Genomic DNA, 144,179 nt, shown 5'->3' with positions numbered 1-144,179 from the left:
GTCAAATACTCCACTTTCGACCGCGAGCTTCTCGCACTCCACCTGTCGGTCCGCCATTTCAGGTTCCTCCTGGAAGGCCGCCCCTTCACCGCGTATGTGGACCACAAGCCACTCACATACGCGATGGCCAAGCACACCGAACCCTGGTCCGCTAGGCAGCAACGCCAGCTCGCGGCCGTCTCCGAGTTTACTACGGACATTCAGCACGTCTCCGGTAGAGACAACGTGGTCGCCGACTGCCTTTCCCGTCCCGCCGTCTGTGCGAATCACCTCGCGGTCGACTACGCACAACTAGCAGCGGCCCAGCTCACGGACCCAGACCTCCTCTCGGCGGCTACCAGCCTGCCAGGGCTACGCCTAGCCAAGGTCGTGCACGGGCCCGAAGCCACGGCAGTCACGTGCGACGTCTCACTCGGCCAACCCAGGCCGGTCGTCCCTGAGACCTGGCGCCGCCGCGTCTTCGACGCGCTCCACGGGCTCTCTCACCCGGGTTCCCGCGCATCCGTCAAACTCCTCTCCAAGCGCTTCGTCTGGCGCGGCCTCAGCAGAGATGTTCGGACTTGGGCCATCCCCTGCCTCGCCTGCCAACGGGCTAAGGTACAGCTGCACACCAAAGCACCCCTGGGAGACTTCGAGGTACCCAGCCGCTGCTTCGACCACGTACACGTCGACATCGTCGGTCCCCTGCCGCCATCGCAAGGCCAAACTTATTTCCTCACGATGGTCGACCGCTACACACGCTGGCCTGAGGCAGTGCCGCTGACCTCCACCACCACAGCCGACATCGCCAGGGCGTTCGTTAACACCTGGGTTGCGAGGTTTGGCGTACCGGCCGACATAACCTCCGACAGAGGCGCCCAGTTCACCTCCGAACTCTGGACGGCCACAGCACGCAACCTCGGGGTGACGCTCCACCGCACCACGGCGTACCACCCGCAGGCCAACGGGCTTTGTGAACGCTTCCACAGGTCACTCAAGGCCTCACTCCACGCCGGCCTGCAGGACAGTACCTGGACTGACCGCCTACCGTGGGTGCTACTCGGCCTATGCACCGCGGTCAAGGAAGACCTCCAGTCCTCGGCAGCGGAGTTAGTCTACGGACAACCGCTGCGCGTCCCAGGCGAATTCCTTCCAGAGCCTACCAAGCCTTGGTCGGCCGAACAGCAGCGGCTCGACTCTTTCTCTTCCGCTCAGCAGTTCGCCCCACTTCCGGTCAACCGACACGGCGAACCCGAACCTCACGTCTCGCCAACTTTACAGCAGGCGCGCTTCGTCTTCGTGCGACACGACGTGCACTGCGGGCCCCTGCGACCCCCGTACGGCGGTCCGTACGAGGTACTACAAACCGGGGACAAGGTCTTCAAGCTGCGACTCGGCGACAGGGTCGAGACAGTCTCCATCGACCGGCTCAAACCAGCACACACAGAACCAGGGGAACAGGTCCCCGTGGCCCAGCCTCCAACTAGAAGCCGTCCCCCCGGCAAGCCAGCACAGCCGGCGGCGAACCGCCCGACCCAACCAACCAGACCGGCGACCACTCAGAGCCGCTGCGGCAGAACCATTAGACCACCATCACGACTCGTCCACTCCTCCTAAGCGGATTCTGGGGGGAGCTCTGTGGCGACACGCCACCACTGGACATAATCCGCTCACGGCGGCACAGACAGTCTAAGCAGAAGCCCCCAGCCGGGAGCCCTTTCCTCCAGCAACTTGTTTCCCGCAGGGACAGGCTGCCGGGAGCACTTCCTGTCTGGGAAGTATTTAAGTGGATGCGCGGGCTTTTCTAGTTCCTGTTTGACATGTGGATGGAATAAAGCAGTTGAGTTTTCAATAGCTCTGGTCTCGACTCCCACGTTTGCCGCGGTATCTCAACAAGGGCCCATTAGGGACCAAAGTGGCAATCTGTGTGTAGAGCCAGATGATGTAGGCGGGGTTTTGAATGAATTTTTTGCATCTGTGTTCACTATGGAGAAAGACGATGTAGACATAGAAATCGGGCAAGGGGACTGTGACATACTTGAACATATTAGCATCGAGAGGGAGGAGGTACTAGCGGTTTTAGCAGGCCAAAAAGTGGATATATCCCCAGGCCCGGACGAGATGTATCCCAGGCTGTTGTGTGAGGCAAAGGAGGAGATTGCAGGGGCTCTGACACAAATTTTCAGAACCTCTCTGGCCACAGGGGATGTACCAGAGGACTGGAGAACAGCTAACGTAGTATCATTATTCAAGAAGGGTAGCAGGGATAAACCAGGGAATTACAGGCCAGTGAGCCTAACATCTGTGGTAGGGAAATTATTGGAAAAAATTCTGAGGGACAAAATTAGTCTCCACTTGGAGAGGCAAGGATTAATCGGGGATAGTCAGCATGGCTTTGTCAAGGGTAAATCATGTCTGACCAATCTGATTGAATTTTTCGAGGGGGTGACTAGGTGTGTGGATGAGGGAAATGCTGTGGATGTGGTTTACATGGATTTCAGTAAAGCTTTTGAGAAAGTCCCGCATAGGAGACTGGTCAAGAAGGTAAGAGCCCATGGGATCCAGGGTGCCTTGGCGCGTTGGATCCTAAACTGGCTGAGTGGCAGGAGGCAGATGGTGATGGTCGAAGGTTGCTTTTGTGACTGGAAGCCTGTGTCCAGTGGGGTACCTCAGGGATCGGTGCTGGGACCCTTGCTGTTTGTGATCTACATAAATGATTTGGATGAGAATGTAAAAGGTATGATCAGTAAGTTCGCAGATGACACAAAAATTGGTGGGGGGGTAAATTGCGAGGAGGAAAGCCTCAGGCTACAGGACGATATAAACGGGTTGGTCAGATGGGTGGAAAAGTGGCAAATGGAATTTAACCCTGAAAAGTGCAAGGTGATGCATTTTGGACGGACAAATAAGGCAAGGGAATACACAGTGAGTGGTAGGACCCTAGGAAGTACAGAGGGTCAGAGGGACCTTGGTGTACATGTACATAGATCCCTGAAGGCAGCAGAACAGGTAGATAAGGTGGTTAAAAAGGCATATGGATACTTGCCTTCATTAGCCGAGGCATAGAATATAAGAGCAGGGAGGTTATGATGGAGCTGTACAAAACGCTGGTGAGGCCACAGCTGGAGTACTGTGTGCAGTTCTGGTCGCCTCACTATAGGAAGGATGTGATTGCTTTGGAGAGGGTGCAGAGAAGATTCACCAGGATGTTACCTGGGATGGAGCGCCTCAGCTATGAAGAAAGACTAAACAGGCTGGGGTTGTTTTCCTTCGAGCAAAGAAGGCTGAGGGGGGACCTGATTGAGGTGTACAAAATGATGAGGGGCATAGATAGGGTAGATCACAGAAATCACAGAAATCACAGAAACCCCACAGTGCAGATAGAGGCCATTTCGGCCCATCGAGCCTGCACCGACGCATATCCCACCCGATCCCCGTAACCCCTACGCCAACACATATCCCACCCTATCCCCGTAACCCCACGTATTTAATCCCCCTAACACTAAGGGTCAATTTATCATAGCCAATCAACCTAACCCGCACATCTTTGGACTGTGGGAGGAAACCGGTGCACCCGGAGGAAACCCACGCAAACACGGGGAGAATGTGCAAACTCCACACAGACAGTCGCCCGAGGCTGGATTCGAACCCGGGTCCCTGGCGCTGTGAGGCAACAGTGCTAACCACTGTGCCACCGTGCTAAAGAGGAACTTTTCCCCTTAGTAGGGGGGTCAATAACAAGGGGGCATAGATTCAAGGTAAGGGGCAGCAGGTTTAGAGGGGATATGAGGAGGAACTTTTTCACTCAGAGGGTGGTTGGAATCTGGAACTCACTGCCTGAAAGGGTGGTAGAGGCAGGTACCCTCATAACATTCAAGAAGCATTTGGATGAGCACTTCAAATGCCATTGCATACAAGGCTATGGACCAAATGCTGGAAAATGGGATTAGACTGGACAGGGATTGATGGTCGGCGCAGACACGATGGGCCGAAGGGCCTCTTTCTGTGCTGTATAACTCTATGACTCTATGACTCTATAGCGACAAAGCACACAGAAACTGACCAACTGACCACATACTGACCGAGCAGACAGAACCTGAAGAACTGACCACACCCTGACCGAGCACAGAGAACCTGACCAAATAACCACATACTGACCGGTCACACAGAAACTGACCAACTGACTACATATCGACAAAGCGCACAGAAACTGACCAACTGACCACATACTGACCGAGCAGACAGAACCTGAAGAACTGACCACACCCTGACCGAGCACACAGAACCTGACCAAATAACCACATACTGACCGGTCACACAGAAACTGACCAACTGACTACATATCGACAAAGCGCACAGAAACTGACCAACTGACCACATACTGACCGAGCACACAGAACCTGACCAACTGACCACACCCTGGCCGCGCACAGAGTACCTGACCAACTGAACACACCCTGAATGAGCACACAAAATCTGACCAACTGACCACACACTGACCGAGCAGACAAAAGCTGAAGAAATGACCACACCCTGACCGAGCACACAGAACCTGACCAACTGACCACAACCTGAGCAAACACACAGAAACTGACCAACTGACCACACACTGACCGAGCACACAGAAACTGACCAACTGACCACACTCTGACCGAGCACACTGATATTGACCAACTAAACACATACACCGAGCACACAGAAACTGACCAAATGACTAGACCCTGACGAAGCACACAGAAGCTGACTAACTGACCACACCCTGACCGAGCACACAGAACCTGACCAACTGACCACACACAGACCGAGCAAACAGAATCTGACCAACTGATCAGACCCTGACTGAGCACACAGAACCTGACCAACTGACCACACCCTGACCGAGCAGACAGCAACTGACCAACTGACCACACCCTGTTCGAGCACACAGAAACTGACCAACTGACCACAACCTGAGCGAACATACAGAAACTGACCAACTGAACACACACTGACCGAGCACACAGAAACTGAAAACTGACCACACCCTGACCAAGCACAAAGAAACTGACCAACTGACCACACACTGACTGAGCCAACAGAATCTGACCAACTGACCACACCCTGTTCGAGCACACAGAAACTGACCAACTGACCACAACCTGAGCGAACATACAGAAACTGACCAACTGAACACACACTGACCGAGCACACAGAAACTGAAAACTGACCACACCCTGACCAAGCACAAAGAAACTGACCAACTGACCACACACTGACTGAGCCAACAGAATCTGACCAACTGACCACACCCTGTTCGAGCACACAGAAACTGACCAACTGACCACAACCTGAGCGAACATACAGAAACTGACCAACTGAACACACACTGACCGAGCACACAGAAACTGAAAACTGACCACACCCTGACCAAGCACAAAGAAACTGACCAACTGACCACACACTGACTGAGCACACAGAAAGTGCCCATCTGACCACAAACTGACCGAGCACAGAGAATCTTACCTACTGACCACACTCTGACCAAGCACACATTAACTGACCAACTGACCACACTCTGACCGAGCACACAGAACCTGAACAACTGACCACGCTCTGACCGAGCACACAGAAACTGACCAAATGACCACACCCTGACCGAGCACACAGAACCTGACCAACTAAACGCATTGACCGAGCACACAGAAACTGACCGAATGACCAGACACTGACCAATCACACAGAACCTGACCAACTGACAACATACTGACCGAGCACACAGAACCTGACCAAATGACTATATACAGACCGAGCACACAGAAACTGACCAAATGACAACATCCTGACCGAGCACACAGAACCTGACTAACTGACCACACCCTGACTGAGCAGACAGCAACTGACCAACTGATCACAACTAGACAGAGCACACAGAACATGACCAACTGACCACATATTGACTGAGCACACAGAATCTGACCAACTGATCAGACCCTGACTGAGCACACGGAACCTGACCAACTGACCACACCCTGACCGAGCACACAGCAACTGACCAACTGATCACAACTAGACCGAGCGTGCAGAAACTGACCTACCGACCACACCCTGACTGAGCACACAGAACTTGACCAACTGACCACATACTGACTGAGCACACAGAAACTGACCAACTGACCACACCCTGACCGAGCACACAGAACCTGACCAGCTAACCACACACAGACTGAGCAAACAGAATCTGACCAACTGATGAGACCATGACTGAGCACACAGAAACTGACCAACAGACCACACCTGACCGAGCACACAGAATCTGACCAGCTGACCACACCCTGACCGAGCACACAGAACCTGACCAAATGAACACACCCGGACCGAGCACACAGAAACTGACCAACTGACCACACCGTGACCGAGCACACAGAACCTGACCAGCTGACCACACAATGACCGAGCACACATAACCAGACCAACTGACCACAACCTGACTGAGCACACGGAAACCGACCAACTGCCCACACACTGACCGAGCACACAGTACCTGACCAACTGACCGCACACTGACCGAGCATACAGAACCTGACCAACTGACCACACCCTGACGGAGCACACAGAACCAGACCAACTGACCACATCCTGGCCGAGCACACAGAACCTGACCAACTGACCACACCCTGGCCGAGCACAGAGAACCTGACCAACTGACCACACACTGACCGAGCACACAGAACCTGACCAAATGACCACATACTGACCGAGCACACAGAAACTGACCAACTGACTACATATTAACAAAGCACAAAGAAACTGACGAACTGACCACATACTGACAGAGCACACAGAACCTGACGAACTGACCACACCCTGACCGGGCACACAGAAACTGACCAACAGATCACACACTGACCGAGCACACAAAATCTAACCAACTGAACACAACCTGATTGAGCACACAGAAACTAACCAACTGACCAAGCACACAGAAACTGACAAACTGAAAACAATCTGACTGAGCACACAGAAACGAACCAGCTGACCAGACTCTGACCGAGCACACAGAAACCGAACAACTGACCATACCCAGGCCGAGCGCACATAACCTGACCAACTGGCCAGACACTGAGCAAGCACTCAGACCTGAACAATTGACCACATACGGAACAAGCACAGAGATCCTGACAAACAGACCACACACTAACCGAGCGCACAGAATCTGGCCAACTGACCACAAACTGACCGAAAACACAGAAACTGACCTACTGACCTCACACTGAACGAGCACACAGAAACGGAGCAACTATCCACATACTGCCCGCGCAAACAGAACCTGACCTACTGACCACAAACTGATCGAGCACACAGAACATGACCAACTGACCACAACCTGACCGAGCACACAGAAACCGACCTATTGACTACATATTGACCGAGCACACATAAACTGACCAACTGACCACATACTGACGAGCAAACAGAACCTGACCAACTGTCCACACCCTGGCCGAGCAGAAAGAACATGAAGAACTGACCACACCCTGACCGAGCACACAGAACCTCACCAAATGACCACATACTGACGAAGCACACAGAAACTGACCAATTGACTACATATCGACAAAGCACACAGAAAATCTGACCAACTGACCACACACTGACCGAGTACACAGAACCTGACCAACTGACCACACCCTGACCGAGCACACAGAACCAGACCAACTGACCACACCGTGACCGAGCAGACAGAAGCTGACCAGCTGACCACACCCTGACCGTGCACACAGAACCTGACCAAATGACCACACCCTGACCGAGCACACAGAAACTGACCAACTGAGCACACACTGACCGAGCAGACAGAAACTGACTTGCTGACCACACCCTGACCGAGCACACAGAACCTGACCAACTGACCACACACAGACCGAGCACACAGAACCAGACCAACTGACCACATCCTGGCCGAGCACATAGAAACTGACCACGCACTGACCAAGCACACAGAACCAGACCAACTGATCACACCCTGGCCGAGCAAACAGAACCTGACCAAATGGCTACATAATGACCGAGCACACAGAAACTGACCAACTGGTGGCATAGTGGTTAGCACTGTTGCCTCACAGCGCCAGGGACCCGGGTTCAAATCCGGCCTTGGGCGACTGTCTGTGTGGAGTTTGCACATTCTCCCCATGTTTGCGTGGGTTTCCTCCGGGTGCTCCGGTTTCCTCCCACAGTCCAAAGATGTGCGGGTTAGGTTGATTGGCTATGATAAATTGACCCTTAGTGTTAGGGGGATTAAATACGTGGGGTTACGGGGATAGGGTGGGATATGTGTTGGTGTAGGAGTTACGGGGATCAGGTGGGATATGTGTCAGTGCAGGCTCGATGGGCCGAAATGGCCTCTATCTGCACTGTGGGGTTTCTGTGATTCTGTGATATCGACAAAGCACGTAGAAACTGACTAACTGACCACATACTGACCGAGCGCACAGAACCTGACCAACTGACCACATCCTGGCTGAGCACAGAGAACCTGACCAACTGAACACAACCTGAATGAGGACACAGAATCTGACCAACTGACCACACACTGACCGTGCAGACAGAACCTGAAGAATTGACCACACCCTGACCGAGCACACAGAACCTGACCAATTGACGACACACTGACTGAGCACACAGAAACTGACCATCTGACCACACACTGACAGAGCAGACAGAAACTGAACAACTGACCACACCCTGACCGAGTACACAGAACCTGACCTACTGACCACACTCTGACCGAGCACTCATTACCTGACCCCTGACCAGCTGACCACACAATGACCGAGATACACAGAACCAGACCAACTGACCACAACCTGACTGAGCACACAGAAACTGACCACACACTGACCGAGCACACAGTACCTGACCAACTGACCACACCCTGACCGAGCACACAGAACCAGAACAACTGACCACATCCTGGCCGAGCACACAGAAAGTGACCAACTGACGATACACTGACCAAGCACACAGAAACTGACCAACTGATCACAACAAGACCGAGCGCACAGAAACTGACCAACTGAACACACACTGACGGAGCCCAGAAAACCTGACCAACTCACCACATACTGACTGAGCACAGAGAACCTGACCAACTGAACACACCCTGACTGAGCACACAGAACATGAGCAAGTGACCACACCCTGACCGAGCAAACAGAACCTGACCAACTGACCACACCCTGGCTGAGCACAGAGAACCTGACCAACTGAACACACCCTGACCGAGCACACAGAATCTTACCTACTGACCACACTCTGACCGAGCACACATTACCTGACCAACTGACCACACTCTGACCGAGCGCACAGAACCTGACCAACTGACTATACACAGACCGAGCACACAGAAACTGACCAAATGACTACATATTGACAAAGCACACACAAACTGACCAACTGACCACATATTTACCGAGCACACAGAACCTGACCAACTAACCACACACAGACTGAGCAAACAGAATCTGACCAACTGACCACACTCTGATCCAACACAGAGAAACTGACCAAGTGACCACACACTGAATGAGCAGACAGAACCTGACCAACTGACCACATACTGACCGAGCACATAGAACATGCCCAACTGACCACATACTGAACGCACACACAGAACCTCACCAACTGACCACATAGTGACCGAGCACACAGAAACTGACCAACTGACCACACACTGACCAATCACACAGAACCTGACCAACTGACCACACACTGACTGAGCACACAGAAACTGTCCAACTGACTACATCCTGACCGAGCACACACAACCTGACCAACTGACCACACACTGACCGAGCACACAGAAACAGACCAGCTGACCACATCCTGTCCGAGCGCAGAGAAACTGACCAACTGACCACACCCTGACCGAACACACAGTATCTGACCAACTGACCACACACTGACCGAGCACACAGGAGCTGACCAACTGAGCACACCCTGACCGAGCACACACAACCTGACCAACTGACCACACACTGACCGAGCACACAGAACATGACCAACTGACCACAACCTGACCGAGCACACAGAAACCGACCTATTGACAACATATTGACCGAGCACACGTAAACTGACCAACTGACCACACACTGACCAATCACACACTGACTGAGCACACAGAAACTGACCACCTGACCACACACTGACAGAGCAGACAGAAACTGACCAACTGACCACACCCTGGCCGAGCACACAGAACCTGACCTACTGATCACACTCTGACCGAGCACTCATTACCTGACCAACTGACCACAATCTGACCGAGCACACAGAACCTGACCAACTGACCACACACTGACCGAGCAGAAAGAATCTGGCCAACTGACCGCACCCTGACCGAGCATACAGAATCTGACCAACGGACCACACCCTGACCGAGCACACAGAACCAGAACAACTGACCACATCCTGGCCGAGCACACAGAAACTGACCAACTGACGATACACTGACCAAGCACACAGCAACTGACCAATTGATCACAACAAGACCGAGCGCACAGAAACTGACCAACTGACCACACACTGACGGAGCCCAGAGAACCTGACCAACTGACCACATACTGACTGAGCACAGATAACCTGACCAACTGAACACACCCTGACTGAGCACACAGAACATGAGCAACTGACCACACCCTGACCGAGCCAACAGAATCTGACCAACTGACCACATACTGGCCGAGCACAGAGAACCTGAAAAACTGAACACACCCTGACTGTGCACAGTGAAACTGACCATCTGACCACACACTGACAGAGCAGACAGAAACTGATCTACTGACCACACTCTGACCGAGCACACATGACCTGACCAAATGACCACACTCTGACCGAGCACACAGAACCTGACCAACTGACTATATACAAACCGTGCACACAGAAACTGACCAAATGACCACATACTGACCGAGCACACAGAAACTGACCAACTGACTACATATTGACAAAGCGCACAGAAACTGACCAACTGACCACATATTTACCGAGCACACAGAACCTGACCAACTAACCACACACAGACTGAGCAAACAGAATCTGACCAACTGATCAGACCCTGACTGAGCACACAGAATCTGACCAACTGCCCACACACTGACCGAGCACACAGTACCTGACCAACTGACCGCACACTGACCGAGCATACAGAACCTGACCAACTGACCACACCCTGACGGAGCACACAGAACCAGACCAACTGACCACATCCTGGCCGAGCACACAGAAACTGATCAACTGACGATACACTGACCAAGCACACAGCAACTGACCAACTGATCACAAGACCGAGCGCACAGATACTGACCAACTGACCACACACTGACGGAGCCCAAAGAACCTGACCAACTGACCACATACTGACCGAGCACACAGAACATGAGCAACTGACCACACCCTGACCGAGCAAACAGAACCTGACCAACTGACCACACCCTGTCCGAGCACAGAGAACCTGACCAACTGAACACACCCTGACCGAGCACACAGAACCTGATCAACTGACCACACACTGACCAATCACACAGAACCTGACCAACTGACCACCCACTGACCCAGCACACAGAACCTAACCAAATGACCACATAGTGATCGAGCACACAGAAACTGACCAACTGACTACATATTAACAAAGCACAAAGAAACTGACCAACTGACCACATACTGACCGGGCACACAGAAACTGAACAACTGATCACAGCCTGACTGAGCACACAGAAACTGACCAAATGACAACACCCTGACAGAGCATACAGAAACTGACCAACAGACCACACACTGACCGAGCACACAAAATCTGACCAACTGAACACAACCTGACTGAGCACACAGAAACTAACCAACTGACCACACACTGACCAAGCACACAGAAACTGACAAACTGAAAACAATCTGACTGAGCACACAGAAACTAACCAGCTGACCAGACTCTGACCAAGCACACAGAAACTGACCAACTGATCAAACCCAGGCCGAGCACACATAACCTGACCAATTGATCAGGCACTGAGCAAGCACTCAGACCTGGACAATTGACCACATACGGACCAAGCACACAGATCCTGATAAACTGACCACACACTAACCGAGCGCACAGAATCTGGCCAACGAACCACAAACTGACCGAAAACACAGAAACTGACCTACTGACCTCACACTGAACGAGCACACAGAAACGGAGCAACTAGCCACATACTGACCGCGCACACAGAACCTGACCTACTGACCACACACTGACCGAGCACACAGAACCTGACCAAATGACCACACACTGACCGAGCACACAGAACATGACCAACTGACCACAACCTGACCGAGCACACAGAAACCGACCTATTGACTACATATTGACCGAGCACCCATAAACTGACCAACTGACAACATACTGACCGAGCACACAGAACCAGACCAACTGACCACAACCTGACTGAGCACACAGAAACTCACCAACTGCCCACACACTGACCGAGCACACAGCAACTGACCAACTGATCACAAGAAGACCGAGCGCACAGAAACTGACCAACTGACCACACACTGACGAGCAAACAGAACCTGACCAACTGTCCACACCCTGGCCGAGCACAGAGAACCTGAACAACTGAACACATCCTGAATGAGCACACAGAATCTGACCAACTGACCACACACTGACTGAGCAGAAAGAACCTGAAGAACTGACCACACCCTGACCGAGCACACAGAACCTGACCAAATGACCACATACTGACCGAGCACACAGAAACTGATCAATTGACTACATAGCGACAAAGCACACAGAAAACCTGACCAACTGAGCACACCTTAACTGAGGACACTGCAACTGACCAACTGATCACAACTAGACCGAGCGCAGAGGAACTGACCAGCTGACCACACCCTGACCGAGCACAAAGAAAGTGACCAACTGACCACATACTGACCAAGCACGGAGAAACTGACCAACTGACCACAACCTGACCGAGCACACAGAACCTGACCAACTGACCACATACTGACCGAGCACAGAGAAACTGACCAACTGACCACATACTGACAGAGCACACAGAATCTGACCAACTGACCACACACAGACCAAGCAAACAGAATCTGACCAACTGATCAGACCCCGACTCAGCACACAGACCCTGATGAACTGACCACACCCTGACCGAGTACACAGAACCTGACCAACTGACCACACACTGACCGAGTACACAGAACCAGACCAACTGACCACATCCTGGCCGAGCACACAGAAACTGACCAACTGACGATTAACTGACCAAGTGCACAGAAACTGACCAACTGACCACACAATGACGGAGCCCAAAGAACCTGACCAACTGACCACAATCTGACCGAGCACACAGAACCTGACCAACTGACCACACCGTGACTGAGCACACAGAAGCTGACCAGCTGACCACACCCTGACCGTGCACACAGAACCTGACCAAATGACCACACCCTAACCGAGCACACAGAAACTGACCAACTGAGCACACACTGACCGAGCAGACAGAACCTGACAAATGACCACACCCTGACCGAGCACACAGCAACTGACCAACTGATCACAACAAGACCGAACGCAAAGAAACTGACCAACTGACCACACACTGACGGAGCCCAGAGAACCTGACCAACTGACCACATACTAACTGAGCACAGAGAACCTGACCAACTGAACACACCCTGACTGAGCACACAGAACATGAGCAAGTGACCACATACTGACCGAGCAAACAGAAACTGACCAACTGACCACACCCTGGCCAAGCACAGAGAACCTGACCAACTGAACACACCCTGACTGAGCACACAGAAACTGACCATTTAACCACACACTGACAGAGCAGACAGAAACTGATCAACTGACCACACCCTGACCGAGCACACATTACCTGACCAACTGACCACACTCTGACCGAGCACACAGAGCCTGACCATCTGACCACACTCTGACCAAGCACACAGAACCTGACCAACTGACTATACACAGACCGAGCACACAGAAACTAACCAAATGACCACATACTGACCGAGCACACAGAAACTGACCAACTGACTACATATTGACAAAGCGCACAGAAACTGACCAACTGACCACATATTTACCGAGCACACAGAACCTGACCAACTAACCACACACAGACTGAGCAAACAGAATCTGACCAACTGATCAGACCCTGACTGAGCACACAGAATCTGACCAACTGACCACACTCTGACCGAACACAGAGAAACTGACCAAGTGACCACACACTGAATGAGCAGACAGAACCTGACCTACTGACCACACACTGACCGAGCACACAGAACCTGACCAACTGACCGCACACTGACCGAGCACACAGAAACAGACCAGCTGACCACACCCTGTCCGAGCACCCAGAAACTTATCAACTGACCACACACTGACCAAGCACACAGCAACTGACCAACAGATCACAACAAGACCGAGCGCAGAGAAACTGACCAACTGACCACACCCTGACCGAACACACAGTATCTGACCAACAGACCACACACTGACCGAGCACACAGGAGCAGACCAACTGAGCACACCCTGACCGAGCACACAGAACCTGACCAACTGACCACACACTGACCGAGCACACAGAACATGACCAACTGACCACAACCTGACCGAGCACACAGAAACCGACCTATTGACAACATATTGACCGAGCACACGTAAACTGACCAACTGACCACACACTGACCAATCACACAGAACCTGACCAACTGATCACACACTGACTGAGCACACAGAAACTGACCAGCTGACCACACACTGACAGAGCAGACAGAAACTGACCAACTGACCACAACCTGGCCGAGCACACAGAACCTGACCTACTGACCACACACTGACCGAGCAGAAAGAACCTGACCAACTGACCGCACCCTGACCGAGCATACAGAATCTGACCAACTGACCACACCCTGACCGAGCACACAGAACCAGAACAACTGACTACATCTTGGCCGAGCACACAGAAACTGACCAACTGACGATACACTGACCAAGCACACAGCAACTGACCAACTGATCACAACAAGACCGAGCGCACAGAAACTGACCAACTGACCACACACTGACGGAGCCCAGAGAACCTGACCAACTGACCACATATTGACTGAGCACACAGAACATGAGCAACTGACCACACCCTGACCGAGCAAACAGAACCTGACGAACTGACCACACACTGGCCGAGCACAGAGAACCTGAAAAACTGAACACACCCTGACTGTGCACACTGAAACTGACCATCTGACCACACACTGACAGAGCAGACAGAAACTGATCAACTGACCACACTCTGACCGAGCACACATTACCTGACCAAATGACCACACTCTGACCGAGCACACAGAACCTGACCAACTGACTATATACAGACCGAGCACACAGAAACTGACCAAATGACCACACCCTGACCGAGCACACAGAACCTGACCAACTGACCACATACTGACCGAACACAGAGAAAATGCCCAACTGACGACATACTGACTGAGCACACAGAAACTGACCAACTGACCACAATCGGACCGAGCACACAGAAGCTGAGCAGCTGATCACATCCTGACCGAGCACACAGAAACTGACCAAATGACAACACCCTGACCGAGCACACAGAAACTGACCAACTGAGCACTCCCTGACCGAGCAAACAGAAGCTGACCAACTGACCGCACACTGACCAATCACACAGAACCTGACCAACTGACCACACACTGACTGAGCACACAGAAGCTGTTCAACTGACCGCACACTGACCGAGCACACAGAAACAGACCAGCTGACCACATCCTGTCCGAGCACCCAGAAACTTATCAACTGACCACACACTGACCAAGCACACAGCAACTGACCAACAGATCACAACAAGACCGAGCGCAGAGAAACTGACCAACTGACCACACCCTGACCGAACACACAGAATCTGACCAACTGACCACACACAGACCGAGCACACAGGAGCTGACAACTGAGCACACCCTGACCGAGCACACAGAACCTGACCAACTGACCACACCCTGGCCGAGCACACAGAACCTGACCTACTGATCACACTCTGACCGAGCACTCATTACCTGACCAACTGACCACAATCTGACCGAGCACACAGAACCTGACCAACTGACCACACACTGACCGAGCAGAAAGAATCTGGCCAACTGACCGCACCCTGACCGAGCATACAGAATCTGACCAACGGACCACACCCTGACCGAGCACACAGAACCAGAACAACTGACCACATCCTGGCCGAGCACACAGAAACTGACCAACTGACGATACACTGACCAAGCACACAGCAACTGACCAATTGATCACAACAAGACCGAGCGCACAGAAACTGACCAACTGACCACACACTGACGGAGCCCAGAGAACCTGACCAACTGACCACATACTGACTGAGCACAGATAACCTGACCAACTGAACACACCCTGACTGAGCACACAGAACATGAGCAACTGACCACACCCTGACCGAGCCAACAGAATCTGACCAACTGACCACATACTGGCCGAGCACAGAGAACCTGAAAAACTGAACACACCCTGACTGTGCACAGTGAAACTGACCATCTGACCACACACTGACAGAGCAGACAGAAACTGATCTACTGACCACACTCTGACCGAGCACACATGACCTGACCAAATGACCACACTCTGACCGAGCACACAGAACCTGACCAACTGACTATATACAAACCGTGCACACAGAAACTGACCAAATGACCACATACTGACCGAGCACACAGAAACTGACCAACTGACTACATATTGACAAAGCGCACAGAAACTGACCAACTGACCACATATTTACCGAGCACACAGAACCTGACCAACTAACCACACACAGACTGAGCAAACAGAATCTGACCAACTGATCAGACCCTGACTGAGCACACAGAATCTGACCAACTGCCCACACACTGACCGAGCACACAGTACCTGACCAACTGACCGCACACTGACCGAGCATACAGAACCTGACCAACTGACCACACCCTGACGGAGCACACAGAACCAGACCAACTGACCACATCCTGGCCGAGCACACAGAAACTGATCAACTGACGATACACTGACCAAGCACACAGCAACTGACCAACTGATCACAAGACCGAGCGCACAGATACTGACCAACTGACCACACACTGACGGAGCCCAAAGAACCTGACCAACTGACCACATACTGACCGAGCACACAGAACATGAGCAACTGACCACACCCTGACCGAGCAAACAGAACCTGACCAACTGACCACACCCTGTCCGAGCACAGAGAACCTGACCAACTGAACACACCCTGACCGAGCACACAGAACCAGATCAACTGACCACACACTGACCAATCACACAGAACCTGACCAACTGACCACCCACTGACCCAGCACACAGAACCTAACCAAATGACCACATAGTGATCGAGCACACAGAAACTGACCAACTGACTACATATTAACAAAGCACAAAGAAACTGACCAACTGACCACATACTGACCGGGCACACAGAAACTGAACAACTGATCACAGCCTGACTGAGCACACAGAAACTGACCAAATGACAACACCCTGACAGAGCATACAGAAACTAACCAGCTGACCAGACTCTGACCAAGCACACAGAAACTGACCAACTGATCAAACCCAGGCCGAGCACACATAACCTGACCAATTGATCAGGCACTGAGCAAGCACTCAGACCTGGACAATTGACCACATACGGACCAAGCACACAGATCCTGATAAACTGACCACACACTAACCGAGCGCACAGAATCTGGCCAACGAACCACAAACTGACCGAAAACACAGAAACTGACCTACTGACCTCACACTGAACGAGCACACAGAAACGGAGCAACTAGCCACATACTGACCGCGCACACAGAACCTGACCTACTGACCACACACTGACCGAGCACACAGAACCTGACCAAATGACCACACACTGACCGAGCACACAGAACATGACCAACTGACCACAACCTGACCGAGCACACAGAAACCGACCTATTGACTACATATTGACCGAGCACCCATAAACTGACCAACTGACAACATACTGACCGAGCACACAGAACCAGACCAACTGACCACAACCTGACTGAGCACACAGAAACTCACCAACTGCCCACACACTGACCGAGCACACAGCAACTGACCAACTGATCACAAGAAGACCGAGCGCACAGAAACTGACCAACTGACCACACACTGACGAGCAAACAGAACCTGACCAACTGTCCACACCCTGGCCGAGCACAGAGAACCTGAACAACTGAACACATCCTGAATGAGCACACAGAATCTGACCAACTGACCACACACTGACTGAGCAGAAAGAACCTGAAGAACTGACCACACCCTGACCGAGCACACAGAACCTGACCAAATGACCACATACTGACCGAGCACACAGAAACTGATCAATTGACTACATAGCGACAAAGCACACAGAAAACCTGACCAACTGAGCACACCTTAACTGAGGACACTGCAACTGACCAACTGATCACAACTAGACCGAGCGCAGAGGAACTGACCAGCTGACCACACCCTGACCGAGCACAAAGAAAGTGACCAACTGACCACATACTGACCAAGCACGGAGAAACTGACCAACTGACCACAACCTGACCGAGCACACAGAACCTGACCAACTGACCACATACTGACCGAGCACAGAGAAACTGACCAACTGACCACATACTGACAGAGCACACAGAATCTGACCAACTGACCACACACAGACCAAGCAAACAGAATCTGACCAACTGATCAGACCCCGACTCAGCACACAGACCCTGATGAACTGACCACACCCTGACCGAGTACACAGAACCTGACCAACTGACCACACACTGACCGAGTACACAGAACCAGACCAACTGACCACATCCTGGCCGAGCACACAGAAACTGACCAACTGACGATTAACTGACCAAGTGCACAGAAACTGACCAACTGACCACACAATGACGGAGCCCAAAGAACCTGACCAACTGACCACAATCTGACCGAGCACACAGAACCTGACCAACTGACCACACCGTGACTGAGCACACAGAAGCTGACCAGCTGACCACACCCTGACCGTGCACACAGAACCTGACCAAATGACCACACCCTAACCGAGCACACAGAAACTGACCAACTGAGCACACACTGACCGAGCAGACAGAACCTGACAAATGACCACACCCTGACCGAGCACACAGCAACTGACCAACTGATCACAACAAGACCGAACGCAAAGAAACTGACCAACTGACCACACACTGACGGAGCCCAGAGAACCTGACCAACTGACCACATACTAACTGAGCACAGAGAACCTGACCAACTGAACACACCCTGACTGAGCACACAGAACATGAGCAAGTGACCACATACTGACCGAGCAAACAGAAACTGACCAACTGACCACACCCTGGCCAAGCACAGAGAACCTGACCAACTGAACACACCCTGACTGAGCACACAGAAACTGACCATTTAACCACACTCTGACCGAGCACACAGAGCCTGACCATCTGACCACACTCTGACCAAGCACACAGAACCTGACCAACTGACTATACACAGACCGAGCACACAGAAACTAACCAAATGACCACATACTGACCGAGCACACAGAAACTGACCAACTGACTACATATTGACAAAGCGCACAGAAACTGACCAACTGACCACATATTTACCGAGCACACAGAACCTGACCAACTAACCACACACAGACTGAGCAAACAGAATCTGACCAACTGATCAGACCCTGACTGAGCACACAGAATCTGACCAACTGACCACACTCTGACCGAACACAGAGAAACTGACCAAGTGACCACACACTGAATGAGCAGACAGAACCTGACCTACTGACCACACACTGACCGAGCACACAGAACCTGACCAACTGACCGCACACTGACCGAGCACACAGAAACAGACCAGCTGACCACACCCTGTCCGAGCACCCAGAAACTTATCAACTGACCACACACTGACCAAGCACACAGCAACTGACCAACAGATCACAACAAGACCGAGCGCAGAGAAACTGACCAACTGACCACACCCTGACCGAACACACAGTATCTGACCAACAGACCACACACTGACCGAGCACACAGGAGCAGACCAACTGAGCACACCCTGACCGAGCACACAGAACCTGACCAACTGACCACACACTGACCGAGCACACAGAACATGACCAACTGACCACAACCTGACCGAGCACACAGAAACCGACCTATTGACAACATATTGACCGAGCACACGTAAACTGACCAACTGACCACACACTGACCAATCACACAGAACCTGACCAACTGATCACACACTGACTGAGCACACAGAAACTGACCAGCTGACCACACACTGACAGAGCAGACAGAAACTGACCAACTGACCACAACCTGGCCGAGCACACAGAACCTGACCTACTGACCACACACTGACCGAGCAGAAAGAACCTGACCAACTGACCGCACCCTGACCGAGCATACAGAATCTGACCAACTGACCACACCCTGACCGAGCACACAGAACCAGAACAACTGACTACATCTTGGCCGAGCACACAGAAACTGACCAACTGACGATACACTGACCAAGCACACAGCAACTGACCAACTGATCACAACAAGACCGAGCACACAGAAACTGACCAACTGACCACACACTGACGGAGCCCAGAGAACCTGACCAACTGACCACATATTGACTGAGCACAGATAACCTGACCAACTGAACACACCCTGACTGAGCACACAGAACATGAGCAACTGACCACACCCTGACCGAGCAAACAGAACCTGACCAACTGACCACACACTGGCCGAGCACAGAGAACCTGACCATCTGACCACACACTGACAGAGCAGACAGAAACTGATCAACTGACCACACTCTGACCGAGCACACAGAACCTGACCAACTGACTATATACAGACCGAGCACACAGAAACTGACCAAATGACCACACCCTGACCGAGCACACAGAACCTGACCAACTGACCACATACTGACCGAACAGAGAAAATGCCCAACTGACGACATACTGACTGAGCACACAGAAACTGACCAACTGACCACAATCGGACCGAGCACACAGAAGCTGAGCAGCTGATCACATCCTGACCGAGCACACAGAAACTGACCAAATGACAACACCCTGACCGAGCACACAGAAACTGACCAACTGAGCACTCCCTGACCGAGCACACAGAAGCTGTTCAACTGACCGCACACTGACCGAGCACACAGAAACAGACCAGCTGACCACATCCTGTCCGAGCACCCAGAAACTTATCAACTGACCACACACTGACCAAGCACACAGCAACTGACCAACAGATCACAACAAGACCGAGCGCAGAGAAACTGACCAACTGACCACACCCTGACCGAACACACAGAATCTGACCAACTGACCACACACAGACCGAGCACACAGGAGCTGACAACTGAGCACACCCTGACCGAGCACACAGAACCTGACCAACTGAGCACACACTGACCGAGCACACAGAACATGACCAACTGACCACAACCTGACCGAGCACACAGAAACCGACCTATTGACAACATATTGACCGAGCACACGTAAACTGACCAACTGACCACATACTGACCGAGCACACAGAACCTGACCAAATGACCACATACTGACCGAGCAGACAGAACCTGAAGAACTGACCACACCCTGACCGAGCACACAGAACCTGACCAAATGACCACATACTGACCGAGCAGACAGAACCTGAAGTACTGACCACACACTGACCGAGCACACAGAACATGACCAAATGACCACATACTGACCGAGCACACAGAAACTGACCAACTGACTACATATCGACAAAGCACACAGAAACTGACCAACTGACCACATACTGACCGAGCAGACAGAACCTGAAGAACTGACCACACCCTGACCGAGCACACAGAACCTGACCAAATGACCACAAACTGACCGAGCACACAGAACCTGACCCACTGACCACACTCTGACCGAGCACACAGAAACTGACCAAATGACCACACTCTGACCGAGCACACAGAACTTGACCAACTAAACACATTGACCGAGCACACAGAAACTGACCAAATGACCAGACCCTGATCAAGCAAGCAGAACCTGACCAAATGACAACACCCTGACCGAGCACACAGAAGCTGACTAACTGACCACACACTGACCGGGCACACAGAACCTGACGAACAGACCACACACAGACCAAACAAACAGAATCTGACCAACTGATCAGACCCTGACTGAGCACACAGAACCTGACCAACTGACCACACCCTGACCGAGCACACAGCAACTGACCAACTGATCACATCAATACCGAGCGCACAGAATCTGACCAACTGACCACACCCTGACCGAGCACACAGCAACTGACCAACTGATCACATCAATACCGAGCACACAGAAACTGACCAACTGACCACACACTGAACGAGCACACAGAAACTGAAAAACTGACCACACCCTGACCAAGCACAAAGAAACTGACCAACTGACCACACACTGACAGAGCATACATAAACTGAACATCTGACCACACACTGACAGAGCAGACAGAAACTGACCAACTGACCACACCCTGACCGAGCACACAGAACCTGACCAACTGAATATATACAGACCGATCACACAGAAACTGACCAAATGACCACATACTGACCGAGCACACATTACCTGACCAACTGACCACACCCTGACAGAGCACACAGAACCTGACCAAATGACCACACCCTAACCGAGCACACAGAACCTGACCAACAGACTATATACAGACCGAGCACACAGAAACTGACCAAATGACAACATCCTGACCGAGCGCACAGAACCTGACCAACTGACCACACACTGACTGAGCACACAGAAACTGACCATCTGACCACACACTGACAGAGCAGACAGAAACTGACCAACTGACCACACCCTGACCGAGCACACAGAACCTGACCTATTGACCACACTCTGACCGAGCACTCATTGTCTGACCAACTGACCACAATCTGACCGAGCACACAGACCCTGACCAACTGACCACACCCTGACCGAGCACACAGAACCAGAACAACTGACCACATCCTGGCCGAGCACAGAGAACCTGAAAAACTGAACACACCCTGACTGTGCACACAGAAACTGACCATCTGACCACACACTGACAGAGCAGACAGAAACTGATCAACTGACCACACCCTGACCGAGCACACAGAATCTTACCTACTGACCACACTCTGACCGAGCACACATTACCTGACCAACTGACCACACTCTGACCGAGCACACACAACCTGACCAACTGACTATATACAGACCGAGCACACAGAAACTGACCAAATGACCACATAATGACCGAGCACACACAAACTGACCAACTGACTACATATTGACAAAGCACACAGAAAGTGACCAAATGACCACATATTTACCGAGCACACAGAACCTGACCAACTAACCACACACAGACTGAGCAAACAGAATCTGACCAACTGATCAGACCCTGACTGAGCACACAGAATCTGAACAACTGACCACACTCTGACCGAACACAGAGAAACTGACCAAGTGACCACACACTGAATGAACAGACAGAACCTGACCAACTGACCACATACTGACCGAGCACATAGAACATGCCCAACTGACGACATACTGACCGAACTCACAGAACCTCACCAACTGACCACATAGTGACCGAGCACACAGAAACTGACCAACTGACCACAATCGGACCGAGCACACTGAAGCTGAGCAGCTGATCACATCCTGACCGAGCACACAGAAACTGACCAAATGACCACACTCTGACCAAGCACACAGAAACTGACCAAATGACCACACCCTGACCGAGCAAACAGAACCTGACCAACTGACCACAAACTGACCGATCACACAGAACCTGACCAACTGACCACACACTGACGGAGCGCACAGAAACTGTCCAACTGACTACACACTGACCGAACACACAGAATCTGATCAACTGACCACACACTGACCGAGCACACAGGAGCTGACCAACTGAGCACACCCTGACCGAGCACACAGAACCTGACCAACTGACCACAAACTGACCGAGCGCACACAGGACATGACCAATTGACCACAACCTGACCGAGCACACAGAAACCGACCTATTGACAACATATTGACCGAGCACATGTAAACTGACCAACTGACCACATACTGACCGAGCACACAGAAACTGACCAACTGCCCACACACTGACCAAGGACACAGAACCTGACCAACTGACCGCAACCTGAACGAGCATACAGAACCTGACCAACTGACCACACCCTGACCGAGCACACAGAACCACACCGACTGACCACATCCTGGCCGAGCACATAGAAACTGACCAACTGACCACACACTGACGAGCAAACAGAACCTGACCAAATGACCACACCCTGGCCGAGCACAGAGAACCTGACCAACTGAACACATCCTGAATGAGCACACAGAATCTGACCAACTGACCACACACTGACCGAGCAGACAGAACCTGGAGAACTGACCACACCCTGACCGAGCACACAGAACCTGACCAAATGACCACATACTGACCGAGCACACAGAAGCTGACCAACTGACTACATATTGACAAAGCACACAGAAACTTAAAAACTGACCGCATACTGACCGAGCAGACAGAACCTGACCAACTGAACACACCCTGAATGACCACACAGAATCTGACCAACTGACCACAAACTGACCGAGCAGACAGAACCTGAAGACTCACCACACCCTGACTGAGCACACAGAACCTGACCAACTGACCACAACTGAGGAAACACACAGAAACTGAGCATCTGACCACACACTGACAGAGCAGACAGAAACTGATCAACTGACCACACCCTGACCGAGCACACAGAATCTTACCTACTGACCACACTCTGACCGAGCACACATTACCTGACCAACTGACCACACTCTGACCGAGCACACACAACCTGACCAACTGACTATATACAGACCGAGCACACAGAAACTGACCAAATGACCACATAATGACCGAGCACACACAAACTGACCAACTGACTACATATTGACAAAGCACACAGAAAGTGACCAAATGACCACATATTTACCGAGCACACAGAACCTGACCAACTAACCACACACAGACTGAGCAAACAGAATCTGACCAACTGATCAGACCCTGACTGAGCACACAGAATCTGAACAACTGACCACACTCTGACCGAACACAGAGAAACTGACCAAGTGACCACACACTGAATGAACAGACAGAACCTGACCAACTGACCACATACTGACCGAGCACATAGAACATGCCCAACTGACGACATACTGACCGAACTCACAGAACCTCACCAACTGACCACATAGTGACCGAGCACACAGAAACTGACCAACTGACCACAATCGGACCGAGCACACTGAAGCTGAGCAGCTGATCACATCCTGACCGAGCACACAGAAACTGACCAAATGACCACACTCTGACCAAGCACACAGAAACTGACCAAATGACCACACCCTGACCGAGCAAACAGAACCTGACCAACTGACCACAAACTGACCGATCACACAGAACCTGACCAACTGACCACACACTGACGGAGCGCACAGAAACTGTCCAACTGACTACACACTGACCGAACACACAGAATCTGATCAACTGACCACACACTGACCGAGCACACAGGAGCTGACCAACTGAGCACACCCTGACCGAGCACACAGAACCTGACCAACTGACCACAAACTGACCGAGCGCACACAGGACATGACCAATTGACCACAACCTGACCGAGCACACAGAAACCGACCTATTGACAACATATTGACCGAGCACATGTAAACTGACCAACTGACCACATACTGACCGAGCACACAGAAACTGACCAACTGCCCACACACTGACCAAGGACACAGAACCTGACCAACTGACCGCAACCTGAACGAGCATACAGAACCTGACCAACTGACCACACCCTGACCGAGCACACAGAACCACACCGACTGACCACATCCTGGCCGAGCACATAGAAACTGACCAACTGACCACACACTGACGAGCAAACAGAACCTGACCAAATGACCACACCCTGGCCGAGCACAGAGAACCTGACCAACTGAACACATCCTGAATGAGCACACAGAATCTGACCAACTGACCACACACTGACCGAGCAGACAGAACCTGGAGAACTGACCACACCCTGACCGAGCACACAGAACCTGACCAAATGACCACATACTGACCGAGCACACAGAAGCTGACCAACTGACTACATATTGACAAAGCACACAGAAACTTAAAAACTGACCGCATACTGACCGAGCAGACAGAACCTGACCAACTGAACACACCCTGAATGACCACACAGAATCTGACCAACTGACCACAAACTGACCGAGCAGACAGAACCTGAAGACTCACCACACCCTGACTGAGCACACAGAACCTGACCAACTGACCACAACTGAGGAAACACACAGAAACTGAGCATCTGACCACACACTGACAGAGCAGACAGAAACTGACCAACTGACCACACCCTGACCGAGCACACAGAACCCGACCTACTGACCACACTCTGACCGAGCACACATTACCTGACCTACTGACCACACTCTGACCGAGCACACATTACCTGACCAACTGACAACACACTGACAGAGCTCACAGAACCTGACCAAATGACAACACCCTGACGGAGCACACAGAAGCTGACTAACTGACCACACCCTGACCGAGAACACAGAACCTGACCAACTGACAACACATTGACCGAGCAAACAGAACCTGACCAACTGACCACACTCTGACCGAGCACACAGAAACTGACCAAATGACCAGACCCTGACCAAGCAGACAGAACCTGACCAACTGACAACACACTGACAGAGCACACGGAACCTGACCAACTGACAACACCCTGACCGAGCACACAGAAGCTGACTAACTGACCATACCCTGACCGAGCACACAGAAGCTGACTAACTGACCACACCCTGACCGAGAACACAGAACCTGACCAACTGACCACACACAGACCGAGCAAACAGAATCTGACGAACTGATCAGACCCTGACTGAGCACACAGAACCTGACCAACTGACCACACCCTGACCGAGCACACAGCAACTGACCAACTGATCACGACAAGACCGAGCGCACAGAAACTGACCAACTGACCACACACTAACGGAGCACAAAGAACCTGACCAACTGACCACATACTGAATGAGCACACAGAACATGACAACTGACCACACCCTGACCGAGCAAACAGAACCTGACCAACTGACCACACCCTGACTAAGCCAAAAGAATCTGACCAACTGACCACACCCTGTTCGAGCACACAGATACTGACCAACTGACCACAACCTGAGCGAACACACAGAAACTGACCAACTGACCACACACTGAACGAGCACACAGAAACTGAAAAACTGACCACACCCTGACCAAGCACAAAGAAACTGACCAACTGACCACACACTGACAGAGCACACAGAAACTGACCATCTGACCACACACTGACAGAGCAGACAGAAACTGACCAACTGACCACACCCTGACCGAGCACACAGAATCTTACCTACTGACCACACTCTGACCGAGCACACATTACCTGACCAACTGACCACACTCTGACCGAGCACACAGAACCTGACCAACTGAATATATACAGACCGAGCACACAGAAACTGACCAAATGACCACATACTGACCGAGCACACATTACCTGACCAACTGACCACACCCTGACAGAGCACACAGAACCTGACCAACTGACTATATACAGACCGAGCACACAGAAACAGACCAAATGACCAGACCCTGACCAAGCACACAGAACCTGGCCAACTGACAACATACTGACCGAGCACACAGAACATGGAAGGGGAGGTGGGGTGGCTATGTTAATAAAGGAAGGAATCACTGTAATACAGAGAAATGATATTGGGTCAAAGGATCAGGATAATGAAACAGTTTGGGTGGAGATAAGGAATAATAAGGCAAAAAAAACACTAGTGGGTGTAGTATATAGGCCTCCGAACAGTCGCAACTCGGTTGGACGGAGTATCAATCAGGAAATAGTTGAGGCTTGTAATAAGGGAACATCTATAATTATGGGGGATTTTAACTATCATATAAATTGGACGAATCAAATTGGGCAGGGCTGCCCTGAGGATGAGTTCATTGAGTGTATTAGGGATGGGTTTCTTGAGCAGTATGTAACTGAACCAACCAGGGGGCAAGCAACCTTAGATCTGGTCCTGTGTAACGAGACAGGATTAATTAAAAATGTCCTAGTAAAGGATCCCCTTGGAATGAGTGACCATAACATGGTTGAATTCCATATTCAGTTAGAGGGTGAGGAGGCTGTATCTCAAACAAGCGTGCTAAGCTTGAATAAAGGAGACTATGAAGGTATGAGAGCGGAATTGAGTAAAGTGGATTGGGAAAATAGGTTAAAGGATAAGACGATACATGATCAGTGGTGTACATTTAAGGAGTTATTTTACAAATTCCAAAAAAAGTATATTCCACTGAGAAAAAAAGGGTGTAAAAGAAAAGACAGCCATCCGTGGCTAAGTAAAGAAATTAAGGATAGTATTCGACTAAAAACAAGGGCATACAAGGTAGCCAAATCTAGTGGGAGGATAGAGGATTGGGAAAACTTTAAAAGACAGCAAAAAATAACAAAAAGATTGATTAAGAAAGGGAAGATAGATTATGAAAGTAAATTAGCAAAAAATATAAAGACAGATAGTAAGAGTTTTTATAGTTATATAAAAAGAAAAAGGGTGGCTAAAGTAAATGTTGGTCCCTTAGAGGATGAGACCGGGAAATTAATGGTGGGAAATATGGAGATGGCAAAAACACTGAATGAATATTTTGTATCAGTCTTTACAGTAGAGGACACCAAGAATATCCCAACACTTGACAAGCAGGGGGCTATAGGGGGGGAGGAGCTAAATACGATCAAAATCACTAAGGAAGTAGTACCTGGTAAAATAATGGGACTCAAGGCGGATAAATCACCTGGACCTGATGGCTTACATCCCAGGGTTTTGAGGGAAGTGGCGGTAGGGATTGTGGATGCATTGGTAATAATCTTCCAAAACTCCCTGGACTCAGCAAAGGTCCCAGCAGACTGGAAAACTGCTAATGTAACACCCTTATTTAAAAAGGGCAGTAGACAGAAGGCTGGAAACTATAGACCGGTTAGCCTAACATCTGTGGTAGGTAAAATTTTGGAGTCCATTATTAAGGAGACAGTAACAGGACATTTGGATAATCATAATTTAATAAGACAAAGTCAGCATGGTTTTATGAAGGGGAAGTCATGTTTGACAAATTTGCTGGAGTTCTTTGAGGAAGTAACATATAGGGTGGATAAAGGTGAACCAGTGGACGTAGTGTATTTAGACTTCCAAAAGGCATTTGACAAGGTGCCACACAAAAGATTATTGCTTAAGATAAAAAATCACGGGATTGGGGGTAATATTCTGGCATGGATAGAGGATTGGCTATCTAACAGAAGGCAGAGAGTTGGGATAAATGGTTCATTCTCAGACTGGCAATCAGTAATTAGTGGTGTTCCGCAGGGGTCAGTGCTGGGTCCCCAACTCTTTACAATCTAAATTAACGATTTGGAGGAGGGGACCGAGTGTAACACATCAAAGTTTGCAGATGATACTAAGATGGGAGGGAAAGTAGTGAGTGAGGAGGACATAAAAAACCTGCAAGGGGACATAGACAGGCTAAGTAAGTGGGCAGAGATTTGGCAGATGGAATACAATACTGGAAAGTGTGAGGTTAAGCACTTTGGCAGGAAAAATCGTAGAGCAAGTTATTATCTTAATGGCAAGAAACTTGAAAGTACTGAAGTACAAAGGGATCTGGGGGTCCTGGTGCACGAAACTCAAAAGGTTAGTATGCAGGTGCAGCAAGTGATTAAGAAGGCCAATGGAATGTTGGCTTTCATTGCTCGGGGGATAGAATATAAAAATAGGGAGGTATTGCTTCAGTTGTACAAGGTATTGGTGAGACCGCACCTGGAATACTGCATGCAGTTTTGGTGTCCATACTTCAGAAAGGACATACTTGCTCTCGAGTCAGTACAAAGAAGGTTCACTCGATTAATCCCGGGGATGAGGGGATGGACATATGAGGAGAGGTTGAATAGATTGGGACTCTACTCATTGGAGTTCAGAAGAATGAGAGGCGATCTTATTGAAACATATAAGATTATGAAGGGGTTGGATCGGGTGGATGCAGGGAGGATGTTCCAGATGATGGGTGAAACTAGAACTAGGGGGCATAGTCTTAGAATAAGGGGCTGCTCTTTCAAAACTGAGATGAGGAGGAACTACTTCACTCAGAGGGTGGTAGGTCCATGGAATATGCTGCCCCAAAAAGCTGTTGAAGCTACATCATTACATAAATTTAAAACAGAAATAGACAGTTTCCTAGTAGAAAAGGGAATTAAGGGTTACGGGGAGCGGGCAGGAATTTGGACATGAGTCTAGGTTTGGATAGGTCATGGCCCTGTGGGTAGCGGAGCGGGCCCAGGGGCCGTGTAGCCTGATCCTGCTCCTGTTTTCGTGTGTCTAATTCTGTTAGATTCAGGAGATGGTTCTGTCATAGTGGATTGGCGGTTAGGATCAGATCAGCCATGATCTTATTGAATGGCGGAGCAGGCTCGAGGGGCCAATTGGCCTACTCCTGCTCCTATTTCTTATGTTCTTATGTTCTTATGTTCTGACTAACTGACCACACCCTGACCGAGCACACAGCAACTGACCAACTGATCACAACTAGACCGAACGCACAGGAACTGACCAGCTGACCACACCCTGACCGAGCACACAGAACATGACCAACTGACCACAGACTGACTGAGCACACAGAATCTGACCAATTGATCAGACCCTGACTGAGCACACAGATCCTGACTAACTGACCACACTCTGACCGAGCACACAGCAACTGACCAACTGATCACAACTAGACCGTGCGTGCAGAAACTGACCTACCGACCAGACCCTGACTGAGCACACAGAACATGACCAACTGACCACATACTTACTGAGCACACAGAAACTGACCAACTGACCACACCCTGACCGAGCACACACAACCTGACCAACTAACCACACACAGACTGAGCAAACAGAATCTGACCAACTGACCACACACTGACTGAGCAGACAGAACCTGACCTACTGACCACATACTGACCGAGCACACAGAACCTCACCAACTGACCACATACTGACCGAGCACACAGAAACTGACCAACTGACCACACCCGGACCGAGCACACAGAAACTGACCAACAGACCACACCGTGACCGAGCACACAGAAGCTGACCAGCTGACCACACACTGACCGAGCACACAGAACCTGACCAACTGACGACACCCTGACAGAGCACACAGAACCAGACCAACTGACCACATCCTGGCCGAGCACACAGAAACTGACCAACTGACGATACACTGACCAAGCACACAGCAACTGACCAACTGATCACACCCTGACCGAGCAAACAGAATCTGACCAACTGACCACACCCTGACCGAGCACAGAGAACCTGACCAACTGAACACACCCTGACCGAGCACACAGAACCTGATCAACTGACCACACACTGACCGATCACACAGAACCTGACCAACTGACCACACACTGACCGAGCACACAGAACCTGACCAAATGACCACATACTGACCGAGCACACAGAAACTGACCAACTGACTACATATTGACAAAGCACACAGAAACTGACCAACTAACCACATACTGACCGAGCACACAGAAGCTGACCAACTGACCACATATTTACCGAGCACACAGAACCTGACCAACTAACCACACACAGACTGAGCACACCGAACCTGACCAACTGACCACAACCTAACTGAGCACACAGAAACTGACCAACTGACCACAGTCTGAACAAGCACACAGAAACTGACCAACTGACAACACCCTGAATGAGCACACAGAAACTGACCAACTGACCACACCCTGAATGAGCACACAGAATCTGATCAACTGTCCAGACCCTTGTCGAGCACACCGAAACTGACCAACTGACCCCAATCCGACAGAGCACACATAAACTGACCAATTGAACACATTCTGACTGAGCACACAGAAACTAACCTACTGACCAGACTCTGACCGAGCACACATTACCTGACCAACTGACCACACTCTGACCGAGCACACAGAACCTGACTAACTGACTATACATAGACCGAGCACACAGAAACTGACCAAATGAGCACATACTGACCGAGCACACAGAAACTGACCAACTGACTACATATTGACAAAGCACACAGAAACTGACCAACTGACCACATATTTACCGAGCACACAGAACCTGACCAACTAACCACACACAGACTGAGCAAACAGAATCTGAACAACTGACCACACCCTGACCGAGCACACAGCAACTGACCAACTGATCACAACAAGACCGAGCGCACAGAAACTGACCAACTGACCACACACTAACGGAGCACAAAGAACCTGACCAACTGACCACATACTGACTGAGCACACAGAACATAACAGACCACACACTGACCGAGCAAACAGAACCTGACCAACTGACCACACCCTGACTAAGCCAAAAGAATCTGACCAACTGACCACACCCTGTTCGAGCACACAGAAACTGACCAAGTGACCACAACCTGAGCGAACACACAGAAACTGACCAACTGACCACACACTGAACGAGCACACAGAAACTGAAAAACTGACCACACCCTGACCAAGCACAAAGAAACTGACCAACTGACCACACACTGACAGAGCACACAGAAACTGACCATCTGACCACACACTGACAGAGCAGACAGAAACTGACCAACTGACCACACCCTGACCGAGAACACAGAATCTTACCTACTGACCACATACTGACAGAGCAGACAGAAACTGACCAACTGACCACACCCTGACCGAGCACACAGAATCTTACCTACTGACCACACTCTGACCGAGCACACATTACCTGACCAACTGACCACACTCTGACCGAGCACACACAACCTGACCAACTGAATATATACAGACCGAGCACACAGAAACGACCAAATGACCACATACTGACCGAGCACACATTACCTGACCAACTGACCACACCCTGACAGAGCACACAGAACCTGACCAACTGACTATATACAGACCGAGCACACAGAAACAGACCAAATGACCAGACCCTTACCAAGCACACAGAACCTGGCCAACTGACAACATACTGACCGAGCACACAGAACCTGACTAACTGACCACACCCTGACCGAGCACACAGCAACTGACCAACTGATCACAACTAGACCGAGCGCACAGGAACTGACCAGCTGACCACACCCTGACCGAGCACACACAACCTGACCAACTAACCACACACAGACTGAGCAAACAGAATCTGACCAACTGACCACACACTGACTGAGCAGACAGAACCTGACCTACTGACCACATACTGACCGAGCACACAGAACATGCCCAACTGACGACAAAATGACCGAGCACACAGAAACTCACCAACTGACCACATACTGACCGAGCACACAGAAACTGACCAACTGACCACACCCGGACCGAGCACACAGAAACTGACCAACAGACCACACCGTGACCGAGCACACAGAAGCTGACCAGCTGACCACACACTGACCGAGCACACAGTGCCTGACCAACTGACCGCAAACTGACCGAGCATACAGAACCTGACCAACTGACGACACCCTGACAGAGCACACAGAACCAGACCAACTGACCACATCCTGGCCGAGCACACAGAAACTGACCAACTGACGATACACTGACCAAGCACACAGCAACTGACCAACTGATCACAACAAGACCGAGCGCACAGAAACTGACCAACTGACCACACACTGACGGAGCCCAAAGAACCTGACCAACTGACCACATACTGACTGAGCACACAGAACATGAGCAACTGATCACACCCTGACCGAGCAAACAGAATCTGACCAACTGACCACACCCTGACCGAGCACAGAGAACCTGACCAACTGAACACACCCTGACCGAGCACACAGAACCTGATCAACTGACCACACACTGACCGATCACACAGAACCTGACCAACTGACCACACACTGACCGAGCACACAGAACCTGACCAAATGACCACATACTGACCGAGCACACAGAAACTGACCAACTGACTACATATTGACAAAGCACACAGAAACTGACCAACTAACCACATACTGACCGAGCACACAGAAGCTGACCAACTGACCACATATTTACCGAGACAACAGAACCTGACCAACTAACCACACACAGACTGAGCACACCGAACCTGACCAACTGACCACAACCTAACTGAGCACACAGAAACTGACCAACTGACCACAGTCTGAACAAGCACACAGAAACTGACCAACTGACAACACCCTGAATGAGCACACAGAAACTGACCAACTGACCACACCCTGAATGAGCACACAGAATCTGATCAACTGTCCAGTCCCTTGTCGAGCACACCGAAACTGACCAACTGACCCCAATCCGACAGAGCACACATAAACTGACCAATTGAACACATTCTGACTGAGCACACAGAAACTAACCTACTGACCAGACTCTGACCGAGCACACATTACCTGACCAACTGACCACACTCTGACCGAGCACACAGAACCTGACTAACTGACTATACATAGACCGAGCACACAGAAACTGACCAAATGAGCACATACTGACCGAGCACACAGAAACTGACCAACTGACTACATATTGACAAAGCACACAGAAACTGACCAACTGACCACATATTTACCGAGCACACAGAACCTGACCAACTAACCACACACAGACTGAGCAAACAGAATCTGAACAACTGACCACACCCTGACCGAGCACACAGCAACTGACCAACTGATCACAACAAGACCGAGCGCACAGAAACTGACCAACTGACCACACACTAACGGAGCACAAAGAACCTGACCAACTGACCACATACTGACTGAGCACACAGAACATGACAACAGACCACACACTGACCGAGCAAACAGAACCTGACCAACTGACCACACCCTGACTAAGCCAAAAGAATCTGACCAACTGACCACACCCTGTTCGAGCACACAGAAACTGACCAAGTGACCACAACCTGAGCGAACACACAGAAACTGACCAACTGACCACACACTGAACGAGCACACAGAAACTGAAAAACTGACCACACCCTGACCAAGCACAAAGAAACTGACCAACTGACCACACACTGACAGAGCACACAGAAACTGACCATCTGACCACACACTGACAGAGCAGACAGAAACTGACCAACTGACCACACCCTGACCGAGAACACAGAATCTTACCTACTGACCACATACTGACAGAGCAGACAGAAACTGACCAACTGACCACACCCTGACCGAGCACACAGAATCTTACCTACTGACCACACTCTGACCGAGCACACATTACCTGACCAACTGCCACACTCTGACCGAGCACACAGAACCTGACCAACTGAATATATACAGACCGAGCACACAGAAACTGACCAAATGACCACATACTGACCGAGCACACATTACCTGACCAACTGACCACACCCTGACCGAGCACACAGAACCTGGCCAACTGACAACATACTGACCGAGCACACAGAACCTGACTCACTGACCACACCCTGACCGAGCACACAGCAACTGACCAACTGATCACAACTAGACCGAGCGCACAGGAACTGACCAGCTGACCACACCCTGACCGAGCACACACAACCTGACCAACTAACCACACACAGACTGAGCAAACAGAATCTGACCAACTGACCACACACTGACTGAGCAGACAGAACCTGACCTACTGACCACATACTGACCGAGCACACAGAACATGCCCAACTGACGACATAATGACCGAGCACACAGAAACTCACCAACTGACCACATACTGACCGAGCACACAGAAACTGACCAACTGACCACACCCGGACCGAGCACACAGAAACTGACCAACAGACCACACCGTGACCGAGCACACAGAAGCTGACCAGCTGACCACACACTGACCGAGCACACAGTGCCTGACCAACTGACCGCAAACTGACCGAGCATACAGAACCTGACCAACTGACGACACCCTGACAGAGCACACAGAACCAGACCAACTGACCACATCCTGGCCGAGCACACAGAAACTGACCAACTGACGATACACTGACCAAGCACACAGCAACTGACCAACTGATCACAACAAGACCGAGCGCACAGAAACTGACCAACTGACCACACACTGACGGAGCCCAAAGAACCTGACCAACTGACCACATACTGACTGAGCACACAGAACATGAGCAACTGATCACACCCTGACCGAGAAAACAGAATCTGACCAACTGACCACACCCTGACCGAGCACAGAGAACCTGACCAACTGAACACACCCTGACCGAGCACACAGAACCTGATCAACTGACCACACACTGACCGATCACACAGAACCTGACCAACTGACCACACACTGACCGAGCACACAGAACCTGACCAAATGACCACATACTGACCGAGCACACAGAAACTGACCAACTGACTACATATTGACAAAGCACACAGAAACTGACCAACTAACCACATACTGACCGAGCACACAGAAGCTGACCAACTGACCACATATTTACCGAGCACACAGAACCTGACCAACTAACCACACACAGACTGAGCACACCGAACCTGACCAACTGACCACAACCTAACTGAGCACACAGAAACTGACCAACTGACCACAGTCTGAACAAGCACACAGAAACTGACCAACTGACAACACCCTGAATGAGCACACAGAAACTGACCAACTGACCACACCCTGAATGAGCACACAGAATCTGATCAACTGTCCAGACCCTTGTCGAGCACACCGAAACTGACCAACTGACCCCAATCCGACAGAGCACACATAAACTGACCAATTGAACACATTCTGACTGAGCACACAGAAACTAACCTACTGACCAGACTCTGACCGAGCACACATTACCTGACCAACTGACCACACTCTGACCGAGCACACAGAACCTGACTAACTGACTATACATAGACCGAGCACACAGAAACTGACCAAATGAGCACATACTGACCGAGCACACAGAAACTGACCAACTGACTACATATTGACAAAGCACACAGAAACTGACCAACTGACCACATATTTACCGAGCACACAGAACCTGACCAACTAACCACACACAGACTGAGCAAACAGAATCTGAACAACTGACCACACCCTGACCGAGCACACAGCAACTGACCAACTGATCACAACAAGACCGAGCGCACAGAAACTGACCAACTGACCACACACTAACGGAGCACAAAGAACCTGACCAACTGACCACATACTGACTGAGCACACAGAACATGACAACAGACCACACACTGACCGAGCAAACAGAACCTGACCAACTGACCACACCCTGACTAAGCCAAAAGAATCTGACCAACTGACCACACCCTGTTCGAGCACACAGAAACTGACCAAGTGACCACAACCTGAGCGAACACACAGAAACTGACCAACTGACCACACACTGAACGAGCACACAGAAACTGAAAAACTGACCACACCCTGACAGAGCAGACAGAAACTGACCAACTGACCACACACTGACAGAGCACACAGAAACTGACCATCTGACCACACACTGACAGAGCAGACAGAAACTGACCAACTGACCACACCCTGACCGAGAACACAGAATCTTACATACTGACCACATACTGACAGAGCAGACAGAAACTGACCAACTGACCACACCCTGACCGAGCACACAGAATCTTACCTACTGACCACACTCTGACCGAGCACACATTACCTGACCAACTGACCACACTCTGACCGAGCACACAGAACCTGACCAACTGAATATATACAGACCGAGCACACAGAAACTGACCAAATGACCACATACTGACCGAGCACACATTACCTGACCAACTGACCACACCCTGACAGAGCACACAGAACCTGACCAACTGACTATATACAGACCGAGCACACAGAAACAGACCAAATGACCAGACCCTTACCAAGCACACAGAACCTGGCCAACTGACAACATACTGACCGAGCACACAGAACCTGACTAACTGACCACACCCTGACCGAGCACACAGCAACTGACCAACTGATCACAACTAGACCGAGCGCACAGGAACTGACCAGCTGACCACACCCTGACCGAGCACACAGAACATGACCAACTGACCACAGACTGACTGAGCACACAGAATCTGACCAATTGATCAGACCCTGACTGAGCACACAGATCCTGACTAACTGACCACACTCTGACCGAGTACACAGCAACTGACCAACTGATCACAACTAGACCGTGCGTGCAGAAACTGACCTACCGACCAGACCCTGACTGAGCACACAGAACATGACCAACTGACCACATACTTACTGAGCACACAGAAACTGACCAACTGACCACACCCTGACCGAGCACACACAACCTGACCAACTAACCACACACAGACTGAACAAACAAAATCTGACCAACTGACCACACACTGACTGAGCAGACAGAACCTGACCTACTGACCACATACTGACCGAGCACACAGAACATGCCCAACTGACGACATAATGACCGAGCACACAGAAACTCACCAACTGACCACATACTGACCGAGCACACAGAAACTGACCAACTGACCACACCCGGACCGAGCACACAGAAACTGACCAACAGACCACACCGTGACCGAGCACACAGAAGCTGACCAGCTGACCACACACTGACCGAGCACACAGTGCCTGACCAACTGACCGCAAACTGACCGAGCATACAGAACCTGACCAACTGACGACACCCTGACAGAGCACACAGAACCAGACCAACTGACCACATCCTGGCCGAGCACACAGAAACTGACCAACTGACGATACACTGACCAAGCACACAGCAACTGACCAACTGATCACAACAAGACCGAGCGCACAGAAACTGACCAACTGACCACACACTGACGGAGCCCAAAGAACCTGACCAACTGACCACATACTGACTGAGCACACAGAACATGAGCAACTGATCACACCCTGACCGAGCAAACAGAATCTGACCAACTGACCACACCCTGACCGATCACACAGAACCTGACCAACTGACCACACACTGACCGAGCACACAGAAACTGACCAACTGACCACATATTGACAAAGCACACAGAAACTGACCAACTAACCACATACTGACCGAGCACACAGAAGCTGACCAACTGACCACATATTTACCGAGCACACAGAGCCTGACCAACTAACCACACACAGACTGAGCACACCGAACCTGACCAACTGACCACAACCTAACTGAGCACACAGAAACTGACCAACTGACCACAGTCTGAACGAGCACACAGAAACTGACCAACTTACAACACCCTGAATGAGCACACAGAAACTGGCCAACTGACCACACCCTGAATGAGCACACAGAATCTGATCAACTGTCCAGACCCTTGTCGAGCACACCGAAACTGACCAACTGACCCCAATCCGACAGAGCACACATAAACTGACCAATTGAACACATTCTGACTGAGCACACAGAAACTAACCTACTGACCAGACTCTGACCGAGCACACATTACCTGACCAACTGACCACACTCTGACCGAGCACACAGAACCTGACTAACTGACTATACATAGACCGAGCACACAGAAACTGACCAAATGAGCACATACTGACCGAGCACACAGAAACTGACCAACTGACTACATATTGACAAAGCACACAGAAACTGACCAACTGACCACATATTTACCGAGCACACAGAACCTGACCAACTAACCACACACAGGCTGAGCAAACAGAATCTGAACAACTGACCACACCCTGACCGAGCACACAGCAACTGACCAACTGATCACAACAAGACCGAGCGCACAGAAATTGACCAAATGACCACACACTAACGGAGCACAAAGAACCTGACCAACTGACCACAAAGTGAATGAGCACACAGAACATGACAACAGACCACACACTGACCGAGCAAACAGAACCTGACCAACTGACCACACCCTGACTAAGCCAAAAGAATCTGACCAACTGACCACACCCTGTTCGAGCACACAGAAACTGACCAAGTGACCACAACCTGAGCGAACACACAGAAACTGACCAACTGACCACACACTGAACGAGCACACTGAAACTGAAAAACTGACCACACCCTGACCAAGCGCACAGAACCTGACCAACTAACCACACACAGACTGAGCAAACAGAATCTGACCAACTGATCAGACCCTGACTGAGCACACAGAAACTGAACAACAGACCACACCTGACCGAGCACACAGAAACTGACCAACAGACCACACACGGACTGAGCAGACAGAACCTGACCTACTGACCACATACTGACCGAGCACACAGAACATGCCCAACTGACGACATAATGACCGAGCACACAGAACCTCACCAACTGACCACATTCTGACCGAGCACACACAACCTGACCAACTGACCACACCCGGACCGAGCCACAGAATCTGTCCAACAGACCACACCGTGACCGAGCACACAGTACCTGACCAACTGACCGCGCACTGACCGAGCATACAGAACATGACCAACTGACCACACCCTGACGGAACACACAGAACCAGACCAACTGACCACATCCTGGCCGAGCACACAGAAACTGACCAACTGACAATACAATGACCAAGCACACAGCAACTGACCAACTGATCACAACAAGACCGAGCGCACAGAAACTGACCAACTGACCACACACTGACGGAGCCCAAAGAACCTGACCAACTGACCACATACTGACTGAGCACACAGAACATGAGCAACTGATCACACCCTGACCGAGCAAACAGAATCTGACCAACTGACCACACCCTGACCGAGCAAACAGAACCTGACCAACTGACCACAACCTGGCCGAGCACAGAGCAACTGACCAACTGAACACACCCTGACCGAGCACACAGAACCTGAACAACTAACCACACACAGGCTGAGCAAATAGAATCTGACCAACTGACCACACCCTGATCGAGCACACAGAACCTGACCAACTGACCACACCCTGACTGAGCAAACAGTACCTGACCAACTGACCACACCCTGACCGAGCACACAGAACCTGATCAACTGACAACACACTGACCGATCACACAGAACCTGACCAACTGACCACACACTGACCGAGCACACAGAACCTGACCAAATGACCACATACTGACCGAGCACACAGAAACTGACCAACTGACTACATATTGACAAAGCACACAGAACCTGATCAACTGACAACACACTGACCGATCACACAGAACCTGACCAACTGACCACATACTGACCGAGCACACAGAACCTGACCAAATGACCACATACTGACCGAGCACACAGAAACTGACCAACTGACTACATATTGACAAAGCACACAGAACCTGATCAACTGACAACACACTGACCGATCACACAGAACCTGACCAACTGACCACATACTGACCGAGCACACAGAACCTGACCAACTGACCACATACTGATCGAGCACACAGAACATGCCCAACTGACGACATAATGACCGAGCACACAGAACCTCACCAACTGACCACATTCTGACCGAGCACACACAAACTGACCAACTGACCACACCCGGACCGAGCCACAGAATCTGTCCAACAGACCACACCGTGACCGAGCACACAGTACCTGACCAACTGACCGCACACTGACCGAGCATACAGAACATGACCAACTGACCACACCCTGACGGAACACACAGAACCAGACCAACTGACCACATCCTGGCCGAGCACACAGCAACTGACCAACTGACAATACAATGACCAAGCACACAGCAACTGACCAACTGATCACAACAAGACCGAGCGCACAGAAACTGACCAACTGACCACACACTGACGGAGTCCAAAGAACCTGACCTACTGACCACATACTGACTGAGCACACAGAACATGAGCAACTGATCACACCCTGACCGAGCAAACAGAATCTGACCAACTGACCACACCCTGACCGAGCAAACAGAACCTGACCAACTGACCACAACCTGGCCGAGCACAGAGCAACTGACCAACTAAACACACCCTGACCGAGCACACAGAACCTGAACAACTGACCACAAAATGACCGATCACACAGAACCTGACCAACTGACCACACACTGACCGAGCACACAGAACCTGACCAAATGAGCACATACTGACCGAGCACACAGAAAGTGACCAACTAACCACATACTGACCGAGCACACAGAACCTGACCAACTGACCACATACTGATCGAGCACACAGAACATGCCCAACTGACGACATACTGACGGAGCACACAGAACCTGACCAACTGACCTCATACTGACCGAGCACACAGAAACTGACCAACTGACCACACCCTGACCGAGCACACAGAAACTGACCAACTGACCACACCGTGACCGAGCACACAGAAGCTGACCAGCTGACCACACCCTGACCGAGCACACAGAATCTGACCAACTGACCACACCGTGACAGAGCACACAGAAGCTGACCAGCTGACCACACCCTGACCGAGCACACAGAACCTGACCAAATGACCACACACTGACCGAGCACACAGAACCTGACCAACTGACTATACACAGACCGAGCACACAGAAACTGACCAAATGACCACATACTGACCGAGCACACAGAAACTGACCAACTGACTACATATTGACAAAGCACACAGAAACTGACCAACTGACCACATATTTACCGAGCACACAGAACCTGACCAACTAACCACACACAGACTGAGCAAACAGAAACTGACCAACAGACCACACCTGACCGAGCACACAGAAACTGACCAATTGACAACACAACGACTGAGCAGACAGAACCTGACCAACTGACCACATAATGACCGAGCACACAGAACATACCCAACTGACGACATAATGACCGAGCACACAGAGCCTCACCAACTGACCACATACTGACCGAGCACACAGAAACTGACCAACTGACCACACCCGGACCGAGCACACAGAAACTGACCAACTGACCACACCGTGACCGAGCACACAGAAGCTGACCAGCTGACCACACCTTGACCGAGCACACAGAAATTGACCAAATGACCACACCCTGGACGAGCACAGAGAATCTGACCAACTGAACACACCCTGACCGAGCACACAGAACCTGACCAAATGACCACATACTGACCGAGCACACAGAAACTGACCAACTGACTACATATTGACAAAGCACACAGAAACTGACCAACTGACCACATACTGATCGAGCACACAGAAGATGCCCAACTGACGACATACTGACGGAGCACACAGAACCTGACCAACTGACCACATACTGACCGAGCACACAGAAACTGACCAACTGACCACACCCTGACCGAGCACACAGAACCTGACCAACTGATCACACACTGACCGAGCACACAGAACCTGACCAACTGACCACTTTCTGGCCGAGCACATAGAAACTGACCAACTGACCACACACTGACCAAGCACACAGCAACTGACCAACTGATCACAAGAAGACCGAGCACACAGAAACTGACCAACTGACCACACACTGATGAGCAAACAGAACCTGACCAACTGACCACACCCTGGCCGAGCACAGAGAACCTGATCAACTGAACACATCCTGAATGAGCACACAGAATCTGACCAACTGACCACACACTGACCGAGCAGACAGAACCTGAAGGACTGACCACACCCTGACCGAGCACACAGAACCTGACCAAATGACCACATACTGACCGAGCACACATAAACTGACCAACTGACTACATATCAACAAAGCAAACAGAAACTGACCAACTGACCACTTACTGACCGAGCAGACAGAACCTGAAGAACTGACCACACCCTGACCGAGCACACAGAACCTGACCAAATAACCACATACTGACCGGTCACACAGAAACTGACCAACTGACTACATATCGACAAAGCGCACAGAAACTGACCAACTGACCACACCCTGGCCGCGCACAGAGAACCTGACCAACTGAACACACCCTGAATGATCACACAGAATCTGACCAACTGACCACACACTTGTAAGAATTTGGGGCTTCTTTAAACTGGTTTTAAGTAATTTTCCTGGTCTTGCAGTCTTTGCCTGCACTCAGACCCATTTTAAAATAAAACCAATTTTAAAACAGTGGTTTCGAATCGCTATCCCACCTTCCAGTTCTGACTGCAGGGCTTATAATTATTGATATTAAAACAGACACGTAGTTTGGATGAGAGAAAAAAATCAAGTTTTATTAACTAAAAGAAACTATAATCAAAATATCAAACTATCCCACATGAACACAATAATTACAGTAAAACTATATAACAGGGGTTGCAGACGGCGAAAACGAGGGATACAATGGCTACAATGTTATTTAAACAATCTTAGCAATTCCCTTAAATCACTATCCCCCAAACTCCTTAACTAGGTTGCTATGCTGAGGAGTCAGAACACTCGGCTCACCTGTGGTCCAGCGAAGTAAGAGAGCGAAATAGCTTCAGCATCTATCTTTATACCTGGTGAGCCCCCCTGCCGTTCTGCCTTGCAAGGGCTGTGTGCAAAATTCCCCACCCAAGAGGGTCCAATACACAAGAGAAAGCTGTGATTGGCCACCTCAGAGTGGTTGGACTGGATTAATGTGTCTTCTGGAGCTTCCTGGGCTGAAACAAAAGGGAGGTACAACTGCTCTATTGTCCAGCGCTGGGTGATTTAAAATCCATTCAAATCTTAACGTTTCCCATTCAAGATACAAAAGTCTCTTCTGCAGTTTAGGTGTATCCACTCGATATACAAATAAATGCTAATAGCATTCAGTTGCTTTGTAAACAATGCATTGTCCTTTGTCTTCATTGAACCTTACTTCCAGACACAGAAAGCTGCATTCCAAGCCTCTTTTGTCTCGGCCATATGGTGCGACTGCCATTTTTACCCCTGGAAATTTAAAAGCACATCGCTCAGGGATCCTTTAATCAAAAAAATGAATCTTCAGAACTGTAAATTATTGCGAATTCTTACACACTGACCGAGCAGACAAAAGCTGAAGAACTGACCACACTCTGACCGAGCACACAGAACCTGACCAACTGACCACAACCTGAGCAAGCACACAGAAACTGACCAACTGACCACACACTGACCGAGCACACAGAAACTGACCAACTGACCACAACCTGAGCAAACACACAGAAACTGACCAACTGACCACACACTGACCGAGCACACAGATATTGACCAAATGACCACAACCTGACCGAGCACACAGAACCTGACCAACTTCACACATTGACCGAGCACACAGAAACTGATCAAATGACCAGACCCTGACCAAGCAGACAGAACCTGACCAACTGACAACATACTGACAGAGCACACGGAACCTGACCAAATGACAACACCCTGACCGAGCACACAGATGCTGACTAACTGACCACACCCTGACCGAGCACACAGAACCTGACCAACTGACCACACACAGACCGAGCAAACAGAATCTGACCAACTGATCAGACCCTGACTGAGCACACAGAACCTGATCAACTGACCACACCCTGACCGAGCACACAGCATCTGACCAACTGATCACAACAAGACCGAGCGCACAGAAACTGACCAACTGACGACACACTGATGGAGCACAAAGGACCTGACCAACTGACCACATACTGAATGAGCACACAGAACATGACAACTGACAGCACCCTGACCGTGCAAACAGAACCTGACCAACTGACCACACCCTGACTGAGCCAACAGAATCTGACCAACTGACCACACCCTGTTCGAGCACACAGAAATTGACCAGCTGACCACAACCTGCGCGAACATACAGAAACTGACCAACTGAACACACACTGACCGAGCACACAGTACCTGACCAACTGACCACACCCTGACCGAGTACACAGAAACTGACCAACTGACCACATCCTGACCGAGCACACAGAACCTGACCAACTAACCACACACAGACTGAGCAAACAGAATATGACCAACTGATCAGACCCTGACTGAGCACACAGAAACTGACCAACAGACCACACCTGACCGAGCACACAGAAACTGACCAATTGACCACACAATGACTGAGCAGACAGAACCTGACCAACTGACGACATAATGACCGAAAACACAGAAACTGTCCAATCGACCACACCGGGACCGAGCACACAGAAACTGACCAACTGACCACACCGTGACCGAGCACACAGAAACTGCCCAACGGACCACACCTTGACCGAGCACACAGAAATTGACCAAATGACCACACCCTGATCGAGCACACAGAACCTGACCAACTGACCACACCCTGACTGAGCAAACAGTACCTGACCAACTGACCACACCCTGACCGAGCACAGAGAACCTGACCAACTGAACACACCCTGACCGAGCACACAGAACCTGATCAACTGACAACACACTGACCGATCACACAGAACCTGACCAACTGACCACACACTGACCGAGCACACAGAACCTGACCAAATGACCACATACTGACCGAGCACACAGAAACTGACCAACTGACTACATATTGACAAAGCACACAGAACCTGATCAACTGACAACACACTGACCGATCACACAGAACCTGACCAACTGACCACATACTGACCGAGCACACAGAACCTGACCAACTGACCACATACTGATCGAGCACACAGAAGATGCCCAACTGACGACACACTGACGGAGCACACAGACTCTCACCAACTGACCACATACTGACCGAGCACACAGAAACTGACCAACTGACCACACCCTGACCGAGCACACAGAACCTGACCAACTGACCACACACTGACCGAGCACACAGAACATGACCAACTGACCACACACTGACCGAGCACACAGAACCTGACCAAATGACCACATACTGACCGAGCACACAGAAACTGACCAACTGACTACATATTGACAAAGCACACAGAACCTGATCAACTGACAACACACTGACCGATCACACAGAACCTGACCAACTGACCACATACTGACCGAGCACACAGAATCTGACCAACTGACCACATACTGATCGAGCACACAGAAGATGCCCAACTGACGACACACTGACGGAGCACACAGACCCTCACCAACTGACCACATACTGACCGAGCACACAGAAACTGACCAACTGACCACACCCTGACCGAGCACACAGAACCTGACCAACTGACCACACACTGACCGAGCACACAGAACATGACCAACTGACCACAACCTGAACGAGCACACAGAAACCGACCTATTGTCTACATATTGACCGAGCACACGTAAACTGTCCAACTGACCACATACTGACCGAGCACACAGATCCAGACCAACTGACCACAACCTGACTGAGCACACAGAAACTGACCAACTGCCCACACACTGACTGAGGACACAGAACCTGACCAACTGAACGCAACCTGACCGAGCATACAGAACCTGACCAATTGACCGCACCCTGACCGAGCACACAGAACCAGACCAACTGACCACATTCTGGCCGAACACATAGAAACTGACCAACTGACCACACACTGACCAAGCACACAGCAACTGACCAACTGATCACAAGAAGACCGAGCGCACAGAAACTGACCAACTGACCACACACTGACGAGCAAACAGAACCTGACCAACTGACCACACCCTGGCCGAGCACAGAGAACCTGATCAACTGAACACATCCTGAATGAGCACACCGAATCTGACCAACTGACCACACACTGACCGAGCAGACAGAACCTGAAGAACTGACCACACCCTGACTGAGCACACAGAACCTGACCAAATGACGACATACTGACCGAGCACACAGAAACTGACCAACTGACTACATATCGACAAAGCACACAGAAACTGACCAACTGACCACATACTGACCGAGCAGACAGAACCTGAAGAACTGACCACACCCTGACCGAGCACACAGAACCTGACCAAATAACCACATACTGACCGGTCGCACAGAAACTGACCAACTGACGACATATCGACAAAGCGCACAGAAACTGACCAACTGACCACATACTGACCGAGCACACAGAACCTGACCAACTGACCACAACCTGGCCGCGCAGAGAGAACCTGACCAGCTGAACACACCCTGAATGAGCACACAGAATCTGACCAACTGACCACACATTGACCGAGCAGACTAAAGCTGAAGAACTGACCACACCCTGACCGAGCACACAAAACCTGACCAACTGACCACAACCTGAGCAAACACACAGAAACTGACCAACTGACCACACTCTGACCGAGCACACAGAAACTGACCAACTGACCACACCCTGAATGAGCACACAGAACCTGACCTACTGACCACACTCTGACCGAGCACACATTATCTGACCAACTGACCACACTCTGACAGAGCACACAGAACCTGACCAACTGACCACACCCTGACCGAGCAAACAGAACCTGACCAACTGACCACACCCTGACCGAGCAAACAGAACCTGACCAACTGACCACACCCTGACTGAGCCAACAGAATCTGACCAACTGACCACACCCTGTTCGAGCACACAGAAACTGACCAACTGACCACAACCTGAGCGAACATACAGAAACTGACCAACTGACCACACACTGACCGAGCACACAGAAACTGAAAAACTGACCACACCCTGAACAAGCACAAGGAAACTGACCAACTGACCACACACTGACTGAGCGCACAGAAAGTACCCACCTGACTACACCCTGACCGAGCACAGAGAATCTTACCTACTGACCACACTCTGACCGAGCACACATTAACTGACCACACTCTGACCGAGCACACAGAACCTGACCAACTGACCACGCTCTGACTGAGCACACAGAACCTGACCAACTAAACACATTGACCGAGCACACAGAAACTGACCGAATGACCAGACACTGACCAATCACACAGAACCTGACCAACTGACAACATGTTGACCGAGCACACAGAACCTGACCAACTGACTATATACAAACCGAGCACACAGAAACTTACCAAATGACCACACACTGACCGAGCACACAGCAACTGACCAACTGATCACAACTAGACCGAGCACACAGAACATGTTTGGCATAAAAATAAACCTAAAAAGGTGACTCAACCGTGGATAACGAGGGAAATTAGGGACAGCATAAAACCAAAAAAAAGGGCATATCAACTGGCAAAAAAAAGCACCAGACCGGAAGATTGGGGGCAGTACAAGATACAGCAAAAGAGGACAAAGGGATTAATCAGGAAGGGGAAAATAGAATACGAAAGTAAACTTGCAGCAAACATAAAGACAGACTGCAAAAGCTTTTATCGGTATATCAGGAGGAAAAGACTGGTAAAATCCCAAGTCGGTCCCTTGCAGTCCGATTCGGGAGAATATATAATGGAGAATAAGGAAATGGCAGACCAATTAAACTCATACTTTGGTTCTGTATTCACAAAGGAGGACACAAATAACCTCCCAGGAATATCGGCAAACATAGGGACTAATGAGAGGGAGGAGCTGACAGAAATTAGTATCTCTAGGGATATGGTGTTGGGTAAGTTGAGGGGACTGAAGGCCGACAAATCCCCGGGGCCTGATAAACTACATCCTAGGGTACTTAAGGAGGTGGCCCTGGAGATAGCAGATGCTCTAAGGATCATCTTCCGGAACTCCATTGACTCGGGAACAGTACCCGTGGATTGGAGGGTAGCTAATGTTACCCCAATATTTAAAAAGGGGGGTAGAGAGAAAGCAGGGAATTATAGACCAGTAAGCCTTACATCGGTTGTGGGCAAAATGCTAGAGTCCATTATTAAGGATAAAATAGCGGAGCACTTGACAAATGGGGAAAGGATCGGACAGAGTCAACATGGATTTACAAAGGGTAAATCGTGTTTGACTAATCTGCTGGAATTTTTTGAGGAAGTAACTGGTAAAATAGATGGGGGAGAGCCAGTGGATGTGGTGTACCTTGACTTCCAGAAAGCCTTCGATAAGGTTCCACACAAAAGATTATCATGCAAAATTAAGGCTCATGGGATTGGGGGCAAAGTATTAGCGTGGATAGAGAACTGGCTGGCGGATAGAAAACAGAGAGTTGGAATAAACGGCTCGTTTTCAGAGTGGCAGGCAGTGACCAGCGGGGTGCCGCAAGGATCTGTCCTGGGACCCCAGCTGTTCACAATATATATAAATGATCTGGATCAGGGAATTGGATGCAATATTTCCAAATTCGCTGACGACACTAAACTAGGAGGAGGGGTGGGCTCTGATGAGGATGTCAGGAGGCTACAGTGCGATTTGGACAGGTTGGGGGAATGGGCAGATACGTGGCAGATGCACTATAATGTGGATAAATGCGAGGTTATCCACTTTGGGGGTAAAAACAGGAGGGTAGATTATTATCTAAATGGCAACAGATTGGGAGATGGGGAAGTGCAGAGGGACCTGGGTGTTCTTGTGCACCAGTCACTGAAGGAGAGCATGCAGGTGCAACAGGCGATCAAGAAGGCAAATGGTATGTTGGCCTTCATATCAAGGGGGTTCGAGTATAGGAATAGGGATACCTTACTACAGCTGTACAAGGTGCTGGTGAGACCGCATCTGGAGTATTGTGTACAGTTTTGGTCGCCCCATCTGCGGAAGGATGTTCTTGCCATGGAGGGAGTGCAACGGCGATTCACCAGGCTGATACCTGGAATGGCGGGAATGACCTACGAAGAGAGATTAAATAGTTTGGGCTTGTACTCACTGGAGTTTAGAAGATTGAGAGGGGATCTCATCGAAACATATAAAATTATGGCAGGCCTGGACAGGCTGAATTCAGAGAGAATGTTTCCAATGGCCGGGGAGCACAGAACCAGGGGCCACAGTCTAAAAATAGCGGGCAAATCATTTAAAACAGAGATGAGGAAGAATTTCTTCACTCAAAGAGTGGTGAGCCTGTGGAATTCCCTGCCACAGAGGGCTGTGAAGGCTAATTCAATAAATATTTTCAAGAGAGAATTGGATATATTTCTGAAGGCTAAGGGGATTAAGGGTTACGGAGAAAAGGCGGGGACGGGGTACTGAACTGGTAAGATCAGCTATGATCTCAGACGAAGATCAGCCATGATCTCATTGAATGGCGGAGCAGGCTCGAAGGGCCGAATGGCCTACTCCTGTTCCTATCTCTATGTTTCTATGTTTCTATGACCAACTGATCAGACCCTGACTGAGCACACAGAGTCTGACCAACTGACCACACCCTGACCGAGCACACAGCAACTGACCAACTGATCACAACTAGACCGAGCGCGCAGAAACTGACCTACCGACCACACCTTGACTGAGCACGCAGCACATGACCAACTGACCGCATACTGACTGAGCACACAGAAACTGACCAACTGACCACACTCTGACCAAGCACACAGATATTGACCAAATGACCACACCCTGACCGAGCTCACAGAACCTGACCAACTAAACACATTGACCGAGCACACAGAAACTGACCAAATGACCAGGCCCTGGCCAAGCAGACAGAACCTGACCAAATGACAACACCCTGACCGAGCACACAGAAGCTGACTAACTGACCACACCCTGACCGAGCACGCAGAACCTGACCAACTGACCACACACAGACCGAGCAAACAGAATCTGACCAACTGATCAGACCCTGACTGAGCACACAGAACCTGACCAACTGACCACACCCTGACCGAGCACAGAGCAACTGACCAACTGATCACAACAAGACCGAGCGCACAGAAACTGACCAACTGACCACACACTGACGGAGCCAACAGATTCTGACCAACTGACCACACCCTGACTGAGCCAACAGAATCTGACCAACTGACCACACCCTGTTCGAGCACACAGAAACTGACCAACTGACCACAACCTGAGCGAACATACAGAAACTGACCAACTGAACACACACTGACCGGGCACACAGAAACTAAAAAACTGACCACACCCTGACCAAGCACAAAGAAACTGACCAACTGACCACACACTGACTGAGCACACAGAAAGTGCCCATCTGACCACACCCTGACCGATCACAGAGAATCTTACCTACTGACCACACTCTGACCGAGCACACATTAACTGACCAACTGACCACACTCTGACCGAGCACACAGAACCTGACCAACTGACCACGCTCTGACCGAGCACACAGAAACTGACCAAATGACCACACCCTGACCGAGCACACAGAACCTGACCAACTAAACACATTGACCGAGCACACAGAAACTGACCGAATGACCAGACACTGACCAATCACACAGAACCTGACCAACTGACAACATACTGACCGAGCACACAGAACCTGACCAAATGACTATATACAGACCGAGCACACAGAAACTGACCAAATGACAACATCCTGACCGAGCACACAGAACCTGACTAACTGACCACACACTGACCGAGCACACAGCAACTGACCAAATGATCACAACTAGACCGAGCACACAGAACATGACCAACTGACCACATACTGACTGAGCACACAGAATCTGACCAACTGATCAGACCCTGACTGAGCGCACAGAACATGACCAACTGACCGCATACTGATTGAGCACACAGAAACTGACCAACTGACCACACCCTGACCGAGCACACAGAACCTGACCAGCTAACCACACACAGACTGAGCAAACAGAATATGACCAACTGATCAGACCATGACTGAGCACACAGAAACTGACCAACAGACCACACCTGACCGAGCACACAGAAACTGACCAATTGACCACACAGTGACTGAGCAGACAGAACCTGACCAACTGACCACATAATGATCGAGCACACAGAACATGCCCAACTGACGACATACTGACCGAGCACACAGAAACTGACCAATTGACCACACCCGGACCGAGCGCACAGAAACTGGCCAACTGACCACACCGTGACGGAGCACACAGAAGCTGACCAGCTGACCACACCTTGACCGAGCACACAGAAATTGACCAAATGACCACACCCTGATCGAGCACACAGAACCTGACCAACTAACCACACACTGACCGAGCAGAAAGAACCTGACAAGCTGACCACACAATGACTGAGCACACATAACCAGACCAACTGACTACAACCTGACAGAGCACACAGAATCTTACCTACTGACCACACCCTGACCGAGCACACATTACCTGACCAACTGACCACAATCTGACCGAGCACACAGAACCTGACCAACTGAATATATACAGACCGAGCACACAGAAACTGACCAAATGACTACATACTGACCGAGCACACATTACCTGACCAACTGACCACACCATGACCGAGCACACAGAACCAGAACAACTGACCACATCCTGGCCGAGCACATAGAAACTGATCAACTGACCACACACTGACCAAGCACACAGCAACTGACCAACTGATCACAAGAAGACCAAGCACACAGAACCTGACCAAATGACCACAGACTGACCGAGCACACAGAAGCTGACCAACTGACTACATATCGACAAAGCACACAGAAACTGACCAACTGACCACATACTGACCGAGCAGACAGAACCTGACCAACTGAACACACCCTGAATGAGCACACAGAATCTGACCAACTGACCACACACTGACCGAGCAGACAGAACCTGAAGAACTGACCACACCCTGACTGAGCACACAGAACCTGACCAACTGACCACACCTGAGGAAACACACAGAAACTGACCAACTGACCACACACTGACCGAGCACACAGAAACTGACCATCTGACCACACAGTGACAGAGCAGACAGAAACTGACCAACTGACCACACCCTGACCGATCACACAGAACCCGACCTACTGACCACACTCTGACCGAGCACACATTACCTGACCAACTGACCACACTCTGACCAAGCACACAGAATCTGACCCACTGACCACACTCTGACCGAGCACACAGAAACTGACCAAATGACCACAACCTGACCGAGCGCACAGAACATGACCAACTGACAACACACTGACCGAGAACACAGACCCTGACCAACTGACCACACATTGACCGAGCAAACAGAACCTGACCAACTGACCACACTCTGACCGAGCACACAGAAACTGACCAAATGACCAGACCCTGACCAAGCAGACAGAACCTGACCAACTGACAACACACTGACAGAGCACACAGAACCTGACCAAATGACAACACCCTGACCGAGCACACCGAAGCTGACTAACTGACCACACCCTGACCGAGAACACAGAACCTGACCAACTGACCACACACAGACCGAGCAAACAGAATCTGACCAACTGATCAGACCCTGACTGAGCACACAGAACCTGACCAACTGACCACACCCTGACCGAGCACACAGCAACTGTCCAACTGATCACAACAAGACCGAGTGCACAGAAACTGACCAACTGACCACACACTAACGGAGCACAAAGAACCTGACCAACTGACCACATACTGAATGAGCACACACAACATGACAACTGACCACACCCTGACCGAGCAAACAGAAACTGACCAACTGACCACACACTGACTAAGCCAAAAGAATCTGACCAACTGACCACACACTGACTAAGCCAAAAGAATCTGACCAACTGACCACACCCTGTTCGAGCACACAGAAATTGACCAACTGACCACAGCCTGAGCGAACACACAGAAACTGACCAACTGACCACACACTGAACGAGCACACAGAAACTGAAAAACTGACCACACACTGACAGAGCACACAGAAACTGACCAACTGAATATATGCAGACCGAGCACACAGAAACTGACCAAATGACCACATACTGACCGAGCACACATTACCTGACCAACTGACCACACCCTGACAGAGCACACAGAACCTGACCAACTGAGTATATACAGACCGAGCACACAGAAACTGACCAAATGACCAGACCCTGACCAAGCACACAGAACCTGGCCAACTGACAACATACTGACCGAGCACACAGAACCTGACCAACTGACTATATACAGACCGAGCACACAGAAACTGACCAAATGACAACATCCTGACCGAGCACACAGAACCTGATTAACTGACCACGCACTGACCGAGCGCACAGAAACTGACCTACCGACCACACCCTGACCGAGCACACAGAACATGACCAACTGACCACAGACTGGCTGAGCACACAGAATCTGACCAACTGATCAGACCCTGACTGAGCACACAGATCCTGACTAACTGACCACTCTCTGACCGAGCACACAGCAACTGACCAACTGATCTCAACTAGACCGAGTATGCAGAAACTGACCTACCGACCAGACCCTGACTGAGCACACAGAACATGACCAACTGACCACATACTGACTGAGCACACAGAAACTGACCAACTGACCACACCCTGACCGAGCACACAGAACCTGCCCAACTAACCACACACAGACTGAGCAAACAGAATCTGACCAACTAACCACACACAGACTGAGCAAACAGAAACTGACCAACTGACCACACACTGAACGAGCACACAGAAACTGAAAAACTGACCACAACCTGACAGAGCAGACAGAAACTGACCAACTGACCACACCCTGACCGAGCACACAGAATCTTACCTACTGACCACACACTGACAGAGCAGACAGAAACTGACCAACTGACCACACCCTGACCGAGCACACAGAATCTTACCTACTGACCACACACTGACAGAGCAGACAGAAACTGACCAACTGACCACACTCTGACCGAGCACACAGAACCTGACCAATTGAATATATACAGACCAAGCACACAGAAACTGACCAAATGACCACATACTGACCGAGCACACATTACCTGACCAACTGACCACACCCTGACAGAGCACACAGAACCTGACCAACTGAGTATATACAGACCGAGCACACAGAAACTGACCAAATGACCAGACCCTGACCAAGCACACACAACCTGGCCAACTGACAACATACTGACCGAGCACACAGAACCTGACCAACTGACTATATACAGACCGAGCACACAGAAACTGACCAAATTACAAAATCCTGACCGAGCACACAGAACCTGACTAACTGACCACACCCTGACCAAGCACACAGCAACTGAGCAACTGATCAGACCCTGACTAAGCACACAGATCCTGACTAACTGACCACAGACTGACTGAGCACACAGAATCTGACCAAATGATCAGACCCTGACTGAGCACACAGATCCTGACTAACTGACCACACTCTGACCGAGCACCAGAACATGACCAACTGACCACAGACTGACTGAGCACACAGAATCTGACCAACTGATCAGACCCTGACTGAGCACACAGATCCTGACTAACTGACCACACTCTGACCGAGCCCACAGCAACTGACCAACTGATCACAACTAGACCGAGTGTGCAGAAACTGACCTACCGACCAGACCCTGACTGAGCACACAGAAACTGACCAACTGACCACACCCTGACCGAGCACACAGAACCTGACCAACTAACCACACACAGACTGAGCAAACAGAATCTGACCAACAGACCACACACTGACTGAGCAGACAGAACCTGACCTACTGACCACATACTGACCGAGCACACAGAACATGCCCAACTGACGACATAATGACCGAGCACACAGAACCTCACCAACTGACCACATTCTGACCGAGCACACAGAAACTGACCAACTGACCACACCCGGACCGAGCACACAGAAACTGACCAACAGACCACACCGTGACCGAGCACACAGAAGCTGACCAGCTGACCACACACTGACCGAGCACACAGTACCTGACCAACTGACCGCACACTGACTGAGCATACAGAACCTGACCAACTGACCACACCCTCACGGAGCACACAGAACCAGAACAACTGACCACATCCTGGCCGAGCACACAGAATCTGACCAACTGACGATACACTGACCAAGCACACAGTAACTGATCAACTGATCACAACAAGACCGAGCAAACAGAACCTGACCAACTGACCACAACCTGGCCGAGCACAGAGAACCTGACCAACTGAACACACCCTGACCGAGCACACAGAACCTGATCAACTGACCACACACTGACCGATCACACAGAACTTGACCAACTGACCACACACTGACCGAGCACACAGAACCTGACCAAATGACCACATACTGACCGAGCACACAGAAACTGACCAACTGACTACATATTGACAAAGCACACAGAAACTGACCAACTAACCACATACTGACCGAGCACACAGAACCTGACCAACTGACCACATATTTACCGAGCACACAGAACCTGACCAACTAACCACACACAGACTGATCACACAGAACCTGATCAACTGACCACAACCTAACTGAGCACACAGAAACTGACCAACTGACCACAGTCTGACCGAGCACACAGAAACTGACCAACTGACCACATCCTGAATGAGCACACAGAAACTGACCAACTGACCACACCCTGAATGAGCACACATAATCTGATCAACTGTCCAGACCCTTGTCGAGCACACTGAAACTGACCAACTGACCACAATCCGACCGAGCACACATAAACTGACCAATTGAACACAACCTGACTGAGCACACAGAAACTAACCGACTGACCAGACTCTGACCGAGCACACATTACCTGACCAACTGATCACACTCTGACCGAGTACACAGAACCTGACCAACTGACTATACATAGACCGAGCACACAGAAACTGACCAAATGACCACATACTGACCGAGCACACAGAAACTGACCAACTGACTACATATTGACAAAGCACACAGAAACTGACCAACTGACCACATATTTACCGAGCATACAGAACCTGACCAACTAACCACACACAGACTGAGCAAACAGAATCTGACCAACTGACCACACCCTGACCGAGCACACAGCAACTGACCAACTGACCACACCCTAACCGAGCACACAGCAACTGACCAACTGATCACAACTAGACCGAGCGCACAGGAACTGACCAGCTGACCACACCCTGACCGAGCACACAGAACATGACCAACTGACCACAGACTGACTGAGCACACAGAATCTGACCAACTGATCAGACCCTGACTGAGCACACAGATCCTGACCAACAGACCACACCGTGACCGAGCACACAGAATCTGACCAACTGACCACACCCGGACCGAGCACACAGAAACTGACCAACAGACCACACCGTGACCGAGCACACAGAAGCTGACCAGCTGACCACACACTGACCGAGCACACAGTACCTGACCAACTGACCGCACACTGACTGAGCATACAGAACCTGACCAACTGACCACACCCTCACGGAGCACACAGAACCAGAACAACTGACCACATCCTGGCCGAGCACACAGAATCTGACCAACTGACGATACACTGACCAAGCACACAGCAACTGATCAACTGATCACAACAAGACCGAGCAAACAGAACCTGACCAACTGACCACAACCTGGCCGAGCACAGAGAACCTGACCAACTGAACACACCCTGACCGAGCACACAGAACCTGATCAACTGACCACACACTGACCGATCACACAGAACTTGACCAACTGACCACACACTGACCGAGCACACAGAACCTGACCAAATGACCACATACTGACCGAGCACACAGAAACTGACCAACTGACTACATATTGACAAAGCACACAGAAACTGACCAACTAACCACATACTGACCGAGCACACAGAACCTGACCAACTGACCACATATTTACCGAGCACACAGAACCTGACCAACTAACCACACACAGACTGATCACACAGAACCTGACCAACTGACCACAACCTAACTGAGCACACAGAAACTGACCAACTGACCACAGTCTGACCGAGCACACAGAAACTGACCAACTGACCACATCCTGAATGAGCACACAGAAACTGACCAACTGACCACACCCTGAATGAGCACACATAATCTGATCAACTGTCCAGACCCTTGTCGAGCACACTGAAACTGACCAACTGACCACAATCCGACCGAGCACACATAAACTGACCAATTGAACACAACCTGACTGAGCACACAGAAACTAACCGACTGACCAGACTCTGACCGAGCACACATTACCTGACCAACTGATCACACTCTGACCGAGTACACAGAACCTGACCAACTGACTATACATAGACCGAGCACACAGAAACTGACCAAATGACCACATACTGACCGAGCACACAGAAACTGACCAACTGACTACATATTGACAAAGCACACAGAAACTGACCAACTGACCACATATTTACCGAGCATACAGAACCTGACCAACTAACCACACACAGACTGAGCACACAGCAACTGACCAACTGATCACAACAAGACCGAGCGCACAGAAACTGACCAACTGACCACACACTAACGGAGCACAAAGAACCTGACCAACTGACCACATACTGAATGAGCACACAGAACATGACAACTGACCACACCCTGACCGAGCAAACAGAACCTGACCAACTGACCACACCCTGACTAAGCCAAAAGAATCTGATAAACTGACCACACCCTGTTCGAGCACACAGATACTGACCAACTGACCACAACCTGAGCGAACACACAGAAACTGACCAACTGACCACACACTGAACGAGCACACAGAAACTGAAGAACTGACCACACCCTGACCAAGCACAAAGAAACTGACCAACTGACCACACACTGACAGAGCACACAGAAAGTGCCCATCTGACCACACACTGACAGAGCAGACAGAAACTGACCAACTGACCACAACCTGACCGAGCACACAGAATCTTACCTACTGACCACACACTGACAGAGCAGACAGAAACTAACCAACTGACCACACCCTGACCGAGCACACAGAATCTTACCTACTGACCACACTCTGACCGATCACACATTACCTGACCAACTGACCACACTCTGACCAAGCACACAGAACCTGACCAAATGAATATATACAGACCGAGCACACAGAAACTGACCAACTGACCACACCCTGACCGAGCACACAGAATCTTACCTACTGACCACACTCTGACCGATCACACATTACCTGACCAACTGACCACACTCTGACCGAGCACACAGAACCTGACCAACTGAGTATATACAGGCCGAGCACACAGAAACTGACAAAATGACAAAATCCTGACCGAGCACACAGAACCTGACGAACTGACCACACCCTAACCGAGCACACAGCAACTGACCAACTGATCACAACTAGACCGAGCGCACAGGAACTGACCAGCTGACCACACCCTGACCGAGCACACAGAACATGACCAACTGACCACAGACTGACTGAGCACACAGAATCTGACCAACTGATCAGACCCTGACTGAGCACACAGATCCTGACTAACTGACCACACTCTGACCGAGCACACAGCAACTGACCAACTGATCACAACTAGACCGAGTGTGCAGAAACTGACCTACCGACCAGAGCCTGACTGAGCACACAGAAGATGACCAACTGACCACATACTGACTGAGCACACGGAAACTGACCAACTGACCACACCCTGACCGAGCACACAGAACCTGACCAACTAACCACGCACAGACTGAGCAAACAGAATCTGACCAACAGACCACACACTGACTGAGCAGACAGAACCTGACCTACTGACCACATACTGACCGAGCACACAGAACATGCCCAACTGACGACATAATGACCGAGAACACAGAACCTCACCAACTGACCACATACTGACCGAGTACACATAAACTGACCAACAGACCACACCGTGACCGAGCACACAGAAGCTGACCAGCTGACCACACACTGACCGAGCACACAGTACCTGACCAACTGACCGCACACTGACTGAGCATACAGAATCTGACCAACTGACCACACCCTGACAGAGCACACAGAACCAGATCAACTGACCACATCCTGGCCGAGCACACAGAAACTGACCAACTGACGATACACTGACCAAGCACACAGCAACTGGCCAACTGATCACAACAAGACCGAGCAAACAGAACCTGACCAACTGACCACAACCTGGCCGAGCACAGAGAACCTGACCAACTGAACACACCCTGACCGAGCACACAGAACCTGATCTACTGACCACACACTGACCGATCACACAGAACCTGACCAACTGACCACACACTGACCGAGCACACAGAACCTGACCAAATGACAACACCCTGACCGAGCACACCGAAGCTGACTAACTGACCACACCCTGACCGAGAACACAGAACCTGACCAACTGACCACACACAGACCGAGCAAACAGAATCTGACCAACTGATCAGACCCTGACTGAGCACACAGAACCTGACCAACTGACCACACCCTGACCGAGCACACAGCAACTGTCCAACTGATCACAACAAGACCGAGTGCACAGAAACTGACCAACTGACCACACACTAACGGAGCACAAAGAACCTGACCAACTGACCACATACTGAATGAGCACACACAACATGACAACTGACCACACCCTGACCGAGCAAACAGAAACTGACCAACTGACCACACACTGACTAAGCCAAAAGAATCTGACCAACTGACCACACACTGACTAAGCCAAAAGAATCTGACCAACTGACCACACCCTGTTCGAGCACACAGAAATTGACCAACTGACCACAGCCTGAGCGAACACACAGAAACTGACCAACTGACCACACACTGAACGAGCACACAGAAACTGAAAAACTGACCACACACTGACAGAGCACACAGAAACTGACCAACTGAATATATGCAGACCGAGCACACAGAAACTGACCAAATGACCACATACTGACCGAGCACACATTACCTGACCAACTGACCACACCCTGACAGAGCACACAGAACCTGACCAACTGAGTATATACAGACCGAGCACACAGAAACTGACCAAATGACCAGACCCTGACCAAGCACACAGAACCTGGCCAACTGACAACATACTGACCGAGCACACAGAACCTGACCAACTGACTATATACAGACCGAGCACACAGAAACTGACCAAATGACAACATCCTGACCGAGCACACAGAACCTGATTAACTGACCACGCACTGACCGAGCGCACAGAAACTGACCTACCGACCACACCCTGACCGAGCACACAGAACATGACCAACTGACCACAGACTGGCTGAGCACACAGAATCTGACCAACTGATCAGACCCTGACTGAGCACACAGATCCTGACTAACTGACCACTCTCTGACCGAGCACACAGCAACTGACCAACTGATCTCAACTAGACCGAGTATGCAGAAACTGACCTACCGACCAGACCCTGACTGAGCACACAGAACATGACCAACTGACCACATACTGACTGAGCACACAGAAACTGACCAACTGACCACACCCTGACCGAGCACACAGAACCTGCCCAACTAACCACACACAGACTGAGCAAACAGAATCTGACCAACTAACCACACACAGACTGAGCAAACAGAAACTGACCAACTGACCACACACTGAACGAGCACACAGAAACTGAAAAACTGACCACAACCTGACAGAGCAGACAGAAACTGACCAACTGACCACACCCTGACCGAGCACACAGAATCTTACCTACTGACCACACACTGACAGAGCAGACAGAAACTGACCAACTGACCACACCCTGACCGAGCACACAGAATCTTACCTACTGACCACACACTGACAGAGCAGACAGAAACTGACCAACTGACCACACTCTGACCGAGCACACAGAACCTGACCAATTGAATATATACAGACCAAGCACACAGAAACTGACCAAATGACCACATACTGACCGAGCACACATTACCTGACCAACTGACCACACCCTGACAGAGCACACAGAACCTGACCAACTGAGTATATACAGACCGAGCACACAGAAACTGACCAAATGACCAGACCCTGACCAAGCACACACAACCTGGCCAACTGACAACATACTGACCGAGCACACAGAACCTGACCAACTGACTATATACAGACCGAGCACACAGAAACTGACCAAATTACAAAATCCTGACCGAGCACACAGAACCTGACTAACTGACCACACCCTGACCAAGCACACAGCAACTGAGCAACTGATCAGACCCTGACTAAGCACACAGATCCTGACTAACTGACCACAGACTGACTGAGCACACAGAATCTGACCAAATGATCAGACCCTGACTGAGCACACAGATCCTGACTAACTGACCACACTCTGACCGAGCACCAGAACATGACCAACTGACCACAGACTGACTGAGCACACAGAATCTGACCAACTGATCAGACCCTGACTGAGCACACAGATCCTGACTAACTGACCACACTCTGACCGAGCCCACAGCAACTGACCAACTGATCACAACTAGACCGAGTGTGCAGAAACTGACCTACCGACCAGACCCTGACTGAGCACACAGAAACTGACCAACTGACCACACCCTGACCGAGCACACAGAACCTGACCAACTAACCACACACAGACTGAGCAAACAGAATCTGACCAACAGACCACACACTGACTGAGCAGACAGAACCTGACCTACTGACCACATACTGACCGAGCACACAGAACATGCCCAACTGACGACATAATGACCGAGCACACAGAACCTCACCAACTGACCACATTCTGACCGAGCACACAGAAACTGACCAACTGACCACACCCGGACCGAGCACACAGAAACTGACCAACAGACCACACCGTGACCGAGCACACAGAAGCTGACCAGCTGACCACACACTGACCGAGCACACAGTACCTGACCAACTGACCGCACACTGACTGAGCATACAGAACCTGACCAACTGACCACACCCTCACGGAGCACACAGAACCAGAACAACTGACCACATCCTGGCCGAGCACACAGAATCTGACCAACTGACGATACACTGACCAAGCACACAGCAACTGATCAACTGATCACAACAAGACCGAGCAAACAGAACCTGACCAACTGACCACAACCTGGCCGAGCACAGAGAACCTGACCAACTGAACACACCCTGACCGAGCACACAGAACCTGATCAACTGACCACACACTGACCGATCACACAGAACTTGACCAACTGACCACACACTGACCGAGCACACAGAACCTGACCAAATGACCACATACTGACCGAGCACACAGAAACTGACCAACTGACTACATATTGACAAAGCACACAGAAACTGACCAACTAACCACATACTGACCGATCACACAGAACCTGACCAACTGACCACATATTTACCGAGCACACAGAACCTGACCAACTAACCACACACAGACTGATCACACAGAAACTGACCAACTGACCACGATCCGACCGAGCACACATAAACTGACCAATTGAACACAACCTGACTGAGCACACAGAAACTAACCGACTGACCAGACTCTGACCGAGCACACATTACCTGACCAACTGATCACACTCTGACCGAGTACACAGAACCTGACCAACTGACTATACATAGACCGAGCACACAGAAACTGACCAAATGACCACATACTGACCGAGCACACAGAAACTGACCAACTGACTACATATTGACAAAGCACACAGAAACTGACCAACTGACCACATATTTACCGAGCATACAGAACCTGACCAACTAACCACACACAGACTGAGCAAACAGAATCTGACCAACTGACCACACCCTGACCGAGCACACAGCAACTGACCAACTGATCACAACAAGACCGAGCGCACAGAAACTGACCAACTGACCACACACTAACGGAGCACAAAGAACCTGACCAACTGACCACATACTGAATGAGCACACAGAACATGACAACTGACCACACCCTGACCGAGCAAACAGAACCTGACCAACTGACCACACCCTGACTAAGCCAAAAGAATCTGATAAACTGACCACACCCTGTTCGAGCACACAGATACTGACCAACTGACCACAACCTGAGCGAACACACAGAAACTGACCAACTGACCACACACTGAACGAGCACACAGAAACTGAAGAACTGACCACACCCTGACCAAGCACAAAGAAACTGACCAACTGACCACACACTGACAGAACACACAGAAAGTGCCCATCTGACCACACACTGACAGAGCAGACAGAAACTGACCAACTGACCACAACCTGACCGAGCACACAGAATCTTACCTACTGACCACACACTGACAGAGCAGACAGAAACTAACCAACTGACCACACCCTGACCGAGCACACAGAATCTTACCTACTGACCACACTCTGACCGATCACACATTACCTGACCAACTGACCACACTCTGACCAAGCACACAGAACCTGACCAAATGAATATATACAGACCGAGCACACAGAAACTGACCAACTGACCACACCCTGACCGAGCACACAGCAACTGACCAACTGATCACAACTAGACCGAGCGCACAGGAACTGACCAGCTGACCACACCCTGACCGAGCACACAGAACATGACCAACTGACCACAGACTGACTGAGCACACAGAATCTGACCAACTGATCAGACCCTGACTGAGCACACAGATCCTGACTAACTGACCACACTCTGACCGAGCACACAGCAACTGACCAACTGATCACAACTAGACCGAGTGTGCAGAAACTGACCTACCGACCAGAGCCTGACTGAGCACACAGAAGATGACCAACTGACCACATACTGACTGAGCACACGGAAACTGACCAACTGACCACACCCTGACCGAGCACACAGAACCTGACCAACTAACCACGCACAGACTGAGCAAACAGAATCTGACCAACAGACCACACACTGACTGAGCAGACAGAACCTGACCTACTGACCACATACTGACCGAGCACACAGAACATGCCCAACTGACGACATAATGACCGAGAACACAGAACCTCACCAACTGACCACATACTGACCGAGTACACATAAACTGACCAACAGACCACACCGTGACCGAGCACACAGAAGCTGACCAGCTGACCACACACTGACCGAGCACACAGTACCTGACCAACTGACCGCACACTGACTGAGCATACAGAATCTGACCAACTGACCACACCCTGACAGAGCACACAGAACCAGATCAACTGACCACATCCTGGCCGAGCACACAGAAACTGACCAACTGACGATACACTGACCAAGCACACAGCAACTGGCCAACTGATCACAACAAGACCGAGCAAACAGAACCTGACCAACTGACCACAACCTGGCCGAGCACAGAGAACCTGACCAACTGAACACACCCTGACCGAGCACACAGAACCTGATCTACTGACCACACACTGACCGATCACACAGAACCTGACCAACTGACCACACACTGACCGAGCACACAGAACCTGACCAAATGACCACATACTGACCGAGCACACAGAAACTGACCAACTGACTACATATTGACAAAGCACACAGAAACTGACCAACTAACCACATACTGACCGAGCACACAGAACCTGACCAACTGACCACATATTTACCAAGCACACAGAACCTGACCAACTAACTACACACAGACTGATCACACAGAAACTGACCAACTGACCACAACCTAACTGAGCACACAGAAACTGACCAACTGACCACAGACTGACCGAGCACACAGAAACTGAACAACTGCCCACACACTGACCAAGGACACAGAACCTGACCAACTGACCGCAACCTGACCGAGCATACAGAACCTGACCAACTGACCACAACTTGGCCGAGCACACAGAACCAAACCAACTGACCACATCCTGGCCGAGCAAATAGAAACTGACCAACTGACCACACACTGACGAACAAACATAACCTGACCAAATGAACACACCCTGGCCGAGCACAGAGAACCTGACCAACTGAACACATCCTGAATGAGCTCACAGAATCTGACCAACTGACCACACACTGACCGAGCAGACAGAACCTGGAGAACTGACCACACCCTGACCAAGCACACAGAACCTGACCAAATGACCACAGACTGACCGAGCACACAGAAGCTGACCAACTGACTACATATCGACAAAGCACACAGAAACTGACCAACTGACCACATACTGACCGAGCAGACAGAACCTGACCAACTGAACACACCCTGAATGAGCACACAGAATCTGACCAACTGACCACACACTGACCGAGCAGACAGAACCTGAAGAACTGACCACACCCTGACTGAGCACACAGAACCTGACCAACTGACCACACCTGAGGAAACACACAGAAACTGACCAACTGACCACACACTGACCGAGCACACAGAAACTGACCATCTGACCACACAGTGACAGAGCAGACAGAAACTGACCAACTGACCACACCCTGACCGATCACACAGAACCCGACCTACTGACCACACTCTGACCGAGCACACATTACCTGACCAACTGACCACACTCTGACCAAGCACACAGAATCTGACCCACTGACCACACTCTGACCGAGCACACAGAAACTGACCAAATGACCACAACCTGACCGAGCGCACAGAACATGACCAACTGACAACACACTGACCGAGAACACAGACCCTGACCAACTGACCACACATTGACCGAGCAAACAGAACCTGACCAACTGACCACACTCTGACCGAGCACACAGAAACTGACCAAATGACCAGACCCTGACTAAGCAGACAGAACCTGACCAACTGACAACACACTGACAGAGCACACAGAACCTGACCAAATGACAACACCCTGACCGAGCACACCGAAGCTGACTAACTGACCACACCCTGACCGAGAACACAGAACCTGACCAACTGACCACACACAGACCGAGCAAACAGAATCTGACCAACTGATCAGACCCTGACTGAGCACACAGAACCTGACCAACTGACCACACCCTGACCGAGCACACAGCAACTGTCCAACTGATCACAACAAGACCGAGTGCACAGAAACTGACCAACTGACCACACACTAACGGAGCACAAAGAACCTGACCAACTGACCACATACTGAATGAGCACACACAACATGACAACTGACCACACCCTGACCGAGCAAACAGAAACTGACCAACTGACCACACACTGACTAAGCCAAAAGAATCTGACCAACTGACCACACACTGACTAAGCCAAAAGAATCTGACCAACTGACCACACCCTGTTCGAGCACACAGAAATTGACCAACTGACCACAGCCTGAGCGAACACACAGAAACTGACCAACTGACCACACACTGAACGAGCACACAGAAACTGAAAAACTGACCACACACTGACAGAGCACACAGAAACTGACCAACTGAATATATGCAGACCGAGCACACAGAAACTGACCAAATGACCACATACTGACCGAGCACACATTACCTGACCAACTGACCACACCCTGACAGAGCACACAGAACCTGACCAACTGAGTATATACAGACCGAGCACACAGAAACTGACCAAATGACCAGACCCTGACCAAGCACACAGAACCTGGCCAACTGACAACATACTGACCGAGCACACAGAACCTGACCAACTGACTATATACAGACCGAGCACACAGAAACTGACCAAATGACAACATCCTGACCGAGCACACAGAACCTGATTAACTGACCACGCACTGACCGAGCGCACAGAAACTGACCTACCGACCACACCCTGACCGAGCACACAGAACATGACCAACTGACCACAGACTGGCTGAGCACACAGAATCTGACCAACTGATCAGACCCTGACTGAGCACACAGATCCTGACTAACTGACCACTCTCTGACCGAGCACACAGCAACTGACCAACTGATCTCAACTAGACCGAGTATGCAGAAACTGACCTACCGACCAGACCCTGACTGAGCACACAGAACATGACCAACTGACCACATACTGACTGAGCACACAGAAACTGACCAACTGACCACACCCTGACCGAGCACACAGAACCTGCCCAACTAACCACACACAGACTGAGCAAACAGAATCTGACCAACTAACCACACACAGACTGAGCAAACAGAAACTGACCAACTGACCACACACTGAACGAGCACACAGAAACTGAAAAACTGACCACACCCTGACCGAGCACACAGAATCTTACCTACTGACCACACACTGACAGAGCAGACAGAAACTGACCAACTGACCACACCCTGACCGAGCACACAGAATCTTACCTACTGACCACACACTGACAGAGCAGACAGAAACTGACCAACTGACCACACTCTGACCGAGCACACAGAACCTGACCAATTGAATATATACAGACCAAGCACACAGAAACTGACCAAATGACCACATACTGACCGAGCACACATTACCTGACCAACTGACCACACCCTGACAGAGCACACAGAACCTGACCAACTGAGTATATACAGACCGAGCACACAGAAACTGACCAAATGACCAGACCCTGACCAAGCACACACAACCTGGCCAACTGACAACATACTGACCGAGCACACAGAACCTGACCAACTGACTATATACAGACCGAGCACACAGAAACTGACCAAATTACAAAATCCTGACCGAGCACACAGAACCTGACTAACTGACCACACCCTGACCAAGCACACAGCAACTGAGCAACTGATCAGACCCTGACTAAGCACACAGATCCTGACTAACTGACCACAGACTGACTGAGCACACAGAATCTGACCAAATGATCAGACCCTGACTGAGCACACAGATCCTGACTAACTGACCACACTCTGACCGAGCACCAGAACATGACCAACTGACCACAGACTGACTGAGCACACAGAATCTGACCAACTGATCAGACCCTGACTGAGCACACAGATCCTGACTAACTGACCACACTCTGACCGAGCCCACAGCAACTGACCAACTGATCACAACTAGACCGAGTGTGCAGAAACTGACCTACCGACCAGACCCTGACTGAGCACACAGAAACTGACCAACTGACCACACCCTGACCGAGCACACAGAACCTGACCAACTAACCACACACAGACTGAGCAAACAGAATCTGACCAACAGACCACACACTGACTGAGCAGACAGAACCTGACCTACTGACCACATACTGACCGAGCACACAGAACATGCCCAACTGACGACATAATGACCGAGCACACAGAACCTCACCAACTGACCACATTCTGACCGAGCACACAGAAACTGACCAACTGACCACACCCGGACCGAGCACACAGAAACTGACCAACAGACCACACCGTGACCGAGCACACAGAAGCTGACCAGCTGACCACACACTGACCGAGCACACAGTACCTGACCAACTGACCGCACACTGACTGAGCATACAGAACCTGACCAACTGACCACACCCTCACGGAGCACACAGAACCAGAACAACTGACCACATCCTGGCCGAGCACACAGAATCTGACCAACTGACGATACACTGACCAAGCACACAGCAACTGATCAACTGATCACAACAAGACCGAGCAAACAGAACCTGACCAACTGACCACAACCTGGCCGAGCACAGAGAACCTGACCAACTGAACACACCCTGACCGAGCACACAGAACCTGATCAACTGACCACACACTGACCGATCACACAGAACTTGACCAACTGACCACACACTGACCGAGCACACAGAACCTGACCAAATGACCACATACTGACCGAGCACACAGAAACTGACCAACTGACTACATATTGACAAAGCACACAGAAACTGACCAACTAACCACATACTGACCGATCACACAGAACCTGACCAACTGACCACATATTTACCGAGCACACAGAACCTGACCAACTAACCACACACAGACTGATCACACAGAACCTGACCAACTGACCACAACCTAACTGAGCACACAGAAACTGACCAACTGACCACAGTCTGACCGAGCACACAGAAACTGACCAACTGACCACATCCTGAATGAGCACACAGAAACTGACCAACTGACCACACCCTGAATGAGCACACATAATCTGATCAACTGTCCAGACCCTTGTCGAGCACACTGAAACTGACCAACTGACCACAATCCGACCGAGCACACATAAACTGACCAATTGAACACAACCTGACTGAGCACACAGAAACTAACCGACTGACCAGACTCTGACTGAGCACACATTACCTGACCAACTGATCACACTCTGACCGAGTACACAGAACCTGACCAACTGACTATACATAGACCGAGCACACAGAAACTGACCAAATGACCACATACTGACCGAGCACACAGAAACTGACCAACTGACTACATATTGACAAAGCACACAGAAACTGACCAACTGACCACATATTTACCGAGCATACAGAACCTGACCAACTAACCACACACAGACTGAGCAAACAGAATCTGACCAACTGACCACACCCTGACCGAGCACACAGCAACTGACCAACTGATCACAACAAGACCGAGCGCACAGAAACTGACCAACTGACCACACACTAACGGAGCACAAAGAACCTGACCAACTGACCACATACTGAATGAGCACACAGAACATGACAACTGACCACACCCTGACCGAGCAAACAGAACCTGACCAACTGACCACACCCTGACTAAGCCAAAAGAATCTGATAAACTGACCACACCCTGTTCGAGCACACAGATACTGACCAACTGACCACAACCTGAGCGAACACACAGAAACTGACCAACTGACCACACACTGAACGAGCACACAGAAACTGAAAAACTGACCACACCCTGACCAAGCACACAGAACCTGACCAACTAACCACACACAGACTGAGCAAACAGAATCTGACCAGCTGATCAGACCCTGACTGAGCACACAGAAACTGAACAACAGACCACACCTGACCGAGCACACAGAAACTGACCAACAGACCACACACTGACTGAGCAGACAGAACCTGACCTACTGACCACATACTGACCGAGCACACAGAACATGCCCAACTGACGACATAATGACCGAGCACACAGAACCTCACCAACTGACCACATACTGACCGAGCACACAGAAACTGACCAAATGACCACACCCGGAACGAGCACACAGAAACTGACCAACAGACCACACCGTGACCGAGCACACAGAAGCTGACCAGCTGACCACACACTGACCGAGCACACAGTACCTGACCAATTGACCGCACACTGACCGAGCATACAGAACCTGACCAACTGACCACACCCTGACGGAGCACACAGAACCAGACCAACTGACCACATCCTGGCCGAGCACACAGAAACTGACCAACTGACGATACACTGACTAAGCACACAGCAACTGACCAACTGATCACAACAAGACCGAGCGCACAGAAACTGACCAACTGACCACACACTGACGGAGCCCAAAGTACCTGACCAACTGACCACATACTGACTGAGCACACAGAACATGAGCAACTGATCACACCCTGACCGAGCACACAGAACCTGATCAATTGACCACACACTGACCGATCACACAGAACCTGACCAACTGAACACACACTGACCGAGCACACAGAACCTGACCAAATGACCACATACTGACCGAGCACACAGAAACTGACCAACTGACTACATATTGACAAAGCACACAGAAACTGACCAACTAACCACATACTGATCGAGCACACAGAACATGCCCAACTGATGACATACTGACCGAGCTCACAGAACCTCACCAACTGACCACATACTGACCGAGCACACAGATATTGACCAGCTGACCACGCCCTGACCGAGCACACAGAACCTGACCAAATGACCACACACTGACCGAGCACACAGAACCTGACCAAATGACCACACACTGACCGAGCACACAGAAACTGATCAACTGACGATACACTGACCAAGCACACAGCAACTGACCAACTGATCACAAGACCAAGCGCACAGAAACTGACCAACTGACCACAGTCTGACTGAGCACACAGAACCTGACCAACTGACCACAGTCTGACCAAGCGCACAGAAACTAACCAACTGACCACACACTGACTGAGCACACAGAAACTGACCAACTGACCACACCCTGAATGAGCACACAGAATCTGATCAACTGTCCAGACCATTGTCGAGCACACCGAAACTGACCAACTGACTATACACAGACCGAGCACACAGAAACTGACCAACTGACCACAATCCGACCGAGCACACAGAACCTGACCAACTGACTATACACAGACCGAGCACACCGAAACTGACCAACTGACCACACTCTGACCGAGCACACAGACCCTGACCAACTGACTATGCACAGACCGAGCACACAGAAACTGACCAAATGACCACATACTGACCGAGCACACAGAAACTGACCAGCTGACTATATATTGACAAAGCACACAGAAACTGACCAACTGACCACATATTTACCGAGCACACCGAAACTGACCAACTGACCACAAGCCGACCGAGCACACAGAACCTGACCAACTGACTATACACAGACCGAGCACACAGAAACTGACCAACTGACCACAATCCGACCGAGCACACAGAACCTGACCAACTGACTATACACAGACCGAGCACACCGAAACTGACCAACTGACCACACTCTGACCGAGCACACAGACCCTGACCAACTGAGTTTATGCAGACCGAGCACACAGAAACTGACCAAATGACCACATACTGACCGAGCACACAGAAACTGACCAACTGACTATATATTGACAAAGCACACAGAAACTGACCAACTGACCACATATTTACCGAGCACACAGAACCTGACCAACTAACCACACACAGACTGAGCAAACAGAATCTGACAAACTGACCACACACTGACCAAGCAGACAGAACCTGAAGAACGGACCACACCCTGACCGAGAACACAGAACCTGACCAACTGACCACACACAGACCGAGCAAACAGAATCTGACCAACTGATCAGACCCTGACCGAGGACACAGCAACTGACCAACTGATCACAACAAGACCGAGCGCACAGAAACTGACCAACTGACCACACCCTGACCGAGCAAACAGAATCTGACCAACTGACCACAACTTGACCGAGCACACAGAAACTGAAAAACTGACCACACCCTGACCAAGCACAAAGAAACTGACCATCTGACCACACACTGACAGAGCACACAGAAACTGACCATCTGACCACACACTGACAGAGCACACAGAAACTGACCAACTGACCACACCCTGACCGAGCACACAGAATCTTACCTACTGACCACACTCTGACCGAGCACAAATTACCTGACCAACTGACCACACTCTGACCGAGCAGACAGAACCTGACCAACTGAATATATACAGACCGAGCACACAGAACCTGACCAAATGACCAGACCCTGACCAAGCACACAGAACCTGACCAACTGACAACATACTGACCGAGCACACAGAACCTGAGCAACTGACTATATACAGATCGAGCACACAGAAACTGACCAAATGACAAAATCCTGAATGCGCACACAGAAGCTGACTAACTGACCACACCCTGACCGAGCACACAGAACATGACTAACTGACCACATACTGACTGAGCACACAGAATCTGACCAACTGACCACATACTGACTGAGCACACAGAAACTGACCAACTGACCACACCCTGTCCGAGCACACAGATTCTGACCAACTGATCAGACCCTGACTTAGCAGACAGAACCTGACCAACTGACCACATACTGACCGAGCACACAGAACATGCCCAACTGACGACATAATGACCGAGCACACAGAACCTCACCAACTGACCACATACTGACCGAGCACACAGAAACTGACCTACTGACCACACCCGGACCGAGCACACAGAAACTGACCAACAGACCACACCGTGACCGAGCACACAGAAGCTGACCAGCTGACCACACCTTGACCGAGCACAAAGAAATCGACCAAATGACCACACCCTGATCGAGCACACAGTACTTGACCAACTGACCGCACACTGACCGAGCATACAGAACCTGACCAACTGACCACACCCTGACGGAGCACACAGAACCAGACCAACTGACCACAATCCGACCGAGCACACAGAACCTGACCAACTGACTATACACAGACCGAGCACACCGAAACTGACCAACTGACCACACTCTGACCGAGCACACAGACCCTGACCAACTGACTATACGCAGACCGAGCACACAGAAACTGACCAAATGACCACATACTGACCGAGCACACAGAAACTGACCAACTGACTATATATTGACAAAGCACACAGAAACTGACCAACTGACCACATATTTACCGAGCACACAGAACCTGACCAACTAACCACACACAGACTGAGCAAACAGAATCTGACAAACTGACCACACACTGACCAAGCAGACAGAACCTGAAGAACGGACCACACCCTGACCGAGCAGACAGAACCTGACCAACTGACCACAACCTGAGCAAACACACAGAAGCTGACTAACTGACCACACCCTGACCGAGAACACAGAACCTGACCAACTGACCACACACAGACCGAGCAAACAGAATCTGACCAACTGATCAGACCCTGACTGAGCACACAGAAACTGACCAACAGACCACACCCTGACCGAGGACACAGCAACTGACCAACTGATCACAACAAGACCGAGCGCACAGAAACTGACCAACTGACCACACCCTGACCGAACAAACAGAATCTGACCAACTGACCACAACTTGACCGAGCACACAGAAACTGAAAAACTGACCACACCCTGACCAAGCACAAAGAAACTGACCATCTGACCACACACTGACAGAGCACACAGAAACTGACCATCTGACCACACACTGACAGAGCACACAGAAACTGACCAACTGACCACACCCTGACCGAGCACACAGAATCTTACCTACTGACCACACTCTGACCGAGCACAAATTACCTGACCAACTGACCACACTCTGACCGAGCAGACAGAACCTGACCAACTGAATATATACAGACCGAGCACACAGAACCTGACCAAATGACCAGACCCTGACCAAGCACACAGAACCTGACCAACTGACAACATACTGACCGAGCACACAGAACCTGAGCAACTGACTATATACAGACCGAGCACACAGAAACTGACCAAATGACAAAATCCTGAATGCGCACACAGAAGCTGACTAACTGACCACACCCTGACCGAGCACACAGAACATGACTAACTGACCACATACTGACTGAGCACACAGAAACTGACCAACTGACCATACCCTGTCCGAGCACACAGATTCTGACCAACTGATCAGACCCTGACTGAGCAGACAGAACCTGACCAACTGACCACATACTGACCGAGCACACAGAACATGCCCAACTGACGACATAATGACCGAGCACACAGAACCTCACCAACTGACCACATACTGACCGAGCACACAGAAACTGACCTACTGACCACACCCGGCCCGAGCACACAGAAACTGACCAACAGACCACACCGTGACCGAGCACACACAAGCTGACCAGCTGACCACACCTTGACCGAGCACAAAGAAATCGACCAAATGACCACACCCTGATCGAGCACACAGTACTTGACCAACTGACCGCACACTGACCGAGCATACAGAACCTGACCAACTGACCACACCCTGACGGAGCACACAGAACCAGACCAACTGACCACATCCTGGCCGAGCACACAGAAACTGACCAACTGACGATACACTGACCAAGCACACAGCAACTGACCAACTGATCACAACAAGACCGAGCGCACAGAAACTGACCAACTGACCACACACTAACGGAGCCCAAAGAACCTGACCAACTGACCACATACTGACTGCGCACACAGAACATGAGCAACTGATCACACACTGACCGAGCAAACAGAATCTGACCAACTGGCCACACCCTGACCGAGCAAACAGACCCTGACCAACTGACCACAACCTGGCCGAGCACAGAGAACCTGACCAACTGAACACACCCTGGCCGAGCACACAGAACCTGATCAACTGACCACACACTGACCGATCACACAGAACCTGACCAACTGACCACACACTGACCGAGCACACAGAAACTGACAAACTGAACACAACCTGGCTGAGCACACAGAAACTAACCAACTGACCACTCACTGACCAAGCACACAGAAACTGACAAACTGAACACAACCTGACTGAGCACACAGAAACTAACCAAATGACCAGACTCTGACCGAGCACACAGAAACTAACCAACTGACCACACCCAGATCGAGCACACATAACCTGACCAACTGGCCAGACGCTGAGCGAGCACTCAGACCTGGACAATTGACCACATACGGCCCGAGCACACAGAACCTGATAAACTGACCACACACTAACCGAGCACACTGAATCTGGCCAACTGACCGAACACACAGAAACTGACCTACTGACCTCACACTGAACGAGCACACAGAAACTGATCAACTATCCACATACTGACCGCGCACACAGAACCTGACCCATTGACCACACGCTGATTGAGCAAACAGAATCTGACCAACTCACCACACACTGACCGAACACACAGAACCTGACCAACTGACCACACACTGACCGAGCTCACAGAACATGAGCAACTGATCACAACCTGACCGAGCACACAGAAATATATTGACTACATATTGACTGAGCACACATAAACTGACCAACTAACCGCATACTGACCGAGCACACACAACCTGACTGAGCACACACAGCTGACCAACTGCCCACACACTGACCGAGGACAGAGAATCTGACCAACTGACCACAACCTGACCGATCACACAGAACCTGACCAACTGACCACACACTGACCGAGCACACAGAAACCGACCTATTGACTACATATTGACTGAGCACACATAAACTGACCAACTAACTGCATACTGACCGAGCACACACAACCTGACTGAGCACACAGAACCTGACCAACTGACCACAACCTGAGCAAACACACAGAAAATGACCAACTGACCACACCCTGACCGAGCACACAGCAACTGACCAACTGACTACATATTGACAAAGCACACAGAAACTGACCAACTAACCACATACTGACCGAGCACACAGAACCTGATCAACTGACCACTTACTGACGGAGCTCACAGAACCTCACCAACTGACCACACCCTGACCGAGCACACAGAACATGACTAACTGACCGCACACTGACCGAGCATACAGAACCTGACCAACTGACCACACCCTGACGGAGCACACAGAACCAGACCAACTGACCACAATCCGACCGAGCACACAGAACCTGACCAACTGACTATACACAGACCGAGCACACCGAAACTGACCAACTGACCACACTCTGACCGAGCACACAGACCCTGACCAACTGACTATACGCAGACCGAGCACACAGAAACTGACCAAATGACCACATACTGACCGAGCACACAGAAACTGACCAACTGACTATATATTGACAAAGCACACAGAAACTGACCAACTGACCACATATTTACCGAGCACACAGAACCTGACCAACTAACCACACACAGACTGAGCAAACAGAATCTGACAAACTGACCACACACTGACCAAGCAGACAGAACCTGAAGAACGGACCACACCCTGACCGAGCAGACAGAACCTGACCAACTGACCACAACCTGAGCAAACACACAGAAGCTGACTAACTGACCACACCCTGACCGAGAACACAGAACCTGACCAACTGACCACACACAGACCGAGCAAACAGAATCTGACCAACTGACTATATATTGACAAAGCACACAGAAACTGACCAACTGACCACATATTTACCGAGCACACCGAAACTGACCAACTGACCACAAGCCGACCGAGCACACAGAACCTGACCAACTGACTATACACAGACCGAGCACACAGAAACTGACCAACTGACCACAATCCGACCAAGCACACAGAACCTGACCAACTGACTATACACAGACCGAGCACACCGAAACTGACCAACTGACCACACTCTGACCGAGCACACAGACCCTGACCAACTGACTATACACAGACCGAGCACACAGAAACTGACCAAATGACCACATACTGACCGAGCACACAGAAACTGACCAACTGACTATATATTGACAAAGCACACAGAAACTGACCAACTGACCACATATTTACCGAGCACACCGAAACTGACCAACTGACCACAAGCCGACCGAGCACACAGAACCTGACCAACTGACTATACACAGACCGAGCACACAGAAACTGACCAACTGACCACAATCCGACCGAGCACACAGAACCTGACCAACTGACGATACACAGACCGAGCACACCGAAACTGACCAACTGACCACACTCTGACCGAGCACACAGACCCTGACCAACTGACTATACGCAGACCGAGCACACAGAAACTGACCAAATGACCACATACTGACCGAGCACACAGAAACTGACCAACTGACTATATATTGACAAAGCACACAGAAACTGACCAACTGACCACATATTTACCGAGCACACCGAAACTGACCAACTGACCACAAGCCGACCGAGCACACAGAACCTGACCAACTGACTATACACAGACCGAGCACACAGAAACTGACCAACTGACCACAATCCGACCGAGCACACAGAACCTGACCAACTGACTATACACAGACCGAGCACACCGAAACTGACCAACTGACCACACTCTGACCGAGCACACAGACCCTGACCAACTGACTATACGCAGACCGAGCACACAGAAACTGACCAAATGACCACATACTGACCGAGCACACAGAAACTGACCAACTGACTATATATTGACAAAGCACACAGAAACTGACCAACTGACCACATATTTACCGAGCACACAGAACCTGACCAACTAACCACACACAGACTGAGCAAACAGAATCTGACAAACTGACCACACACTGACCAAGCAGACAGAACCTGAAGAACGGACCACACCCTGACCGAGCAGACAGAACCTGACCAACTGACCACAACCTGAGCAAACACACAGAAGCTGACTAACTGACCACACCCTGACCGAGAACACAGAACCTGACAACTGACCACACACAGACCGAGCAAACAGAATCTGACCAACTGATCAGACCCTGACTGAGCACACAGAAACTGACCAACAGACCACACCCTGACCGAGGACACAGCAACTGACCAACTGATCACTACAAGACCGAGCGCACAGAAACTGACCAACTGACCACACCCTGACCGAGCAAACAGAATCTGACCAACTGACCACAACTTGACCGAGCACACAGAAACTGAAAAACTGACCACACCCTGACCAAGCACAAAGAAACTGACCATCTGACCACACACTGACAGAGCACACAGAAACTGACCATCTGACCACACACTGACAGAGCACACAGAAACTGACCAACTGACCACACCCTGACCGAGCAAACAGAATCTTACCTACTGACCACACTCTGACCGAGCACAAATTACCTGACCAACTGACCACACTCTGACCGAGCAGACAGAACCTGACCAACTGAATATATACAGACCGAGCACACAGAAACTGACCAAATGACCAGACCCTGACCAAGCACACAGAACCTGACCAACTGACAACATACTGACCGAGCACACAGAACCTGAGCAACTGACTATATACAGACCGAGCACACAGAAACTGACCAAATGACAAAATCCTGAATGCGCACACAGAAGCTGACTAACTGACCACACCCTGACCGAGCACACAGAACATGACTAACTGACCACATACTGACTGAGCACACAGAATCTGACCAACTGACCACATACTGACTGAGCACACAGAAACTGACCAACTGACCACACCCTGTCCGAGCACACAGATTCTGACCAACTGATCAGACCCTGACTGAGCAGACAGAACCTGACCAACTGACCACATACTGACCGAGCGCACAGAACATGCCCAACTGACGACATAATGACCGAGCACACAGAACCTCACCAACTGACCACATACTGACCGAGCACACAGAAACTGACCTACTGACCACACCCGGACCGAGCACACAGAAACTGACCAACAGACCACACCGTGACCGAGCACACAGAAGCTGACCAGCTGACCACACCTTGACCGAGCACAAAGAAATCGACCAAATGACCACACCCTGATCGAGCACACAGTACTTGACCAACTGACCGCACACTGACCGAGCATACAGAACCTGACCAACTGACCACACCCTGACGGAGCACACAGAACCAGACCAACTGACCACATCCTGGCCGAGCACACAGAAACTGACCAACTGACGATACACTGACCAAGCACACAGCAACTGACCAACTGATCACAACAAGACCGAGCGCACAGAAACTGACCAACTGACCACACACTAACGGAGCCCAAAGAACCTGACCAACTGACCACATACTGACTGCGCACACAGAACATGAGCAACTGATCACACACTGACCGAGCAAACAGAATCTGACCAACTGGCCACACCCTGACCGAGCAAACAGACCCTGACCAACTGACCACAACCTGGCCGAGCACAGAGAACCTGACCAACTGAACACACCCTGGCCGAGCACACAGAACCTGATCAACTGACCACACACTGACCGATCACACAGAACCTGACCAACTGACCACACACTGACCGAGCACACAGAAACTGACAAACTGAACACAACCTGGCTGAGCACACAGAAACTAACCAACTGACCACTCACTGACCAAGCACACAGAAACTGACAAACTGAACACAACCTGACTGAGCACACAGAAACTAACCAAATGACCAGACTCTGACCGAGCACACAGAAACTAACCAACTGACCACACCCAGATCGAGCACACATAACCTGACCAACTGGCCAGACGCTGAGCGAGCACTCAGACCTGGACAATTGACCACATACGGCCCGAGCACACAGAACCTGATAAACTGACCACACACTAACCGAGCACACTGAATCTGGCCAACTGACCGAACACACAGAAACTGACCTACTGACCTCACACTGAACGAGCACACAGAAACTGATCAACTATCCACATACTGACCGCGCACACAGAACCTGACCCATTGACCACACGCTGATTGAGCAAACAGAATCTGACCAACTCACCACACACTGACCGAACACACAGAACCTGACCAACTGACCACACACTGACCGAGCTCACAGAACATGAGCAACTGATCACAACCTGACCGAGCACACAGAAATATATTGACTACATATTGACTGAGCACACATAAACTGACCAACTAACCGCATACTGACCGAGCACACACAACCTGACTGAGCACACACAGCTGACCAACTGCCCACACACTGACCGAGGACAGAGAATCTGACCAACTGACCACAACCTGACCGATCACACAGAACCTGACCAACTGACCACACACTGACCGAGCACACAGAAACCGACCTATTGACTACATATTGACTGAGCACACATAAACTGACCAACTAACTGCATACTGACCGAGCACACACAACCTGACTGAGCACACAGAACCTGACCAACTGACCACAACCTGAGCAAACACACAGAAAATGACCAACTGACCACACCCTGACCGAGCACACAGCAACTGACCAACTGACTACATATTGACAAAGCACACAGAAACTGACCAACTAACCACATACTGACCGAGCACACAGAACCTGATCAACTGACCACTTACTGACGGAGCTCACAGAACCTCACCAACTGACCACACCCTGACCGAGCACACAGAACATGACTAACTGACCGCACACTGACCGAGCATACAGAACCTGACCAACTGACCACACCCTGACGGAGCACACAGAACCAGACCAACTGACCACAATCCGACCGAGCACACAGAACCTGACCAACTGACTATACACAGACCGAGCACACCGAAACTGACCAACTGACCACACTCTGACCGAGCACACAGACCCTGACCAACTGACTATACGCAGACCGAGCACACAGAAACTGACCAAATGACCACATACTGACCGAGCACACAGAAACTGACCAACTGACTATATATTGACAAAGCACACAGAAACTGACCAACTGACCACATATTTACCGAGCACACAGAACCTGACCAACTAACCACACACAGACTGAGCAAACAGAATCTGACAAACTGACCACACACTGACCAAGCAGACAGAACCTGAAGAACGGACCACACCCTGACCGAGCAGACAGAACCTGACCAACTGACCACAACCTGAGCAAACACACAGAAGCTGACTAACTGACCACACCCTGACCGAGAACACAGAACCTGACCAACTGACCACACACAGACCGAGCAAACAGAATCTGACCAACTGACTATATATTGACAAAGCACACAGAAACTGACCAACTGACCACATATTTACCGAGCACACCGAAACTGACCAACTGACCACAAGCCGACCGAGCACACAGAACCTGACCAACTGACTATACACAGACCGAGCACACAGAAACTGACCAACTGACCACAATCCGACCAAGCACACAGAACCTGACCAACTGACTATACACAGACCGAGCACACCGAAACTGACCAACTGACCACACTCTGACCGAGCACACAGACCCTGACCAACTGACTATACACAGACCGAGCACACAGAAACTGACCAAATGACCACATACTGACCGAGCACACAGAAACTGACCAACTGACTATATATTGACAAAGCACACAGAAACTGACCAACTGACCACATATTTACCGAGCACACCGAAACTGACCAACTGACCACAAGCCGACCGAGCACACAGAACCTGACCAACTGACTATACACAGACCGAGCACACAGAAACTGACCAACTGACCACAATCCGACCGAGCACACAGAACCTGACCAACTGACGATACACAGACCGAGCACACCGAAACTGACCAACTGACCACACTCTGACCGAGCACACAGACCCTGACCAACTGACTATACGCAGACCGAGCACACAGAAACTGACCAAATGACCACATACTGACCGAGCACACAGAAACTGACCAACTGACTATATATTGACAAAGCACACAGAAACTGACCAACTGACCACATATTTACCGAGCACACCGAAACTGACCAACTGACCACAAGCCGACCGAGCACACAGAACCTGACCAACTGACTATACACAGACCGAGCACACAGAAACTGACCAACTGACCACAATCCGACCGAGCACACAGAACCTGACCAACTGACTATACACAGACCGAGCACACCGAAACTGACCAACTGACCACACTCTGACCGAGCACACAGACCCTGACCAACTGACTATACGCAGACCGAGCACACAGAAACTGACCAAATGACCACATACTGACCGAGCACACAGAAACTGACCAACTGACTATATATTGACAAAGCACACAGAAACTGACCAACTGACCACATATTTACCGAGCACACAGAACCTGACCAACTAACCACACACAGACTGAGCAAACAGAATCTGACAAACTGACCACACACTGACCAAGCAGACAGAACCTGAAGAACGGACCACACCCTGACCGAGCAGACAGAACCTGACCAACTGACCACAACCTGAGCAAACACACAGAAGCTGACTAACTGACCACACCCTGACCGAGAACACAGAACCTGACCAACTGACCACACACAGACCGAGCAAACAGAATCTGACCAACTGATCAGACCCTGACTGAGCACACAGAAACTGACCAACAGACCACACCCTGACCGAGGACACAGCAACTGACCAACTGATCACAACAAGACCGAGCGCACAGAAACTGACCAACTGACCACACCCTGACCGAGCAAACAGAATCTGACCAACTGACCACAACTTGACCGAGCACACAGAAACTGAAAAACTGACCACACCCTGACCAAGCACAAAGAAACTGACCATCTGACCACACACTGACAGAGCACACAGAAACTGACCATCTGACCACACACTGACAGAGCACACAGAAACTGACCAACTGACCACACCCTGACCGAGCACACAGAATCTTACCTACTGACCACACTCTGACCGAGCACAAATTACTTGACCAACTGACCACACTCTGACCGAGCAGACAGAACCTGACCAACTGAATATATACAGACCGAGCACACAGAAACTGACCAAATGACCAGACCCTGACCAAGCACACAGAACCTGACCAACTGACAACATACTGACCGAGCACACAGAACCTGAGCAACTGACTATATACAGACCAAGCACACAGAAACTGACCAAATGACAAAATCCTGAATGCGCACACAGAAGCTGACTAACTGACCACACCCTGACCGAGCACACAGAACATGACTAACTGACCACATACTGACTGAGCACACAGAATCTGACCAACTGACCACATACTGACTGAGCACACAGAAACTGACCAACTGACCACACCCTGTCCGAGCACACAGATTCTGACCAACTGATCAGACCCTGACTGAGCAGACAGAACCTGACCAACTGACCACATACTGACCGAGCGCACAGAACATGCCCAACTGACGACATAATGACCGAGCACACAGAACCTCACCAACTGACCACATACTGACCGAGCACACAGAAACTGACCTACTGACCACACCCGGACCGAGCACACAGAAACTGACCAACAGACCACACCGTGACCGAGCACACAGAAGCTGACCAGCTGACCACACCTTGACCGAGCACAAAGAAATCGACCAAATGACCACACCCTGATCGAGCACACAGTACTTGACCAACTGACCGCACACTGACCGAGCATACAGAACCTGACCAACTGACCACACCCTGACGGAGCACACAGAACCAGACCAACTGACCACATCCTGGCCGAGCACACAGAAACTGACCAACTGACGATACACTGACCAAGCACACAGCAACTGACCAACTGATCACAACAGGACCGAGCGCACAGAAACTGACCAACTGACCACGCATTAACGGAGCCCAAAGAACCTGACCAACTGACCACATACTGACTGCGCACACAGAACATGAGCAACTGATCACACACTGACCGAGCAAACAGAATCTGACCAACTGGCCACACCCTGACCGAGCAAACAGACCCTGACCAACTGACCACAACCTGGCCGAGCACAGAGAACCTGACCAACTGAACACACCCTGGCCGAGCACACAGAACCTGATCAACTGACCACACACTGACCGGTCACACAGAACCTGACCAACTGACCACACACTGACCAAGCACACAGAAACTGACAAACTGAACACAACCTGACTGAGCACACAGAAACTAACCAAATGACCAGACTCTGACCGAGCACACAGAAACTAACCAACTGACCACACCCAGATCGAGCACACATAACCTGACCAACTGGCCAGACACTGAGCGAGCACTCAGACCTGGACAATTGACCACATACGGCCCGAGCACACAGAACCTGATAAACTGACCACACACTAACCGAGCACACTGAATCTGGCCAACTGACCACAAACTGACCGAACACACAGAAACTGACCTACTGACCTCACACTGAACGAGCACACAGAAACTGATCAACTATCCACATACTGACCGCGCACACAGAACCTGACCCATTGACCACACGCTGATTGAGCAAACAGAATCTGACCAACTCACCACACACTGACCGAACACACAGAACCTGACCAACTGACCACACACTGACCGAGCTCACAGAACATGAGCAACTGATCACAACCTGACCGAGCACACAGAAATATATTGACTACATATTGACTGAGCACACATAAACTGACCAACTAACCGCATACTGACCGAGCACACACAACCTGACTGAGCACACACAGCTGACCAACTGCCCACACACTGACCGAGGACAGAGAATCTGACCAACTGACCACAACCTGACCGATCACACAGAACCTGACCAACTGACCACACACTGACCGAGCACACAGAAACCGACCTATTGACTACATATTGACTGAGCACACATAAACTGACCAACTAACTGCATACTGACCGAGCACACACAACCTGACTGAGCACACAGAACCTGACCAACTGACCACAACCTGAGCAAACACACAGAAAATGACCAACTGACCACACCCTGACCGAGCACACAGCAACTGACCAACTGACTACATATTGACAAAGCACACAGAAACTGACCAACTAACCACATACTGACCGAGCACACAGAACCTGACCAACTGACCACTTACTGACGGAGCTCACAGAACCTCACCAACTGACCACACCCTGACCGAGCACACAGAACATGACTAACTGACCGCACACTGACCGAGCATACAGAACCTGACCAACTGACCACACCCTGACGGAGCACACAGAACCAGACCAACTGACCACAATCCGACCGAGCACACAGAACCTGACCAACTGACTATACACAGACCGAGCACACCGAAACTGACCAACTGACCACACTCTGACCGAGCACACAGACCCTGACCAACTGACTATACGCAGACCGAGCACACAGAAACTGACCAAATGACCACATACTGACCGAGCACACAGAAACTGACCAACTGACTATATATTGACAAAGCACACAGAAACTGACCAACTGACCACATATTTACCGAGCACACAGAACCTGACCAACTAACCACACACAGACTGAGCAAACAGAATCTGACAAACTGACCACACACTGACCAAGCAGACAGAACCTGAAGAACGGACCACACCCTGACCGAGCAGACAGAACCTGACCAACTGACCACAACCTGAGCAAACACACAGAAGCTGACTAACTGACCACACCCTGACCGAGAACACAGAACCTGACCAACTGACCACACACAGACCGAGCAAACAGAATCTGACCAACTGATCAGACCCTGACTGAGCACACAGAAACTGACCAACAGACCACACCCTGACCGAGGACACAGCAACTGACCAACTGATCACAACAAGACCGAGCGCACAGAAACTGACCAACTGACCACACCCTGACCGAGCAAACAGAATCTGACCAACTGACCACAACTTGACCGAGCACACAGAAACTGAAAAACTGACCACACCCTGACCAAGCACAAATAAACTGACCATCTGACCACACACTGACCGAGCACACAGAATCTTACCTACTGACCACACTCTGACCGAGCACACAGAATCTTACCTACTGACCACACTCTGACCGAGCACAAATTACCTGACCAACTGACCACACTCTGACCGAGCAGACAGAACCTGACCAACTGAATATATACAGACCGAGCACACAGAACCTGACCAAATGACCAGACCCTGACCAAGCACACAGAACCTGACCAACTGACAACATACTGACCGAGCACACAGAACCTGAGCAACTGACTATATACAGACCGAGCACACAGAAACTGACCAAATGACAAAATCCTGAATGCGCACACAGAAGCTGACTAACTGACCACACCCTGACCGAGCACACAGAACATGACTAACTGACCACATACTGACTGAGCACACAGAATCTGACCAACTGACCACATACTGACTGAGCACACAGAAACTGACCAACTGACCACACCCTGTCCGAGCACACAGATTCTGACCAACTGATCAGACCCTGACTGAGCAGACAGAACCTGACCAACTGACCACATACTGACCGAGCGCACAGAACATGCCCAACTGACGACATAATGACCGAGCACACAGAACCTCACCAACTGACCACATACTGACCGAGCACACAGAAACTGACCTACTGACCACACCCGGACCGAGCACACAGAAACTGACCAACAGACCACACCGTGACCGAGCACACAGAAGCTGACCAGCTGACCACACCTTGACCGAGCACAAAGAAATCGACCAAATGACCACACCCTGATCGAGCACACAGTACTTGACCAACTGACCGCACACTGACCGAGCATACAGAACCTGACCAACTGACCACACCCTGACGGAGCACACAGAACCAGACCAACTGACCACACCCTGACGGAGCACACAGAACCAGACCAACTGACCACATCCTGGCCGAGCACACAGAAACTGACCAACTGACGATACACTGACCAAGCACACAGCAACTGACCAACTGATCACAACAAGACCGAGCGCACAGAAACTGACCAACTGACCACGCATTAACGGAGCCCAAAGAACCTGACCAACTGACCACATACTGACTGCGCACACAGAACATGAGCAACTGATCACACACTGACCGAGCAAACAGAATCTGACCAACTGGCCACACCCTGACCGAGCAAACAGACCCTGACCAACTGACCACAACCTGGCCGAGCACAGAGAACCTGACCAACTGAACACACCCTGGCCGAGCACACAGAACCTGATCAACTGACCACACACTGACCGGTCACACAGAACCTGACCAACTGACCACACACTGACCAAGCACACAGAAACTGACAAACTGAACACAACCTGACTGAGCACACAGAAACTAACCAAATGACCAGACTCTGACCGAGCACACAGAAACTAACCAACTGACCACACCCAGATCGAGCACACATAACCTGACCAACTGGCCAGACACTGAGCGAGCACTCAGACCTGGACAATTGACCACATACGGCCCGAGCACACAGAACCTGATAAACTGACCACACACTAACCGAGCACACTGAATCTGGCCAACTGACCACAAACTGACCGAACACACAGAAACTGACCTACTGACCTCACACTGAACGAGCACACAGAAACTGATCAACTATCCACATACTGACCGCGCACACAGAACCTGACCCATTGACCACACGCTGATTGAGCAAACAGAATCTGACCAACTCACCACACACTGACCGAACACACAGAACCTGACCAACTGACCACACACTGACCGAGCTCACAGAACATGAGCAACTGATCACAACCTGACCGAGCACACAGAAATATATTGACTACATATTGACTGAGCACACATAAACTGACCAACTAACCGCATACTGACCGAGCACACACAACCTGACTGAGCACACACAGCTGACCAACTGCCCACACACTGACCGAGGACAGAGAATCTGACCAACTGACCACAACCTGACCGATCACACAGAACCTGACCAACTGACCACACACTGACCGAGCACACAGAAACCGACCTATTGACTACATATTGACTGAGCACACATAAACTGACCAACTAACTGCATACTGACCGAGCACACACAACCTGACTGAGCACACAGAACCTGACCAACTGACCACAACCTGAGCAAACACACAGAAAATGACCAACTGACCACACCCTGACCGAGCACACAGCAACTGACCAACTGACTACATATTGACAAAGCACACAGAAACTGACCAACTAACCACATACTGACCGAGCACACAGAACCTGACCAACTGACCACTTACTGACGGAGCTCACAGAACCTCACCAACTGACCACACCCTGACCGAGCACACAGAACATGACTAACTGACCGCACACTGACCGAGAACACAGAACCTGACCAACTGACCACACACAGACCGAGCAAACAGAATCTGACCAACTGACTATATATTGACAAAGCACACAGAAACTGACCAACTGACCACATATTTACCGAGCACACCGAAACTGACCAACTGACCACAAGCCGACCGAGCACACAGAACCTGACCAACTGACTATACACAGACCGAGCACACAGAAACTGACCAACTGACCACAATCCGACCAAGCACACAGAACCTGACCAACTGACTATACACAGACCGAGCACACCGAAACTGACCAACTGACCACACTCTGACCGAGCACACAGACCCTGACCAACTGACTATACACAGACCGAGCACACAGAAACTGACCAAATGACCACATACTGACCGAGCACACAGAAACTGACCAACTGACTATATATTGACAAAGCACACAGAAACTGACCAACTGACCACATATTTACCGAGCACACCGAAACTGACCAACTGACCACAAGCCGACCGAGCACACAGAACCTGACCAACTGACTATACACAGACCGAGCACACAGAAACTGACCAACTGACCACAATCCGACCGAGCACACAGAACCTGACCAACTGACGATACACAGACCGAGCACACCGAAACTGACCAACTGACCACACTCTGACCGAGCACACAGACCCTGACCAACTGACTATACGCAGACCGAGCACACAGAAACTGACCAAATGACCACATACTGACCGAGCACACAGAAACTGACCAACTGACTATATATTGACAAAGCACACAGAAACTGACCAACTGACCACATATTTACCGAGCACACCGAAACTGACCAACTGACCACAAGCCGACCGAGCACACAGAACCTGACCAACTGACTATACACAGACCGAGCACACAGAAACTGACCAACTGACCACAATCCGACCGAGCACACAGAACCTGACCAACTGACTATACACAGACCGAGCACACCGAAACTGACCAACTGACCACACTCTGACCGAGCACACAGACCCTGACCAACTGACTATACGCAGACCGAGCACACAGAAACTGACCAAATGACCACATACTGACCGAGCACACAGAAACTGACCAACTGACTATATATTGACAAAGCACACAGAAACTGACCAACTGACCACATATTTACCGAGCACACAGAACCTGACCAACTAACCACACACAGACTGAGCAAACAGAATCTGACAAACTGACCACACACTGACCAAGCAGACAGAACCTGAAGAACGGACCACACCCTGACCGAGCAGACAGAACCTGACCAACTGACCACAACCTGAGCAAACACACAGAAGCTGACTAACTGACCACACCCTGACCGAGAACACAGAACCTGACCAACTGACCACACACAGACCGAGCAAACAGAATCTGACCAACTGATCAGACCCTGACTGAGCACACAGAAACTGACCAACAGACCACACCCTGACCGAGGACACAGCAACTGACCAACTGATCACAACAAGACCGAGCGCACAGAAACTGACCAACTGACCACACCCTGACCGAGCAAACAGAATCTGACCAACTGACCACAACTTGACCGAGCACACAGAAACTGAAAAACTGACCACACCCTGACCAAGCACAAAGAAACTGACCATCTGACCACACACTGACAGAGCACACAGAAACTGACCATCTGACCACACACTGACAGAGCACACAGAAACTGACCAACTGACCACACCCTGACCGAGCACACAGAATCTTACCTACTGACCACACTCTGACCGAGCACAAATTACTTGACCAACTGACCACACTCTGACCGAGCAGACAGAACCTGACCAACTGAATATATACAGACCGAGCACACAGAAACTGACCAAATGACCAGACCCTGACCAAGCACACAGAACCTGACCAACTGACAACATACTGACCGAGCACACAGAACCTGAGCAACTGACTATATACAGACCAAGCACACAGAAACTGACCAAATGACAAAATCCTGAATGCGCACACAGAAGCTGACTAACTGACCACACCCTGACCGAGCACACAGAACATGACTAACTGACCACATACTGACTGAGCACACAGAATCTGACCAACTGACCACATACTGACTGAGCACACAGAAACTGACCAACTGACCACACCCTGTCCGAGCACACAGATTCTGACCAACTGATCAGACCCTGACTGAGCAGACAGAACCTGACCAACTGACCACATACTGACCGAGCGCACAGAACATGCCCAACTGACGACATAATGACCGAGCACACAGAACCTCACCAACTGACCACATACTGACCGAGCACACAGAAACTGACCTACTGACCACACCCGGACCGAGCACACAGAAACTGACCAACAGACCACACCGTGACCGAGCACACAGAAGCTGACCAGCTGACCACACCTTGACCGAGCACAAAGAAATCGACCAAATGACCACACCCTGATCGAGCACACAGTACTTGACCAACTGACCGCACACTGACCGAGCATACAGAACCTGACCAACTGACCACACCCTGACGGAGCACACAGAACCAGACCAACTGACCACATCCTGGCCGAGCACACAGAAACTGACCAACTGACGATACACTGACCAAGCACACAGCAACTGACCAACTGATCACAACAGGACCGAGCGCACAGAAACTGACCAACTGACCACGCATTAACGGAGCCCAAAGAACCTGACCAACTGACCACATACTGACTGCGCACACAGAACATGAGCAACTGATCACACACTGACCGAGCAAACAGAATCTGACCAACTGGCCACACCCTGACCGAGCAAACAGACCCTGACCAACTGACCACAACCTGGCCGAGCACAGAGAACCTGACCAACTGAACACACCCTGGCCGAGCACACAGAACCTGATCAACTGACCACACACTGACCGGTCACACAGAACCTGACCAACTGACCACACACTGACCAAGCACACAGAAACTGACAAACTGAACACAACCTGACTGAGCACACAGAAACTAACCAAATGACCAGACTCTGACCGAGCACACAGAAACTAACCAACTGACCACACCCAGATCGAGCACACATAACCTGACCAACTGGCCAGACACTGAGCGAGCACTCAGACCTGGACAATTGACCACATACGGCCCGAGCACACAGAACCTGATAAACTGACCACACACTAACCGAGCACACTGAATCTGGCCAACTGACCACAAACTGACCGAACACACAGAAACTGACCTACTGACCTCACACTGAACGAGCACACAGAAACTGATCAACTATCCACATACTGACCGCGCACACAGAACCTGACCCATTGACCACACGCTGATTGAGCAAACAGAATCTGACCAACTCACCACACACTGACCGAACACACAGAACCTGACCAACTGACCACACACTGACCGAGCTCACAGAACATGAGCAACTGATCACAACCTGACCGAGCACACAGAAATATATTGACTACATATTGACTGAGCACACATAAACTGACCAACTAACCGCATACTGACTGAGCACACACAACCTGACTGAGCACACACAGCTGACCAACTGCCCACACACTGACCGAGGACAGAGAATCTGACCAACTGACCACAACCTGACCGATCACACAGAACCTGACCAACTGACCACACACTGACCGAGCACACAGAAACCGACCTATTGACTACATATTGACTGAGCACACATAAACTGACCAACTAACTGCATACTGACCGAGCACACACAACCTGACTGAGCACACAGAACCTGACCAACTGACCACAACCTGAGCAAACACACAGAAAATGACCAACTGACCACACCCTGACCGAGCACACAGCAACTGACCAACTGACTACATATTGACAAAGCACACAGAAACTGACCAACTAACCACATACTGACCGAGCACACAGAACCTGACCAACTGACCACTTACTGACGGAGCTCACAGAACCTCACCAACTGACCACACCCTGACCGAGCACACAGAACATGACTAACTGACCGCACACTGACCGAGCATACAGAACCTGACCAACTGACCACACCCTGACGGAGCACACAGAACCAGACCAACTGACCACAATCCGACCGAGCACACAGAACCTGACCAACTGACTATACACAGACCGAGCACACCGAAACTGACCAACTGACCACACTCTGACCGAGCACACAGACCCTGACCAACTGACTATACGCAGACCGAGCACACAGAAACTGACCAAATGACCACATACTGACCGAGCACACAGAAACTGACCAACTGACTATATATTGACAAAGCACACAGAAACTGACCAACTGACCACATATTTACCGAGCACACAGAACCTGACCAACTAACCACACACAGACTGAGCAAACAGAATCTGACAAACTGACCACACACTGACCAAGCAGACAGAACCTGAAGAACGGACCACACCCTGACCGAGCAGACAGAACCTGACCAACTGACCACAACCTGAGCAAACACACAGAAGCTGACTAACTGACCACACCCTGACCGAGAACACAGAACCTGACCAACTGACCACACACAGACCGAGCAAACAGAATCTGACCAACTGATCAGACCCTGACTGAGCACACAGAAACTGACCAACAGACCACACCCTGACCGAGGACACAGCAACTGACCAACTGATCACAACAAGACCGAGCGCACAGAAACTGACCAACTGACCACACCCTGACCGAGCAAACAGAATCTGACCAACTGACCACAACTTGACCGAGCACACAGAAACTGAAAAACTGACCACACCCTGACCAAGCACAAATAAACTGACCATCTGACCACACACTGACCGAGCACACAGAATCTTACCTACTGACCACACTCTGACCGAGCACACAGAATCTTACCTACTGACCACACTCTGACCGAGCACAAATTACCTGACCAACTGACCACACTCTGACCGAGCAGACAGAACCTGACCAACTGAATATATACAGACCGAGCACACAGAACCTGACCAAATGACCAGACCCTGACCAAGCACACAGAACCTGACCAACTGACAACATACTGACCGAGCACACAGAACCTGAGCAACTGACTATATACAGACCGAGCACACAGAAACTGACCAAATGACAAAATCCTGAATGCGCACACAGAAGCTGACTAACTGACCACACCCTGACCGAGCACACAGAACATGACTAACTGACCACATACTGACTGAGCACACAGAATCTGACCAACTGACCACATACTGACTGAGCACACAGAAACTGACCAACTGACCACACCCTGTCCGAGCACACAGATTCTGACCAACTGATCAGACCCTGACTGAGCAGACAGAACCTGACCAACTGACCACATACTGACCGAGCGCACAGAACATGCCCAACTGACGACATAATGACCGAGCACACAGAACCTCACCAACTGACCACATACTGACCGAGCACACAGAAACTGACCTACTGACCACACCCGGACCGAGCACACAGAAACTGACCAACAGACCACACCGTGACCGAGCACACAGAAGCTGACCAGCTGACCACACCTTGACCGAGCACAAAGAAATCGACCAAATGACCACACCCTGATCGAGCACACAGTACTTGACCAACTGACCGCACACTGACCGAGCATACAGAACCTGACCAACTGACCACACCCTGACGGAGCACACAGAACCAGACCAACTGACCACACCCTGACGGAGCACACAGAACCAGACCAACTGACCACATCCTGGCCGAGCACACAGAAACTGACCAACTGACGATACACTGACCAAGCACACAGCAACTGACCAACTGATCACAACAAGACCGAGCGCACAGAAACTGACCAACTGACCACGCATTAACGGAGCCCAAAGAACCTGACCAACTGACCACATACTGACTGCGCACACAGAACATGAGCAACTGATCACACACTGACCGAGCAAACAGAATCTGACCAACTGGCCACACCCTGACCGAGCAAACAGACCCTGACCAACTGACCACAACCTGGCCGAGCACAGAGAACCTGACCAACTGAACACACCCTGGCCGAGCACACAGAACCTGATCAACTGACCACACACTGACCGGTCACACAGAACCTGACCAACTGACCACACACTGACCAAGCACACAGAAACTGACAAACTGAACACAACCTGACTGAGCACACAGAAACTAACCAAATGACCAGACTCTGACCGAGCACACAGAAACTAACCAACTGACCACACCCAGATCGAGCACACATAACCTGACCAACTGGCCAGACACTGAGCGAGCACTCAGACCTGGACAATTGACCACATACGGCCCGAGCACACAGAACCTGATAAACTGACCACACACTAACCGAGCACACTGAATCTGGCCAACTGACCACAAACTGACCGAACACACAGAAACTGACCTACTGACCTCACACTGAACGAGCACACAGAAACTGATCAACTATCCACATACTGACCGCGCACACAGAACCTGACCCATTGACCACACGCTGATTGAGCAAACAGAATCTGACCAACTCACCACACACTGACCGAACACACAGAACCTGACCAACTGACCACACACTGACCGAGCTCACAGAACATGAGCAACTGATCACAACCTGACCGAGCACACAGAAATATATTGACTACATATTGACTGAGCACACATAAACTGACCAACTAACCGCATACTGACCGAGCACACACAACCTGACTGAGCACACACAGCTGACCAACTGCCCACACACTGACCGAGGACAGAGAATCTGACCAACTGACCACAACCTGACCGATCACACAGAACCTGACCAACTGACCACACACTGACCGAGCACACAGAAACCGACCTATTGACTACATATTGACTGAGCACACATAAACTGACCAACTAACTGCATACTGACCGAGCACACACAACCTGACTGAGCACACAGAACCTGACCAACTGACCACAACCTGAGCAAACACACAGAAAATGACCAACTGACCACACCCTGACCGAGCACACAGCAACTGACCAACTGACTACATATTGACAAAGCACACAGAAACTGACCAACTAACCACATACTGACCGAGCACACAGAACCTGACCAACTGACCACTTACTGACGGAGCTCACAGAACCTCACCAACTGACCACACCCTGACCGAGCACACAGAACATGACTAACTGACCGCACACTGACCGAGCATACAGAACCTGACCAACTGACCACACCCTGACGGAGCACACAGAACCAGACCAACTGACCACAATCCGACCGAGCACACAGAACCTGACCAACTGACTATACACAGACCGAGCACACCGAAACTGACCAACTGACCACACTCTGACCGAGCACACAGACCCTGACCAACTGACTATACGCAGACCGAGCACACAGAAACTGACCAAATGACCACATACTGACCGAGCACACAGAAACTGACCAACTGACTATATATTGACAAAGCACACAGAAACTGACCAACTGACCACATATTTACCGAGCACACAGAACCTGACCAACTAACCACACACAGACTGAGCAAACAGAATCTGACAAACTGACCACACACTGACCAAGCAGACAGAACCTGAAGAACGGACCACACCCTGACCGAGCAGACAGAACCTGACCAACTGACCACAACCTGAGCAAACACACAGAAGCTGACTAACTGACCACACCCTGACCGAGAACACAGAACCTGACCAACTGACCACACACAGACCGAGCAAACAGAATCTGACCAACTGATCAGACCCTGACTGAGCACACAGAAACTGACCAACAGACCACACCCTGACCGAGGACACAGCAACTGACCAACTGATCACAACAAGACCGAGCGCACAGAAACTGACCAACTGACCACACCCTGACCGAGCAAACAGAATCTGACCAACTGACCACAACTTGACCGAGCACACAGAAACTGAAAAACTGACCACACCCTGACCAAGCACAAATAAACTGACCATCTGACCACACACTGACCGAGCACACAGAATCTTACCTACTGACCACACTCTGACCGAGCACAAATTACCTGACCAACTGACCACACTCTGACCGAGCAGACAGAACCTGACCAACTGAATATATACAGACCGAGCACACAGAACCTGACCAAATGACCAGACCCTGACCAAGCACACAGAACCTGACCAACTGACAACATACTGACCGAGCACACAGAACCTGAGCAACTGACTATATACAGACCGAGCACACAGAAACTGACCAAATGACAAAATCCTGAATGCGCACACAGAAGCTGACTAACTGACCACATACTGACTGAGCACACAGAATCTGACCAACTGACCACATACTGACTGAGCACACAGAAACTGACCAACTGACCACACCCTGTCCGAGCACACAGATTCTGACCAACTGATCAGACCCTGACTGAGCAGACAGAACCTGACCAACTGACCACATACTGACCGAGCGCACAGAACATGCCCAACTGACGACATAATGACCGAGCACACAGAACCTCACCAACTGACCACATACTGACCGAGCACACAGAAACTGACCTACTGACCACACCCGGACCGAGCACACAGAAACTGACCAACAGACCACACCGTGACCGAGCACACAGAAGCTGACCAGCTGACCACACCTTGACCGAGCACAAAGAAATCGACCAAATGACCACACCCTGATCGAGCACACAGTACTTGACCAACTGACCGCACACTGACCGAGCATACAGAACCTGACCAACTGACCACACCCTGACGGAGCACACAGAACCAGACCAACTGACCACATCCTGGCCGAGCACACAGAAACTGACCAACTGACGATACACTGACCAAGCACACAGCAACTGACCAACTGATCACAACAAGACCGAGCGCACAGAAACTGACCAACTGACCACACACTAACGGAGCCCAAAGAACCTGACCAACTGACCACATACTGACTGCGCACACAGAACATGAGCAACTGATCACACACTGACCGAGCAAACAGAATCTGACCAACTGGCCACACCCTGACCGAGCAAACAGACCCTGACCAACTGACCACAACCTGGCCGAGCACAGAGAACCTGACCAACTGAACACACCCTGGCCGAGCACACAGAACCTGATCAACTGACCACACACTGACCGGTCACACAGAACCTGACCAACTGACCACACACTGACCAAGCACACAGAAACTGACAAACTGAACACAACCTGACTGAGCACACAGAAACTAACCAAATGACCAGACTCTGACCGAGCACACAGAAACTAACCAACTGACCACACCCAGATCGAGCACACATAACCTGACCAACTGGCCAGACACTGAGCGAGCACTCAGACCTGGACAATTGACCACATACGGCCCGAGCACACAGAACCTGATAAACTGACCACACACTAACCGAGCACACTGAATCTGGCCAACTGACCACAAACTGACCGAACACACAGAAACTGACCTACTGACCTCACACTGAACGAGCACACAGAAACTGATCAACTATCCACATACTGACCGCGCACACAGAACCTGACCCATTGACCACACGCTGATTGAGCAAACAGAATCTGACCAACTCACCACACACTGACCGAACACACAGAACCTGACCAACTGACCACACACTGACCGAGCTCACAGAACATGAGCAACTGATCACAACCTGACCGAGCACACAGAAATATATTGACTACATATTGACTGAGCACACATAAACTGACCAACTAACCGCATACTGACCGAGCACACACAACCTGACTGAGCACACACAGCTGACCAACTGCCCACACACTGACCGAGGACAGAGAATCTGACCAACTGACCACAACCTGACCGATCACACAGAACCTGACCAACTGACCACACACTGACCGAGCACACAGAAACCGACCTATTGACTACATATTGACTGAGCACACATAAACTGACCAACTAACTGCATACTGACCGAGCACACACAACCTGACTGAGCACACAGAACCTGACCAACTGACCACAACCTGAGCAAACACACAGAAAATGACCAACTGACCACACCCTGACCGAGCACACAGCAACTGACCAACTGACTACATATTGACAAAGCACACAGAAACTGACCAACTAACCACATACTGACCGAGCACACAGAACCTGACCAACTGACCACTTACTGACGGAGCTCACAGAACCTCACCAACTGACCACACCCTGACCGAGCACACAGAACATGACTAACTGACCACATACTGACTGAGCACACAGAATCTGACCAACTGACCACACACTGACCGAGCTCACAGAACATGAGCAACTGATCACAACCTGACCGAGCACACAGAAATATATTGACTACATATTCACTGAGCACACATAAACTGACCAACTAACCGCATACTGACCGAGCACACACAACCTGACTGAGCACACACAGCTGACCAACTGCCCACACACTGACCGAGGACAGAGAATCTGACCAACTGACCGCAACCTGACCGAGCATACAGAACCTGACCAACTGACCACACCCTGACCAAGCACACAGAACCAGACCAACTGACCACATCCTGGCCGAGCACATAGAAACTGACCAACTGACGACACACTGACCAAGCACACAGCAACTTACCAACTGATCACAAGAAGACTGAGCACACAGAAACTGATCAACTGACCACACACTGACAAGCAAACAGAAACTGACCAACTGACCACAACCTGAGCAAAAACACAGAAACTGACCAACTGACCACAACCTGACCGAGCGCACAGCAACTGACCGACTGATCACAACTAGACTGACCGCACAGGAACTGACCAGCTGACCACACCCTGACCGAGCACAAAGAACCTGACCAACTGACCACATACTGACCGAGCACAGAGAAACTGACCAACTGACCACACCCTGACCGAACACACAGAACCTGACCAACTGACCACAACCTGGCCGAGCACAGAGAACCTGACCAACTGAACACACCCTGACCGAGCACACAGAACCTGATCAACTGACCACACACTGACCGATCACACAGAACCTGACCAACTGACCACACACTGACCGAGCACACAGAACCTGACCAAATGACCACATACTGACCGAGCACACAGAAACTGACCAACTGACCACACCCTGAATGAGCACACATAATCTGATCAACTGTCCAGACCCTTGTCGAGCACACTGAAACTGACCAACTGACCACAATCCGACCGAGCACACATAAACTGACCAATTGAACACAACCTGACTGAGCACACAGAAACTAACCTACTGACCAGACTCTGACCGAGCACACATTACCTGACCAACTGATCACACTCTGACCGAGTACACAGAACCTGACCAACTGACTATACATAGACCGAGCACACAGAAACTGACCAAATGACCACATACTGACCGAGCACACAGAAACTGACCAACTGACTACATATTGACAAAGCACACAGAAACTGACCAACTGACCACATATTTACCGAGCACACAGAACCTGACCAACTAACCACACACAGACTGAGCAAACAGAATCTGACCAACTGACCACACCCTGACCGAGCACACAGCAACTGACCAACTGATCACAACAAGACCGAGCGCACAGAAACTGACCAACTGACCACACACTAACGGAGCACAAAGAACCTGACCAACTGACCACATACTGAATGAGCACACAGAACATGACAACTGACCACACCCTGACCGAGCAAACAGAACCTGACCAACTGACCACACCCTGACTAAGCCAAAAGAATCTGATAAACTGACCACACCCTGTTCGAGCACACAGATACTGACCAACTGACCACACCCTGACCAAGCACACAGAACCTGACCAACTAACCACACACAGACTGAGCAAACAGAATCTGACCAACTGATCAGACCCTGACTGAGCACACAGAAACTGAACAACAGACCACACCTGACCGAGCACACAGAAACTGACCAACAGACCACACACTGACCGAGCACACAGAACATGCCCAACTGACGACATAATGACCGAGCACACAGAACCTCACCAACTGACCACATACTGACCGAGCACACAGAAACTGACCAAATGACCACACCCGGAACGAGCACACAGAAACTGACCAACAGACCACACCGTGACCGAGCACACAGAAGCTGACCAGCTGACCACACACTGACCGAGCACACAGTACCTGACCAATTGACCGCACACTGACCGAGCATACAGAACCTGACCAACTGACCACACCCTGACGGAGCACACAGAACCAGACCAACTGACCACATCCTGGCCGAGCACACAGAAACTGACCAACTGACGATACACTGACTAAGCACACAGCAACTGACCAACTGATCACAACAAGACCGAGCGCACAGAAACTGACCAACTAACCACACACTGACGGAGCCCAAAGTACCTGACCAACTGACCACATACTGACTGAGCACACAGAACATGATACCAGGCTGATACCAGGAATGGCGGGAATGACCTATGAGGAGAGACTATGTAGTTTAGGGATGTACACACTGGAGTTTAGGAGATTGAGAGGGGACCTCATAGAAGTGTATAAAATTCTGACAGGTCTAGACAGACTGGATGCAGAAGGAATATTTCCCTTGGCGGGTGAGAACAGAACTAGAGGACATAATTTAAGGATAAGGGCTAAACCATTTAGGACAGAGATGAGGGGGAATTTCTTCACTCAGAGAGTGGTGAACCTGTGGAACTCATTGCCACAGAGGGCAGTGTACGCCAGCTCATTAAATATATTTAAGAGGGAATTAGATATATTTCTACGGGCAAAAGGGGTTAAGGGTTACGGAGAGAAGGCGGGGACGGGATACTGAATTAAAGGATCAGCCATGATCTCATTAAATGGCGGAGCAGGCACGAAGGGCCGAATGGCCTACTCCTGCTCCTATCTTCTATGTATCTATGTATCTATGTATGAGCAACTGATCACACCCTGACCGAGCACACAGAACCTGATCAATTGACCACACACTGACCGATCACACAGAACCTGACCAACTGAACACACACTGACCGAGCACACAGAACCTGACCAAATGACCACATACTGACCGAGCACACAGAAACTGACCAACTGACTACATATTGACAAAGCACACAGAAACTGACCAACTAACCACATACTGATCGAGCACACAGAACATGCCCAACTGACCACATACTGACCGAGCACACAGACATTGACCAGCTGACCACACCCTGACCGAGCACACAGAACCTGACCAAATGACCACACACTGACCAAGCACACAGAACCTGACCAAATGACCACACACTGACCGAGCACACAGAAACTGATCAAATGACGATACACTGACCAAGCACACAGCAACTGACCAACTGATCACAACACCAAGCGCACAGAAACTGACCAACTGACCACAGTCTGACTGAGCACACAGAACCTGACCAACTGACCACAGTCTGACCAAGCGCACAGAAACTAACCAACTGACCACACACTGACTGAGCACACAGAAACTGACCAACTGACCACACCCTGAATGAGCACACAGAATCTGATCAACTGTCCAGACCATTGTCGAGCACACCGAAACTGACCAACTGACCACAATCCGACCGAGCACACAGAACCTGACCAACTGACTATACACAGACCGAGCACACAGAAACTGACCAACTGACCACAATCCGACCGAGCACACAGAACCTGACCAACTGACTATACACAGACCGAGCACACCGAAACTGACCAACTGACCACACTCTGACCGAGCACACAGACCCTGACCAACTGACTATACACAGACCGAGCACACAGAAACTGACCAAATGACCACATACTGACCGAGCACACAGAAACTGACCAACTGACTATATATTGACAAAGCACACAGAAACTGACCAACTGACCACATATTTACCGAGCACACCGAAACTGACCAACTGACCACAAGCCGACCGAGCACACCGAACCTGACCAACTGACTATACACAGACCGAGCACACAGAAACTGACCAACTGACCACAATCCGACCGAGCACACAGAACCTGACCAACTGACTATACACAGACCGAGCACACCGAAACTGACCAACTGACCACACTCTGACCGAGCACACAGACCCTGACCAACTGACTATACGCAGACCGAGCACACAGAAACTGACCAAATGACCACATACTGACCGAGCACACAGAAACTGACCAACTGACTATATATTGACAAAGCACACAGAAACTGACCAACTGACAACATATTTACCGAGCACACCGAAACTGACCAACTGACCACAAGCCGACCGAGCACACAGAACCTGACCAACTGACTATACACAGACCGAGCACACAGAAACTGACCAACTGACCACAATCCGACCGAGCACACAGAACCTGACCAACTGACTATACACAGACCGAGCACACCGAAACTGACCAACTGACCACACTCTGACCGAGCACACAGACCCTGACCAACTGACCACACCCTGTCCGAGCACACAGATTCTGACCAACTGATCAGACCCTGACTGAGCAGACAGAACCTGACCAACTGACCACATACTGACCGAGCGCACAGAACATGCCCAACTGACGACATAATGACCGAGCACACAGAACCTCACCAACTGACCACATACTGACCGAGCACACAGAAACTGACCTACTGACCACACCCGGACCGAGCACACAGAAACTGACCAACAGACCACACCGTGACCGAGCACACAGAAGCTGACCAGCTGACCACACCTTGACCGAGCACAAAGAAATCGACCAAATGACCACACCCTGATCGAGCACACAGTACTTGACCAACTGACCGCACACTGACCGAGCATACAGAACCTGACCAACTGACCACACCCTGACGGAGCACACAGAACCAGACCAACTGACCACATCCTGGCCGAGCACACAGAAACTGACCAACTGACGATACACTGACCAAGCACACAGCAACTGACCAACTGATCACAACAAGACCGAGCGCACAGAAACTGACCAACTGACCACGCATTAACGGAGCCCAAAGAACCTGACCAACTGACCACATACTGACTGCGCACACAGAACATGAGCAACTGATCACACACTGACCGAGCAAACAGAATCTGACCAACTGGCCACACCCTGACCGAGCAAACAGACCCTGACCAACTGACCACAACCTGGCCGAGCACAGAGAACCTGACCAACTGAACACACCCTGGCCGAGCACACAGAACCTGATCAACTGACCACACACTGACCGGTCACACAGAACCTGACCAACTGACCACACACTGACCAAGCACACAGAAACTGACAAACTGAACACAACCTGACTGAGCACACAGAAACTAACCAAATGACCAGACTCTGACCGAGCACACAGAAACTAACCAACTGACCACACCCAGATCGAGCACACATAACCTGACCAACTGGCCAGACACTGAGCGAGCACTCAGACCTGGACAATTGACCACATACGGCCCGAGCACACAGAACCTGATAAACTGACCACACACTAACCGAGCACACTGAATCTGGCCAACTGACCACAAACTGACCGAACACACAGAAACTGACCTACTGACCTCACACTGAACGAGCACACAGAAACTGATCAACTATCCACATACTGACCGCGCACACAGAACCTGACCCATTGACCACACGCTGATTGAGCAAACAGAATCTGACCAACTCACCACACACTGACCGAACACACAGAACCTGACCAACTGACCACACACTGACCGAGCTCACAGAACATGAGCAACTGATCACAACCTGACCGAGCACACAGAAATATATTGACTACATATTGACTGAGCACACATAAACTGACCAACTAACCGCATACTGACCGAGCACACACAACCTGACTGAGCACACACAGCTGACCAACTGCCCACACACTGACCGAGGACAGAGAATCTGACCAACTGACCACAACCTGACCGATCACACAGAACCTGACCAACTGACCACACACTGACCGAGCACACAGAAACCGACCTATTGACTACATATTGACTGAGCACACATAAACTGACCAACTAACTGCATACTGACCGAGCACACACAACCTGACTGAGCACACAGAACCTGACCAACTGACCACAACCTGAGCAAACACACAGAAAATGACCAACTGACCACACCCTGACCGAGCACACAGCAACTGACCAACTGACTACATATTGACAAAGCACACAGAAACTGACCAACTAACCACATACTGACCGAGCACACAGAACCTGACCAACTGACCACTTACTGACGGAGCTCACAGAACCTCACCAACTGACCACACCCTGACCGAGCACACAGAACATGACTAACTGACCGCACACTGACCGAGCATACAGAACCTGACCAACTGACCACACCCTGACGGAGCACACAGAACCAGACCAACTGACCACAATCCGACCGAGCACACAGAACCTGACCAACTGACTATACACAGACCGAGCACACCGAAACTGACCAACTGACCACACTCTGACCGAGCACACAGACCCTGACCAACTGACTATACGCAGACCGAGCACACAGAAACTGACCAAATGACCACATACTGACCGAGCACACAGAAACTGACCAACTGACTATATATTGACAAAGCACACAGAAACTGACCAACTGACCACATATTTACCGAGCACACAGAACCTGACCAACTAACCACACACAGACTGAGCAAACAGAATCTGACAAACTGACCACACACTGACCAAGCAGACAGAACCTGAAGAACGGACCACACCCTGACCGAGCAGACAGAACCTGACCAACTGACCACAACCTGAGCAAACACACAGAAGCTGACTAACTGACCACACCCTGACCGAGAACACAGAACCTGACCAACTGACCACACACAGACCGAGCAAACAGAATCTGACCAACTGATCAGACCCTGACTGAGCACACAGCAACTGACCAACAGACCACACCCTGACCGAGGACACAGCAACTGACCAACTGATCACAACAAGACCGAGCGCACAGAAACTGACCAACTGACCACACCCTGACCGAGCAAACAGAATCTGACCAACTGACCACAACTTGACCGAGCACACAGAAACTGAAAAACTGACCACACCCTGACCAAGCACAAATAAACTGACCATCTGACCACACACTGACCGAGCACACAGAATCTTACCTACTGACCACACTCTGACCGAGCACAAATTACCTGACCAACTGACCACACTCTGACCGAGCAGACAGAACCTGACCAACTGAATATATACAGACCGAGCACACAGAACCTGACCAAATGACCAGACCCTGACCAAGCACACAGAACCTGACCAACTGACAACATACTGACCGAGCACACAGAACCTGAGCAACTGACTATATACAGACCGAGCACACAGAAACTGACCAAATGACAAAATCCTGAATGCGCACACAGAAGCTGACTAACTGACCACACCCTGACCGAGCACACAGAACATGACTAACTGACCACATACTGACTGAGCACACAGAATCTGACCAACTGACCACATACTGACTGAGCACACAGAAACTGACCAACTGACCACACCCTGTCCGAGCACACAGATTCTGACCAACTGATCAGACCCTGACTGAGCAGACAGAACCTGACCAACTGACCACATACTGACCGAGCGCACAGAACATGCCCAACTGACGACATAATGACCGAGCACACAGAACCTCACCAACTGACCACATACTGACCGAGCACACAGAAACTGACCTACTGACCACACCCGGACCGAGCACACAGAAACTGACCAACAGACCACACCGTGACCGAGCACACAGAAGCTGACCAGCTGACCACACCTTGACCGAGCACAAAGAAATCGACCAAATGACCACACCCTGATCGAGCACACAGTACTTGACCAACTGACCGCACACTGACCGAGCATACAGAACCTGACCAACTGACCACACCCTGACGGAGCACACAGAACCAGACCAACTGACCACATCCTGGCCGAGCACACAGAAACTGACCAACTGACGATACACTGACCAAGCACACAGCAACTGACCAACTGATCACAACAAGACCGAGCGCACAGAAACTGACCAACTGACCACACACTAACGGAGCCCAAAGAACCTGACCAACTGACCACATACTGACTGCGCACACAGAACATGAGCAACTGATCACACACTGACCGAGCAAACAGAATCTGACCAACTGGCCACACCCTGACCGAGCAAACAGACCCTGACCAACTGACCACAACCTGGCCGAGCACAGAGAACCTGACCAACTGAACACACCCTGGCCGAGCACACAGAACCTGATCAACTGACCACACACTGACCGGTCACACAGAACCTGACCAACTGACCACACACTGACCAAGCACACAGAAACTGACAAACTGAACACAACCTGACTGAGCACACAGAAACTAACCAAATGACCAGACTCTGACCGAGCACACAGAAACTAACCAACTGACCACACCCAGATCGAGCACACATAACCTGACCAACTGGCCAGACACTGAGCGAGCACTCAGACCTGGACAATTGACCACATACGGCCCGAGCACACAGAACCTGATAAACTGACCACACACTAACCGAGCACACTGAATCTGGCCAACTGACCACAAACTGACCGAACACACAGAAACTGACCTACTGACCTCACACTGAACGAGCACACAGAAACTGATCAACTATCCACATACTGACCGCGCACACAGAACCTGACCCATTGACCACACGCTGATTGAGCAAACAGAATCTGACCAACTCACCACACACTGACCGAACACACAGAACCTGACCAACTGACCACACACTGACCGAGCTCACAGAACATGAGCAACTGATCACAACCTGACCGAGCACACAGAAATATATTGACTACATATTGACTGAGCACACATAAACTGACCAACTAACCGCATACTGACCGAGCACACACAACCTGACTGAGCACACACAGCTGACCAACTGCCCACACACTGACCGAGGACAGAGAATCTGACCAACTGACCACAACCTGACCGATCACACAGAACCTGACCAACTGACCACACACTGACCGAGCACACAGAAACCGACCTATTGACTACATATTGACTGAGCACACATAAACTGACCAACTAACTGCATACTGACCGAGCACACACAACCTGACTGAGCACACAGAACCTGACCAACTGACCACAACCTGAGCAAACACACAGAAAATGACCAACTGACCACACCCTGACCGAGCACACAGCAACTGACCAACTGACTACATATTGACAAAGCACACAGAAACTGACCAACTAACCACATACTGACCGAGCACACAGAACCTGACCAACTGACCACTTACTGACGGAGCTCACAGAACCTCACCAACTGACCACACCCTGACCGAGCACACAGAACATGACTAACTGACCACATACTGACTGAGCACACAGAATCTGACCAACTGACCACACACTGACCGAGCTCACAGAACATGAGCAACTGATCACAACCTGACCGAGCACACAGAAATATATTGACTACATATTCACTGAGCACACATAAACTGACCAACTAACCGCATACTGACCGAGCACACACAACCTGACTGAGCACACACAGCTGACCAACTGCCCACACACTGACCGAGGACAGAGAATCTGACCAACTGACCGCAACCTGACCGAGCATACAGAACCTGACCAACTGACCACACCCTGACCAAGCACACAGAACCAGACCAACTGACCACATCCTGGCCGAGCACATAGAAACTGACCAACTGACGACACACTGACCAAGCACACAGCAACTTACCAACTGATCACAAGAAGACTGAGCACACAGAAACTGATCAACTGACCACACACTGACAAGCAAACAGAAACTGACCAACTGACCACAACCTGAGCAAAAACACAGAAACTGACCAACTGACCACAACCTGACCGAGCGCACAGCAACTGACCGACTGATCACAACTAGACTGACCGCACAGGAACTGACCAGCTGACCACACCCTGACCGAGCACAAAGAACCTGACCAACTGACCACATACTGACCGAGCACAGAGAAACTGACCAACTGACCACACCCTGACCGAACACACAGAACCTGACCAACTGACCACAACCTGGCCGAGCACAGAGAACCTGACCAACTGAACACACCCTGACCGAGCACACAGAACCTGATCAACTGACCACACACTGACCGATCACACAGAACCTGACCAACTGACCACACACTGACCGAGCACACAGAACCTGACCAAATGACCACATACTGACCGAGCACACAGAAACTGACCAACTGACCACACCCTGAATGAGCACACATAATCTGATCAACTGTCCAGACCCTTGTCGAGCACACTGAAACTGACCAACTGACCACAATCCGACCGAGCACACATAAACTGACCAATTGAACACAACCTGACTGAGCACACAGAAACTAACCTACTGACCAGACTCTGACCGAGCACACATTACCTGACCAACTGATCACACTCTGACCGAGTACACAGAACCTGACCAACTGACTATACATAGACCGAGCACACAGAAACTGACCAAATGACCACATACTGACCGAGCACACAGAAACTGACCAACTGACTACATATTGACAAAGCACACAGAAACTGACCAACTGACCACATATTTACCGAGCACACAGAACCTGACCAACTAACCACACACAGACTGAGCAAACAGAATCTGACCAACTGACCACACCCTGACCGAGCACACAGCAACTGACCAACTGATCACAACAAGACCGAGCGCACAGAAACTGACCAACTGACCACACACTAACGGAGCACAAAGAACCTGACCAACTGACCACATACTGAAGAGCACACAGAACATGACAACTGACCACACCCTGACCGAGCAAACAGAACCTGACCAACTGACCACACCCTGACTAAGCCAAAAGAATCTGATAAACTGACCACACCCTGTTCGAGCACACAGATACTGACCAACTGACCACACCCTGACCAAGCACACAGAACCTGACCAACTAACCACACACAGACTGAGCAAACAGAATCTGACCAACTGATCAGACCCTGACTGAGCACACAGAAACTGAACAACAGACCACACCTGACCGAGCACACAGAAACTGACCAACAGACCACACACTGACCGAGCACACAGAACATGCCCAACTGACGACATAATGACCGAGCACACAGAACCTCACCAACTGACCACATACTGACCGAGCACACAGAAACTGACCAAATGACCACACCCGGAACGAGCACACAGAAACTGACCAACAGACCACACCGTGACCGAGCACACAGAAGCTGACCAGCTGACCACACACTGACCGAGCACACAGTACCTGACCAATTGACCGCACACTGACCGAGCATACAGAACCTGACCAACTGACCACACCCTGACGGAGCACACAGAACCAGACCAACTGACCACATCCTGGCCGAGCACACAGAAACTGACCAACTGACGATACACTGACTAAGCACACAGCAACTGACCAACTGATCACAACAAGACCGAGCGCACAGAAACTGACCAACTAACCACACACTGACGGAGCCCAAAGTACCTGACCAACTGACCACATACTGACTGAGCACACAGAACATGAGCAACTGATCACACCCTGACCGAGCACACAGAACCTGATCAATTGACCACACACTGACCGATCACACAGAACCTGACCAACTGAACACACACTGACCGAGCACACAGAACCTGACCAAATGACCACATACTGACCGAGCACACAGAAACTGACCAACTGACTACATATTGACAAAGCACACAGAAACTGACCAACTAACCACATACTGATCGAGCACACAGAACATGCCCAACTGACCACATACTGACCGAGCACACAGACATTGACCAGCTGACCACACCCTGACCGAGCACACAGAACCTGACCAAATGACCACACACTGACCAAGCACACAGAACCTGACCAAATGACCACACACTGACCGAGCACACAGAAACTGATCAAATGACGATACACTGACCAAGCACACAGCAACTGACCAACTGATCACAACACCAAGCGCACAGAAACTGACCAACTGACCACAGTCTGACTGAGCACACAGAACCTGACCAACTGACCACAGTCTGACCAAGCGCACAGAAACTAACCAACTGACCACACACTGACTGAGCACACAGAAACTGACCAACTGACCACACCCTGAATGAGCACACAGAATCTGATCAACTGTCCAGACCATTGTCGAGCACACCGAAACTGACCAACTGACCACAATCCGACCGAGCACACAGAACCTGACCAACTGACTATACACAGACCGAGCACACAGAAACTGACCAACTGACCACAATCCGACCGAGCACACAGAACCTGACCAACTGACTATACACAGACCGAGCACACCGAAACTGACCAACTGACCACACTCTGACCGAGCACACAGACCCTGACCAACTGACTATACACAGACCGAGCACACAGAAACTGACCAAATGACCACATACTGACCGAGCACACAGAAACTGACCAACTGACTATATATTGACAAAGCACACAGAAACTGACCAACTGACCACATATTTACCGAGCACACCGAAACTGACCAACTGACCACAAGCCGACCGAGCACACCGAACCTGACCAACTGACTATACACAGACCGAGCACACAGAAACTGACCAACTGACCACAATCCGACCGAGCACACAGAACCTGACCAACTGACTATACACAGACCGAGCACACCGAAACTGACCAACTGACCACACTCTGACCGAGCACACAGACCCTGACCAACTGACTATACGCAGACCGAGCACACAGAAACTGACCAAATGACCACATACTGACCGAGCACACAGAAACTGACCAACTGACTATATATTGACAAAGCACACAGAAACTGACCAACTGACAACATATTTACCGAGCACACCGAAACTGACCAACTGACCACAAGCCGACCGAGCACACAGAACCTGACCAACTGACTATACACAGACCGAGCACACAGAAACTGACCAACTGACCACAATCCGACCGAGCACACAGAACCTGACCAACTGACTATACACAGACCGAGCACACCGAAACTGACCAACTGACCACACTCTGACCGAGCACACAGACCCTGACCAACTGACTATACACAGACCGAGCACACAGAAACTGACCAAATGACCACATACTGACCGAGCACACAGAAACTGACCAACTGACTATATATTGACAAAGCACACAGAAACTGACCAACTGACCACATATTTACCGAGCACACCGAAACTGACCAACTGACCACAAGCCGACCGAGCACACAGAACCTGACCAACTGACTATACACAGACCGAGCACACAGAAACTGACCAACTGACCACAATCCGACCGAGCACACAGAACCTGACCAACTGACTATACACAGACCGAGCACACCGAAACTGACCAACTGACCACACTCTGACCGAGCACACAGACCCTGACCAACTGACTATACGCAGACCGAGCACACAGAAACTGACCAAATGACCACATACTGACCGAGCACACAGAAACTGACCAACTGACTATATATTGATAAAGTACACAGAAACTGACCAACTGACCACATATTTACCGAGCACACAGAACCTGACCAACTAACCACACACAGACTGAGCAAACAGAATCTGACAAACTGACCACACACTGACCAAGCAGACAGAACCTGAAGAACGGACCACACCCTGACCGAGCAGACAGAACCTGACCAACTGACCACAACCTGAGCAAACACACAGAAGCTGACTAACTGACCACACCCTGACCGAGAACACAGAACCTGACCAACTGACCACGCACAGACCGAGCAAACAGAATCTGACCAACTGATCAGACCCTGACTGAGCACACAGAAACTGACCAACAGACCATACCCTGACCGAGGACACAGCAACTGACCAACTGATCACAACAAGACCGAGCGCACAGAAACTGACCAACTGACCACACCCTGACCGAGCAAAAAGAACCTGACCAACTGACCACACACTGTTCGAGCACACAGAAACTGAAAAACTGACCACACCCTGACCAAGCACAAAGAAACTGACCATCTGACCACACACTGACAGAGCACACAGAAACTGACCAACTGACCATACCCTGACCGAGCACACAGAATCTTACCTACTGACCACACTCTGACCGAGCACAAATTACCTGACCAACTGACCACACTCTGACCGAGCAGACAGAACCTGACCAACTGAATATAAACAGACCGAGCACACAGAACCTGACCAAATGACCAGACCCTGACCAAGCACACAGAACCTGAGCAACTGACTATATACAGACCGAGCACACAGAAACTGACCAAATGACAAAATCCTGACCGAGCACACAGAAGCTGACTAACTGACCACACCCTGACCGAGCACACAGAACATGACTAACTGACCACATACTGACTGAGCACACAGAATCTGACCAACTGACCACATACTGACTGAGCACACAGAAACTGACCAACTGACCACACCCTGTCCGAGCACACACATTCTGACCAACTGATCAGACCCTGACTGAGCAGACAGAACCTGACCAACTGACCACATACTGACCGAGCACACAGAACATGCCCAACCGACGACATAATGACCGAGCACACAGAACCTCACCAACTGACCACATACTGACCGAGCACACAACAACTGACCTACTGACCACACCCGGACCGAGCACACAGAAACTGACCAACAGACCACACCGTGACCGAGCACACAGAAGCTGACCAGCTGACCACACACTGACCGAGCACACAGTACTTGACCAACTGACCGCACCCTGACCGAGCATACAGAACCAGACCAACTGACCACATCCTGGCCGAGCACACAGAAACTGACCAACTGACGATACACTGACCAAGCACACAGCAACTGACCAACTGACCACATACTGACTGAGCACACAGAACATGAGCAACTGATCACACACTGACCGAGCAAACAGAATCTGACCAACTGACCACACCCTGACCGAGCAAACAGACCCTGACCAACTGACCACAACCTGGCAGAGCACAGAGAGCCTGACCAACTAAACACACCCTGGCCGAGCACACAGAACCTGATCAACTGACCACACACTGACCGATCACACAGAACCTGACCAACTGACCACACACTGACCGAGCACACAGAACCTGACCAAATGACACAAACTGACCAAGCACACAGAAACTGACCAACTGACTACATATTGACAAAGCACACAGAAACTGACCAACTAACCACATACTGACCGAGCACACAGGACCTGACCAACTGACCACTTACTGACGGAGCTCACGGAACCTCACCAACTGACCACACCCTGACCGAGCAAAAGAGAACATGACTAACTGACCACATACTGACTGAGCACACAGAATCTGACCAACTGACCACATACTGACTGAGCACACAAAAACTGACCAACTGACGACATAATGACCGAGCACACAGAACCTCACCAACTGACCACACCCGGACCGAGAACACAGAAACTGACCAACTGACCACAGCCTGACTGAGCACACAGAAACTGACCAACTGACCACACACTGACGAGCAAACAGAAACTGACCAACTGACCACAACCTGGCCGAGCACAGAGAACCTGACCAACTGAACACACCCTGACCGAGCACACAGAACCTGATCAACTGACCACACACTGACCGATCACACAGAACCTGACCATCTGACCACACACTGACAGAGCACACAGAAACTGACCATCTGACCACACACTGACAGAGCAGACAGAAACTGACCAACTGACCACACCCTGACCGAGCACACAGAATCTTACCTACTGACCACACTCTGACCGAGCACAAATTACCTGACCAACTGACCACACTCTGACCGAGCAGACAGAACCTGACCAACTGAATATATACAGACCGAGCACACAGAACCTGACCAAATGTCCAGACCCTGACCAAGCACACAGAACCTGACCAACTGAGAACATACTGACCGAGCACACAGAACCTGAGCAACTGACTATATACAGACCGAGCACACAGAAACTGACCAAATGACAAAATCCTGAATGCGCACACAGAAGATGACTAACTGACCACACCCTGACCGAGCACACAGAACATGACTAACTGACCACATACTGACTGAGCACACAGAATCTGACCAACTGACCACATACTGACGTGGCACACAGAAACTGACCAACTGACCACACCCTGTCCGAGCACACAGATTCTGACCAACTGATCAGACCCTGACTGAGCAGACAGAACCTGACCAGCTGACCACATACTGACCGAGCACACAGAACATGCCCAACTGACGACATAATGACCGAGCACACAGAACCTCACCAACTGACCACATACTGACCGAGCACACAGAAACTGACCTACTGACCGCACCCGGACCGAGCACACAGAAACTGACCAACAGACCACACCGTGACCGAGCACACAGAAGCTGACCAGCTGACCACACCTTGACCGAGCACAAAGAAATCGACCAAATGACCACACCCTGATCGAGCACACAGTACTTGACCAACTGACCGCACACTGACCGAGCATACAGAACCTGACCAACTGACCACACCCTGACGGAGCACACAGAACCAGACCAACTGACCACATCCTGGCCGAGCACACAGAAACTGACCAACTGACGATACACTGACCAAGCACACAGCAACTGACCAACTGATCACAACAAGACCGAGCGCACAGAAACTGACCAACTGACCACACACTAACGGAGCCCAAAGAACCTGACCAACTGACCACATACTGACTGCGCACACAGAACATGAGCAACTGATCACACACTGACCGAGCAAACAGAATCTGACCAACTGGCCACACCCTGACCGAGCAAACAGACCCTGACCAACTGACCACAACCTGGCCGAGCACAGAGAACCTGACCAACTGAACACACCCTGGCCGAGCACACAGAACCTGATCAACTGACCACACACTGACCGATCACACAGAATCTGACCAACTGACCACACACTGACCGAGCACACAGAAACTGACAAACTGAACACAACCTGGCTGAGCACACAGAAACTAACCAACTGACCACACACTGACCAAGCACACAGAAACTGACAAACTGAACACAACCTGACTGAGCACACAGAAACTAACCAAATGACCAGACTCTGACCGAGCACACAGAAACTAACCAACTGACCACACCCAGATCGAGCACACATAACCTGACCAACTGGCCAGACACTGAGCGAGCACTCAGACCTGGACAATTGACCACATACGGCCCGAGCACACAGAACCTGATAAAGTGACCACACACTAACCGAGCACAGTGAATCTGGCCAACTGACCACAAACTGACCGAACACACAGAAACTGACCTACTGACCTCACACTGAACGAGCACACAGAAACTGATCAACTATCCACATACTGACCGCGCACACAGAACCTGACCCATTGACCACACGCTGATTGAGCAAACAGAATCTGACCAACTCACCACACACTGACCGAACACACAGAACCTGACCAACTGACCACACACTGACCGAGCTCACAGAACATGAGCAACTGATCACAACCTGACCGAGCACACAGAAATATGTTGACTACATATTGACTGAGCACACATAAACTGACCAACTAACCGCATACTGACCGAGCACACACAACCTGACTGAGCACACACAGCTGACCAACTGCCCACACATTGACCAAGCACACAGAACCTAACTAACTGACCAGACACTGACCGAGCACACAGACTCTGAAAGACTGACCACACACTGACCGAGCACACAGACTCTGAACGACTGACCACACACTGACCGAGCACACAGAAACTTACCAACTGACCACAACCTGACCGAGCGCACAGAAACTGACCACATACTGACCGAGCACACAGAACCTGACCAACTGACCACACACTGACCGAGCGCAGAGAAACTGACCAACTGACCACACATTGACCAAGCACACAGAACCTAACTAACTGACCACACATTGACCAAGCACACAGAACCTAACTAACTGACCAGACACTGACCGAGCACACAGACTCTGAACGACTGACCACACACTGACCGAGCGCACAGAAACTGACCACATACTGACCGAGCACACAGAACCTGACCAACTGACCAAACACTGACTGAGCGCAGAGAAACTGACCAACTGACCACACACTGACCGTGCGCAGAGAAACTGACCAACTGACCATACATTGACCAAGCACACAGAAACTGACCAACTGACCACACATTGACCAAGCACACAGAACCTAACTAACTGACCACACACTGACCGAGCACACAGACTCTGAACGACTGACCACACACTGACCGAGCACACAGTAGCTGACCACAGTACCCCCATCTGTCACCCCCTGTCTGTCTATCTCTCTCTTTCTCAAGCCCCAGGCTTTCTCCATCCGTCTCCCACCGTGTCGGTCTGTCTCCCCCCATTGTCTGTCTGTCTCTCTCGATCTCCCACCGTATCTCTCTCTCTGTCCCCCTATTGGACTCTCTCTCTTTCTGACTCCCCGGGACATCTCTGACCCCCGTCTCTCTCTCTCACTGACCCCTCTCATTTTGTTTCTGCCTTCATGGAGGAAGACACAAAAAAGCTCTCAGAAAATACGAGAAACCAAGGGTTTGGCGAGAATTACGAACTTAAAGAAATTATTATTAGTAAAAAAAACAGTACTAGCAAAATGAATGGGAACACAATTCGATAAATCCCAAGGACCGAATGACCTACATTCTAGGGTTTTGAAAGAGGTGGCCATTGGGATAGTGGATGCATTGGTTTCAACTTCCAAAATTCTATAGATTCTGGAACGGTTCCTGCAGATTGGAGGATAGCAAATGTAATACCGCTATTTAGGAAAGGGGGGAGAGAGAAAACAAGGAACTACAGACCTGTTAGCCTCACATCAATAGTTGGAAAAATGCTGGAATCTATTAAAAATGCCCAAGTATGTCCTGTCTACAAAAAGCAGGACAAATCCAACCCAGCCAATTACCGTCCCATCAGTCTACTCTCAATCATCAGCAAAGTGATGGAAGGTGTCGTCGACGGTGCTATCAAGCGGCACTTACTCACCAATAACCTGCTAACTAACGCCCAGTTTGGTTTCCGCCAGGGCCACTCAGCTCCTGACCTCATTACAGCCTTGGTCCAAACATGGACAAAAGAGCTGAACTCAAGAGGTGAGGTGAGAGTGACTGCCCTTGACATCAAGGCAGCATTTGATCAAGTGTGGCATCAAGGAGCCCTAGCAAAACTGAAGTCAATGGGAATCAAGGGGAAAACTCTCCATTGGTTGGAATCATACCTAGCACAAAGGAAGTTGGCTGTGGTTGTTCGAGGTCATTCATCTCAATCACATGACATCACTGCAGGAGTTCCTCAGGGCAGTGTTCTAGGCCCAGCCATCTTCAGCTGTTTCATCAATGACCTTCCCTCCATCATAAGGTCAGAAGTGGGGATGTTCGCTGATGATTGCACACTGTTCAGCACCATTCGAGACTCGTCAGATACTGACGCAATCCGTGTCCATATGCAGCAAGACCTGGACAACATTCAAACTTGGGCTGACAAGTGGCAAGTAACATTCGCACCACACAAGTGCCAGGCAATGACCATCTCCAACAAGCGAGACTCTAACCATCTCCCCTTGACATTCAATGGCATTACCATCGCTGAATCCCCCACTATCAACATCCTGGGGGTTACCATTGATCAGAAACTGAACTGGACCAGCCATATAAATACTGTGGCTACAAGAGCAGGCCAGAGGCTGGGAATCCTGCGGCGAGTGTCTCACCTCCTGACTCCCCAAAGCCTTTCCACCATCTACAAGGCACAAGTCAGGAGTGTGATGGAATACTCTCCACTTGCCTGGATGAGTGCAGCTCCAACAACAATCAAGAAGCTCGACACCATTCAGGATAAAGCAGCCCGCTTGATTGGCACTCCACCCACCACCTTCAACATTCACTCCCTCCACCACCGGCGCACTGTGGCTGCAGTGTGTACCATCTACAAGATGCACTGCAGCAACTCGCCAAAGCTCCTTCAACAGCACCTTTCAAACCCGCGACCTCTACCACTAGAAGGACAAGGGCAGCAGACGCATGGCAACATCACCACCTACAAGTTCCCCTCCAAGCCACACACCATCCTGGCTTGGACCTGTATCGCCGTTCCTTCACTGTCGCTGGGCCAAAATCCTAGAACTCCCTAACAGCATTGTGGGTGTACCTACACCATATGGACTGCAGTGGTTCAAGAAGGCAGCTCACCACCATCTTTTCAAGGGCAATTAGGGATGGGCACTAAATGCAGGCCTAGCCAATGACGCCCACATCTCATCAATGAATAATAAAAAAAAATAATGCAATAACTGGTGGCATAGTGGCATAGTGGTTAGCACTGTTGCCTCACAGCACCAGTGACCCGGGTTCGAATCCGGCCTCGGGTGACTGTCTGTGTGGAGTTTGCACATTCTCCCTGTGTTTGCGTGGGTTTCCTCCGGGTGCTCCGGTTTCCTCCCACAGTCCAAAGATGTGCGGGTTAGGATGATTGGCTATGATAAATTGACCCTTACTGTTAGGGGGATTAAATACGTGGGGTTACGGGGATAGGGTGGGATATGTGTTGGTGTAGAGGTTACGAGGATCGGGTGGGATATGTGTCGCTGCAGGCTCGATGGGCTGAAATGGCCTCTATCTGCACTGTGGGGTTTCTGTGATTTCTGTGATTCTGTGAACTGGGCACTTAGAAACTAATAGTAAGTTTGGATTGAGTCAACATGGATTTATGAAAGGGAACACCTGTTTAACAAACCTATTGGATTTTTGAGGATGTAACTAGTAGAGTAGACAAAGGGGATCCGGTAGATGTGGTTTATTTGGGTTTTCAGAAGGCCTTCAATAATATCCCAAACAAGAGGTTGGTGAACAAAATTAGGGCACATGGAATTGGGGGTAATATATTAGTATGGATGGAGAATTGGTTAACAGACAGAAAACAAAGAGTAGGGATAAACTGGTCTTTTTCAGGGTGACCGGCTGTGACTAGTGGAGTAGCACAGGGATCGGTACTTGGGCCCCAGCTATTCACAATCTATATCAATGATTTGGATGAGGGGACTAAATGTAGCATTTCCAAATTTGCTAATGATGCAAAGCTAGGTGGCAGTGTTAGTTGTGAAGAGGATGTGAAGAGGCATCAAGGGGATCTTGACAGGCTCAGTGAGTGGATGAGAATATGGCGGATAGAAAATAATGTGAATAAATGTGAAGTTATCCACTTTGGTAGAAAAAACAGAAAGGCAGAGTATTTCCGAAATGGTGAACCATTGGGGAATGCAGATGCTCAAAGGAACATGGTGTCCTTGTACATGCGTCACTGAAAGTGAATGTGCAGGTTCAGAAAGCCATTAGGAAGGCAAATGGTATGCTGGCCTTCATTGCAAGAGGATTTGAGTACAGGAGTAAAGAAGTCTTACTCCAATTATATAGGGCCTTGGTGAGACCACACCTAGAGTACTATGTACTGTGTACATTTCTGGTCTCCTTGCCTAAGGAAGGATATACTTGCCACAGAGGGAGTGCAATGAAGGTTCACGAGGTTGATTCCTGGGATGGCGGGACTGTCGTATGAGAAGAGATTGAGTAAACTAGGCCTGTATTCTCTTGAATTCAGAAGATTGAGATGGAATCTCATTGAAGCATACAACACTATTACAGGGCTTGATAGGGTGGATGCTAGGAGAATGTTTCCCTTGGCTAGGGCATCTAGAACCAGGGGCCACAGCCTCAGGATAAAGGGTGGGCCATTCAGGACTGAGAGGAAAAGAAATTTCTTCACACTGAGGGTGGTGAAATTTTGGAATACTCTACTGCATAGGGCTGTGGAGGCTCAGTCATTGGTTATATTCAAAACAGAAGTCGCTCGATTCCTGACTCGTAAGGACATCAAGGGATATGGCGATAGGGCCGTTGAATGGAGTTGAGGCAGAAGATTAGCAATGATCTCATTGAATTGAGGAGCCGGCTCGAAGGGCCGAATTTCCTACTCCTGCTCCTAGTTCTTATGTCCTTATGTTCTTATATTCTCACCTGTCCTCCCCGTCTGTCACCACCATGTCTGTTTCCCCTGCCTGTCTCTCTATCTATCGACATCTGTTTCCCCATCTATCGCTCTCTGACTTTGCCTCCCCATCTGCTTCAAGTCTGCCTCCCAGTCTGTCTCTCTCCCTCTGTCTCCACAGTCTGTCTCTCCCCCAGTGTCTCCCTCTCAGTCTACCTCCCATTTAACAACCCCATTTTTCTCCCTATCAGTCGTTCTGTGTCTCTCCCACCATCTGTCTCCCCAGTCTCTCTCCATCCATCTCTCTCCCCGTCGGTGTGTCTCCCCGCCCACCTGGTCAGTCGTTATCTCTCTATCTCCCACCATCGCTCTCTTTCTCATTCTGAACGCCACCCCACCCCACCCCCGGCTTGTTGTTCTCTCTCTCCCCCTGTCACCACGGTGTGACACCCCTTGTATGTATCGCCCGGTCTGTCTTCCCCCGTCTGTCTCCCCCACACCTGTCTCTCCCTGTCACCCCTGTTATATCACCCCAAGTCTTTGTTTCAGGGCCTATAAAAACAGGCTTTGAAGTGCGATTTTGCACTGAGTGCGATTTTCAACAGAGTGCTGAGAGTTGGGTGAGTCAGGGAGTTAGGTGAGGCAAGGCCTCAGAGCTTCGGCAGGTGCTTCAGCGGTAGAGCGGGCCTACAAAGGGCTCCAGAGACCAGGTAAGGCTTATTTTACTGGTGGTATTGAATTAATTTAATTTAAATTGATTAAAGGGGTAGGTCATGCCAGGAGAGCCCAGCCCCATGATATGCTCCTCTTGCTCTATGTGGGAATTCAGGGACGCTGCCAGTGTCCCTGACCAACACGTGTGCCAGAAATGCATCCAGCTGCAGCTACTAACGGGCCGTCTTGGGGCACTGGAGCTGCGGGTGGATGGGTTGTGGAGCATTCACGATGCTGAGAGGGTCGTGAATTACTCGTACAGTGAGTTGGTCACACCGCAGGGTAGGCCTGCACAGGCAGAAGGGAAATGGGTGACCACCAGGCGGAACAATAGAAGCAGGCAGGTGGTGCAGGGGACCCCTGTGGCCATCCCCCTTTCAACCAGGTATACCACTTTGGATACTGTTGGGGGGGATGACTTATCAGGGGAAGGCAGCAGCAGCCAACTTCCCGGCACTGGGGGTGCTCCTGCTGCCCAGGAAGGGAGGAAAAAGAGTGGGAGAGCAATAGTGGTAGGGGATTCTATCGTAAGGGGAACAGATAGGCGTTTCTGTGGCCGTAGACGTGAATCCAGGATGGTTTGTTGCCTCCCTGGTGCTAAGGTCAAGGATGTCACTGAGCGGCTGCAGGGCATTCTGGAGGGGGAGGGCGAACAGCCAGAGGTCGTGGTCCACATTGGTACCAACGACATAGGTAAAAAGAGGGATGAGGTCCTGCAGCAAGAATTTAGGGAGCTAGGTGGAAGATTAAAGAGCAGGACCTCAAAGGTTGTAATCTCTGGATTACTCCCGGTGCCACGTGCTAGTGAGTATAGGGATAGGAAGATAGAACAGATGAATGCGTGGCTAAAGGGATGGTGCAGGAGTGAGGGCTTTAGTTTCCTGGATCACTGGGTCTGCTTCTGGGAAAGGTGGGACTTGTACAAGTCAGATGGTTTACACCTGAACCAGAGGGGGACCAATATCCTTGCGGGGAGGTTTCTAGCACTGTTGGGGGGGGTTTAAACTAACTTGGCAGGGGGATGGGATACAGAGTGGAGCTATAGTAGGGGGTGATTTACAGCCAAATACGGAGGAAAAAACAAGTCAGCTGGGAAGGCAGAGCAAATATGTGAAGGCAAAACGGAATATGACAAGGCTGGAAGGCATTTATTTTAATGCAAGGAGTCTTGCAAATAAGGTGGATGAACTGAAGTTGTTGTTGAACACATGGGAGTACGATATTGTTGCTATCACGGAGACATGGTTGAGGGAGGGTCAGGACTGGCAGCTCAATATTCCGGGGTATAGAATCTTCAGGCGAGACAGAGGGGGGTGTAAAAGGGGAGGGGTTGTTGCAATATTAATTAAGGAGTCAATTACTGCTGTAAGGAGGGATGATATATTAGCGGGTTCCTCTAATGAGGCCATATGGGTAGAACTTAAAAACAAAAAGGGGGCAAGCACTTTGCTGGGAGTGTACTATAGGCCCCCAAACAGTCAGGGGGAGATAGAGGAACAGATATGTAGGCAAATCTCAGAGAAGTGCGAAAATAATAGGGTAATAAGAGTGGGGGATTTCAACTTCCCCAATATTAATTGGGATAGTCAGAGTGTGAAAGGATTAGAGGGTGCAGAATTCTTAAAGTGCATCCAGGAGAGCTTTTTGAGCCAACATGTAGAAAGTCCTACAAGAGAGGGGGCGGTACTGGACCTAATTCTAGGGAATGTAGCCGGGCAAGTGGTGGAAGTGTCAGTAGGAGAGCATTTTGGTGACAGTGACCATAATTCGGTGAGATTTAAGGTGTGATGCGCTATCAATTACTCATAAAAGACGGAGAGTTAGGAGAGTAACTAAAGGCTCTTATGAGCAAAGAACAGAGCATGCCTCTCGGGGTTGACTGGGTTCCAAGAAGGCAGGGGGCTGCAGGTCAATCACCTTTATACCTGGGCCTGTGGGTGGAGCCAGCCGAGACATGTTGAGGCATGCATAGGTACAACAGTGTGCAGCAACAACAACAACAGTGAATAACAATAACAGTGGTTTACCACATTCACCCCTTGTTTAAAATTGAGTCCGGCGGGGTGAAGTGTACTAAAGGTTCGTGTAAATAAGTCTATCAGGTGGCCTTGTATGCCGTCCTGATCGTCGTGGTGGCGGCGGTGATGGTGCAGCATCCAACGTTGAATCTGGCGTCTCACTGAGTGGTTGGGTGGTCGATGACGGGTCCTGGGGCTGCGGCATGCCGTCTAGCGGGGTTGGGTTGTGGGTAGTGGTGGATGGCAATGGTAGTGTTTCAGGGGCACCCAAAGGTGCGAGATCTCGTGTGGGGGCTGTGTCCTCCCGCCCGTCCGGGTACGCTACGTAAGCGTACTGGGGGTAGGCGTGGGTAGTGGTGGGTGGCGAGGGAGGTGTTTCGGGAGCACCCGAAGGTGTGAGGTTTCGTATGGAGACTGTGTCCTCCCGCCCGTCCGGGTACACCACGTAAGCATACTGAGGGTTGGCATGGAGGAGGCTCACCCTCTCGACCAGGGGGTCCATCTTATGGGACCTCACGTGCTTCTGCAGTAGGACGGGTCCTGGAGAAGTCAGCCATGTCGGTAACGAGATCCCCGATGTGGACTTCCTGGGGAAGGAGAACATTCTCTCGTGAGGGGTAGCATTGGTGGCTGTACAGAGCAGTGACCGAATGGAATGGAGCACCGCAGGGAGTACTTCCTGCCAGCGAGAGGTCGGAAGGCCCTTAGATTTCAAGTTTAAAAGGACTGCCTTCCAGACCGTCGCATTCTCCCTTTCCACCTGGCCATTCCCCCGGGGTTGTAGCTGGTGGTCCTGCTTGTAGCGATACCTCTCGAGAGCAGGTACTGCCGGAGTTCGTCGCTCATAAAGGATGAGCCCCTGTCGCTATGAATATAGCTAGTGAAACCGAACAAGGCGAAGAGGTCATTCAGACATTTAATGACCGTGGTACTGGTCATGCCTGAGCAAGGGGTGGCAAACAGGAAACGGGAGTACTCATCAATTATGTTGAAGAAGTACACATTGCGGTCGGAGGAGGGGAGGGGCCCTTTAAAATCGACGATCAGCCGTTCAAAGGGGCACGTGGCTTTGATCAGGCTTGCTCTGTCTGGCCTATAAAAATGCGGTTTGCACTCGGCACAGATTTGGCAGTTCCTGGTCATGGTCCTGACCTCCTCGATGGAGTAGGGCAGGTTACGGGATTTGATGAAGTGAAAAAACCTGGTGACCCCCGGGTGGCAGAGGTCATTGTGGAGGGTCTTCAGTCTATCGACCTGCGCGTTGGCGCATGTACCACGTGATAGGGCATCTGGGGGCTCATTGAGTTTCCCGGGCCGGTACAAGATATCATAATTGTAGGTGGAGAGTTCGATTCTCCACCTCAAGATCTTGTCGTTCTTGATTTTGCCCCTCTGCTTATTATTAAACATAAAAGCTACTGAATGCTGGTCAGTGAGCAGGGTAAATCGTTTTCCGGCCAGGTAATGCCTCCAATGTCGCACAGCTTCCACAATGGCCTGGGCCTCCTTTTCGACAGAGGAGTGTCGAATCTCGGGGCCCTGGAGGGTCCTTGAGAAAAAGGCCATGGGTCTCCCCGCCTGGTTAAGGGTTGCAGCTAGGTCAAAGTCGGATGCGTCGCTCTCCACTTGGAAAGGGATGGACTCATCCACTGTGTGCATTGTGGCCTTCGCAATATCTCCTTTTATGAGAGTGAAGGCTGCACAGGCCTCTACTGTCAGGGGGAAGGAGGTGGACTTGATGAGGGGTCTGGCTTTGTCCGCATAGTTGGGCACCCACTGAGCATAGTACGAGAGAAACCCGAGGCATCTCTTCAGTGCTTTTTGGCAGTGGGGGAGGGGAAGCTCCATAAGGGGGCGCATCCTGTCGGGGTCGGGGCCGATGACTCCGTTCTCCACTACACAGCCAAGAATGGCAAGGCGCTTGGTACGAAACATACATTTGTCCTTGTTGTATGTTAGGTTCAGCCGCTGGGCCGTACGGAGGAATTTCTCTAGATTAACATCATGGTCCTGCTGGTCGCGGCCGCAGATGGTGACGTTGTCTCGATAGGGGAAAGTGGCCTTGAGCGCGTTCTGGTCAACCATCCGGTCCATCTCCCGTTGGAAGACTGAAACCCCGTTGGTGACGCCGAAGGGAACTCTGAGGAAGTGGTAGAGACGACCGTCAGCTTCAAAAGCTGTGTACTGGCGGTCCTCAGCCCTGATGGGGAGCTGGTGGTATGCCGACTTCAGATCAATCGTCGAGAACACCCGGTATTGTGCTATCTGATTGACCATGTCAGATATGCAGGGGAGTGGGTATGCATCTAGCTGGGTGTAGCGATTGATCACCTGGCTGTAGTCAATAACTAGGCGCTGTTTTTCGCCAGTCTTCACTACCACCACTTGTGCTCGCCATGGGCTGGTGCTGCTTTCAATAATCCCTTCCTTCAGGAGTCTTGCTACCTCGGATTTAATGAAGCTCCTATCCCCGGCACTGTAACGCCTGCTTTTGGTAGCGATGGGCTTACAGTCGCGGGTGAGGTTAGCGAACAAGGAGGGGGGGGGACTTTAAGGGTGGAGAGGCTGCAAATGGTGCGCGGCGGGCGATTTAAAAGCTGCTGGCTGCAGACTGAGTGGGGGGAGGGGTCCGTCGTACGCTAATGTGACACTCTTAAGGTGGCACTGAAAATCCAACCCCAGTAGAACGGCAGCGCAAAGATGGGGCAGGACCAGGAGTTTAAAATTTTTGTATTCTGTGCCCCTTACTGAAAGGGTCACTACACAGTAGCCACCGACGTCCGCTGACTGGGCTTTGGAAGCCAAAGAGACCCGATGTCGCGTCGGCAGGACCGGGAGAGAGTAACTGCGCACCGTGTTGGGGTGGATAAAGCTTTCCGTGCTCCCGCTGTCAAAAAGGCAGGTAGTGGCGCGGCCGTTTACCGTAATGTCCATCATGGGCCTGGACAGTTGATGAGGGAGAGATTGGTCCAGCGTCACGGAGGCCAGCGTATGGTCGAGCGAGTCGATGTGGTCGTCAGATGAGGCGGTGGTTGAGTCCGGGTCCCCCGTGGTTGAAGTTGGAGACGTCCGAGATGGCGGACAAAATGGCGGCGCCCATGGTCCCGATCCCCACGCGGCTGGGGGAGCCCAAGATGGCGGACAAGATGGCTGCCCCCACGGTTCACACGCGGCGCTGCTGGCGTTAGCGGTTTTACCTTTGCAGGCGCTGACATAGTGTCCTTTCTTCCCGCAGCCGGAGCAGGTAGCGTTTCTCGTCGGGCAGCGTGCTCTGGGCTGTTTTGCCTGGCCACAAAAATAACATTTCTGTGCCTTGGACATCGCAGCAGCAGTTGAAGGTGGCGGTCCCATGACCCAAGGTTGTGGCGTCCACGTTGCGGAGCGGTTAGGGGAGAAGGCGTCCATATTCCTGTGGGCCATTTCTCCCTTTTCCAACAGTCTCTGCCGGGAGTAGTCGGACCTTAGACCCGCAACGAAAGCATCTCGGATCAGTCCCTCCGTGTGTGCTGCGGCTGGTACTTCTTTGCAATCGCAGTCTCGGCCGAGTATCCGTAGTGCCCGTAGGAAGGCCTCCACTGATTCCCCGGGCTGCTGTCTGCGGGATCTTAAGAGGTGCCTGGCATAGACCGCATTTACCGGGCGTGCGTATTGCCCTTTTAGCAGATCGATAGCCGCCGCGTAGGTCGTCGCGTCCTGGATTATTGTATAAACTTGGTGGCTCACCTTTGAGGCCAGGATTTCCAACTTGTTTTCGTCCAGGGTCACAGTTGAGGCTTGCAGGTAGGCCTCGAAGCAACGCAGCCAATGCGCGAATTTGGTAGCCGAACCCGCTTCTTGGGGGTCTAGGTCCAGGCATGTTGGTCTGAGGGCTCGCAGCAGCTCCTGCTGCTCAGCGTTTGGTGCAGCAGCCTGCTGTTCAGCGTTTGGTGCAGCAGCCTGCTGTTCAGCGTTTGTCGACATTTTGTTTTTGCTAATAAAATTGATGCGCTATCAATTACTCATAAAAGACGGAGAGTTAGGAGAGTAACTAAAGGCTTTTATTAGCAAAGAACAGAGCATGCCTCTCGTGGTTGACTGGGTTCCAAGAAGGCAGGGGGCTGCAGGTCAATCACCTTTATACCTGGGCCTGTGGGTGGAGCCAGCCGAGACATGTTGAGGCATGCATAGGTACAACAGTGTGCAGCAACAACAACAACAGTGAATAACAATAACAGTGGTTTACCACAAGGTGGTCATGGAAAAAGACAAAGACGGCCCGGAAATGAGGGTTCTAAATTGGGGGAAGGCCGATTTTAATATGATATGGCAGGATCTGGCCAAAGTGGACTGGGAGCAGCTACTTATAGGAAAATCCACATCAAAGCAGTGGGAGACTTTCAGAAGGGAAATAGAGAGAGTACAACGCCAACATGTTCCCGTAAAGGTCAAGGGTGGGACCAACAAGCAAAGGGAACCTTGGATGACAAGGGATATGCAAAAATGCATTAGGAAAAAAAGGGCGGCTTTTGGCAGTTACAAAAGACTAAAGACGGAGGAAGCCCTAGAGGAGTATAAAAAGCGCAGGAGCATACTTAAAAAAGAAATTAGGAGAGCGAGGAGGGGCCATGAAATAACACTGGCGAGCAAAATAAAGGAAAATCCTAAGATGTTTTATAAGTATATTAAGGGCAAGAGGATAACCAGGGAAAGGGTAGGGCCCATTAGGGACCAAAGTGGCAATCTGTGTGTAGAGCCAGATGATGTAGGCGGGGTTTTAAATGAATTTTTTGCATCTGTGTTCACTATGGAGGAAGACGATGTAGACATAGAAATCGGGCAAGGGGACTGTGATATACTTGAACATATTAGCATCGAGAGGGAGGAGGTACTAGCGGTTTTAGCAGGCCAAAAAGTGGATAAATCCCCAGGCCCAGACGAGATGTATCCCAGGCTGCTGTGTGAGGCAAATGAAGAGATTGCAGGGGCTCTGACACAAATTTTCAGAACCTCTCTGGCCACAGCGGATGTACCAGAGGACTGGAGAACAGCTAACGTAGTGCCATTATTCAAGAAGGGTAGCAGGGATAAACCAGGGAATTACAGACCAGTGAGCCTAACATCTGTGGTAGGGAAATTATTGGAAAAAATTCTGAGGGACAAAATTAGTCTTCACTTGGAGAGCCAAGGATTAATCGGGGATAGTCAGCATGGCTTTGTCAAGGGTAAATCCCCTAACACTAAGGGTCAATTTTTTTTTTTATCATAGCCAAATCAACCTAACCCACACAAAGTCCAAAGATGTGCAGGTTAGGTTGATTTGGCTATGATAAAAAAAAAAATTGACCCTTAGTGTTAGGGGATTAAATACGTGGGGTTACGGGGATAGGGTGGGATATGTGTCGGTGCAGGCTCGATGGGCCGAAATGGCCTCTATCTGCACTGTGGGGATTCTGTGATTCTGTGAACGTCCCCTTTAAGGACTGGCCAGAGCCAGTCTGTCTGGGATACATGCTAACTGACATCGCCTGAGCTCCATTAGCACCTCACTCCCCGAAGTTAGCACCTTAAGAGAGGTGTGCAGCTCTTGATTACCGCTCAAATCACCTCCAGGGGCGATGGAGGCGAATTTTGCAGTCTGAGACAGTAATTAGCACCAGGCACTAAACTTTGTCCCCAGCCGGTATTAGCACCCCAAAATCGGCGAAATCCAATTTTTCCCCCAAATAGTTTAACAGGGCTTCACACTGACTCACCTGAGTGACCGACTCAAACACCGCTTTGTTGATTCCACAATGTATTTCTGATTATTCCAGCAATAAACTCTGTATTCAGCTCCACAGGTAATAGAATTAGATTATATCATTGAATGCCGCCAAAATTCTCTGGTAGAGGACGAGCTAATGATCAGTTTACACTCAGACACTGGTCCTGAACCATGTTACACTCACTGTAACACTCTGGTATACCCAACATCCCTCACAGTAACACTCTGATATACCCCACACCGCTTACTATAATACACTGATATAACCCACACCACTCACTGTAACACACTGATAGAGCCCAAACCCCTCACTGTAACACTCTGATATAACCCACACCACTCACTGTAACAGTCAGATATACACCACACCCCTCTGTGAAACGCATTGATATACCCCACATCCCTCACTGTAACACTCTGATACACCCCACACCGCTTATACCCCACACCCCTCACAGTAACACTCTGGTATACCACACACCCCTCACAGTAATACACTGTTATACCCCACACCCCTCACAGTAACACTCTGATACACCCCACACCGCTTACTATAATACACTGATATAACCCACACCACTCAATGTAACACACTGATAGAGCCCAAACCCCTCACTGTAACACTCTGATATAACCCACACCACTCAATGTAACAGTCAGATATACACCACACCCCTCTGTGAAACGCATTGATATACCCCACATCCCTCACTGTAACACTCTGATATACGCCACACCCCTCACTGGAATACACTGATATAACCCATACCCCTTACTGTAACACTCTGATATACCCCACACCCCTCATTGTAACACTGATATACCTCGCACCACTCACTGTAAGACTCTGCTTCTATAATAAATTATTCATCCACTCTTAAAAGTTATATTGTTTACTGAAATTTTAGATATGCCATTTCAAATTAGAGATACATTGCTTTTAGTTACACACACACGTTCCCACTAATAATGTTAGCTTATAAATCTTGCTGATCTATGCTATGTTGAGAGATCAGTATCCCCAGTTACATTGTACAAAGGCTGCCTTGGATTATACACATGTTGCTTGGATTTATATTTCTAATATTGTGAGTCATGGAAAAGCCATTTTATTCATAATAAGGTTTTACATTTTATAAATGCTGATTTGAAGGATACATAAAAAAGATTAAATTATATGCTGTGTGTATTTAATTGAAAACTCACCCATATTGATATAAGCCAGGAGTTCTCCACAGGGGCTGCGCGGCCCCCCAGAGATCAGCGAGAGATTTTCAGGGGGCCCCTGCCACCCCGGGAGATGGACCGGTTTCAGCAGGGTGCTTTGAGTGGAGCGGCCTCACTGCTGCCACCTGCAGCCTGCGCCCTGTGGGAAGGTGGGTGACCGGGCCTGGGTTGCCCGGGCATTCGGTGGTGGGAGAGGTGGCACTGCCTGTGGGCGCTCTGCCAACCAATCGAGAGCGGCAGGTAGAGGAGGAGGAGGATGGGCCCGAGCTTCTGGTGGAAAGTAAAATATTGGGGCGCGTCACACTCTGCCAAGCCAGCCCGGGGCCTCCGGCTTGTCTTAAATCAATGCAGTGGGTCTGTGGGGAAAAAAACACAAAATGACCCTGTAGGGGCTGTGGCGAAGGTGCAGGGGAACGACATGGTGATGCAGCGCAACCCGTCACCGTTTTTCAAAACTTTTCAGTTAGAGATCAATTTTGCCTGCAATGGAGATCTGTCGGAGGGCGAGTGAGGTCTAGGGCCTGTGGTCTGGAATCCAGGGCCTCCTCTCCAAGCCCCAGAAAGTGCCTGGAAATTTAGACCAGTTTGTGTTGAGGTGCTGAGGCCTGGTGAACAAGGACAGATGCTCAAGGCAACCATGTGAGATGAGCGCCCATCCCCGACACTCACGCAACACTTTCAACACCCCACAAACCTCCCAGACACTTCTCCACCCCAGACACCCATCTCTCCCCCACACCCCAATCTCTCCCCCACACCCCGATATCTCCCCCACATCCCGATCTCTCCCCCACACCCCGATCTCTCCCCCACACCCCGATCTCTCTCTCCCCCACACCCCGATCTCTCCCCCACACCCCGATCTCTCCCCCGCACCCCGATCTCTCTCCCACCCACACCCCGATCTCTCCCCCACACCCTGATCTCTCCCCCACACCCCGATCTCTCCCCCACACCCCGATCTCTCCCCCACACCCCGATCTCTCCCCCGCACCCCGATCTCTCTCACCCCAGACACCCATATCTCCCCCACACCCCGATCTCTCTCCCCCACACCCCCCGATCTCTCACCCACACCCCGATCTCTCTCCCACACCCCGATCTCTCACCCACACCCCGATCTCTCTCTCACCCACACACCGATCTCTCTCCCCCACACCCCGATCTCTCCCCCACACCCCGATCTCTCTCTCACCCACACCCCGATCTCTCCCCCACACCCCGATCTCTCCCCCACACCCCGATCTCTCTCTCACCCACACCCCGATCTCTCTCTCACCCACACCCCGATCTCTCCCCCACACCCCGATCTCTCTCTCACCCACACCCCGATCTCTCCCCCACACCCCGATCTCTCTCTCCCCCACACCCCGATCTCTCCCCCACACCCCGATCTCTCCCCCACACCTCGATCTCTCTCCCCCACACCCCGATCTCTCCCCCACACCCCGATCTCTCCCCCACACCCCGATCTCTCTCCCCCACACCCCGATCTCTCTCACCCACACACCCATCTCTCCCCCACACCCCGATCTCTCCCCCACACCCCGATCTCTCCCCCACACCCCGATCTCTCCCCCACACACCCCGATCTCTCCCCCACACCCCGATCTCTCCCCCACACCCCGATCTCTCTCTCCCCCACACCCCGATCTCTCTCCCCCACACCCCGATCTCTCTCACCCACACACCCATCTCTCCCCGACACCCCGATCTCTCCCCCACACCCCGATCTCTCCCCCACACCCCGGTCTCTCCCTCACACACCCCGATCTCTCCCCCACACCCCGATCTCTCTCTCCCCCACACCCCGATCTCTCTCCCCCACACCCCGATCTCTCCCCCACACCCCGGTCTCTCCCCCACACCCCAATCTCTCTCTCACCCACACCCGATCTCTCTCCCCCACACCCCGATCTCACCCCCACACCCCGATCTCTCCCCCACACCCCGATCTCTCCCCCACACCCTGATCTCTCTCTCCCCCACACCCCGATCTCTCCCCACACCCCGATCTCTCCCCCACACCCCGATCTCTCTCCCCCACACCCCGATCTCTCCCCCACACCCCGATCTCTCTCTCCCCCACACCCCGATCTCTCCCCCACACCCCGATCTCTCCCCCACACCCCGATCTCTCCCCCACACCACAATCTCTCTCCCCCACACCCCGATCTCTCCCCCACACCCCGATCTCTTTCTCCCCCACACCCCAATCTCTCCCCCACACCCCGATCTCTCCCCCAGACACCCATCTCTCCCCCACACGCCGATCTCTCTCACCCACACCCCGATCTCTCTCCCCCACAGCCCGATCTCTCTCCCCCACACCCCGATCTCTCTCCCCCACACCCCGATCTCTCCCCCACACCCCAATCTCTCCCCCACACCCCAATCTCTCCCCCACACCCCGATCTCTCTCTCACCCACACCCCGATCCCTCCCCCACACCCCGATCTCTCCCCCACACCCCGATCTCTCTCTCCCCCACACCCCGATCTCTCTCCCCCACACCCCCCAATCTCTCCCCCACACCCCGATCTCTCTCCCCCACACCCCGATCTCTCCCCCACACCCCGATCTCTCTCTCACCCACACCCCAATCTCTCCCCACACCCCGATCTCTCTCTCACCCACACCCCGATCTCTCTCCCCCACACCCCGATCTCTCTCCCCCACACCCCGATCTCTCTCCCCCACACCCCGATCTCTCTCCCCCACACCCCGATCTCTCTCCCCCACACCCCGATCTCTCTCCCCCACACCCCGATCTCTCTCCCCCACACCCCGATCTCTCTCCCCCACACCCCGATCTCTCTCCCCCACACCCCGATCTCTCCCCCACACCCCAATCTCTCCCCCACACCCCGATCTCTCTCTCACCCACACCCCGATCTCTCCCCCACACCCCGATCTCTCCCCCACACACCCCAATCTCTCCCCCACACCCCGATCTCTCTCTCCCCCACACCCCGATCTCTCTCCCCCACACACCCCAATCTCTCCCCCACACCCCGATCTCTCTCCCCCACACCCCGATCTCTCCCCCACACCCCGATCTCTCTCTCACCCACACCCCAATCTCTCCCCACACCCCGATCTCTCTCTCACCCACACCCCGATCTCTCTCACCCACACCCCGATCTCTCTCCCCCACACACCCCAATCTCTCCCCCGCACCCCGATCTCTCCCCCACACCCCGATCTCTCTCTCCCCCACACCCCGATCTCTCCCCCACACCCCGGTCTCTCTCTCCCCCACACCCCGATCTCTCTCACCCACACACCCCGATCTCTCTCACCCATACACCCCCTTCCCTCTCCCCCACACCCCGATCTCTCTCACCCACACACCCCCTTCCCTCCCCCCCACACCTCGATCTCTCTCACCCACACACCCCGATCTCTCTCCAACCACACACCCTCTTCGCTCTCCCCCACACACCCTTCTCTCTCAACCCACTCCCCCTTCTATCACAGAACCTCCACTTTTCTTGCACCGCACCCCCTACTCTCGCACCACACCATCTGCTCTTCCCCAACACCCTTCTGTCTACCCCCACACACCTTTCTCTCTCCCCCACACCCTCTTCTCTTCCCCCCAACACCCTTCTATCTCCACACACACACCCTTCTCTCTCCCCCCACACCCTCTTCTCTCTTCCCCTTCTTCATCGGCAGTCCCTCAGAACAGAGGATGACTTGCTTCCACGCTGTAAAGTAGTTCTCAGGTGACTGATGAGTCCAATACGGGACCTCCAGTCTCTTTCCAAGGTGGGGCAGACGGCAGTTGATTGGGTGAGTGGGTGATGTTCTTGGGTTGATGTATGCTCCTTCCGCTGTTTGCACTTGGCTTCTGCTTGCTCCCGGCAAAGAGACTGGAGGTGTTCAGCACCTTCCCGGATGCTTCTCCTCCTCTTTGTGCGGTCTTAGGCCAGGGATTCCCATGTGTCGGTGGGGATGTTACACTTTTTCAATAAGGCTTCGAGGGTGTCCTTGAAGCATTTCCTCTGCCCACCTGGGGTTCTCTTGTCGTGTCGGAGCTCTGAGTAGATTGCTTGTTTTGGGAGTCTCGTATCGGGTATGCGGATGATGTGGCCCATCCATCGGTGCTGATCGAGCGTGGTCAAAGCTTCAATGCTGGGGGTGTTGGCCTGAGCGAGAACACTAACATTGGTGCGCCTATCCTGCCAAAGGATTTTCAGGATCTTGCAGAGGCAGCGTTGGTGGTACCTCTCCAGTGCTTTGAGGTGCCTGCTGTACATGGTCCATATCTCTGAGGCATACAGGAGGGCGGGTATCACTACTGCTCTGTAGACTTTGAGCTTGTTGCTGGGATTGAGGTCCTGCTCTTAAAATACTCTCGTCCTGAGGCGACTGAATGCTGCACTAGCACACCGAAGGCAGTGTGGGACTTCGTCATCGATGTCTGCCCTTGTTGACAGTAGGCTCCCGAGGTATGGAAAGTGGTCCACGTTTTCCAAGGCCTCGTGATGGATTTTGATAATTGGGGAGCAGTACTGTGTGGCAGGGGCGGGTTGGTGGAGGACCTTTGCCTTATGGATGTTTAGTGTAAAGCCAATGCTCTTGTATGCTTCAGTGAAGGTGTTGACGATGGTTTGGCGTTCAAACTCAGAGTGTGCGCAGATCCCCTTCTCTCTCCGCCCACACCCGCTTCTGTCTCCCCCCCACGCACCCTACTCTCTCCCCCACACACCGCTTTCTCTCTCGCCCCACTCCGTCTACTCACACCCCCTCTCTCTCTCTCTCTTCCTTTCTATCTATAACTTGCTCAGTCTATCTACTGTTCTGCTCCACGTCTCTCCCTCACTCAGTCACTCGCCTGGCCTGCCACACTACTCACTATCTCTCTCTATCTTGCGATATCTCTCTCTGTCTCTCTCTCTTGCTCTCTCTCACACTCCCTCATTCACCTGGTCTCCAGTTATCACTCACTGTATCTTGTATCCGCTGTTTATTGTATACACAGGAATTTCTGCTGAGATACACGAGGGCTGTACAGTACCAAATGGGGAGAAAGAGTGAGATAGGGTCAGCGAAAGGGAAAGTGAAAGCAAGAAACTTCGGGCGAGAAAGTGACACAGGGATTAAGAGATAAGGAGAGAGGACGTCAGAGAGAGACAACTAAGGTGAGAAATAGTGAGAGAGACAGACAGACAAGGTGAGAGATAGGGATGGTGAACAATAGGGAGAGTGAGAGGTAGAAGCAGAGGCCAGTGAGGGAGAAGCAGTCAGTGAGAAATAATGAGTGGGAAACAGAGAGAGAGAGAAGGGAAGAGACAGATAAATAAATGAGAGAGAGACAAAGAGTGAGGAATGGGGAGGAAGGTAACAGAGTCAGAGGGAATGGAAGAGAGAGAGAACGAGAGACATGGAGATAAATACTGAGAGTGAGAACAAGGGAGCAGGGAACAGCGACAGAGAGAGAAGAGGAGCGAGAGATGAGCATAGGGAGAGAGACCGAGAGTGAGAAATACAGGACGTAGTAAGACAGAGAATGTGACGAAGGGTCGGGGATGGGGGGAGAGTTAGATTTGAAAAAATGCACCAGCGTTTAAAATTAAAGATGAGAGCTGTATTATTTTTGTATTCCCGGTTCTTATGTACAGTGAATCGGGCTATGTATCAAAAAGGACCGGTGTTACATCAAGCACTCCCAGGGCAGGTACAGCATGGGTTAGATACAGAGTGAACTCCATCTACACTGCCCATCAATCACTTGCAGGGCAGGTATAGCACTGGTTAGATACAGTGTAATTCTCCATCTACACTGTCCCCATCAAATGCTCCCAGGGCAGGGGCAGCACGTGTATTATATGGATTAAAGCTCCCTCTAAACTGCCTGATCAAACAATACCATGGCAGGTACAGCATGGGTTAGATACATAGTAAACTCCATCTACACTGGCCCATCAAACACTCCCAGGGCAGATATAGCACGGGTTAGATACAGAGAAATTCTCCCTCTACACTGTCCTCATCAAATACTCCCAGGGCAGGGGCAGCACGTGTATTATATGGATTGAAGCTCCCTCTACACGCCCTGATCAAACAATACCATGGCAGTTACAGCACATATTAATACAGTGTAAAGATCCGTCTACACTGCCCCATCAAACACTCCCAGGGCAGGTACAGCACTGGTTAGATACACTGTAAATGACCCTCTACAATGGCCCATCAAACAGTCCCAGGCCAGGTAAAGCCCGGATTAGATATAGAGTAAAGCTCCCTCTACACTGTCCCATCAAACACTCCCAGGGCAGGGACAGCGCGGGTTAGATACAGAGTAAAGCTCACTTTACACTGTACCATCAAATACTCCTAGTGCAGGTAGAGCACAGGCTAGATAACGAGTAAAGTTACTCTGACAGTTTCCTATTAGGCACTCCCAGTGCAGGTGAAACATGTGTTAGACATAGATTATAGTTCAGTCTACAATGACCAATCCCACTTTCCCAGAGCAATTACAGCATGGGTTAGATGCAGTCTAGAGCTCCCTTTACACCGTTCCACCAAAATCTTCAAGGGCAGGTATAACACAATTTAGATCCAGAGTAAAGCTCCAACTTCACTTATCCGTCAACCACTCCCAGAGCAGATGCAGCAAGGGCTATATACAGAGTGAAGCTCCCTCTACATTGTCCCATATAAATCTCCCAGGGCAGGTACAACATGGGTTATAGTCAGATTAAAAATCCCTCTACACCGTCCTTTCAGTCACTAACCCTGCACCATAATGAAGTGGGATTTTGTGGGGAGCATTGTGACCTGGGCAACCACATTTTCAGAAAGGGCCTTCATCTTGGGGAACTTCAGCTCAGAGTTTTTGAGCTGGAGTCTAAGGTGCAGATATTGCGATGGAGAGTGTTACATGCACACGTTCATCCAGGATGCAATCACACACCTAACGTTAGGTAGTGGAATTGGTCAGGGATAGGATGGTGTGACTGCAACTCAGGCAGGTAAGAGGACCACATGTGCAGTGCTGGAGGAGCCTCAGACTTTGCACTTGTCCAACACATATGAGGTTCTTGGCGTCTGTGTAGATGATGGAAAAGCCTGCAGGATGGATGAGCAAGCTGACCATGGCACCATGGTGTGGGAGGCCATTCAAGTGGGGGAGTGAAAGGAAATTTAGTTTTGGTAGGGGACAGTAAAAGAGGGTGATAGATACAGTGCTCTGCAGAAGCAACCAAGAGTTCCAAAGTTTGTGTTGCCTGTATGGTGCCAGAGTTAAAGACATCCCCTCACGGCAGGGGGAGAACTTGGAGTGGAGGGGGTGGATCCAGTTCTCGTGGTCCACGTAGGCACCAATTACATGGGTAGATCTAGAAATGAGTTTCTGCTGAGGGAGTTTGAGGAGCTCGTGTCCGCATTAAAAAGCAAAACCTCAAAGGTAATTATCACTGAATCGTTAACTGAGCCACGCTAAAAATGGCATAGGGACAAACAGATTAGAGGTTTAAATGCGTGGCTGAAAGAGTGGTGTGAGAGGAAAGGGTTTCAGTTCATGGGGCACTGACACCAGACCTGGAAAACGATGGAGCTGTTCCATTGGGAAGGGCACCAATTAAAACCGGGCTTGGACTATTGCCCTGGCGAATCAAATGACAAGGGCAGGGATTTAAACTAATGACGTAGGCGGGTGGGATGATTCAGGATTTAGTAAAATTAAAAGCAGTGAGCGAACTTTCAAGGCAGAGCAGAATTTTGGGTAAAAATAAGCAGAGTGGGTCAGGAAGGGAGAGAGAGAGTAACAAAGATAATAAGGCCTCAGTGACTAAGGAAACATCAGGGAAAAATTGAAACACGTCAAAATTAAAGACACCATATCTGAATGTGCAAAGCATTCACAACAAAATAGATGAATTAATAGCACAGATAGAAATTGATAGATTTGATCTAATAGCCATTACAGAGATGTGGTTGGAAGGTGACCAGGTTTGGGAACTAAATATTCCAGGAATCATCAATTTTGGAACAGATAGTCAAAATGGAATAGGAGGTGGTTTAGCCCTGGTAAAAAAGTATGGGATAAAGAGAGTAGAGAGAAATTATCTTAGCTCCGAATATCGAGACATGGAATCAGTTTGGGTGTAGCAGAGAAACAACAAGGGGCAGAAATAATTGGTGGGAGTTGTTTATAGGCCCCTCAACAGTAATGTAGGGCAGAGTATAAATCAGTAAATTAGACGTAACACGTAACAAGGGTACTACAGTAATTATGGTTAATCTGCATGTAGATTGGGTAATCCAAATTTGCAGTAATAGTGTGAAGGCCCAATTCATGGAATGTATGCAAGATAGTTTTCTAGATCTGAATGTTGAGGAAGCAAATAGGGACCAGACTATTTTAGATCTAGAATTGTGAAATGACAAAGGGTTAATTAGTATCATTATAGAAAAGGGGCCCTTAGGGAAGAGTGACGATAATATGATAGAATTTTACAATAAGTTTGAAAGTGATTTAGTTAAATCCAAATCTAGGGTCTTAAATCTAAACAAGACAAACTACGCATGTATGAGGAGTGAGTTCACAGAATCACAGAAACCCCACAGTGCAGATAGAGGCCATTTCGGCCTATCGAGCCTGCACCGACACATATCCCACCCGATCCCCGTAACCCCTACACCAACACCAACACATATCCCACCCTATCCCCGTAACCCCACGAATTTAATCCCCCTAACACTAAGGGTCAATTTATCATAGCCAATCAACCTAACCCACACATCTTTGGACTGTGGGAGGAAACCGGAGCACCCGGAGAAAACCCACGCAAACACGGGGAGAATGTGCAAACTCCACACAGACAGTCACCCGAGGCCGGATTCGAACCCGGGTTCCTGGCGCTGTGAGGCAACAGTGCTAACCACTATGCCACCGTGCCACCGAGTTGGCTAAGGTAGATTGGGAAACTACATTTAACTTAAGACGGTAGACAGGCAATGGCTCGCATTAAAAAAAATACATAATTTACAATGAATATACATTCCTTTAAGGCAGAAAATCCGCACAGGAAACGTGTTCCAACAACGACTAACAAGAGAAGTTATAAAAAGTATTAGATCGAAGGAAGAGGATTATAATGTTGTCAAAAAGTGTAGTACGCCTTAGGATTAGGAGGATATTAGAATTAAGCAAAGCAAGACCAAGACATTGATTAAGAAAGAGAAAGTAGAATGAGAGTGAATGAGTGAGAGCAATAAAACAGACTGTAAATGCATCTATAGTTATGTAAAAAGAAAAACGATTAGCAAAAGTAAACTGTTGTGTCTGTGTGTTGATAGAGACACTGAAGACAGGAGTTGGTTTCATAGGTGTTTACTAAACAAAGTCTGGAGGGGAACTAACTGATACAACACAATATACAGGCTTATATAGCCCGAGTGGCCATTACCGGCATTACAGTACACATGGGCTCTTAAAGGCACATACACTACAATTCCTCCCGTTTTAGCCAACCAGTACATAATATTTTCAGTAATTATTAATTACATGTTACAAGAAAAATAATCTACACATTGCTGCAGTTAATTAATTATAAGTCAGTCTCTCTGGAGGCTTCCTGACTCGGTCCGGATAACGCCTCGGTGGTGTAGTAGTTTCTGGTGGTGTAGTAGGTTCTTTTGGCAAGGCTGATTCGGCTTGAATGCCAGTGTTGGGTTCATCGGGTTCCAGTATCACCGGATCGGAGGTAGATATGGGTATCTCTACTTCATCGTTAGGCATATAGAGTTGTGGTGTAGGTTGTCCCTTTTCGGATGACTCTATGATTTGGTCAGCATGGCGCATTATTATGCTTTCTCCGATGTCCACAGTATACATCAGTGGTCCTAGTCGTGTACAGATAGTTCCAGGCTACCATTTCTCGGTATGGTAGTCCCGGGCCAAAACTTGTTGACCTATCTGGAAGGTTCTAGTTGGCCTTTCATTCATGCCTTGAAATTGCCGGTTCTCCACGTCCCTTCTGATGTTGGGCTTGATCAAATCCAGCCGGCATCTTAGGTTTCTATTGAAGAACATCATGGCGGGAGTTTGGTTTGTAACCATATGTGTTGCATTCCTGTATGCGAACAAGAAGTTACCCACCTTGTGCTGAAGCTTTATGTCTTCATTACCCATGGCCTTTATGGCCTTCTTGAAGGTCTGGACAAACCTTTCAGCCAATCCATTGGTGGCGGGATGGTATGGGGCGGACGTGTAGTGCTTAACCCCATTGTTTTTTAAGAACTTCCTGAATTCTTCGGACACAAATTGCGGTCCCTTATCAGAACAGATCTGTTCCGGCAGCCCATTCCTGGCAAATATGGTCCTTAATACTGTGATGGTTTTTTCCGTGGTGGTGGAGGACATCTTTATTACCTCCGGCCACTTGGAGTGTGCATCAACCGCGATTAAGAACATTGAGTCCATAAATAGACCAGCAAAGTCGATGTGTACCCTTTGCCAGGGGGATGAGGGCCACTCCCATGGATGTAGAGGGGTTTTGGGTGGAGCGTTTTGGACCTTCTGTCATCCTAGGCAGCTCTTGGTTATTTCTTCGATGTCTCCATCGATACCTGGCCACCATACAAACGCCCTGGCTAGGTTCTTCATTTTCACTCCACCCAGATGCCCCTCGTGAAGCTCCTTTAGAACTTTATCCGGGAGTTTGGGTGGAATCACCACTCTGGATCCACATATCAAGGTTCCTCGGCACACTGACAGCTGTTCTCTTCTTTGCGAGAATGCTGGCAACAGTGGTTCGCCATGTGCTGGCCATCCCTTCACTGTTAAATCGTAGACTCGTGAGAGAGTCGGGTCATTTCTAGTTTCCCTTTCAATGGCAGAATTTGTTACTGGTAGACATTCGACTATGGTAGAGTGGAAAATCTCCACTGGGTCTACGGTAGGTGCTTCTTCTACCGTTGGCAATGGTAGGCGCGATAACCCGTCAGCATTCCCATGCTGTTTTGATCCTTTGTATTCTATGTTGTATTGGTGTGCCCCTAGAAAAAGGGACCACCTCTGTAGCCTTTGCGCTGTCATAATGGGAACACCCTTTTTAGGGTTGAATATGGAGATGAGGGGTTGATGGCCAGTCAACAAGGTAAATTTTTGTCCGTGTAGGTAATGGTTGAATTTCTTCACTCCCCATACCAGGCTGAGTGCTTCCCTGTCGGTTTGGGCATAGTTACGCTCAGCTGAGTTTAATGAGCGTGACGCAAAAGCTATCGGCCGTTCCGAGCCATCAGGGAATTTATGTGATAAGACTGCTCCTACGCCATAAGGGGATGCATCGCACGCCAGTCTGATTGGCAGTGATGGGTTGTAATGAGCCAAAACTTCTTTGGACCTGATTAAGTCTTTGCATTTATGGAAGGCACGTTTACAGTCTTCGCTCCATTTCCAAATTACTCATGTTTGTAGCAGTTCATTAAGAGGGTGTAGAAGAGTTGATAAGTTCGGTAAAAATTCATGATAGTAATTTATTAATCCCAGGAACGACCTTAATTGTGGAACATTTTCAGGTGCTGGGCTTTTATGACCGCTTCAATTTTTTCAGGTGACTTATGCAACCCTTCCTTATTAATTATGTAGCCACAATATGATATTTGATTTTGGAAAAATTCGCACTTGGGGCGATTTGCTCGTAGGCCCCGTTCTCTCAGCCTAGTGAGCACCTTCTCCAAATTGGCAAGGTGCTCGTTGTCGTTTTCTCCTGTTACAAGGATGTCGTCTAGGTAGCATTGAGTCCCCGGAATCCCTTGGAGGACTTGCTCCATAGCTCTTTGCCAGATAGCTGGAGCAGATGCTACTCCGAAAACCAGTCGATTGTACTGGTACAGACCTTTGTGTGCATTTATCGTGAGATATTTTTTAGAGGCCTCTTCAACCTCCATCTGTAGCTATGCCTGTGCCATTTCAATTTTGGTGAAACGTTTCCCTCCGGATAGTGAGGCGAAAATATCTTCTATCCTCGGAAGAGGATACTGTACCGAGTGAAGGACCGGATTTACAGTCACCTTGAAGTCTCCACAGATGCGAATTTTTCTCTGTTCTTCAGATTTATCATTATTCAATGCTTTCTTCATGACTGGAACGATGGGTGTTGCCCACTCGCTCCAATCTATTTTGGATAATACGCCTGCCTTTTCCAAATTCTCCAGCTCTGCCTCGACTGCTGGACGAATTGCGTATGGCACCGGTCTTGCCTTAAAAAACTTGGGAATTGCTGCATCTTCCACTTTTATTGAGGCGGTGATGCCTTTCAAGGTTACTAGTTTCTCTTGAAAAACTTCTTTGGCGTTGGC

This window comes from Somniosus microcephalus, chromosome 29 (assembly GCF_052327205.1).
Source record: "Somniosus microcephalus isolate GS21.2 chromosome 29, FLI_Smic_1.0, whole genome shotgun sequence".
Classification (NCBI taxonomy): Eukaryota; Metazoa; Chordata; class Chondrichthyes; order Squaliformes; family Somniosidae; genus Somniosus; species Somniosus microcephalus.
This window is presented reverse-complemented; position numbering follows the sequence as displayed.